Genomic DNA, 144,179 nt, shown 5'->3' with positions numbered 1-144,179 from the left:
TTGCTGGGTTATTATTCCATGCCCTTCTAGCTTTTAGGGTCTAGGTTGAGAAATCAGTAGGAATTCCGATTGGCTCACCTCTAAACTTGACCATTTTTCTCTTGTGATTTTTTTGAATATTAATCACTTTAATTATAATTATATTAGGATTTTTTAATTTTTCCTATTTGGGGTTCTAAATGTATCTTATATTTGGTCTTCTGCCTCATTCCTAAAGTTTGGAAATTTTTCTCATATTATTTTATTTCAATGATTGTGCATTATTTTGAAATTTTTAATTTTTTTTTAGTTGTTGATGGACCTTTATTTTATTTATTTCTATGTGGTGCTGAGAATTGAACCCAGTGCCTCCACATGCTAAGTAAGCGTTCTGCTGCTGAGCCACAACCCCCACCCAGGATTGTTCATTTCTTTAGTTTGATAAATTTCTGGACACATATAACCCTCCCAAGTTGAACCAGGAGGATATAGAAAACATAAACAGATCAATATCAAGCAATGAGCTTGAAGCAACAATTAAAAGCTTTCCAACAAAGAAAATCCCAGGACAAGACTGATTCTCAGCTGAGTTCTACCAGACCTCTAAAGGAGAACTACCACCAATCTTCCCCCAATTATTCCAAGCAAAAGAAAGGAAGGGAATACCACCAAATACATTCCATGAAGCCAGTATCACTCTGATACCACGCCAGACCAAGATACATCAAAGAAAGAAAATCACAGACAAATATTCCTGATGAACATAGATGCAAAAATCCTTAATAAAATATGGCAAACCACATTAAAAAAAAAAAACACGGTGAAAAGCCAATAGATCATGTTCAAGTGGGTTTCATCTCAGGGATTCAAGGTTGTTTCAACATATACAAATCGATAGATGTCATTCACCACATCCTTAGAATTAAGGCAAGAATCACACAATCATCTCAACAGATACAGAAAGAGCCTTCAACAAAATCCAGCCTCCATTCATGAGAAAAATGCTGGAAAAACTAGGGATAGAAGGAACTTATCTCAACATTCTAAAGGCTATGTATGACAAACTCAAGGACAACATCTTACAGGATGGAGAAAAGTGAAAGGAAAAGGAAAAGATTCCTAGAGCTGATAAAAAATGTTATCAAAGCAGTAGGACTCAAGGTCAACAAACATAAATCAATAACCTTCCTCGACAGGTGCAATGGGGAAAGCCTTGAATATCAGTGGCTCAGAAGGATGAGGCAGAAGAATCTCAAATTCAATGCCAGATTCAGCGGTTTAGTGAGGCCTCATTAACTTAGTGAGACCCTAAATAAAAATAAAAAGGTCTGGGGATGTGGCTCAGTGGTTGAACACTCCTGAGTTTAATATCCAGTACCAAAAAACAAAACATACAAAGACCCATCATGGTATTGGTATCAAAGGAGACATGAAGACCAATGGAGTAGAATAGAAAGGTCAGAGACAAACCCACATAGATACAGGCATCTTATACTTGACAAAGGAGCCAAAAATACTTGTTGGAGAAAAGATAGCCCTTTTTAACAAATGGTGCTGGAATAACTAAGTATTCATATGTGGAAAATGACACTAGATCCTATCTTTTACCCTGCACAAAGTGGACCAAAGGCCAAGGAATTAGAGCAGAAACTTTACAATTGCTAGAGAAAAACTTGGTCTCAGTACTCCATTATATTCACATAGGCAGCAACTTCCTTGTTAAAATTCAAGAAATAAATTGAATTCAATTTAAGAAATAAAAATCCAGAAATAAAACCAATATCCAATAAGTGGAATGGGGTAAAATTAAGAAGCTTCTGCCCAGTAAAGAAAAACATGAAGAGAGAACCACAGAACGGGTTGTCAGAGAGTAAAATTTCCTGCACCTGGGGAAATAACTGTCTTGGTCTTGAATAGAGGGTCTGGGCCATATAGTACCCACTCCAGTAAAACCAGTACTGTCAAGATTACCATTTTTAGACCAGGCAAATGAGACTCAAATGTTTGTCTGCCTGAAGTTTCACAGATATGAATGGCTGATTTACTACCTGAATCCAGGTGTTCTGATTCAAGGTAGGTTGTCTTTTAAGTCACAATAGTTGTCCCTCAAAATTGCTCTCATCTCAGAGTCTCCCAAGCCAATTGAACATTAGTCCATTAGATTTCACAACTTTCTCATAGGATTCCCCCTTTTTCTTTCCAAAATATAAAATTCAGTTCTCAACTTGCCTGTGTCAGGGAATCCTTCTGAACCTCTAACCCAAAACTCGAAAGAGTTTTTCTTTCATTTTTGCAAAGCATGCACTTGTACAAACTTTAAAAGACCTACATAGGAGGTAATCAGAATATGATAGGGATTATTATTAAATTAATGCAACAATGTAGCATCGAGCATGAATGCTATTTTCAGTTTCCAGCACAGGAAAGTATGTGCATGTGGGTTAATAGTAGAGAATATGAATGAAATTTAGGGGAGGTAGTGGTCAGAATATCTGCAGACAAAAAACAACTAACTTGAAAGCCAGGGGGGAGGAGGCAGGTGTGAGCAATGCTCCCTTTGTTTCTGACATATTCCCTGAGAAGCAAGAGGGAAGGGAGAGGCACCTCTGCCCCCAGGGGCCTGCCAGCCAGTTACTTTGGGTGGGTCATGAAGATACACCTGCTACCAACATCCCAGCACAGAAGAAGAAAGTTTGGATCTGTGCCCAAGGGTGAGGAGCACAAAGATTATAACTTCACCACTTCCTAGCTGTAGCACTGGGACAAGGATCTTATCACCTGAAGAAACTAAGATTCCTTATCTATGACTGATACCGTAAGAGCGATTTCCTTAGGTCATCATGATCGTGAAATTGTGTGGTTTTTTGTTTGTTTGTGTGTGTTATGTATATGTATTCTCCAAATCCTGAGTCCTTAAGGTGTAACTGAATTAGTATACCTAAGGTAAAACTGTTAGCGCTCATGTGTGTGTGTATATATATATATATATATATATATATATATATATATATATATATATATTTGTGTGTGTGTGTTTGTGTGTTGATCCTTACAAGATTGAAACCTACTATAATAGTCTTACAGAATAGCACAGTGCAGAGGAACTTCTTGTGATGGCAGAATATTCTTATTTTTTTTTAAGAGAGAGAGAATTTTAATATTTATTTTTTAGTTTTCGGCGGACACAACATCTTTGTTTGTATGTGGTGCTGAGGATCGAACCCGGGCCGCACGCATGCCAGGCAAGCGCGCTACCGCTTGAGCCACATCCCCAGCCCTAGCAGAATGTTCTTGACTTGTGCCGTCCATACACCAGCCACCGGCCACCAGCCACGTGTGACCACTGAGCACTTGAAATGAGGCCAGTGCGGCTAAGGGATTGAAACCTTAAAATTGACTTTAATCAACTTAACTCTAAGCTTAAGTAGCCACGTGTAATGGTAGCTATCACAATGTACCATGGAGTATTCAAGATGGAAGATATTTTAGTATCTAAAGTGATCATTAACTGGGGATATATATATATATTTATATATATATATATATATATATAATTTCAGAGCGATGTGAAATAACATGCTCAGAGTTTTGCAACCTCTAAGGACAGAGCCAGCATCTTGATCAAGCTTCAGTACTCTAAATTCGAGGCATCATATTGCCACATGGCATAACAAAGTCAATGACTTAAAGGCACAGGCAAATTAACAGTAGATGCAAGGTTAGGCCTTCCAAACTCCAAAAGTTATAATTATCATCAGAATTGTAATCACATTAACTCCCAGTTTCTGAGCACCTACTCTTTGCTTGTTAGAGAATACCCGGAATCTGTTTTCTTGGCCTCTGTGCTAAAATGCCTCCCTAAAGGCTTTGTGACCAGGCAGGCCCCTATATCTTGGTAGGACTTACTATCCATGCACCTGGGCATGGGTACCTCACCAAGGCCTCCAGTGTCCTGTCTGTTTCTGACTCGTCTGGTCTGATTGGCACAGGCATCAACCTGGCAGACCAAGCTATGGATACTGTGGAAAGCCTATGTGTCTAGATTCCTTCAGATTACATTATGATATAGGGTGGGGGAGTTGACACAGATCTTGGGTAAAACATGTATTTTGTTTGTTTCAAGACAAGCAAACTATTTCTAATATTGTTTTCTCATGGAGTGGGAGAATAACAATGACCACTTACTATCTATCTTGCCCATGTTCATCTGTTCTAACCAAGCCACCACAAATGGCACAGTAGTTGCAAATTGAGCCACCACCTGTTGAGAGTTTGCAGTAGAACAACTGTTTAACCTCCAGATCTGTTTCTCACAGAAGCCACACTGGCCATTAAGTGGAGATAAGACAGGAACCATTCTTCAATGCAGAGCTTGGAAGTTGTTTTCTGTAAAAGGCTAGCAGTAAATATTTCAGCCCTCATGGGCCAGGAGAGGTAAAATTGGGGCTGTTATAGAGGTACTTACTTAATCATATAAATTGCAACAATTTGAAAATGTAAATCTATCTTGTCTTACAGGCTGCTCAGAGGTGTGTCAGGCTGGAGTGGTCTCTAGTTTGAAGATATCTGATTTAATTCCTTAAGGCTGTTACCGGAGTCTGCTGGCCTCTTTGAATGAAATATTTGTTTTGATTTACTTTTTGAACCAGAGGGGCATATTCAGACCTTCCTCTTGTCCGTCCTCTCTTTGATAGACTTAATTCTGCAAGCTAAGGGGCCATTATGACAATTTGGGCCAAATACCAGGTGTACCTGTTTCATTTGTCTGCTCAGGGACTGGGGAAATGGCCACCCAGGGATGCTGAAGACTCAGTGGGCTCTGTTAGCTGAGTTGGAGCTAAGAACCTGTTGATCACCTGCTTCCCCTTTGTTTTGAGTGAGGACTCAGAATGTGAGAGTATTCCCTTTCCTCCCATTTGCTGTCACCAGAGTCAATGGCAATAGGCTTCTTTGGAGAAGGAATAGGGGAATCATTACCATGTATGTTTATCAGGGTGTCGCCAGGTCCTTCCTCTGAGGATTCTGCCTCTCCCTTGGTCTATGGGTTCAGGACACAAACCAGGCTCTAGTCCATCTAAGAGGATTGTGAGTTTTACTGGGGCAACTGACCTCACTTAAGCATCCTTCTCTGATTTCTTTAGATTCACTTTCCATTCCCTTCCGTGTTCTGTTGGCGATGTCCTCCATCTCTGCAGTGCAGGGCCTCTTGGTTGCCCTGTCCTATGACTTCCCGCAGTGGAGCATCCCCAAGTGGCTTCTGTTTTGGGTCATATGGTCCTGCTGCTGCTGCTGGTGAGTCCAGTTTTGCACGAGCAGCTTCTCCAGTCAACCCAATCCTACAGAGCAGAGTGGCCCCTGGAGGTTTTAGAGGCCCAGTAGTCTTCATCACCTTGAAAACCGAGGCTCTTCTGGGCCATTCCATGAAGCTCGTTCCTTGCTGGGATTCCTGGCTACTCTAGGACGCCTCCTTCTCTGAGTTTTATCTAACATGAGCTTTTTCTACCATGGACCAGGGTGGGGCTGGTGCTTCAGCATCACATAGCAGGGTCTTCCCTTTTCCCATGCACCCGGGAGCAGCCCAACAGTGCATTCTCAAGAGCACACCCATATCAACAATCCGCATTGCACGGCTTCACTGTTGCAGATTTTATGCCTATTTTCTTTCTTTTTGCAGAGAAGTGGGGGTTGTTACATGAAGTTTTTCCTTGTTTTTCAATTGTGCCAGTATTACTAACCTATCTTTTATGCAAGAATAGGATGAATATATGTTAACGTGGTGGTGACAATTATGGAATGAAATATGCAAATTCTCTTTTTCTTTTTTTCAAATTTCTCCCTTTTTAGTTTAGCACCCTCATAATCCAGTTCCATGAGGCCTCTCCCAGCTCCCCACTGGGCACACTGACCAGGGTCTGCAGCTTCTTCAGGGTAGAGTCCTATCCCTCCCTGAGCAGACCCTCCTTCATGGCCGATAGGGTGCTGTTGTAACTGGCTGGTCAGGACAGGAAGTGGGGCAGATCTTGAGGGCAACAGGTGTTGCCTTGCAGGAAAGAGGCCTGGGAACTTGCCGCAGTCTGGCTGGGCACAAATGCCGCAGTCTGGCTGGGCACACAATCACGAGCCACCACACAGCTTGTAGATTCAAACAGCAACTCTTTATTCCCGAACTCACACCAGCCGTCAGTCACGTTCTGGGGAAATCCACGTTCTCTGCCCAAATCCACCTCCACTGGGCTTCTGTCTCCAAAATATATTGTCTGAATCCCGTGAGAACTCAAGGGGAACTCAGGCAGCAGGATACGCCCTATTCCCAGCAGGAATAATCTTAAACCTTAAACCTGGAACCTAAACTGGGAACGCCCTAAACACGATTATCTTAAAACCGGGAACACCCTAATCTGCCTTGGTCCTTGAGCAAGGTCACCTACATTCAATGTCACTGCAACATGGGGTACGCTGGCAAGGAAATTGTCATACCTACTTGGCTAATGGCTCCCAGCATCTCCCCCCTTCTGATTAATTAAACAACAAGCAATGTGGCTTAAGGACCGTGCCTGGTAGGTTGTCCAATTCAACATATGGTTCTTACCCGTCATCGGAAAACTGACCTTTAGGCGTCAGCCTCCTGTCTTAGGTTGATACCACTGCAATTGAATCATACCCGTCACTGACTACCGGTCCAGCATACAGCCATACTTGTGGATAGGTCTATGCACCAGTGGGGGGGTGAGGTTCTTTGCCTCACCTCTGTTGGCCCCCAAATTTGGCCTTGGTGCCAGTGGGGGAGTGAGGTTAATGTGGCTTAAGGACCGTGCCTGGTAGGTTGTCCAATTCAACATATGGTTCTTACCCGTCATCGGAAAACTGACCTTTAGGCGTCAGCCTCCTGTCTTAGGTTGATACCACTGCAATTGGATCATACCTGTCACTGACTACGGGTCCAGCATAAGCCATTGGCCCCCAAATTTTAGACCATCACTAGCAGAAGGGAGGAGGATACAGAAATGCCACGACACCAAGCCAATTGACGGCTCCTTGGGAAAAATTGCATCACTGGTGACACCATCAGCAAAGATATGCCAGCACTACCACAACTAACATGGGGTGCGCTGGCAAGGAAATAAAAATTGCATCACTGGTTAATCACTGTCGCAGATGTAAGAATGGCCAAGCTGGAGCACTGGATATCAGCTGTTATGGATTTGAGTCAAATCATCTTCTTCTCGATCTGTAGAAATTGTTTTAGTTAATCTCTCTGGAATCCAAATCGGCTGCTGTTCTCCCTGTGGAAACACACAAACAAAACCCCAACTCCAGACAATCACTGGGTCAGGACCTTTCCATTGTCCTGTTAGAATATCTTTCCAAAGTACCTTAGGCTTATGTACATTTTTTGGACACATATGCCTTTCCGCAGCACTAAGTCCTGATGAATCCAAATTTAAAAAGTTTAGAGTAAAAAGCGTTATTTTAAGTTTATCTTTGGGGGATATATACCCCCTTCCAATTCCCTCTTTTTGCTTTAATAAGTATATGTCTGTATCTAATAGTTGTCTTAGCTTTTTGCATTTTCTATCTGTGTAATACCTTACTTGACATTTTCAACCATTTTCTATCTTATTTCTATCTTCTAGTTTTTTTCCCTAAGGTTTGTATTTTTACCCTTAGTTGCTTATTTTCCTCCTAGTTTTTTTTTTTTTTTCCTATTTTGTGGGTATAAAATTCTTGTCTTCCTACATTTTTTTTATCTTTCTACATCTTCTTTATCTTTATTCTTTTTAACTTTCTATACTTCTGTCTTTAAAGTTTTTCACTTTAAATTTTTAATCTTCTTTATCTAAATATCTTTTATCCTATTATCTTCCCATTTTTTAAAGTAATGCCTTTAAGATTAAGCTTCTTTCCTCCATCATGAAGGCATTTTAACCATCTTCAATTTAACCTTTTAAAGCCTTTTAATTATCATCTATACTGTACTTTTAAATGTACTTTTTCACCACCTACAGCTTCACTCTTTTAAACGAGGCTTAGATTTTGTTTAAATCGCTTCAATGTTAGTTTACATGGCTGCCTTTCAACCAAAGGCTTTTTTTCTTAACTCCATTGAGAAGCTTTGTCTCAATCTGCCATGTACAAATACCTTTTTCTTCTTTCTTCCTTTCTCAAGCTTTTAAAGTAAGTCTAGTTTCCTCAAAATCTTTTTAAATGGCATTTACAACTTTTTACTTTACCACACAGAGATTATCTCATCTAGAAACATTTCTTTTTCCTTTAACCTTTTATATTAAAATATATTTCCACATCTTGAATCTTTTTCTCTCTTTTTTAACCGTTAACCCTTTTTATAAATTCACATTTTGAAACAACTCTTATAAAATTTCTGATTTAGACAAATTACTCCACTTTAATAAGATGAAAGACTTTCATGTTTTTTATAATACTATAATTGAAACCCAACTGAAAATTTTTCTACTCTTTGTATATAAATTACACATGATAGAATCTTAACACTTAGTAACCTTGTTTTAGCAAAGACACAGACACAAAGCAATATTAAACATTTTTCCATTTACCAATTTATGAAAACACACATAATGTTTAAATATATTACCTTATGGAACTTAATAAGTAAAGAGTACTTGATTTCATATTTAGTGGTTGATATTTTAACATTTTAGCTTTGTAGATTAATCAGATGTCTGTAAAAACCAAGATCTTAGACAAGTGTAGTAAACAGAACTAGCCATCTCTTTCTTGTTGAAGAAAAATCCTTCTACAGGATACCATGATGGTCTCATTAATATACTTAATAACTCATCTTTAAAAAGCCATTTGCTACATTTTTGTATTTTATCAACATATGCCTTAACTGTTCTTGGTCTTACTGGGGTGCCTCCTTTCTCTAACAATTTCTCTTCCTCGGAGGCAAACAACTTCAAACCTTGAGTCAACCATTTTCCCCAGTTTGCCTGAGAAAGTTCTAGGAACAGGCAACTTGAAATAAAAACAAAATAAATTAAAATGAGAACACATTGTTTTTTGAATTGGTCACCCATTCTTTCTCTCTTCCTCAAGGGTGAGAAATTTCACTTACCTCTAAGCTTCAGAAGTTCCCCGTACGGGCCACCAAATGCCGCAGTCTAGCTGGGCACAAATGCCGCAGTCTGGCTGGGCACACAATCACGAGCCACCACACAGCTTGTAGATTCAAACAGCAACTCTTTATTCCCGAACTCACACCAGCCGTCTACAATCACGTTCTGGGGAAATCCACGTTCTCTTCCCAAATCCACCTCCACTGGGCTTCTGTCTCCAAAATATATTGTCTGAATCCCGTGAGAACTCAAGGGGAACTCAGGCAGCAGGATACGCCCTATTCCCAGCAGGAATAATCTTAAACCTTAAACCTGGAACCTAAACTGGGAACGCCCTAAACACGATTATCTTAAAACCGGGAACACCCTAATCTGCCTTGGTCCTTGAGCAAGGTCACCTACATTCAATGTCACTGCAACATGGGGTACGCTGGCAAGGAAATTGTCATACTTACTTGGCTAATGGCTCCCAGCAGGAACTGCCTTTAAGCAAGAGGCAAGCCCCAGCCCTCTGGGGAAAGTGAACAACTTCTGCAGGCTCAGAGGACTCAGGGGAATCAGGAAATCTAAGATTTGTTGGTATCAGCAGCACCAGTGTCCCCAGCTTATGAATTGAGGCCCTTGCTTTTCAACCTGGTCCCTGACGTGGCATGGGCACCTTGATTTGGTTGGGAATTGGCCTTCATTGACTTCTCGTCCTCTGCTTTCTCTGTCTCCCTCTGGAAGCAACTGGAGTCTCTCTGTGCTACTAAGGAAGTCTCTGGGTTTCCCCCTTGGTTCTTAATTGCTGATTCATCAGTTTTTCTTTTTGCTAGATGGTCAGTTAAGTTTAGCGATGGCCCCCGCAGTCCTCTGCTCCGACAACTGCTCTTTGGGCCGGACCTCTAAAAGTCCAACACATTGCACCGGTTAGTATATTCTCTTCCACATTCGCCACCCTCAGCTATGGGTGTTAACAGTTCACCATTGGCACTCTCCATGTCACGAAGGAAGGGGCCTCTTTACTGGGCAAGAGTCAGATCAGGTTTCAATTCTTATCTTCTATGTTCAGGCAGTGGTTTGAGTGTTTTGCCCAAGGGTTCATGTGCTGGAAGCTTGGTCCTCAGTGTGGCAGAGTTGACATGGTGGAGCCTTTAAAAGGTGGAGCCTAATGAGGTTAATTAGGTCATTGGGAGGGCAACACCTTGGAAAGGATTAATGCTGGGTTTAGGGAGTGAGAGTTCTCTCCAGGTTGGGTTATTATAAAGCAGGCCATTCCATGTCCTTGGTCTCTTCGATACTAAGCCATTATCCTTTCTCTGTCTTTACTGCATTGTGATGCCACCTGTCATGGGCCCCTCACAGAGCCCAGCAGATGCTGGTGCCATGCTCTTGAATCTCCAGAACTGTGAGCTACATAATATTCTTTTTAAATAAAATTCCCAGCCTCGAGCATTTTGTTATAGCAACACAAAATGAGTTAATATGCCATCTTAGCAACTGCTTTCTCAGCCTGTTCTTGGCACTAACAATCACAGGCTGAGTTCCGTGGGAGGCAGACTCCAAGACAGAGAAGAGTACGTAGGTGAGCCATTACCGTGGGCTCCTGAGATCAAGATATCTTGACAGACAGGAGAAGGGAGAACATTGGGCCAGAGGAAAGGCTAGGCAGTGATGACTACCGTAGGAATCTCAGACCCACAATGGCTTCCTGAATTGTTCAGTGTTCCAATGTGGAGTTGAGCCTTTCTGTCTCCCGTGGACCAGGCTCTGGTGTGAGCTGCCTTGGGAAAAGGCTCAGCAAGGGTCTCCCCAGAGGCGGTTCTTAAAGGAGGCTGACAGCAGAGGTCTGTCTCAGTACAATGGCTGCTGGGGAAATCAGCCCTCCATTCCCGATGGGAGGACTGATGGCGCATCATGGCATCTACCCAGACGGTTTTGAGGAACTGCTGGCATTCTTTCATTTTCTAATGAACGTGTCCATTTGGAGCCCTGATGAGCCTATAATTTGAACTGTGACAAGCTCCATCAGCAGTGAACATTGCCTGTGAGGGAAAAGAAGCATTTTGAGCAAAATCTCTGTCGACAGAAGCAGCACAGGACATGGAAAAACTTCTGAAAACTAAACAAAGGGAAGGGAGGTGTGGCGGTGGGGGGGGGGGGGCGGGAGTGGGGGATCCAGCCTAGCAAACCACTAAAAAGAAATCTTTTTTACAGCAGCCCCAGGAAACTTATTGAGACCTCATAAAATAAAGAGAACCAAGGAGACTGCCCCATGCTAAGTGTCTCCTTCACTGTTTTACAGACTGGAGTAAGATTTTATGAGCTATTTGGCGTTCCCTTTGGATACCTCTTTAGGAGAAGTTCCTGGTTCTTCAGCCAGTTATTTTAACTTTTGGCCAGGGAGTGAAAAGATTCCAAAATAGGATAATATCCACTTAGGCTTTCTGGAACATTCTCCAGATGCTGACCAGAGCAGATGCTTAAGTAACTCACTCACCGGGAAAACGTGAATTTGCCAACAGAAGACATCTTCTCCTGGGTCCCGTTGGATAAGAAGATAAAGTCCAGTGGTCCTTGGAAGATGACCTTGAAGGGGGTCCCTCAATTCCTGCAGTGAGATCCAGCACCAAAGAGCCTTGTTTAGAAACAAATAAGTTTCCTAGAGGCACAGCCAGACCCAAGATAGGAAATGAAGTTGTAAGTTCTAAAAACTTAAACCGTCCCTTTTCAACATGATTTCCCCCATCAAAATTGGCTCCTTTGGATTGGCGAGGCCAGAAGCGGAACAAAGCTGACCTTCTTTCTTGGTCTATGCAGACAAAGGAGGCAATGGTCTCTGTGAATGGTTTTTTGGTTTGCTCCTAGGCTGAGCATGATCAGAGGAGAACAGAAAATTCCTTCTGAAGAAAAAGAGACTTGTGCTGATGTTCAGTGCTCATCTCCAGGCACTGGAGGACACCAAGCCCAACCATCATGGAAACTTTGGATGACGGTTTTGCTATAGAAAACATTAGGTCAGAGTGGTACAGTAGCACTCCAAGGTACAAAGGGGTCTCAGATATAACCTGGGGCCCCTGTGACAAGTCAGTTCCCACACTTAGGTTGGATTCTCTGTTCAATGTCATAGATGAAGGAGTCCACATAACCCTCAGCCCTTGGTCATCAAGATTCCATATAACCCTGAGATACAAGAGGCACAGGTGGTGTCAACACCAACCTCAACTCTCTCCTCATTCAGAAGCATTTGGAATTTATTCCTGGGTCTAGGAACATGATGTTTCAGTGGCATTGGGCACATCGGACTTGGCACTATTGAGAATGTCTGGGACATGTTCCCTATTATTTAAAGGTCTTACTTATCAGGTGCCAAAAGGGCCTATGGCCTGATTTTTAAGCCTCACTTCTCTTTCTCACTTTCTAACTTGGACCAATACTCTTCACTACCAACATCATAAGATTTTCTTGGTGCAAATCAAGAGATTGTTTGGGGGTAGCATGTTAAAGTAAGTGCTTTATTGCTATTGGAATTATTTGATTGGGTCTTGGATTTTGAATTATAAAACATTCATTTGAAAATATTTTATGAAGAATGTGAATGAAATTTGTAAGAAACCTTAGTGTGATTTTATTGCATCTTTGCTGACTTCACATTCATCAAGCATGACCCCTGCTATGGTCTGCATAACACCCCACACTGCTCAGCACTGAAAGCTACTCAAAGGCAACAGTTAAATAACCTTCTCTGTATAAGATCATTGACAAAGTGGATTTTGGAAGAATATATTTGTTTGAAAAAGAAATTTTCTTATAGAATACTTTTTATGTTTGTTTCAAAAACTATTTGTATGTGATTTTTGGTTCAGACCTTTAGAGTAAGAAGAACCATATCAGAAAGCCCAGGCTTAGTCAATGAAAATGCTGTTTTACTCCACAGGGGACATTTGGCAATGTCTGGAGTCAGTTTTGGGTTGTTAAAATGGGAAGTGTTACTGGCATCCAGAGGCCAGGAATGCTACTAAATGTCCCGCATGGCACAGAATGACCCCCAGAGCAAGGAACGTGTGGCCCCAGACGTCCATAGTACAAAGCTGAGAAACCTTGTCACATAGAAATCAAAAACTTAACTCTGGACATAAAAACCAACTCTCAGGGTAAAAGAGGCTGTCTGTGCATGATCAAGGGGTGACAGCATTACCAAGGGGCAAATTTGGTTCTTTGTGGGCAAAGGTGAAAGAAATCTTACTCTTTTTCTGTATAAAACACAGTTATGCATGCAGTACATAAATGCATATATTCATCCAAATAATTCATGTATGTAGTATATATATAGTTGCAGTATATCTGTGGAAAATACTGAAATAGTAAGATTGCAAGGGCGAGTTCTCTTCCTTACTCTCTGCATGGGTCTCTGGCATTTGGAAAGTGTCATGCATGTTCAATTTCAGTTCCTGATTGCTGTCACAGGGTGCTGCTGCTTCCTGGTATCAGGGCATATTCCAGTCCCTACTGTAAAATGGCATAGTATTTAAATAGAACCCATTCTACATCCTCTTGTATCCTTTTTAAATCATCTCTAGTTTACTTATAATATCTAATGCAATGTAAAAGTTGCATGCATTGTTGTTATATCATTGCATTGCTTAGGGAATAATGACAAGAAAACAAGTCTGCTCATGTTCAGAATACATGCAATTTTTTCCTAAATATTTTCAATCCATAGTTGATAGGATTCATGGATGCAAAAACCATGGATATGGAGGGCCTACTGAATTTTCTTTTTGGCATTTGGAGGATCAGAAACACTGTCTGGGGCCATTCTCTGACTGCCTGTCCTTTTTTTCTTATCTGACGAATGGGATCTTAATGTTTCTGGGCCTTCATAAATATTTCAGTAGGTAGATTTAAGTCTTACCTCAAACCTCTCACTCATAGCTACCTAGAGAAGTACAGACTGCTTTGCTGGATGCCCAAGACTTTGTTCTCCTAGAGACAAAACTGTGCTAATTATTTCAAACAAAACAAGTGTGAGGTAAACCTGTATAAAACACAGATATACATGCAGTAATAAATGCACATCTAAAGGAATCAAAGTATATTTATTAAATCCCAGTTGGAAATGGAGACTTCCAAGTAGCATTTGCACAACTACCTACTAAAATATTCAAGTTTCTAGAAATGAATGTAGCACAAGTTCATCCAGGAATGTAGGGAGAGGGAGTGTTGAAGAGACATTCTTTTTCTGACATTCCCTCTCCCAACGTGGAACCTGTGATAGGTTTATACATAGCAGCTCCCATTAAGCCCTAAAGCCTCGAGAAACAGGGCAGTAAAAAATAATGAAATGCAATATTCAGAATACATGGGAAAGCAATGATTTACTTTAATCCTAGGGACCAGGAATAATACACCTGCCTTGGAACAGGAGATGGCATAGTGTTGGCATAACATTGGAGGTTTAATAATTTTCGACCACATTTTATAGACCCTTTCCTGTAATTAATGCTAAATAAAGTCAACATCTTGTCCACCTGCTGCTGTGTTTGGGGCTTTCATCGAGTGTGCCTCACTCTCCTTTATGACCCAAGGCTGTCACAGTTCTTGTTGGACTTGGGTTTTCGCGTTTCTTCTCCCTTGATAATCCCCAGGACTATCACATGCACCCTTTGTGGTGTGTATGGTTTTGCCTTCTTTTCTTCAAAGACTTGTGCTAACTGAATTCAGTGCCACGACCAGTCTCCTTGCTGTGATCATCAGGCCACTTCTACAGAGGGGGTGCACCAGCCCATTTTCCCCATGAAGTTCAGGTATAATTTCTATTTTTCATGAAAATAAATGACCATGACTGGGTGGGAGACTGGATGGGAACGTGGAGATGTGGGCCAAAGGGTAAAAAGTTTCAGTCACATGAATAGGCTCCAGAGATGTATTGTGTAGCCTGGTGACTCTAGTCGATAATATCCCATACCTGAAAATCCCTAACAGTATAGGTCTTAGATCTTTTCACACACACACAAACGATATACGAGGTGACAGATATGTTAATTGGTTTGATTCAATTACCTCTCAATGTATACATGATTTAAAACATCTCATTGTACACTGTGAATGTGTACAATTTTGATCTGTTAATTATAGCCTAAACTTGGGAAAGGAGGCTTTAAAAAGAAAACAAGATAACATAATTAGCTATTCCTGCACACACTCCTTTTTTCAAAAAAATTCTGTATCTTCACTTTCTTATGTGGAGCCTTTAGAAGTATTTAGAACTTATGTTCTGACCTTTCCATGCGTTAATCCAGATGAGATTCTAGGTCTAGTTAAGCTAGGTCTAAGATTCTCTGACTATCTTCACATAAATTTTAATCATTTGTCACATTGATATCTTGTTTCAGGCAATACCACACAGAATCTTGAGGGCTCTGGTCTGAGATCTCATGATTAAATGGACACTTGGACAGTCAAAACTTATGCCTTCAATTTTAAAACATGATTTTCGCCCTCATTTTAGTCTTTGTGTCTTCTGTGCCATGTTAGGATGTTTTGGTGCAGTAGATAAAACAAACACACACACAAAAAGAATCCATTTTGCAAGACCAGGGCTGTGCAACTGAGACCCACCCATTGTCCTGAGTTGTGTGTGTGTGTGTGTGCGCGCGCATGAGCGTATTTGCTTTGGAGGGAGAGAGCTGAAAGTATTAGCCATAAAAACCATTAGCAATCCCTAGTCCATTCAATTCAGTCTAAACATTTTTCAAAATCTCACCTAGATTCTTTCAGGATTGTAGCCTGCAATGAGGCAATTAATTCACTCAGGGGGCTGTGTATTTAATTGTAGTAACAGTATATAAAGCCGAGACACTGTCTAATCTCCTATTCTTGAGTTTTTAAATCCCAAATGGTGGATGGCAAGTAAGACTGCTAGTTTTTATGGCTTTATGAATTAGTTCAGCTGAAAAATATTTTGCCGGGTTTCATTGGGGAGCTGCTGGGGGGAGCAGGGGGCAGGGCAGGATTTGTTAGCCAGCACTAATCGGTTCTTGGCCTCTAGCAATTCTCTGTGGCAGAATAAAGGGAAGAGATAATTATTCTCCTTAATCACTGCATCAATGACTGCATTTAGAACCCTCTCCTTAAAGGCTGACCAGATTTCCCAGAGAACATTCTCAACCTTTCACTGATCTGCTTTTGAAGTGAATGAATGTTCCGAAGATACCTACTAGCAGGGTCTTTCTTGTGCGCCTGGGATCCTAACAGACAAGGACGCTCCAGTGGCTGCAGAGTGACCTTTCTCCTATCTGTCACCAGGCTGGTAATGAGAGCCGGTTTCTGCATCTCTGTGATTTGGTGTCATGGAAGAGATCACCAAGGAAGAGGCTCCAAAGCCTGGTGGGCTTCTCCTCTCTCTGTCTCCCCCCCTGCCTCCTGCCTTTACTGCTGTGTCTTTCTCTTCTGAAGCTGTGGGTTTGTGACTTGATGAGTGAGAAGAAAACAAAAACAAAGGGGAAAAGATATCAGCACGCAGGTCACTGTGGTCACCAGGCTCCTGAAAGGAATTCCCGACTGTGTGACCAGAAGAAATAAGTTTGATATAATGTGTGTCTCTGCTGGTGTGATTTCTGCTCTCTGATCTGTGGGTCCAGGAAGGTCAATGTCTTTGGGCTGTGTGGAAGGGGAGCCAAGTTTGAAAGCAGCTGTGGCTCAGGAGCTCCAGGTTTTAGGGGATCTTGACACACACTCCTGCACACACTCACCTACCCACAGCCGCTGCTTCCTGAGACGCTGCCCCTGGTTCTTTCTTCTCCATCCTCCCTGGGCTCCATGAAAAGCCCCCTTCAGGAAGCCCTCCTGACTCCAACCTGATTGACCTCCTCTCCCACCTTGTGTAGCAAGTTTGCCAAACACGCCCAAAGTTTATCCTGCCTTATTTACTTTTCTAAAAAAATATATTTTTTTTCTGATTATAAATATGTACTTACACATTTTTGTAGGACTGGGGCACTTAAAAAATATACGGAACAAAAAAAAGTTAAAAACCCTTTCCCTTTATTCTACCACCCAAAGGTAGTATGAGAAGGGTTTGGTGATCCTTCTGTGGAGTAAAATGGAGTACACAGCCTTGGAAAACTGCTTAGAGTTGAATTTTAGTTCTAGAGATTTCTAGCTCCCTCCCCACCTCCTCTTCCCCCGCCCCCAAGTGGCTTGACAGCCTGTTTCTCCACTGGCAGTTTTGGGGATCATAATGGAACCTACTTCACAGTTTCACATGAAGTTAAGTGAGTTAATGTCTGTGTAAAGTTCTTAGAACACTGCCTCCCCTATCCCATAGCCCTATGAAAGCACGAACTGTTATCATTATGATCCCAGTAATTGTAATTCATAAATATGTGTATGCCCGTCTCTCCTTGCCTAAGCCTCCCTCTTCAGTTGGCTGCTAGAATGCTTAAGATGTGATGCGCAGTGTCTTATTGAATGAATTTGGTGTACCATCAGCATTTCTACCTTAAACTTGCACTTGAATTTACCATTTTGTCAGCCTTGCTCTTCTAACTTATTTCCTACATTGCTTGTATTATATATAATTTTCCAAACTGCCATATCTAAATTTCCTGGAAACAAGGAAGGGTATCAATTCATAAATAACCAACCTTTTTTTTTTTCTCGGAGAACTTTCTAGAGGCATGGTCTTTTCCGTCTCACTACGTGGTAGCAATTCTGATGCAAGAGACCATATCCTGGCTTCCTTACATCCCCCACTAACTCTTTGAAAGTTTTCTTGAACTGTATAAGATTCAGTAATTTGTTGGCTAGATGTTTCTAAGTACGTTCTGTATTTGTGGATTTCTATCATTCATGTGTTCTGTAATAGGAGGCCACAGCAATTACCTGGAGTTTAGCGTGGGGATAACGGGGAGGGGTTTGCCTTTCCATTTCATTTCATCTCAGCTCATGAGAGCTGATTGCAAAGACCTGAAGCCTCACCATAGTTAGGATGTAGGCTATTGCGTAGTGTACACAGTAGAGTGAAGTCTGCAGTCCTTTGGAGACATCTCACTCCACGTTTTTACACAAGAGAAAACTGAGGTCTCAAGAGATGGTTATTTCTTTGGGGTTAATGTTGACTGACAGTAAAGGTGGAACTGAGTTCTTACCTTAAGTCTGCTCTCCTTGCCAGGAGAATGTTGATTTGAAAGTGTTTGATCTAGGTTCTAGAATAGCTCTCCCAGCATATTCCTAGAGATTACTTAAGTGAATTATTTACTAAGGTTAAAATAACTTTTGTTGGGGGAGGGGACACTAAGATTTTTTTTTTTTTTTACAGAATATATTTTGTTTTGTTCCATTGTCCTTTATCAAACAGCAAAACTGTGAAAGTTTCATATGTGGAATTTGCATTATAGATGTGTTGGTGAGAGTGAAAAATTAAAACAATCTAATTAAGAAGGACCTAGATTAATGGGCTGGAGATATAGCTCAGTTGGTAGAGTGCCTGCATCGCATGCACAAGGCCCTGGGTTCAATCCCCAGAACCACAAAAAAGGAAAGAAGGATCTAGATTAAATTGTGGTGCATCCATAAATATAATGAAACATTCTTCTGACATTGAAAAGAAAGGCACAAATCTATATTTATGGAGCTAGAACATTTATTGAACACTTACTCTGTTTAGGTTCTGAAAGATTTACACAAAGTATTTTATTTAAGCCTCAAAACTACCACCATAGATTGGTTGTATTTTTTTTAAAACTGGGCTTAGAATGTTGGAAAGTTGTTTTAATTAACTCCAAAACCTTTTTCCCCCACAACCCATGCATTTCATTCTTATGCTATCCCAATTTACATGGAAATAAGTTTATGATATGTTTTGAACCAAGTTTATGATTTGATGATTTGTTATTGTGAAAGTCAAAGAGAGCCAGAAGCATAATAATTTTTAATACAATTCTGTGCTTTTGTGTGTGTGTGTGGTATTACTCTGCGTATCAACGTACAAACACTTAACAAAGTTTTGAAAATATGCACACTAAAACCATTAACCTATTATCTAGACTCAGGGGTGATTTCATTTCCCTTTACATGTACTTCATCCGTGGAATTGTTTTATTGTCCTCATAGCTATATACCCACGTATGAGTACATAACTTTGAAAGTGAAAAGATTAAAGAACAGAACAATGCTAAAGCCAGAGAGAAATGGAAAACCCCATCCATCCTTAAGACCATCCCCTCAAAAAGCACCCTAAAAACTTCTGACTTCCTGCATTCAACTTATATTTTCTGTTCTCCTTTTCAAAGTAGCTCTGAGGGTAAACATAGGCTTTGGTCCCCTTCCAGCGGCCTCCTCTTCCTTGGAATGTGGTGTGGAGACAGATGAAGGGGGTGGTGGTGCTGGACCCCATTGGGAGACCAGCTCCTGGGGTTCTTTTTATGACCCTGCGTCAACCTGCCCCGACTTTCCACAGGGAAGCTGAAGTGGAAATTACTCTTTTGGAAAGGGATTTTCAAAGTCGACTTCATTGAAACTCGGCAAATAATTAACTTTTCATCCTCTCATAAAATTGGGTCTGTGGCTGGTTCAAAGCCCAGGACCCCAGGCCTTAATTGAATTAACTCGGTTTTCCATCCTGGTGGAGGATCATTCCAAACCATAACATTTAGCAAGGGCTGCCCTTCCTGGCTCGAACATAAGCGCCCATTGAAGGTGGACGGCCGAGTCAGGGCCGTGGCATGCAAAGAGGGCCTGAGTGGAAAATAGGACACACTCCGAAGGGGACAAAATGCTTTCTGTTTCCTACACTTGAAAGTTCAGCGTGAATGCATCTCTGCACAACCCGGTCTCCGCCAAAGCAAAGAGAGCCGCAGCCTGCTCGTTGACCAGCCGTGACATACCCTGGCTCGGCCACCTCTCTGCCTTTGCACCTCGGCTTGGAACCCTGGCTCTGCATGGTCTTCCCCCTGCACGGCAGACCCAGTGCCTCCTTTCAGACCTTGCTTGCTAGGGCTCAGCCTCCTCCCTCTGCTTAGAGATTCCTGCTCCACTGTGTCCCTCGCCTTAGGAAATAACATACTTGAGCAACTTTGCATGAAGAAGTTGCCCATGCCGGATCAGTCCCAATGATCAGCTTTCAAAAGTGTTATTTGATAGCATGTCAATCAAGTCGATGTCCTAGGGAGCTAAGATCCAATGATAAACAGAAGCCGAAGACCTGAAACCAAGGACTCCCAATTAAACTGTAAGCGCCCTGAGGGCAGGGAGCCCTCTCCTTTTATTATATTTTCTGATTGCCTTGGTGTATTGCTATGGATGACTCAAGGGATCCATAAATAACAGCCCACAACACTTTTTTTTTTCCAGAAAAAAGCACAAATAAGACATCCCATGCCTGAAACCTGGTGCAGTTTTGATACCAAAATATGTCTTAAAGTAATTTTCAGTTCTCGAAAGGCTAAATTATAAAGCAGTAGGAAAGTTTTACTTTTCTTTCGAACTATTTCTGGTCTTGTATTGAGAGCTTTCGCATTTGAGGTAATCTCTTAAAGACCACTAAAATCCACCCGACCACAGAACATTTAGACATACTGAACCTTGGAATCAGTGATCCGGTGAAGGAAATGTAGAATTAAATCCTAATATTGAAGCTGACACTTCAGCTTTGTCTCTGGGACTGTTCTGGTAAAAGTCTCAGTGTGTGGGATCAAAAAAATATAATTTGCGATTCAAGGTCAGTGGAGGGAACCCCCGGGGTTTATTTTATTTGGATTGTGCTTCCGTAATATTGCTGATCTGAATTTTTACTGGCGGCAGCTTTATGCTGTTCATCTCTGAGAGCCCCATTTTGAAAGTCACTGTTTTGGTATATGACCTCCTTGGAGATGATTCTCTAGTTTGTACAAATACAGTGAGAAGTCTGTGCTTGGGAATTTATAATAATGTGATTACGTGCCGAATCAAAGTGGGGGGCTTTCCTTGAGCAGAATGGCTTAGCTTCCAGAAACTCACGCAGGCTCAAGAAACCCAATTCTTTTTCCTTGGTGCCTCCCAGTCCCCTTTTTCCCCAGCTCGGACCCCCTCTGCTTCTGTATATGCCTCTCGCTGTCAGTCCCAGTTAAAGTTCTTTGCTTCCAGCTCTGGGGCTGGAGGACTGTATTTTGCCAGCCTCTACCCCGCCCTGATACTCCCAGCTGGTCAATCGGATTTAAGGAAAAGCACATGAAAATATTGTGGGTGTGTTGAAGATGAGACGTTCTGTACAGACAGAAATAATAATAATTAAACAAAACTTCAAAGGAGATGGCATCCCTGCCCAGATGTCAGATGGCTGAATGTGGGTGGCTCACGTGCTAAGTCAGGAGCTGTTGGTTGTTTCTATAGAGACAAAAAATTGGAATGAAGCACAACCGTCCTCCTCCTTCAGACAAGGGCACCAGGAGAAGAAGGCCGTATTTAAACCCTGGCAAGGTTGGGAAAATATCTGGAAAGCGAGGACGCATGGGGACTCTCTCCTATTCACTTGTCTCCTACCTGACCTGGCCTGCCTGTCACTCTGCATTCTAAAGGGGGCGTGAGACTTTGAGGATGGAGCAGGAGAAGCAAAGTCTGTGCCACCCACCAAGAGCATTAAGGGGGCACTGGTGCCACTGCTGATAAGTACTGTTGGCATTGGACTATCTTATGTGTCAAGTTCTTTCACATGCCTTAGTTCATTAACTCCATCAGACAAGGACACCATGCAATAGGTTCTGCTCTTACCCTACTTTTATAGATAAAGAGGGAAGCAAAGTTTATCTAAGTAAGAGCCAGGATTCACCCTCAAGTCAAGCCGGCTCTAGACCTCTGGTTGTTATTCGAAGTTAAACTAGGGGAGCCCCCATCCCCTGAGACACTGCTTCTCAAATTTTCTTCCCATGCTTTTTCTTGTTTGCATACGTTTCCACATGAACTAAATTCTTTTCTTCATGAGTAAGTATGTTTAGACCTACGTTGCAAAGTGTCGGGAGGATACAGACCCATGAATGAGGGCAGAATGGCAAATCCTGCAAACCAGAGCCAGCTGAGGGTTTTAATGTGTTGCCCCTCCTCCTTGCTTGGAGAGATGTTGCCTTTGGAAACATTTCTCCCCATCCCCAGCTAATGTCCTATATACCTGTGATGGGCATTTGTTGAGCAGTAGACTGTCACCACTGTCAAGGGGAATGGACTGTCCTGGGCTAAACACCCAGTCCTGCCTCATTTCCTAGCAGCGAGGTACTGCATTAAGAACGGCTGGGCTTGGAGTCAGAGAGGCTTGGGTTGAATTCTTGGCTTCTGCAACTTACTAGTGACTTATCTTCTCTGAGCCTTGGTTTATGAGTGAGTCCATTAACTCGAAGTCATAATGACTCTGTCAAAGGGGTCATAGGAGGACTGAGTGAGATTTTTAATTTGAAATGTGGCCACGAGGTTTCCTGGCACATCTTAAGCACTCAATGAGTGTTATGTGTCCTTATTGTTATTGCTGTTACGCATACTGCTTTTCAGTCAAGGTTAAGGGTATGATGTGGGAGTATGGGAGGGTACAACGGTCCCCTACCCAAGCTTACCAGCCTGGAGCTTTAGTTTGTTCAGGAATAGGAATGGCCACCACTGTCAAGTGGGCCATTTCCCATCTAAGAAACAGCTCTGTATAACCTGCCTGGCTGCTGTGTAGACTGCAGCTCCTGCCTTTATATGACAAATGAAATCTTTAAACCAGTGGTAAACGACCATGTCCCGTACCCAAGCCCCAATTCCAAGTCAATAAAAAAACGGCAGTTGTGCGCTTAACCTCTTGTTAATCCTTGGCATGTACCTAATTTTAACTTTTCCCTGGACTTTCATTTTCTGAGATTGATTATTTTCAGCAGATGGATAGGGTGTCTGTGGCGAGGCATTGCTCATTGGACCCACAGCTCATATTTCATTAGATAAATACACCGCATGCTGTAATCCAGGATTCTGGTGGGCACCCAATTCTGGAAGAAGCTTTTGAGGCTGGACGTCAATCAACTCTGAGGGCGGGAGAGTTACAGACACTGGCTCCTGTGTGGTGAATGAGCGCATTGCTGGGAGCCTCCTTTGTTTATTTATTCAGATAGTGGACATGTGGAGAGTCAGGCGGTCTACCCAGTTACATGGCTACTCTGAGCTATCACTGGGTCTCTATGGGAATAATCTTTAGAGAGAAATGAAACCTGCTGTTCAGTTTTTAAATCATCAAGATGTTTGGTAGAAAGACGAAATTATAGTGCACTTTCTCTTTTTAAATTTAGAACACTTTCTTCAAGTTGGCACACACTTTTCCAATACTCTAGTCTTGACACTTTTGCAGGTGGCATGTGTGTTCTTGCAAAGGAAAACTATGCTGTCTAGATGCTGCCTGTGAAGTGACTTAGCCAGTGAAGGATCTGACAGTGCCATGATCATGTTTTGCCTGATTTGGTCACCATAACTTCCTTCTTTTCATTGTGGAGAGAGAAAGAACGGGGATGTAGACAAGCCAGTGTGTGCATTAGTACATGCGTGTGCCTTCAAGGCTCCAGGTAGCTCTCAGTAGAGAGAGTGTCTGCAGATGTGTCAACAAGTTAGTTAAAACAAGGGATCATTTGCAACAAATTCTAGCAAAAAATAATGATCTTAATGCACAAAGATTTCAAACACAACCATGAATGAACCCCAAGTATTAGAACTATAGGCAAAAGAAATGAACAGAAAATTCATTAAAAAAGTAAAGTATAAATGGCCAGAAAATATATGGGAAATGTTCACTCTTACTAGCAATTAATGAAAATCAATTTGACATTCTGTTTTCACCTATCATTGGTGATTTTTCAATGACTATTTTTTTAGATGAACCCAGGGCCTTGCACATGCCAGACAAGCACTCTACACTTAGTTATATCCCCAGCCCTTTTTATTTTATTTTGAGACAAGGTCTCTCTGTGTTGCCCAAGCTGACCTGGAACTTGGTGATATTCCTGCTGCAGTCTCCTGAGTGGCTGGGATTATAGGTATGTGTCACTGGGCTGGAAGATTTTTAAATGATTTTTTGTAATGTTGACTTTAAATTCAGCCTGGCTGTCATGAGATGGCCAATGGTCTATTCTTACCCTACAACCTCTTTTTGAAATTATTATGGCTTCCAGATACGTTTTATTATCTGATGGGTTGGCATAGCTGATGGATTGGTCTCAAATTACTCAAATTTATTGGTTACTTTTGCACATTTTTTCCCAGAGTCACTCTTTCAAGTTTCAAAGTGAATCTTTGTTGTTTTGATTGGATAAACATTAATTATATAGATTAATGACTCAGCCCAGGGTTTAGAAAGAAGTGACATGTTGACAATATCGTCTTCCATCTTCCAAATTATGTTGCTTTTTGTGTGCACTTGGCCCTATGATTCCTCACACATCCAGAACAGGGAATGTCTTAGGGCAGGGATGGTGTAGATGGGGCTTATGGAGTGACTATCACATCACAGTGTGTGAATGGTTATTGAATGGATCAATTAATTCATAAATAAAGGAATGATCCAAATGTCAACAGCAAAATATGAGCTCATGTGCCTTGTGTCACATCTGGCTTCTACTTGATCCTGGCTCTCCTGTCCTGGAAGATCCAGGCACACTGCTTTCCCTCATGTTTGCACACATCAGGTCCTCTTAATCCTGGGGCCTGGGTGCCTATCATCTGCTTTGGTGAATCACCTTCCTCTACTCCCTCGACCTGCAGTACAATTCCTCATCAGTCTCTTGTGTGACTATCAGTCTTCAGCTTAGGGTTTCTACCTCAAAGAAACCTTCACAGATCCCACCCCCAAGTTGAATTTGAAATCTGTCCCAAAGCATTCACTGCTTCTTTCTCTAAGAGCCAACAAGCACCTGCACACCCTTCTTCTAGAAAGCTAAGTGTAATAGCCAAGAGAAGGCACTAGGAAACCAGTTTGCCTGCGTGAATGAACAATTGGCACGGTCGTACGTTAGATGTTTGTCCTCGGACATGATGCCTCGGTCTTCTCTTCAGAGGGTACGTTACATGGGATGATAAGTGTGTCTTTCTTTCACATAGTGCTGTTGTGAGGACCAAGTATGCAAAGATGCACCAACCATTTAGAACAATACCTGGAAGATAGCCCTGCGGAAATATTTGCTGTCATTATTCCAGTTTCTTATACAAGCTCTTCTTGTACAAGCTGGTCTGTTATGAGCAACCAGAAATGGCTCTGTTTTATTCATTGCTTTATCCCTAAGGCCTCGAGCAAGGCTGGGTACATTATAAGTACTCAGTAAATATTTGTTAAACTAATAACTTGGCATACTGGCTCTACAGTGGTTTGCACCCCCTTGGTAGCAATGTTTCATTTAGGTAATGGATGATTGGTTGTTTTTAATTTGACTATCTTGGTAAAATGCTATATTATGTTCATGGTAATTTGTTTCTTCTCTACTTGGAAGTTGTATTGGTGATTTTTTTTTTGTTTTGGTCTTTCCTGGTTCTTTTCTGGATCACAGCTTTTAAAATTAAAAGCTGTCTAATGGGCCATTTAGATAGGAGGTAATGAGACATTGCTCTGATAAGTACCCAACAAGGGGTTGGACTGGATGACCCGAGTCTGCAATTCTGTCCTGTGTTCTCAGAGTGCTTAATGCAGGCAGTTTAAGAAAACATTTGGTTCAACCACTTTTTTACTTCCAGCCTCTATTAGGTTTAAGTGTATTTTCTTATGTTTAAGAAGACTTTCATAATGGTAAACCAAACCTTTCCATGCTCCTGATGCTCCGGGGGAATTCTATGACATCAGATACTGGAAATGCATTTAAATCAAATGGCAATTGTTAGATGCTATAACCACATATTTTACTAGTCATTTAACTTGGTCAATTTTTAATAATACAAATATATTGTATAAAGTGATGCTGCAATTTAAACAAGAGCACATAACATCTTACAAATTTCAAATCTGGAAAAGAGAAGGTTCATTTCCATCTCTGCTACCCCCATAGATATAAAAATAAGGACTTCAGGAAGCATTTTGAGCAAGGAGTCAGGAAGTTTGACTTCTAATTTCAGTTCTTTTATAGATAAGGTGGACTGAGAGCTTCATTTTTTTTTTTTTTTTGCATATGGAAATTCAAGTGCCAAGTAGTAGTATTGTTATTTAGCACACATCAGGAGCTGGGCCCCTCTTGTACAATGTCATTCATGATTCACCTATAATGAACTCAAGGGCTACCAAATTAGTTCCCAGCCTAACAAAGAGACCCAGAACTGAAGGGAACATTCCAACTTGGTCTGGCTGTGAGGATGAGTTCGGGAGTCCTTGGAGAAAATAGAATGTGGGCTCCTGAGAATTGTCATAAAAACTGAAAGCATTTGCTTCCAGTTTCTGTGCTACTAGTTGAGGTTCTGCCTCTGCCACCTTATACCCCTTCACCATGACATGAGCAGAGAACATTCTTCCCACCCAATGGTAAACATTCTCTGACAGTTACTATGGCTTGATGGTAGATGACCTTCTGACTCCCAATTCTGGAGGCTTCAGTTTGCTTATTCTTGTGGATTCTTTTTTTTTTTTGAATCTTACCTCTCATCTACCTGGAGAGAAACAAAGATCTTTCATAACATGACAAAAATTAAAAATCCAACAAGACTCAATCAACCTTCCCTCATCTCTGCTCACTCGGGTCGTATTTTACGCCCTTTGTGAGTTTTTATGCAGGCACTGGAAGTAAGATTTTGCAACATCACAGTCAGTCTGTTACTGAATTTGTTCTGCTTCATCTAAATTAGGGCTCTCTGCTCCGTGCTTTTATGATACTGAGCACTTTCCTTTCATAGGACTCGACATAATTTCAGCAAGTGTTTGCCGATTGGCTCTCTCACCTTCTAGATGGCAAATCTGGGAGTCAGTCACCATAAATCCAATAAGCACGTTGGTTTGGCTGGCCAGTGCTCCCCACCCTGAAGTCAGCACAATGTTCAGTACGAGAGGTACTCATGAAACAATGTCATCAAAAGTGTTTTCTGGTTTTTGCTTTGTGTCAGCCTACAGCAGGGCTGGCTTAGGGGAAGTGCATCCATCAGATAATATGACTGCAGTGAGTTCTGATTAAGTTGAGATGCTGCACCTCCCCAGCTGAAGTGCCAACTCTTTGGGAATTCTTGTTTTGTAATTTCTCTGCTGGTATGAATACGGGGGAATAAAAGTTTCATACCTTTGAACCATCAAATGCCTTGAAGAAAGAGAAGGTGCAATGATACTCAACATGCACATTCTTTCCATGTGTGATAGGTCTCAGCCTGGGACTGTCAGAGTGATTCTTCAGAATCTTTTAAGAAGGTGGAAAGGCTTTGGGGTTCTCTGAATCGAGCCAAGGGCAGCTTAGAGAGGGCTCTTGCTGGGCTCTTAGGTTTGCCTCAATGTGCTACTTGTGGCCTGGTTTGGTTTGGGACGTGGACATCCTTAGGAAATGGCTGACAGTGGTTAGAGCTGAGCCTGGCTTCTTGCCCTGGGCTTGTTGAAGGCATCAGGATGGCAGGTTTGGTAGAAACACATCACCTCTTTCTTGTATCATGATGCAATTTCTTTTCTTTGCTTCTCACCTTCACCTTCTCCTCATTCTCCTTTTCTATTTCCTGTGACCCCTTTGTCATGCTCCAGCTGTGCAGAACACGGAGCAGATGATATCCAAAGGCTTTTCTGAAATGGTCTACAAGTCAGAGACTTAGCTAAACCAATTTTGGTCACTTTTGATCAGAATGAGACGTCCCTTTCCAAAAGCGGAAGTCATCAGCGGGGCCAACCTCTGTGGAGTCCTTTCAATTCCTTAGTTAATAGCCAGGAACCAGTTAGATTGTTTTCTTCCTTCTCATTTTTTTTTTTTTTCATTCAAGTGGCTGCAACCACCATGCTAAACTAATTATATTGTTTCCTAATTTATTTGGAATGTGTATTGTAGAGCTATATACATGTATCATGTCTATCTATACTTTTAAGGAAAATAAAGACGATAGTCACCATTCCAAACGCAGCAGAGCTTTTCAAATGCATAAAAACCCCAGAAGGGTGGGTTTGCGGGCTCCAAGGATCTGATGCTATAGCTCAGATCACTCACTTCCCCTCTAATTTAGGGCTTGAATCATACCTGATAAAGCACTTTTGAAACCGGTTCTAGTTTCAACTTAAGTCTTGCAGCCCTACTCTTGTTTATTTAGATTTTTTTTGGTTGTTGTTTATGTATTACCGTCTGTGTGCTAAAGCCCGTTTTCAAGATGGGAGTTTTATTTTCCATCTGCTTTGCTATCTTTCCTTTTCCGTGGTGTACAGTGTGATAGCACAGAGCCATCCTGAAGTAGGAAGTTTGTCCCACTGGATATGCAATTGGTAAAACACTAAGTGGGAATGGGGTGAATCCCTTGTGCTTTTATTGATGCATATTAGTTATAGAGCATAGGAACTTTCCCTGTTCCTCTTCTATTTCCCACCCCCCCATCCTCTGCTCTAATGGTCTCCCCTCTTGTTTCATGAGATTCCTTTTATTTCTTCTATTTGTTTCCTTCTAGCTTCCACATGGGAGAGAAAACACATGCTGCTTGTCCTTCTCAGTCTGGTTTATTTTGCTTAGAACCATGTTCTCCAGTTCCATCCATTTTCTTGCAAATGACATGATTTCATTCTTCTCTATGGCTGAATAAAACTCAGTTGTGTATAGATACCACGTTTTCTTTATCATGCATGTCTATTATCATTCAGATACCTTGGTGGGTTCCATACTTGGTGTTTGTGAATTGTGTGTACTACTGTAGAATGCTGACTATGATTCTTTTGTAATAAACACCAAGGAGTGGGATAACTGTGATCATAGACTCCTTTTATTTAGCACTTGGGATTGAACCACTGAACCACATTTCAAGATGCTTTTATTTTTTAATTTTGAGGCAGAGTCTTGCTAGGCTGCTGAAGCTGGCCTTGAATTTGTGATCCTCCTGCCTCAGCCTCCCAAGCTGCTGGGATTATAGGTGTATGCCAGTATGCTCAGCAGTTTTCTTTTCCCTTCTCTCCTTCTCTATCTCCCTCTATTTCTCTTGTCTTTTCTTTCTGATCTCTAACAAAATGAGGAAGAAGGACAAAACAGTCATTTGGCTGGAACAGATTGAAATTGAATAAAGTTGAACAAACACAGGTCTTTCACAATGAGAATGTAAATTTGTCTAAGCTATGATGCCAAATGTGTTTTTTCTTTCCTTCTCATTGGTAGCAATAACTGAGGAGCTCATTGGCCCAAAGATCAGGGGAACCTTGCCCAACTCCTGGTCTTAATGAAATGGAGCCTCAGAAAACAGCAGTGAGCTTCCCCTGGGCTGGCAGAGGTTCAGCGTGGCAGGCAAAGCAGGGCTTTGTTACCCTCCCACGTGCTTGCCCCTCATTTTTTTCCGCTTCTTCTTTTTTTCTACTCCATCCTCTTCCCCCACCCCACATTAGTGTTTTCTGGATGGATGTTTCTTAAAAAGGTCATCAATGTGACTTGAGAGTACCTTACATCAAAACATAAAGAAAGCTCAAATCCACTTTGATAAAGTGGACCAAAGAGTTTCTTTCGTATTTTCATGATTTGAGCCTCTTCTGTGTGTTCTCTCTCAGAAGACACGGTGCTGGGAGTCTTGCTTTGAGTAAAATGAAGTTTCATATGCTGATGAGATGGCTGACCGTGTACCTGGCCTACCTATCATACTGTTCCCCGTGTTCAATTTCCTTGTGGCCTCTGGCCTGCATGGGAGAAGACCCTGTGGGCCCAGGTGATGGTGGGAAAAGAAGGCAACACTTTGTCTTGTTCTTGATAGTGGTTACAATGTCATAAGTGATGCAGATATGAGGCCTGTTCTGGAAAAACCTGGTCCCAGTGTATGAGACTCAGCTCTAAATTGCCATGAGACTGAAGAAAGAGGCAGACAAATCCCGTATTTCCTAAGAGCAATTTACTGTGGACTTATGGACAGAAGCATGACCCCAGTAAAAAATAGCAGTAGATGCCTTTTGATTTGGTTCAGAAAGAAAGAGATCAGGACAAAAGTGACTTCATCCAAGCTGGGATGTACCTGGTTCATCTGAAGCTAATACCAAGCATAACAGGTACATTCCTGGCACTGGTGGCACCAAGGCCCTGGAGGTACGACTCTATAGGTCACGCTCATGTTTGTGTCTGTTTGAAGCCTTCTGGGAAGATATGTGGGGAAAACAGAGCAGGGTTACTCAGGTACAGACATGGTGGTGATGATTCAAGATGGCGCATCCAGATCAAGCTGGTTCCCTATGGGGCTCTCAGGTAATCTGATTGAATATTGGGCATAAATATTCAAAGGCAGTGCCAGTGATTTGTATGATTCTAGAGTGCTGGGTCCTTGAGTTTTATTTCCTAAGCCTAATAACACCAAAACCTAGTGGGTTGTCATTGGTAGACATGGGTAAATATGGAATGGAAAGAAAGCCAGATTGCTATAAATTGAACTGAAAGTCCTTTGATATGAAGTTCAAAAAATCTTAAACATAAGGCATCTTTCTGGCCATCCCTACCTGCCCACTGAAAATTTCACCCACATAATTAATTACAGAATGGACAATTACTTAGTTTTTTTAAAAAGTAATTGTGGAAAAACAGTCTTTAGAGATATATTTTAATAATCTCATTTGGATGTGTCTCTTAATGTTGAGGTATTAAACTTTTGTAATCTTTCCTCCTTATTTTTTTTTTAACTGAAGAATCTCATGCTTTAACACATAATTTCCCCCTTAAAATTGGCTGGTTGCAGCTGATGAATTGAATGCCTTCCCGAGCGAATGCTGGTTCAACCTTACCCCATTCCTCCCAGCCATCAATCAAGCTGCATTAGATTTTTCCCAATTGATAATTTCCAGTTCCAGGTCTGTGAATCAGGTCTTCTCAACTTGTCATCACCTAAAATATTAGTTTTAAATTGGATAATAAAGATGCATTACATCTCTATCAAATGCAGATAAAACAGCATGACATGTAATACTTTTATATGTTTCTATGTGAAATGACTTTAAGGAATTTTCCAAAAAATATTCTCTTTGCCCAAAACATAGATGGTATGAGTCACTTGAGATCACCTGAGTCATCTTTAGTAAAGTGAATTATGTCCAGTTTCATGGGTCTCTGTTTACTTATTGGACATGAGTCTCTAGTCTGTGAGAAATCTGTACCATGATCCCCACCCTCCCCACCCAACAAGCAGAAGTTTCAAAAAAGAAACCTTCTAATACTGTTTGAAGTGTTCCTACTTTTTGGCCCAATCCTCTCTTCTGGAACAAGGGGTGGAGGGAGGACTTATTTAAGCTCTTAAACTGGGAGCTGAACTTCCACCGGGAGTTTCTTGCTATGTCATTGTCGCCATTTTGGAAAGTCGTTAGCCATGTTGGCTAAGAATTATGTGGTGGAGGAGCCCGACAGGGTCTATTCAGGAATAGTACTGAATAGTACTGACTAGGAGAGAAGAGGGTGGGGCATGGGCCATCAGGAGGAGTTCACTTACTTCCTGAAGCAATAACTGTGAAGTCAGCATACTTGGACACACAGTATGGCCCTTTTTGCAAGGCTTTGTATGGGCATGGTCACATGCCAAGCTGACTGGCTTCAGATTCCAGCACTGGTTAACAGCTGTGTGATCTTGGACAAGTTACTTGACTTCTCTGTGTTTTACTTGCCGTATCTGTGAAAGAGAGTTGAACTCATATTTTATAGGACTTTGTGAGGATTCAATGATAACATAAATATGTGTTATTCCCCAGAGAGCCTTCAGTATACATTCATGATTGAATGGAATTCCTCAATTTCTCCTCCAGGAGAAAACTTCACCCCAATTCACATGAGAATCTGCCAAACATAAAAACTAAAGCTATATTAAATATTCTTTTTGCAACTCAAGTAACTGAATGGTCTTATTGACATTTAGTCCCTCAATTAATTTCAAATGAAACATTTTATTTAAAATTTGTGTCTTAGAAGAATTAAAGATTTGGATTTTATTAATAATCCATCTATCCATTCATCCAGTGAATATGATGATTTTCCCTGTTCCCAGCCCTGGGAACATGTAAGGGAATAAAGATCCAACATAGAGAGGGTGTTCACGAAGAACTCAAAGTATAAGTGACAAGTGTCAATGACAGAATTTTCAGACAATACCCAGGAAACTATTAAGTTTGAATTTAAGAAAGCAACGAGTGCTTCTTTTAATAAAAGTGTGTCCAAAATATTGCCTATACTCTTGGGTGGTGTGCTGAGGCCTACTGCCCTCTCCACTCTCATTTCTAATGCTGCCGTGGGCATGGGCAGCACCAGAAAGGCCAGATGGACTTGACTTCATTTGACTCTCAGATAAACAGCTTCTCATTACAGGAGATGACGAAGCAGTCAAGAACACCTTCAAGAAGTTCTCCAAATGCTAGACCAAATGGTACGTGACAAGTGTTTTTGCCTGGTGACAAAATCTCCTGTGTGTTTCTGCCTTTGTGCTGTCAATGTTGAGTCAGTGGCCATTCCAACATGGACAACACTCCTACGCTGTCCATACGGTCTCAGTGCAAACCCTGGCGGGTGAACGTGCTCTGCATGGAGAACAGCAGACCATCAGAGCCACCTCTCACATCATTACATGCATATCCGTACCTATATGGTGCATAAACATATATATACATGCAACACACAGGTATAGACATAAACTAAATAGCATTCTTCCCTCGGAGAAACAATGCCTGCCTGTTCCCTTGCGAAGCAGTGTGTGATTAACGGGGACATCCGCTGTCGCCGTGGAGGTCTTGCACCTGAGTGTGCATGCTCTTTTGGGATCTAACTGAATCCTCCCAGACTGGGTGGTTTCCTGTCTGGGCTGAACTCGCAAAACAAGGGAGCTGTTGGAGCTGAAAATAGCACTTGGCCTGATGGCTCAGACGTGGACTGAACCTGGAAAAGTTCTGGATTTGGGGGGGAAGAGAACACCCCCACATCCACAAAGCATTTAATAGAATGACTAATGGTGTCACACACCTAGGGAATGGGGACCGGCGTTTCTTCGTTCGTTCCTCCTCTGGTTCCACAAAGATTCAATGGTTTCATTTTTCACTTTATCTTGCAATCCCACCTCCCATGCCCAACTCTGATGCCACTTGCTTCTAGCAACTCCTATAAGAAAAAAAAAATTATCAGATTCTAGCCAGTGCAATGCTGACGAATAGCTGATGTCCATCCATGTGTGTTGTCTGAATTCAAACTGAAGGATCTCTGCTGTTCCTATGTGTTGATCAAAGTTAGGTATTATGCCATTCAGTGCTCGAAAACCCAGAGGAAGAGATCCTTTAACCCGTGCTTTCCAGGGCAGATGAGTTTTTGGCAAACAATGGCAAACCCATTAGATTTATTCTGCTCCATTTCCCCATGGCTGTTCAAAAAGAGAGGTGTTCCCAGACCCCGCCCCTACACCCCCCCCCATACACAAGTGCCTTTTATCTGCTGTAAAAGTTCTTGGGAAATTCCCGTGTTCCAAGACTGTCCTCCAAATGTTATCTCCAAAGAAATACCTGGGTTCAGTGAGGTTTGGCTCTATGGCCTAGGACTACTGCCTTAGGTATGGGTTGTGGGTCCTAATTAATTGTCACTTGTAAAATAATTTGTGGTCTGGACAAGAGATTCCATAATATATTTTTTTTTCCTTCAACAAAATTTTCCACTGAGTAATGACTAACCTTTTCATTATGGTGGAGCCACTGGTAACTGATGGAATGAGAAGGAAGCCAAGGCCCACAGCCTAGGCTCAGCTGCCACGGTCTTGGGCTGTTTCCATTTCCTTTTTAGTAACATCAGGCTACATACTTTTTGGTGAGTCTGTTAAAAAAACTCTGATTTGTCGTTTATTCTTTCACCACTTCTGTTATTTTTTTCTTGTCGGCAATTGAAACTGTTTCCTACCTTGTGACACCAGGGACCATCAAATAGTTAAGAGGCAGAGATAACAATAGCTTTTTTTTTCTTTTTCTTTTTTAATGGCAAAGCAAGTGGCAGACTGTAATTTGGGAACTTTTGATATAATAGAAGAAATGGTTATTGAATATCAAGAGGTCTTTAGTTCTGCATGCACTGACAGTAGTTTATAAATAGAATTTTTTGTTTTCTGCATGCATTTGTTCACAAGGAGAATAGCCAGGTTTGAATGGACCCATCGATAAACTGAGTTTCAGAATTCTTGCCAGTGTAATAAAATGTCAGATAGTAGTAAGTGTTGTTAAGAACATGGAGAAATTTGAAGACTCCTACATTATGCAGGGGACTGTGAAATGGTCCGTCATCTATAAAATAATGTGCAGTTTCTTTAAAAGTAAAGATTAATTTACCATAAGACCCAGTAATTCCACTTTTGGGGTATTTATACCCAAGAGAAATGAAAACATATGTCTACATATGTGGAGATATTATGCTAAGCAAAAGAAGTTGTACACAAAAGTTGTGTACAGGATTGTAAGTGTTGTATCTATTCACATGAAGTTTCAGGAAAAGATCAACGTGTGAACATGGAAATTTGATCATCGGTTGTCTTATGCTATGCAGGATTATTACCTTCACTTCCATAGCCCTGGGGATAATCCTGTTGAGGTTTATCAGCCGATGGGATTTGAGTCACAGATCTCTACCATCACGAGATTCTTTGGGCTTGTTTTTGAAAGCTTTGGTGGGGCAGCTCTAAACTAACCAATTTACTTTGCATTCCTAGTGCTTCACGAGGTTTGCCAAGAGGAATGGGTTAAAGGAAAGACCCTGCGTCTGTACAATTCCCTTAACGAACTGAAGTCATTGTGATCTGACCAGCTTTGGGGCTTTTCCTGATGGACTGGTTGCTTGGGTGATGTGGTCTTCTGCCAACAGCCAGAGGATTGTTAAGATTCATTTAAAAAAAAAGAAAAAAAAAAGAACAACTGGTCTTGTTAATGCAGGAATAATTGAGCAATGCAGGTCAGATGCCTCATTTTTATAGGAACCTAAGAAAAGGTAGTTAAGGTTCATCTCTTTTTAATATTTATTTTTTAGTTTTAATATCTTTATTTTATTTTTACGTGGTGCTGAGGATTAAACCCAGTGCCTCATGCATGTTGGGCGAGTGCTCTACCACTAAGCCACAACCCTAGCCTAAGGTCCATCTTTCTATCACGTTCTCTGTAAACTGGACACAGGCTTCAATCACATCCCCTGGGCTGTTCTTTTTTGATGTTTTCTTTGTTGCCAGGTAGATCTTATTAGTACACCTGAGTACTATTATCTAGTTTGTTGTGTATAGTAGCCTATGAGGCATTGTGTTATGCTTGCATAATTTTTATATTTTTTTTTATTTGTTTCAGGTAAATCACCTTCAAAAGCAAAATAAATGTTTTTTTTTTTTTTTTTTTAAAGAATCCAAATGGATGGAGAAATTCATGTTCTCCAGAGATGACGATCAACCTGCCTCATGCATGGCTGATGCATAGCTATTTCACCTGCCCTTGCCTCTTACAGATGTGGATACCAAATTCCAAAAGTAAAAGGTTATTATTCCAATTCACTGGTAGAAAAGGGCCCGAAGTTAAACTTCCTGACCTACCTCAGTTCTTTTTTCCCTGAAAACAGCATCTCCTGATCTTAAAAATAACTGCAGTGATTGGTTTTTGCATTTTTGTTGTTGTTGTTGTTTAATTTTGGAGATTTGCATATTTTTATTTCTCAAAAATAGCAGTTGGATGACATTGTTTCTTAAGCATAAGCTTCTAAATGTCTGCTTCTTCACTCATATGTCACTCCAGTGCCTCAGACCCACTGAGGGTCTCTGGATTTGATTCAGGTCCTGGGCGTGTTTATCAATGCTAACCGAGGAGTCCAATGACAACTCGACCTCTAAGATCTTCCCCTGTGCTGTAAACATCAGGACCTTCCAGAAAGCCAAGACTCCTCTGTGTTTCCAGGCTCGCAACCTCCTTATTACAAACCTCATACAAGTTTTTTGAGATCTTTCAACGAGTGGTTTCTCAAGTTGGAATCCTGTATGAGCTAGTGGCATTTCACATCGACACAGAAATACACAATGCCGGTGGTTTGGAAAGAGCTTTAAGGAATCCTACAGCTGAAGTGGGGTTGTCAAGGACACCAACTGCTTCCAAGTCAACAAGAACTGAAAACAAAATACATGAGCGCTGACTTTTCTTAGTAATCAGTTATAACACCATTCGGTAGAAACTTTGCCTGTATTTTAACCATACCCCATTGACTCCATGGGAGGCCGACCTAAAGAAGCTCTGTCTTCCCTGGAAGCTACAGGGTTCTTTGTTGTTGCCAATGTCAATCAAGGCTTAAATTATTCTCATTTGCGAGAAACAACTGAAGAAGCAAATATTTCCTCTGCTTGGAAAGGATCTTAGGGGAGCAAACTTGGGGCAAAGGAAAATGGGTGAGGAACTGGGTTATGACTGCAGGGAGATCCTTTTGCTCTGATGAGTGGGGCCAAGGGCAGGAAGCAAGGGGTCCAGACAATCCGGGTCAGACTTTCTGGTTCCTGGGAGCTGGTGCTGGAAAGCAAGGCTCACTCCACTGTTTGGGGGAGGCAGTTAGGTCTGAAATGGCTCTGAGTTGCTTGGGAGTTACACAAATGGATAACACCAAGCGTCCACAGTAAAGAAACTAACAGCTCCTAGAGCAGAGTGTAGGGCTCCTCGAGAGCCTGAGGCACCTCTCATGAAGGGCTAGACTGTGTCCTCTCTGAATTCAGTTTTGCAGCCAGAACCTCTAGTACCCCAGTATGTGACCTCCCTGGGAGACAGGGGTCCTTAGGGTGGGTCCTAGTCCAGCATGGCTGGTGTCCTTATAAGGAGAGAGCAGAGAGAAGATCTCTGAGCAGACATAGGGGTAGGAAGGTAACCTGCAACCCAGAAGGCGAGCCTCAGGAAACCCACCTGCCAACACTTGGATCTCAGACTTCCAACCTTCAGAATTGTGAGAAAATGCGGTTCTGTTGTTTAAGCTGGATGATGTTCACTACGACACGCTTCCCAGACAACCATGGTGCAGTGTGAACATAGGAGATATGTTAGAGGCACAAGTCACACACTGAGTTAAGGGGAAGGAAAGGCAGGCGCATCCTTGCTAGAAATCCAGGAGCCGTTTACAGGGAAGAAAAGTATCTAAACTTGAAGTGGTTGGAATGAGAGTATCTGGGGAAGGAGAATTCCAATGGTAAGAGCAGGATAATGAAATCTTATTCAAATATGTAGTGTATTTGGGACAACTGAGAACCATCAGATCAGCTAGAATGTGTGTTTATTAAAGAAGGAAACCAAAAAGGGACATGGGGAAGATGATAGTGAAACAGCATATTTGACTAAGGCTGTGAATGGCCTTGGATTCGCGGCCAAGAAACTTGGAGTTTACGTAGTTGATGTCATAGACGTCCTCAGGTTTATTTTGAATTAATTACTTAATTTAATAAATATTTGTTAAAGGTCTACTTTGTGCCAGGCACTGTCCTAAATAAGCTTGGGGTATTTTAATAAGCAAAACAGGCCGATGTTTCTGCCTTGTGGAACAAAGACAGGCAATAGATCCCACACATGATATTGTAATGTTTATCATACCAGAGGAATACATTACTTCAATCATCATCCTACTAAGCATAATAGATGTGGCAGTAGGTCAGAAGAAAGAAGTTCTATGCAAAAACGTGTCACAGTGCACAGAATATCAGAAACTCTGTGGTTGAAGGGGCATGAAATTTAAATAGGAAATTGAGAATAGAATGTGAGTTTGAGATATAGAAGATGCCATTTGAGAAAGTCTTCAAGGAGGTGAGGGAGCTAGGCACAGTTACGGAGGATAAAAGAACATGCTAGGAAGAAGGTGCTTAGACAGAAGCTCATCTGTCATCTAGTGGGATGGAGTAGGACTGTGGGGTTTATGGGACAGCTGTCCCTTGAGAGCATCAATGGGTGCTGTTATCCTTGGATCTGAAATGTCTGCCAATGGCTCATGTATGCAAAGGTTTGGTCCCCAATGCAGCTATGTCCAGAGGTGAGGATTTTAGGAAATGATTGGCTCATGAGGTCTCTAATTACATCAGTGGATTAATCCATTTGATGAATTAATCATCTGAATAGGTTATTGGGAGGTGGGACTCAAGTGGAAGAAATAGGTCACTTGATGCATGCCCTGAAAGAATTTATTTTGCTGCAGACCCTTCCTCTTTCTCTGATTTCTGCTGCCATGAACTGAACAGCTTTCCTCTGCCATACCTTCCGCCATGATGTTCTGTTTCACCTCAGTCCCAGAGCAACGGAGCTCGTCAACCATGGACTGAATCCTCTGAAACCATGAGCCAAAATAAATCTTTCCTCCACTAAGTTGTTCTCAGGTATTTGTCACAGCAACGAAAAACTTACTGATACAAATGTTGATAGTGTTATTGGAATAATGACAGTAATATTATTTTAATGCCTTAATGGCATTCTGAATGCTTTCGAACTGATGATCTTAACATTTTTCTCTTATAAAACAACCCTAGGAGGTTGGGAGGAGCAGGTAGAATTTTTCCAGTTTTATAGATGGTGAAACAGAGCCCCAGGACTTTATGTGTTTTGCCCACGGTCACAAGGTGGGGTCAGGGAGTTGATGAACTCAGCATAGAACAACACCTCTCTGTTGGTCTTTTGGGGCCTCTTCAGCAGGGGAAATAGCAATGTTCTTAGACCAAGAGTGGGAGGAGGCCCATAAAAAAATAGTCCTGCAGCAGAAGGACTTCAGGACATGCCACCCCACCCCATTCCATGTCCCCCACGTGAGTGTCATGAAACTACTGACTCTCCTCTTAGGAACCTCAAGTTTACTGCTGGCATCCAAAGTGAGAGCAGTCATTCCTCGCACAGAATGTTCTAGTCTCTTGGTGTGGATGGATAGTGGCAGGCGTGAATATGGTTTTCTGATCTTGAATCTTGGCATTTTCTTCAATGAGGGGTGAAAAATAATTCAGACGCCAACGATGCCGAATCCTGTCTTTATTTAAATAAGGAACTTGCGTTGTCTATTAACTCTTCTGCAATGCCTAAGGAGAAGATAGGGAATCTGTGAGATCATGTAAGGCAAGTGAAAACCATGTGAAAACCCAGAGCCACACACAGGCAGACACAGGACCCCCTGGGGCAAGTGATTCTATGGGCTATCTGCTCTGGCTTTCCCAGGAAGGTCTCTACCTGCCAATCATCCTCTGTAATGGAGTCTCCCCAAACTACCAAACAATAGGCCATCTCTATCAGCCTTTCAGAGAGAGATCAGCATGAGTTATTTCTTCAACTCAAAAAAGGAATCGTTGAATTCGTTCATATGGCTTTCAAAACGTGTCACTGAAGATACACTTGTATTTCACCTAAAGCTGCGTCTATTGTCCTTTTACCATAACTTAATTATTGCTTATAAGGAATCTTTGGTTAAATGAAATAAGATAATTACATTTTCTTTAACTCCTATAGCCAAGTTGGCTGGTGGCAAAGGCAAAGGCAAAGGCAAAAGCAAAGCAACACATTGTATACACACTCACAACTTGGTGAGAGAGGATATTTGATTGTTTCTCTTTGTTACTGAGCCTAACCTGGTTACTGGGACCAAGTGCACTGCCAAGCACCTAGAGTCTGATTTTCTTGTGAGAGATGCATCAAAGGAGAAAGAATCTATTCATCTAGCACTTTAATCTTTTTGTCTTCACAGAGACATGCTCAGTTCCCTTATAGACTACTTTAACCATCGAACCTCAGGACAAGTCTGCAGATTCTCCAAATAATTGTGTCAGAACCGATTAAAATTTGAATTCCACCCTGGAAGTTGAGTGAGAATCTTAGTATTCCTTCTCCATTTACTCTGAAGGTGGTTTTGGAGGACATCAATTCAAGGATCAATGCCTGATCAGAGAAGAGATGGAAAACATTGCCAAGATACCAACTGGAATGCTGTGTGGTGCCTGGGTCCTGTGGCTGGTGGTGGGGGCTGGTCAGGAAGCTCAGGCTTGCACTTGGGGGGAACATGTCCAAAGGAGCCAGATTTCCTGTTTTGTAAGTGAATTGCATCTGGAAGAATGGGCTTCTTGGTCACCATCCTTCTGTGTGGGACCCTTGTTTGCGTATGGAGAGAGTGGCTTTCCACAGTCCAGAGCTACACTTCTTCATGTTAAAGCAACGCGGTGATTGCTGAGCTGCCATCAGCAGGCTGTTGACATTACTGACATTTAGCTCTGTCTTCTACCTAGTCTCCTTCACTAAGCCTGCAAATTCTCAAGATTGCTTGTCCAGACGCCCACTCTCCTCCGACCTGCTCTCAGGATGTCTGGGAGTGGCCCAGAGACAGAGTGGGATGCTCATAGGGAGTGATGTCAGAGGGTGGAAGAGGGGTCACACCGGGAACAGGAAGAGACATGTGGGCTACAAAGAGCCACTGTGTGCTCACCAGAATGTCTCAGAATGTCTTTCTGAAAGCACCTGAAGTTCTGTCAGATTGCAGGAGTGCTCCGTGGGCCTATCAGGTATGGAAGCTAGGACTGCCCACTGAACAAATAAAAAGAAAAAAAAATCCAGTTAATTTGGAATTTCAGATAAGCAACTTTACAAAAAATATGTAAGTAAATCCCATGTAATGTTTGGGACATATTTATACTAAAAAAAACATTATTGTTTAGTATCCTGGGTTTTATCTGGTGAGCCTGATCCAAATCCTGTACTAAACAAAACCCTTGTTTTAGTTATTCAGAAAAAAAATAAGTGTAAAGAAACAAAACTGTATATGATTAATTTCAAAACTGACTCAGCATTTAGTGGTGACTTTAAGTGTTTCCCTCTGTTGGTCCTCAGCAACGTTGAGCTCTGTGATTTCCCCAGCTGGAGCTCACTTTCCTGCCTGTAGTCCCCTTCACAGGTGGCTTGCTCTTCTGAAGTCCCTTCTCCTCCTCCGTGTGGCTGGTGTAGAGCCAAAGATTACCCAGCTCAGATGCCACTTCTTTGTTCCTGTTTTCATCAGCTTTTTTGCTGCTCTGACCAAAAGACCTGACAAGAACAATTTTAGAGAAGGAAAAGTTTCAGCAGTGTCCGTCCATGGATGGCCGACTCCATGGCTCTGGGCCTGAGGAGAGGCACAGCATCATGGCGGAAGGGTATGGTAGAGGAAAACAGCTCAGGACATGGCACCAGGAAACCGAGAGACACTTACCAGGGACAAAATATATACCCCAAAACATGCACCCAGTGACCCACTTCCTCTAGCCATACCCTACCTGCCTACAGTTACTGCCCAGTTAATCCATTTAAGTGGATTAATCCACTTATTAGGTTAAGGCTCTCATAACCCAATCATCTCACCTCTGAACTTTCTTGTATCGTCTCACACATGAGCTTTCGGGGGAGAGCCCATATCTAAACCATAACAGTTCCCTCAGAGGAAGCTGTCACCAGTAAAGTTCACTCACACAGAGGAAGCTTGAGTGGAAGGGGAGGACCATGGCAGTCTGGAGAGCCCAGGCCTACCTCAGTGTCTTCTAACAGGTGAACCTATTTAAGACGTATTGTCCAGGTCAGGCAACTGCCCGGCTCCCTCTGACTCTGAGGTATTCAGTCTCTACCAGTTATCACGATGCAATCCCACGTTTATTTTTATTTTAATATTGGATGGATTTGATCACAAATCTTAACTGTCCTATCCCCCCCCCGCCCCGCCCCTTTTGCCATAAAGTGCTGGGCACAGGGACCCTGCCTAAATTATCTTTGTGTTGTAGGAGCATATGATGCCCTTTCCTGGTATCTAGTGAGTGGACAGTTGTCAGATGGCTGGACATGGCTGCACTTTTTTTTTGTTTGTTTTTTGTGCAGTGTTGGGGATCCAACTCAGGACCTCACAGATGGCAGGCAGGCGCCCTACCACTGAGTTACATCCTCAGCCCCTTTCATTCCCTTCACCATGCTCACTGGCATGACTGTTTCAACTGTGTGATTGGTGAAGGCATGAAGGACTACCTGTGGTCTCCATGCTTGACACATCTGGATCTTCTTGTACCCTTGTGTGTGAACTTACTCATGGAGGCTTCCTTACTCTGAACCAAAAAATGTATAAGAAATCTCTTGTTGCAATAATATTTTCTTCCCTTAGGGACAAAGAGCTAGGTAAGGATGAGCATGGACACACAAATTCTGCCTCCCTTCCTGCTCATTCATAGAAATGTGTTCATCCTCTTACACATTTGCTGTCAATCAAAAAACTTCAAATGCTTTGTAGACTTTGCATCAAGTGCTGTGGTTTCGACAGCTCCAGGATGTTTTATTTCACACAAAATGATGGAAAAATGCTCACCATTCTTTTTTTGTCTAACGTTGATTGTTGATTTTTTTTTCTGTTTTTCTATAGCCTTAGCTAGCAGTATACACCATTATCCAGAAAGTGTGAATGTATCGAAAAAGTCCTTATTAATCAATACTTCTCTTTGAACTCAATAAGGCACCTGCACCTGTTTCTCTTCCCCTCTCCACAGTGGGAACTTGGGTCATCTTTTGGTGTTAATGAGGACATAGGCATGGGTTCAATCCTTGTTTGAACCATTTGGCTTTTGTGGGCACATGCCACAGAGTGACATCTGAATCCTGATCACTCCTCTGGGAAATGCCACAGAGGGAAGCACGCATTATTTAGGTCATTGGCTCTATGGGGGTGCAGCAGAAAAGTGAAGCTATACTTACATGTTGGTGGTGGTGGAAGGCCCCAGGCACAGTCCAAACCAACACCCTCTAGACACAGCTGGCTTGACTCCAAGGCAGGGCAGACCACGTGCCACCCTTAGCCTCCTCCCTAAGGATGCCCTGGAGACACCTCCTAGCTGGGTCCCCAGTCCTTTCCTAGCGCTCCTCTTCTCCTTATCATTACATCCGTAAGTTTTATGACTTGATGTTTTGAAATTTCCCTTGACCCTGAAGCCAGGGAAGGGTACACCGCGCATTCGTCCATTCTCAAAACAATCTACCCCACGATGGTTTATATGGCATCCCCGGCGGCTAGAGCCAGAGGGTGTCTCGGCTAATGAACAGACACCGCTCACACCTCCAGCAGACTCCACTCCAACAGGAAGAGATGAAGAGGAGACTCGAGACACGTGGGGCTGCTCATCAGGTGGGAGAAGGTGACCCGGAGCAAGTGGAATGTGCAGGAGGGGTGGTGCTGCTGGAAGGGCACAGTGCCAGGGCTGTGTCTGGGCCCCGCGAGATGCCATCTTGACACCTTGCAAATGGGGCCTTAAAGCAGCCACTGACGCTGCCTGGGCCTCTGTGCTCCCTCTTGTAAATGGGGGCCAAGCTGATACCCCTCTCTGGTTTCCTGTGGGATTTGAATGAGTGAATATGTCAAGAGCTCAGTCTGGAGCCTGGAAGCCAGCGCTGGTCTCTCTGCTATTCTTCACCCTGCGCCTGCTCCACGGCTGTGGAGCCCCCAGGCCCAATTCCCAAGCAATTTCAACTCAACCAGCAATGACTGGCTCTTTCTTGGAAGAGAGTTCATTTTAGTTGCCTAGTGTGGAAGCCATCCATTATTTCTAAGATCTCATCCCAGTGGTGAGGGAAGATAAGATTGAGCTTTAAAGATTCTCCTTCAAAGATAATTTGGGAAGGAAGGGGAGATATTTGAAAATTTCAGTTTCGTTTAAAACACATGACGCTACTTGTGACTGCTTTCTGCACTCTGCTCCTATTTGGACTCTGCATTTAAGTGACATCATGTGGCCTTGGTCTTTCTGTGTCTGGCTTATTTCTCATGGGCAAGGCAACATGTACTCCAGTTCTACTCTGTTCTCACAAATGACAGGATTTCTTTCTTTTTTTCAGCATGTATAGTGCTCCATTTTGTATCCATAAACACCTTTAAATTCATTCATAAATTGATGGGGAGAGGAGGTGGGAAGGGAGGAAGTTGATCAAGGGATACAAAGTCTCAGACTGAAGGAATTAGATTTAATGGTGGATTGCAATACATAAGGAGCATAGTTCACAATAATTGACTGTGAATTTCTACTTTGTTAAAATAGATTTTTAATGTTCTTATGGAACACAGAAAAAAAGGTGTGAGGTGATGGGTATACACATTATCTTGATTAAATCTATTTTATATATATATATATATATATATATATATAATCAAAACATCACATCATTCCCAATATATTTACATAATCTTATTGTTGTTATTATTATTTTTTTTGGTACTGGGGATTAACCTACGAGCATTTATATATGAGCCACATCCTCAGCTGTTCTTTTTTCTTCCTGGTTTTTGACACAGGGTCTCACTAAGTTTCTGAGTGCTTTGCTAAGCAGCTGAGGCTGGCCTCCAACTCGGTATCCTCCTGCCTTAGCCTCCCAAGTCACTGGGATTGCAAGAGTGCCCAATCACACTGAGCAAATATACATGACTATTGTCAATTAAAAGTAAATTAAAAAAAAAAAAACACCACATGATACTGTTGAGCTAAACCAGTGGTTACTACTTATTGTTGATCTATGATCTCAGTGATTTCCCATGGCTAAATTTACTAATATGCCATCCAACCTTTTATTTCATAGCCCTGATCTTATTTATTTACTCGATTTTGATGAATTAGTACCCACTGACTCTTCTCAGTGCTTTATGGCATGACTCACAAAGGAAGTGAGGTTGGGCTGTTTTTGTGAAATCACCTCTAAAAAATGCTCCAAGCCTACAAGATGCATTTTTCTTAATACAGCTAGTTTTCATCTTTAACTTTCACTAGACTTTCTTCCGGAGCCATGAATTTATTTCCAAGTACGGGAGAACTTGCCAGAAGCAAAACATTACAAATATCATCGCCTAGAAGAAGACATTCATACAAGTTGAGCATCTCTGATCCAAAAATTCAAAATCGGAAATGCTTCAAAATCTGAAACTTTTTGAACACTGAGGTGGTGCTGTGTGTGGAAAATTCCACATGCTGAAACTTTTTTAATGCACAAAAGTATTTAAAATGTTACATAAAATTACTTTGAGGCTACATATATAGGTATATTTGAAATATTCATGAAATTTGCATTTAGACTGCGTCTCTTTTCCACGAGATCTTATTATGTGTATGCAAAGACCCCCAAATCCTAAAAATATCAGAAATTGGAAGCACCTCTGATTCCAAGCATTTTGGATAAGGGGGTACTCAACCTGTGTACTTTTTCCCCCTATTACTTACATCTACATCTATGCAATAAGAGAGAGTTTTGTTAACATTTAACTTCCGTTCCCAGTCTTATTATCCTAACATTTCATTCTTCTTTTATGTTTATAATGTTTTTAATGTACTCGATAAAGGTAAGGTTAACTAGTCTGGAGTCAATGATTTGTGTCCAAAAAAGTGTGAGGCCCACTGTCTGGGTGTGTTTCATACACTACGTTCACTTAGCTGATACGTCCTTGCTCGGGGACAGTCCCGGCTCTCGCCTCTGGCTCTCTCTCTTTGCAGCTATTTCTGTGTTTCCCCTTCTTCTCCACCCTCCTAAAATTCATGACCAGCAAGACTAAAAGGTTAGAGACCTGCGGATGGGCATGTGGCCTGTGAGCATCTTGGAGTCAGAGTGGCAGGGAGTGTGACCGAACACTTCATTAACCATGTGCTTTGCATCTCAGGGGTCAGATGGGTTGCCTGACAGCCCTAATTAGCTGGTGTGAAACATCTTTGTTACCCCAGGCTACTGACTTCAAGTCAAGACTTCATTCCTGCTCTTGATTGATAGAGAAAAAAGGCTCCCCCGGGAACAGCAGAGCTTGGGGACAGGAGGACGCTCCTTTGGAACACCCCCTCTGAAGGTCACACAAATATTTCTGTATCTGAAAACAGGGAGTGCATTTCACAGAAACAAAGGCAGAACTGTGACTGCAAACACCATGAGCAACCCTCTTATTTAAACCAAATCCACACCCTCAGGAGCAAACCTTTTAACAGAGAAATGAATCTTATCTTACATTAGGTTGAGATGAATATTGAGTTTCTTTAGGAAGACATTTTTTTTACCTGTTGGGCATTTGAAGTATTTATTAAAAAGAAATTATGAAAATGTTCAAGAAGGCTGATCTTTCTGTATTTTAAATAATTGCTTTAAAAAAATTTACTCAGTGGTTACTCCCTTGAGCGCTGATTGCAGACCAAGGGCCAGGCCGGGTACAGTCACTGTTGTTGTTGTTTAGTTTAAATCTGTGCAGCTGTATCTCATTTTCAACAATAAATACTCTCCTTAAGAAGTTGTAGGCGAATTGCATTTTTATAGAGTCCATTTATAGTGATAACTAGTAATTACTTCAAATTTGCCTTATGTGGATTGTCAGTGTGAGTTAACGAACTTCGTAATGAATAGTTTAAAAGGCTCTGTAGAGTAAGGCTTCTTGGCATGGCCCTATGGATATTTTGGATGGAATGATTTCTTATTGTGGGAATTTTGTGTGCCCCAGAGAGCAGGGGGCAACACCCCTGCCTCCAGAACCAACAGGTCAAGGCACAGCCTCCCTCCAGTCGAGAAAAACAAGATCATCCCCACACATTGCCAAAGGTCTCCCGGAAGGCAAGAGCCTCCCCAGATGAGAATCACAACTACAGAATGAAGTGTATGGAGTTTAAAAGTGAAATGGAATAGGAGAAATATTCTCTCAATGTCTCCACCGATAAAATGACTCTCCATTGGCAAAATAAGTCTTCCTTGTATTTAAATAAATCTATATGTCTATTTCCTCAGCGACTTCCAGAACAAAATGGTTTCTGTTATGATTAGACAGCGTCGGTCGCCCTTCCATTTCAAAATAATTTAGTAGTTGCTCTAACAAATTATAACAAGCCAGACCATTTGATTGTCTAATAAAAATGAAAAGTCTTGACATATGTCATCAATTTTATCACTCATAGAGTTACAGCCCAACTCCAAGAAATAATGAATTTTACAATTCTCTTCCCTGCAAATGTCTGAGCTCCTTGGAAAGTGCCTTTACCCAGGATGAGAGCTAGTGGGGAAGGCCCTGTGTGTAGTTTTATTGCATCTTCCAGCACTTGACCTTTTATAACCGGAGCTTCCCTGGGCCTGAGCTCCTAGGAAAAATAGCATTCCTTCTTGGGATTGAGTGGAAATTCATTTAATGAGTCAGAAAACTCACTAAAATATACTTTCTGACTATCAATATTCCAGAAGAATATTGTGCCTGGGTGGTTTCCCACAACCCTGTAACTGCTTGAATTACAAACTATCTTTGATTTTTGGAGATCCATGCCAGATTTTTCTCCTATCCTAATACTCCACCATCTTAAGACTCTTGGAAGTGGGAGTTTAATGTTTAGCATAGCTGATCCACTGTGAAGGCCAACTCAGTAGGGCCCAGCTTGGTGGGGCCAATGGCAGAAGACCAGTTAGTAACCCAACACATTCCAATTATTTGATATAAGGTTGTTGGGAGTGTGACTTTTTTAAAGAGCCATTTAATTACATACCCTGATGTCCACACCCAGCCATTCTCTAAAATATATTTTCCCAATTTCAGCATATACCCCTTCTCTACTCTCAATTAGCTATTGCACTGGGCCTTTGCTTCCAAGCCCCATAAGTAATAGTAACTTAATTTTCCAAGCCATAAATCAAGTAAATGCATGCTCCGTAGCACATGTTCCATTTGTTTTTAATCAGGGGCAGCCCAAGACTCAGGGTCGGAAGCTTTAATTCGGAGGGCTCCTATGACTCTTTTGGAGGGAGAAAACTTTTGGCTTCTGAGAATTCCCTTTGTGAATGTTTTAAGTAACCTTTTGGCAAAAGTTTGAATATCTAAAACATCTCATATAGATTCTTTCAATTCACTGACTTGCACACCTTCTACCTCAACTCTAAGATTAAAAGAAACATTTAACAGCATTCTCATACTTTTATATATTCTCCCTTTCAAAAAATGATGTTCTTTCCCTTTTCTTTTTTTCTTTTTTTAAAGGTGTATCTGCTGGGAAACGGACAAGAGAGAAAGGGATTAACAGATGTTTGATTTCTAAAAATTAAATTAAGTAGCACTCACCAGTAGCAGTAGCACAGAGACAGTTTAGACTCCATATTGTCTTGCAAAAGAAGAAAGAACTACACAGGAAAACCCTTAAAGTTTCTAAAGATGCAGTTCCTAGCACACTCGCTGTTTTGGGCCTGGAAAGGATTTTGCAGGTACTTCCCGTGGCACTCTCATTTCATACATGAGGATAACGACCCAGAGAGACTTTAAACCCTGGCCATGGCCACAAACCTGTCCATGCAGAGCTAAAATAATTATTCTATGCCCTTTCCTGTTATATCTAAAATAACATCTCATAAGTATTTAGTCATTTGGATGGTTTATCTGCCTAATATAAAACATCCAAATATTTAGAAGTTTCTTATTTATCAACATGTAATACTTCATCTAGATATAGTGCAATAGTAAAAGTTTAGAAATTCAGGAATCAGAAGAAAAATCCTAAAAGTTATCAAAGCAGGAAAATATGAAGTTTACCTACAAAAGGAAGAAAATTATGTTGATGTAAGGGTTGACCAAATTATGTTGATATAAGGGTTGTGGTCAACACTAGATGTAAGAATACAGTGAGCCATTTAAAGGCTGAAGGAAACTTAAAATTCCAAATGCTAGAGGAAAATTCATTTTAGATTATAATTGTACCATTGGTGTTATCATTCAAACATGAATTTGAAAGAACATTTTGTATGTATGCACTAGAAGACATTTAAACTCCTGAAAACATCCTGAAAGCATTACAAGATGATACACACCATTAGCAAAAAACACAAATCCCGGACCCAGGAGCGGGTAGAGCCAGAGTGGGCAACCACCTTAGGCAAATTTAACATGAAGTTTAATAAGCCTTCATGGGGAAGGATATCTGGAAATAAATTTCTAGAGGATTATCAGTTCCCTCTTTCTAAGCAGTGGGAGTAGAAAGGGAGAATAGAAAAGTAAGAAGAAAGAACATCCTTCCAAGTTGTCTAGTGCTAGGGCATAAGAAATAGCTGCAAACCAATTCATGGGATAGATTTGTAGGATTTATTAACAATTAAAATGTTCCTGTGACCTGGTAATTCTTTTTCCTGGGTGTTACCTTTAATAAAAACATGCATATGTGCATAAGAATACAGAATTCCCAAGGATTTCTTGGCATCAGTTTTTATTAATAATGGAAAAAAAAGAGAGAGAGGCTACCTTTAGTTGGAGAGGATAACTAAACCTATGGAGGACACCACGGGTATAGAATCCAAAGTAGTGATTAGAAAAATGAAAAGAAAAGTAGAAACCAAAAGAAACAAACAAATCCCGAGAGGCTTGATCCAGAAAGACCTTCAAGGCATATTTTTCGATAAAAAGTTCAAGGTGCATGTATGTGCCCAAAGAAAAATATGAACTATCTTGTGTGTATTTATTTGCATGCTAGGTTTTAAATGAATGCAGTTAAGGGTGGATCAGCCAGTTTTGTATTATGCATGCAAGTATGCTCTCTATTAGTGTTGATCAACGAGATATTGCTTCATTCACTTATTTTCCTCTGGCACCTGTCACATATTTGTTGAACAACTTTCACATGCCATACCTTATACTAGGACTTAAAAATGGGATCCATGCTCTCCTTTGGCCAACTTCATTTTACAGGGACCAAAGTATTATAAGAGATAGGCATCAATTCCAGAGTATAAACCAGAGGGGAGGGAAAAGCAGCTCTACTGGAAGGCTTTTGGATGATGTTACAGAGACCAAATGGAGTGGTCTCTGAAGGAGCAATACTTTGTCAATACAGGATGTGGAAGAACATTCTGGAAGGAGCACTACAATGGGCGGTGGGATATTGGCATGAATGTGCACAGCTTGGGTGGAGATAGAAATATTCCAATGTGTGTGTATAGCATGTGTTTAAAAGTTTGCATTTTATATTTAGAGAAGAGGAAGTCATTGGGAATAAGAAGTATAGTCAGGTGCCCAAAATATGATTTCATAATTTAGAAGACAGATATTTGACAAAACTAAGACACTGCCAAAGATTTCAATAAGAATCCTGGTGAAAGATAACAAAGAAGGATGAACACAGAAAAGTGTTTCCATGCAATTTGGGGGCAGTTTTCCAGTTACTTCTCAATTGTGTTTTTTTTGTTTCTATTCTGCTGCCGTCTGGCTGCAGCAAAATAACTGGGGGGTGACGAGCAACTTGTGTAGATTGATACAGCAGGAGTGGGAGCCGTTTATTGTAGGACAGGAGGGGTATATATACATTCCACACAGCTTATCTTAATTAACATAAACTAGATACAGCAGTCAACCAATAAGGAATCTCCACACTTAACGGCTCACTGGTGTTACTTCACAAACCACTCCCTCTGGCAAAATGCCAGGCGGCATCTTGACTTGTTTACAGACCCCAACACTATTCTTTTTGTCACAGTTTCCCCGGAGGATTAAAGAAATGTCACTAGGAGGATAATGGGCAGCAAAGGAGTCTTAAAGATGCAGTTGCAGGTACCTGGGGAGGGAGCTCACACCATGGAAGGAGATGCCCCCTGGTCTCCTGGGGAGCCCAGTGGTCCCTCACCAGGATCCAACGGCCTCCAGGTCACACAGTCACACATAGGGATATCTTCAGCCACAGGATGGGGACTCCTGTAACTGGTTACATGTGTCATTCAAGGTCTCACCACAAGTCGGTAGAGGCCATTTCATGTACAGAGAATGACATGTCTGTGCACGACCTTTTCCCAGCCATGGTCTCCCAGCAGGTGGTGATGGTGACCCAGGATGGGTCAACAGTAGAGGCTGCACTCGTGGCTGCAGATTCAGGGATGTGTGTGACTATCTGACTGCATTGATTGTTCAGTCTGGCCCTGGCAATGTAGCAAAGCATCTGTTTTGATTGGATTCCTGGTGCATTTCTTGCTCTGGGGTCCACATCTCGATGTATGCCTCAGAAGCTCCAAGGTAAGTTTGGTGAAATCTAATCATTTTTGGTGTTGGACAAATAAGAGGCAATAGGTTAAAGTAACTAGAACTCCTTGTGTTTTTTTCCCTCCATCATAGAAACAAAATGAATGAGAACTGGGTAAAGATAAGCCACTTCCAAGTCCCTCTGCCCATTTCCAGGCCTCTGCCTCTCATGGGTCTGGATTTGCAGGTGAGTGAGACCTTGTCTTGCTGGGTTTACTGACACGGGCAATAACCACATGGTCTTGTCTTTACCCCGTCTCCCTGTCGACTGTTCTTTCGCCTCTTCCTGCAAAGGACCGATATTTCTACAGCCATCAACATGGAAAAGCAGAGAGAAAGCAACAAGATTTTCCTGTTTATCACAACTTCTTGGGGTTGGGGCTGGGGGTAGAGCGGAGATCTGAGCTTCCCAGAATGTCCTGAATGGAAGAGAAGAGCCCAAGACATACGGAGAACATGGAGAATAGAGTGTAAGTAATAAAAATAAAAATAAAATAAATAAAATAAATTGGGAATGCCAGTTTCTGGTAATGATTTGTTTTCACAGTAACTGAGAACTCCCATAAACCTGCGATTAATCACACATTTATGGTGAGGGTAAGCTGGGAGAATTAGGGGGCTCTCTGGGATTCGGGTTATTAGTGCAGCTGCTTTTCATTGATGAGATCTGAGTTCAAATCTCAACCAATGTTACAAATGAAAATGTCATTTTGAAAGTTAATTAGATCCATGCAATAAGTACTGACTACTTGATTGATGTGACTAAAAAATCACTACCCAGGGAAAAAAAAAAGTATATATATATATGCGGGGGGCAGTTAGGAGAGTCAAGCCAGTCAAAAAGTCAGACATTATTTAAACAATTTGCTTTTCTTAAAAGTCCCACCACCTGCAAGTAAATAGAATTTATTAAAAGAAGGTGGAGCTTCTAGTCGTCAGAGCCTGTGAACGAATGTCTGAGCATATTAAGAACTATAGAATTCTAGAGGTAGAAAAATTAAAAAAAAAAAAAAACCTTTAAAAACCATCAAATCAAAACCTCATTTTTTAAAAAAGAGGGAACAAAATCTAGGGAGGTTAAGTGACATGCTTAATTCACAATTAAGTCACAGGAGCAGGGCTGGATTTCAGGTGTCCTGGCTTTGGCTCTTGTTCTCTGGATCATTCCTGGACTCTTTCTCTCCTTCTCTCAGCTTGCTTCTCTCCTTGCTCTGATGCCTGGACTTTCCTGGCAGTACATGCACGTGATCTTCTGTGATGTGCTCTGGGCTTCTGCCTACTCTCATTGATTAACTCTCCCACTTAATTTTTAACCCTTTTTCATGAGGATATCTGCCTCCGTGTCCACACCCTCACAGGTGGAGGAACATCTGGGCTGCACAACACCGGGCCCCTTCTGTACCAGCCATCCTAGACGGGATTCAGTTTGAGGGCTAATTTGTGAATGAGACTAAAGCTGGAGCAGTATGAGATACATTGCAGGTAGCCAGCCAGCAGACAGCTATTGCACCTAAACCCATGTTCTGAAATGATTTTGTCTGGGTCAGTCAGAGGCAAGTCAGCCCTGGAGAAGTTGTAGTTCATTCTGTTTTCATGTTCACAATGTAAGCTGCTCTGGACCTTAAAAGAATGCTGTTTATTGTGGGCTTTTCATTCGATGGCAATGTGGCTTTACTAAGACCACTCAGTCGGAGTCTCAAAGAAGAGCAGGGAGCTATGGAGGAAGCCTCTGCCATTTCAGTAAATGCGTATCAGTTATGGACTGTTGGGAGAAACACTGGAGTTAGTGGCCATTCTGGTGAAGTGTTATAGAGCAATGAGGAATCTGTTGGAAAGGGGATCCTTGTTATAAAAGTGGCCATGAGCTTGGCTGAAGTGTGTTCTAGAGGGTTGTGGACTGGCAAGGGTGAAATTGGCTATCTAGCTGAGGATATTTCTAAACATAGCACTGAAGGAGGGGCTTGCTTTCTCTTTACTCCTTCAAGTAAAATTGGAGAGGAGAGAGACAAATTGAAGGAATCATTAGGGAAAAAGGAGCCAGAACTTGAAGATCTGGGAAACTCTCCACCTCTCCATATTTCCAAAAAAAGACAGTGGGATCTGAAGCGAAGGCTAAGGGTGTGGCTGAGCAGCCATTTGGTAAGACTGTTAGCGTGGGGGCATGAACCACGCTGTGATAGCGTCCCAGCGGAAGCCAGGAAGAGGAATGGGACAATGCCAGCAGCAGAAAGTGGGACCAAAGGGGGAGAGGCTGCTGGGTTTCCGGTATCGTATAGGATGTAGCCACTGAGCTTCAAACGTGTTATCCTTTGGGAAAAGGGAAGAAGGACTTTGGAGGCAGCTCAGAGAATTTCAGGGCTGCCACTGCCACCACAGCTCAGAGAATTTCAGGGCTGCCACTGCCACCACAAGCATGGGGTCCCATGCTCTGAGGATCCCTTGTCCTGCCAAGATGGCAGACTCCTCCAGTGCCCACCAGGAAGGTGGCCAACAACAGTAACACCAGCCATGCTTGTTGAATAAATTAGTGAGGATATTGAATACATTAATGAGTGCCTTCTAACATCCACAGGGTTTGCTTTTAGTATGTTGGCTTATCAGTTCAGACAGAGAAAACAAAGTGAAGAAAACACAGATTTCCAATAGCATCTCTTTCCCTCTCGATTGTTATTGTTGTTTTCCAAAAGAACTCTATTGTAATATGGATAGAAGAACTATTCATTTTGTAGAGTAATTTAAAACTTGAATTTTCCCCAAATCTTTAGTTGTTTCAATTTTTTTTTAAATTGAGTCATGTTTTTAAAACATTTATCTTTTAGTTGTAGGTGAACACAATACCTTTATTTTATCATGTGGTACTGAGGATAGAACCCAGTGCCTCACGCATGCTAGGCGAGCGCTCTTCCTCTGAGCCACAACCCCAGCCCTTTAATTGAGTCATTTTTATGTGGCTAATAATATCATCCTCCAATACTTTAAGTTCTTCTTTTAAATATTTGTGCCTTATTATTTGATTTATTTAGAACATTCAGGATGAAAAACAATAATGGCACCATTTTCTTGTGTTCAGATTTTATGTTCATTTTTCCTGCCAATATCAGACATGATATTTACTGGTTTAGGATACATATTCTTCAAATTAAGTTAGTGTGTATCCACTTCTAAACTACCAATAAATACATAAATAAGAATCCAAATGTAATGTTGAATTTCATCTAACGTCTCTTAAGACATTTTCAAGACTACTTTAACAAATAACCCAGTCTTAAACCATCTTTGTAGCTTTGGAATAAGCCCTTATTGTTACATATACATTTTAAATTAGAGTCATGTTCAACTGAATGCATTTTTATAACTTTAATTTTCTTTTGGGGAGTGATTCTTTTTCCCCACTGAACATTTTGGGAATGATTCTTTGTCTTCACTGAACATCTTGGAAGGAAAGTACTAGCTTTCCAGAAAGGTGAACCTTGACTATCCTCTATTTTAAAAATCACCATCCGCTCCAAAAGCACACTCTCAGCCCTCCTCCTTCACCCTGACTTACTTCTGTCTGTCTGTAGGCTAAATTTTAATATAGGGAATTTAAGAGATTTCTTGAATTTGGTATTTGTATTCAAATGAATTCTTTCAATGAAAAAAAAATTAAAAATACTTTCTTAAAGTGATTTCAGATTCAACACATACTTATTGAGAACGCATTCTCTTTCAGCATCCCTGCTAGACCATCTAATTGGAGATCTGTGTGACATGCTTAGCTAGGAAGAGGTGGGGATCACCCCCTCCAGCTGCTGTGCTCTGGAAACTGGGCCTGACAGTGAGATGTGTTTTTCTATCCCATGGTGTTTCACAAGGTTGTTTTCAGGGTTGCTGTGGACCATCACAGTAGCTGGGGTGTTGAATGAAATAAGGCTATGTTTAAAAGAAAGTAGGCTGTGGATTTGAATTGAAGCTTGAAATAAATCCACAGTGCTTGAAACCTTGTGTCTCCATGCTACATATGTTCCCGAACATGGGGAATTGTCTAGCTCACGCATCTGGTGTCATTAGGTCCATTCTGCCCCGTCGTCTTCCATACATCACAAATCTGTCCTGTCCTCGGCATCCCAGGTGCTGCTGCATTAGTTCAGGCCAGCATCAATTTCCCCTTGGATTATTGAAATTGCCTCTACTCTGCCTTAGCTGCCTGAAGTCTTGTCCCTTTTCCTGGACCCCTTACCATTTATTTTCTGCATTGCTTGAATAATCTTTCCTAAATGCATGCCTGAGCATGTCATTCCCTGCTTAAAAATCCTTCAATCACACTCAATTGCATTTATAATACAAACCAAGCCCTGTAGCAACAACCACTTTAAATCCTTCCTGGGATAAGGTGGGGATGTATACTCCACAAATATGGATGCCTGCTTACATGAGCTGCTTAGCACGCAGGGTAAGGAAGGCCCTTTGTGAGCAGGCTGTAACTGTCTGGTCGCTTCTTATCCCTCACAAACTCCCAGTACCCTGGGCTGCCTGGATCCCCGGGAGTGGGTCATGCTGCTGCCCCCTCCTCCACATCTGCCTCCCTCTGCATGTCTTAAGCCTTAGCCCAGATGTATCCTGCACTACAAAGCCTTCCCCAGGATGGGTTCCATCTCTTCTAGATCACCCAGCGTTCTGAGCCTCTCTCTATCCAGCTACTCCCATTTGCTGCCGGTGGTCATTGTTCTTGTTGGTTTGCTTGTCATTTGCTAAACTGAGTTTGTTACACTAACTAGCAAAGCACTTGGACTTTGTTATGCTCCCAATTCAAATGTACAATTGCCTTATTTGTTTTGAAATGCTATATCTGTTTTTGTTTGCTTGTTTGTTTTAGTCTGTGGTTTGGGGGCAATAAATCATATGTTGCTTCTCAGTCTCCTGACTGTCTGGCCAACCCAGGCTTCCAGTCCAGGGATGCTTTCTCTAACTCTTGAGCTGGTGGCCACCCAGCCTCATGGTATGGCCTAAAAATACGCATTTTGCCATTCCTGGAGGGACTGGTGACTTTTTATTGATTTTACTCATTTCTGTGCTGGAAATAGTAATTAAAGACCTGACCCATTGCTGTTTCCCTATCAGGACATTTGCAAAACTGTCATGTAGGTAAACTAGAACTCTGGTAATTATTAACTTGTTCTTTTATTTTTCTTGATGCTTTTCTTCCTCTCAGGGTTCCAGGTGCCCTGAGCTGCCCCGATTTCTTGATTATCACTTGGATTTTTTTTTCTACTTGGTTGGTGTATGGGGTTTAAATTTTTTCACTTTCTCATATAAAAATTGCCTGGATCTTTGTTCCCTTGGGAACATTAAGAATAAAGCTACTTTTATCCTCTTAGCTGATGTCTAATTATGATTTAAGTTATCTGTCCATGTACTCTTTTCATGTTCATAGATTTTTCTACTTTAACCCTCCCTGCCCACATACACACACACACACACACACAAAATAAGCTTGCAACTTTTGAATTTCAGACACCGGAAATGGACTTATGGGGAATTTACAGTTGTCGGGCCTGGTGAGGTTGTGCTTCTCTGCATCCTTATCGTTAACTGTGCTATTTGAGTCTCTATCTGTTCTCCCTAGGCACTGGCTGGTTGTGCGGCATCAATTAGTTATGCAGCAAAGACAATTTAAACTGAAGCATCTCACGGAGCAAGCTCAGGCCTGATCTAAACTGGATGTCACACGGGAGGGATACAATCTGGAGGGGGATGCAGGGCAGAGATGTGTTGGGGGGTAGGGACACTTGGGAGTTAGGTGGATGCCTTCTGGTTGGCAGGACCTTCTCCTCCCAGGATCCAGCTTTAGCAGCCCCCAGTGACAAAGACCCATTAGGTGACAAAGTGCCAGTGACATCAGGAGGCTTCTAAAGATCTTTGAGGAGTTTCTGCACTTGGGCAATCAGTTGGTTTAGACGGTGTGGTGGTCCAAATGTGTTCCCCAGAAGTCCTGTGTCTTAATCCTTGAAATCATAAGCCAATGGGATTGGGAGGTAGGGCCCTCGGAAGGTGTCTAGGGTCAGATGAGGTCATGATGGTGGGGCCCACGTGGGGGCATTAGTGGCTGTGAAGAAATGGGACATACTGGCTCTGTCCTGCCATGTGATGCCTTTCTCATGTCATGTCAGCACAGAGAACCTCCCTAGAGACCAGCGCCATGCGACTAAACATCCTAGCCCCCAGAACCGTGGGCTCTGTCAACCTCTGTTCTATACAAATCTCTCAGTCTATGATATTGCTATAGCAACAGAAAATGGACCAATATAGACATTCAACATCCCCAAGGACAAATTTTGAATTGTGTTTTCTCAGATGTCTTATGGTCCATCCCTCTATTCTCAAGAATTCTTCACTCTGCTTAGCTGCCTTGCGATTTTCCACACTGATATGAGTTCTGGCAGAGCTGCCTCTCCTAGTCTTGGGTTGCCAAGACCCCGAGGGCTCAGCTACATCCTATTGTTTCTTGTTCCTGGAATGATGGAGGGAGAGGCACCGTGGAACCCTCTGGCTGGTTTGGAACAGCAAACTTCATTCCGGGGGCCTTTGTTTCAGCTTGAAATATACCACAAATTAATTGGGCCGACGCAGGTAATTAAGACCGTCACTTGGATCGCGCGCCCTTCCTCTGAACAGATTCTCTAAGTTGCCAGGTCTAAGCTTGGTGTATTGAAATGTCAATGATTCATGACTTTAAAATGAATTTTTTTTCCTTTGAATGGAATTCAGTACTAAACAAAATGTTTAGACTGATTAGCACAAATGCTGCCGCCTCACCTACAGCTGCCTGTAGTAGCACATCATTTAGCATAAAATATAACCCGAGGAATTCCATGGAAGCTCTCATAGACACCTACTGCTGCTAATGACAAAGATTTCTGGTCTCTACTCTCAGATGGTCTGGTAGAAGAAAGAGAAATGTTCTGAGATACTTGCTCCAAAATACTTAAATATTTTTTGTCCCAATTGTTAAAATTGCCTCTGGAAGGCAGGAAGGTAAATGTACTGCTTTTAATTCGTCTTGGCCTGAAGTGAAATTCATACATATAAAGCTTTCTACAATTAAAATTGTAGAGAAACACCAATTACACAGCCATTGTTAATAAACTCCAGACCTCTATCACATGGAGTTGCAGCTGTGTTGATTAAACCTCCATGATTTTCCTGGATCAGAAACAACTTGAGACTCTCCTGATAAGTGCAGCTAGATAAAGAGTCTTATCTTATTGATAGGTTGCTGCTTCTCAAAAAATGATCGGTTTAAGTTCATCATATGATGTTGGTGATAGCAGAGACAGGGTCTTTACTCAAATGTCTACCTGGGTGCTTTCCAGGTAAGGCACCATTTTCTGTGAATTGAATATGTCCCCTCCAAAGCTCAGGTGTGGCCAATGGGATAGTCTTAAGAGGCAGGGCTTCAAGGGGGAAGAAGACATAAATGTGCCTCCCCCTGAATGGGAGTAAGGTCTTATTAAAAAAAAAAAAAGCTTTGGACTTCTTGCCCTTCTTCTGCCTTCAAAGATGTGGCATTTCTCTTGCAGCTCTTACCGGGTGACTGAATCTGCTGGTGTCTGGAGCTCGGGCTTCCTGGCCTCCAGAACTCTGAGTAAGGAAATGACTTTCTCTACAAATTTCCCTGTCTCAAGACTTGTGATACAGCAACCCAGAATGTACTGAGACAGAGACTGGAACCAGAGAAGTGGGTATTGCTGCAACACCCACCTAAAAAAGTAGAAGCTGCTTTGCAACAGGGAAGGGGTAGAGGCCCGCATGGTTCAGATAGCATGCTGGGAGAAGCTTGAGCTGCCGTGAACAGAGGAATTCTGAGGAATTCTAAGGGTGGGGAAAAGAGGGCAAGGACAGGGAAAGCCTCCTTCTCTCTGGAGGTTACTCAAGGGGTCGTGAACAGAAAGTTGGCAGATGTGTTCACCAAGGAAGAGTATTTTTACGTGGCCCCAGAGGGAAATGGAGAGCGAGGTCCGGGCACCTGGGGAAAGTTCTCACAGAGAACTTGGTGAGCTATGTCCACATCCTGGTACGTTGTGGAAAGTGGAATTTGACAGTGACAGGAGAATATTTGGCAGAAGAGCGCTCTATGAGGAAAGCAGAATGGAAAGGTGTGGGGAATTCTTAGACTGGCTGTGTAAAGAATAAAGGAGCCTATTTAGGAGAGGAAAGTAGGGGTGTGTCCAAGTGGCCCTTAGATCCGGAGTTTGGTAAGACTAGAGAGAAGCCAGGTGCAATTCATCAAGACTGCAGGAGAATGATCCCAAAGGCACACCTGAGATACTGGAGGCTGTTGGGCCCATCACAGGGCCAGAGCACTGGGGCCTTGAGGGCAATAGGGCTTGGAGGGAGGGGCCCACGGGACATGAGGGCTTACTTCCCAGGGCTGCTTCCAATCACTGATCCCTACATTCTGGCGCAGCTCTCCTTGGTCACACCACCTGTGGCTTAGGTGGGCTCACGCACAGTTTAGGTCACTGCTCTGGAGGAGCAGACTGTGAACCTTGGCAGAGGTCCCATGGTGCTAATTCTGCAGGTATTTGGAGTGTGTGCTGTGGGCACATGACTACCTCCACCAAGATTCCCTTTCTTTCCTTTTTGCTCTTTATGTGCTACTGGAGATAGAACCCAGGGCCCACTACCACTCAGCAACACTCCCAGTCCTTTTTTAAAAAGTTTATTTTTGAAACAGACTTTCCCAGGCTGCACTTAATCTTGCAATCCTCCTGTCTCAGCCTCCTGAGTAGCTGGGATTAGAGGCGTGCACCACTAGGACCCATTCCATTAAGATTTCAAAGAATGTTACAGATAGCCCTGGGACCCAGGTAGAGACTTGATTCAGTGCCACTGCAGAGAGCTCCTACAAAGAACATGCATTGTGGAATTGTGAGGGCAAGGCCTCCCCAAAGACCTCAGATCCAGAGCCACCAGCAGGCAATGCCATTCTGGCAGTCATAGGTAGTCCATCCACTCCAACCTGTGGGAGCTGCAGAATGGGCTGTACCCAGCAAAGTTATCAGAGTAGGGTCCACTGGGGCTGTAGGGGCCCAACCTTCACTCTAGTATGTCAGGATGTGGGACACAGAGTCAAAGAAAATTATTCACAAGCTTTCAGATGTAATGCTGTTTGTCTGATTGGGCTTCGGACTAACTTTGGATCCATTATCCCTTTCTTTTTTTCCTACATCTCCATTTTGGAATGAAATGTGGGTCTGGTGCCTGAACCATCACTGTATTTAGGAAGGCTCTAACTTGTTTGATTTCATGAGCTAACTGCTGGAAAATACTGTTTTTAATAGCTGAAAAACTCAGGATGAATTGTACTTTGAGTCTTAGTCTGATTAAGATGAGATCATGGACTTCAGACTTTTGAGTTGGGGCTGGCATGAGTTGAATCTTTTCTGTCTCTTGGGATGGAGTTCATGCATTTTTTGTGTGAGAAGGACATGGAGTTTTTGGGGGGTGGGGGGCAGGGGAAGAGTCAGAGTTGGAATGCTATGGCTTGACTGTGTCCCTTCCAAAATCCAGTTGGTACAAATGCGATGCTATTGGAAGGTAGAGCTGTTAAGAGGTAATTAAACCATGGGGACTCCTCCTGTGTAAATGAGATTAAGGTCCTTAGAAAAGAGATTTCACACAGCATTGGAATCTCTTGCCCTTCTTCCTTCTACCATGTGAGGACATGGTGTTCCTCCTCTCTGGAGGATGCAGCCCTCACCCAATACCTTGATTATGGACTTACCAGCATCCAGAACTGTGAAAACATAAATTCCAGTTCTTTATAAGATACCCACACTCAGGTATTCTGTTATAGTAAGATAAAATGGGTCAAGATGGCATTTAACCTCTCTGATCCTTAGTTTCTTGCTTCGTCAGATAAAGGAGATGCTATCTACTTTGCTTTTATTATGAAGTTTAATGAACATATTTATGAGAAAACAAGCACAGAACCCAATTCATAACAATTTTCAGAAAGCAAGAGTGAATTTATCCTAAACATTTCAATAAAGTCAGTAGAGTGATAGGGTTTTTTTTTTTTTTTTTTCTTTTCCTCTTGAACTCTCTTGCTATTGAAACATACTGGTCATTGATGCCATTGAAGTGTCTTAAACAATTTTCTAGTGAACATAGCTGGTACATAAAGTACATTATATTTTAGTGCTCAGTTTCCCACAAGCAACCAGGGGACACAGCTCTGCATGCAGAGAGGGCAGCCCTGCCATGGGCCGATGAGCCGGCACCGCGAGGCCGGGTGCCTGGTCTGTCTATGTCTCAGCGTCAGACCAGGAGAGAGGAAGTGCACAGCTCTCTGTGGTGTCTCTCAAGCTGGGGGCCAGCAGCTGGAGACCCATCCGTGGCAGATGATCAGCTGCTTTAGCAGCTAATTAGTGAGAGGGGTTACACATGACATTTGCAAAGTTCCTAAGTGAGCAGTGCTTGGTGAGAAGCTGAATAACATCCTTACGCTATCTGTCACATCGTTTATGTTCACGTCTCTTGGCCTGGTCTCAGCACACTGCATAAATCTACAGCTGCAGAAACCAAACTCTCATATAAAACTGAAGGATTTATTTTGAGGTATTGAAAGCTTTATAGCTGAAAAAGTTAAAATTTGCCGAATCGGCATTTGGAGGACTCTCCTTTCTGCCTTACCCCTCTTGGCTCTCCAGCCCTGTTCTCTGAATTCCTATCTCCACAGGGAGACCAGGTTGCCAGGGGAAAACAGTGACATGGATGGAAATGGACAGACTTTACCTACTCTTTGCCTTTGTGGCTTCGTATTTCAACCTGAGTAGCCCTTGAAAGCTGTCGTCGTGATACAGAGACACGTACACAAGAAACATAAAACAATCATGCAGTTCTGTTCTGGTGCCCGACTGCATCTGGACTGCGGGAACCACCATCGGTTTTCAGTACATATTTTAGAGCACAGTGGTAAGTTTTCAGAGCTTACATCCTGCATCTTTACTGCTTTGGTGGGAATCAGTGGGAAGCTGGCTTAAGTGATTAGTTCTTGCATAAAATAAAAATCAGAGTTATCACTGCTGTGTTGGATCTAGTGCTCAGTGTTTCCTCCTCTGGATCCTGGGGCCTTTCCCTAGTGACCTCCTGGATTTCCAGCTTGTGGTTTGGTTCATTGGTTGTGTAAGCTAAGTAGGAGAGCTCTCCCAATCTTAGAATGCGTGTCCATGGACTGAGCCTCAAGGTTTAGAAAACAAAAGAATGAAATGCCTATGTGATATGCCACTGAGATACAGGAAAGCCGAGTGACATATTGGAAAGCAAGTGGGTAGAAATCAGAAGTCTCCAGATCTGAGATGGGTTCATTGATTTGTTCTACCAGCATCATGGGGAAGAAATACTGGCCTCCATCATTTCATCCGTAAGGGGTAAAATGACAAGTCTGTAGATTAATAGTTACGCATGCCTTACCTATCTTCCAGGGGTTTGGTGGGAAATGAGTGATGCGGTATGTATGGTCTTAGAAGCCATAAAGATCTCTAAAGATGTTGGGCGTGATGACTCAGAGACAGTCCTTCGGGTCAGCTCCTGATGCTCTTTTTGTCCTTGGTCCCCTCCCTCAAATCAGGAATCATCCCTTCTTTCTTTTGTCAAACCATGAGCTGTAAGAGTATCCTTGCAGAAAGGCTGTTGGAGCTCCTTTGGCCAGTACTATCTTTCTTATAGGTTTCTGCCACAATTATAGTACTTCTTGGGAGCCTATTTTCACAGAAATAATTCCAGAGGTGTTTGTGTTGGATTGGCCCTGACCCCAGAGTACAGTAGTAGCTGGTTCTGACAAATGGAAAAGACCTTTAATCTGCAAATGAAAAGTCTAAAACTGGTCCCTGGCTGCTCCCCCTACTCTGGTGGTCTCTTCTGGGAATGGGCCCACTTTTTAGTTGAAATGTAACATTTTGAGCTCCTCTACAGAATAAGCAATAGCTGAACTGTGCAGTTGCTAAGGAATTGGAGGATCGCTCCTACTGTTTTGAAGGCTCACATGTCTGAATTCTGCAAGGGACTTGGTACTCTGTGAAATCTCCCTTATCCTGGGAGAAGAGAACCCCTTTCTACCTCTCTCTGCCCACTGCCAGTTTCAACAGCTGTAACCATTTCAATTTTAATTTTCTCCTTGCAGCCTAGTCTCTGCTTAATCCATTAAGACAACGTTGAATGTTCCCGGCTCATATATTTATAAAGGGGGAAAAAAGAAGGGAAAAGACTTTGAAAAATGGTATCTAAATTGTAGCCAAATGGACTCAGAACGCTCCTAGGTTAAATTGCAAAATAATTTTCTTTCAAACATCACAAACACCCTCTCTAACTGAACTCAACAAATTGGACTGAGGGGTTTCGTGGCTCTCAGAAACATGATTCATTTCTGTTTTTTTCCCCCTCTCTGTTCTGTTCTCATCCCCCCAACCCGTCACACACACACACACACACACACACACACACACACACACACTTTCTCTCCAGAAATGTTCTTTTGGTTGATTTTTAGTCACACTGCATTGTCTCCAGGGCTCCTTCCTGAAGCTTCCATGAATAATTTGTCTGTCTGTTGAGTGAACCATCTTGGGGACCAGCTCCAACTTCACTGTGCTGGGAGATGGAGGAGGGGAGGAGGAGGGACGGCTGCTTTAAATCAATCAGTTGACACTAATCTAATGTCTAATTAGCTCTGGGTGGGTGTGTGCTTTGATTATAGGAAGTGCCTCAGGCAGGGGCTGGCGTTTGAAGGGCTGCTCCGCGCCTATCAATCATCCTTTGACAAGATCTGGAAGGGAAAAAACCAGGAGAGGGGTATGTTTTTTTGTATCGTCTGTTGATGATCTGTTTCCAGTGGACCAGACCAATGCTTTCCAACTCGAGCCTTTGCTTCTAGCAATGAGTGCCTGACCACAGGGCCAGGCAAACTCTCTGAAGTCAGCTAAAACTGTCCTTGTATCAAATAATTACTTCCTGTGTCCCAAAATACCGAACCCTCTCCAATAGCAGTTATATGTTTCCTTGTTCGTTTTCAATCTAAAATAAATGTGGAAGCTCTACTTTTCAATATTCAGCTAAACCCCTCCCCCCCAAAAAGACTATTCAATATTATGGAATTGCTCCTGAGAACAGTTTATGTTAAATGGTAGGTGTTGAACAGTGAGATAAAAGCTTTAAATAAAATGGGACTCATCAAAAATGACATGTGTATGATTATTTTCTGGTTGTCTGTTTTTTTTTTCTTTCTGTACTTAAATTTACTCTTTTGGGGGACAGGTGGTTTACAACTTTTCCTAGAACTGTCCTTGGCAAATTTAAGCACCACCACCACTGTTTATTTCTAGAAGGGAGGTAGAAGGCTACTCTTGCTCATTTGCTTTTCTAAAATCTGCTTTTCCATAGCCTGGACCAAAAATTAAGGAATGATGTTTAGATCAGAATTAGTAAGGAAGTTGGGGTGTCCTCCAGTCTTTATAATGAAGAAGCACAAATGTAAATGAGAGGTTAATTTTCTTCTTGGGCTTATCGATCTTAAGATGGAAAGCGGTTTGTTGTGGTGTAAAATCCTGTGTGGTTTTTTTTTTTTTTTTTAATATACTCGACTTGCTTTTCTCTGTCTTTATTTTTCTAATGATTACAAGATGTTCAATCTGTTAGACACAGGAAAGTGGGGTGATAGTAAAAGCCGCACTTAAAGAGGTTTTTGTGCAAAGTCAGGTATAAGATATGATCTGAGGCTGTGCAGAGGACCTATGAGACCCAACTTCTGGCCATTCTCCTCACCAGCTGTGTGACCTCAGGCAAGGTACTTAACCTTAGTGAGCCTCACCTGGAAAACAGAAACCATGACAGTGCCTACTTTGCAGGGTGATTATGAAAATCAAATAATATGATGCATGTAAAGTGTTTAGCACATGGAAAGCACTCAATAAAATGCTCATTGTTGCTGCTGGTGTAAATAAGTGAGTAATTCCCCAACAGCCCTGGCTGAGTTTAACAATCCACAGAAGTCGAGTCTCTGATTGGAGGCAGAGACTGAAATAGGAGGGATACTTACTTATTTGTTGTACGAGGACCAAGCATGGGTGCTTGCACCAGCCCTTCCAACACAAGCCTAGTGAGCTCATTGGGCATCATGGTATTGGGTAGAAAATGAAACATTTAAGGTCACTGACCCATTACGAGTTAAGGTGTTTCTTTGGAATTCTCAGAAAACTAAACTTTTTTTTTTTTTAATGTGAAAAAAAAATCTCTTTTGACAACTGTGGAAGGAAATTTACATTGGAATGATCAGTGATGTACTCTGATCCCCAATATCATCAAGAAAATGCTTGCCTTTCTTTATGCAAGACAGAAATAAAGAAAACAAAGATGTATGTATTGCACAACACTCTAGCTCTCTTTTGGACCCTAATTGAATGCTTTCATGTTTTGTCAAAAAATTTTGATAAATGTGAAACGTAAATTACCAAACTGTATAATGTTCTTTTAAATTGTTTCATTCATTCTTCTTCAACTTGTTTTTTTTTTTTCTTGTACTGAGAATTGAACCCAGGGGTGCTTAACCACTGAGCCACATCCTCAGCCCTTTTAAAATAGTTTATTTAGAGACAGGTTCTGGTTGAGTTGCTAAGTGCCTCGATAAGTTGCTGAGGCTGGCTTTGAACTCGCAACCGTCTTGCTTCAGCCTCCCCAAGCCACTGGGATTGCAGGTGTGTGTCACCATGCCTGGCTCGTTTCATTCTTATTCATGAGATTCCTTTCAGAGGTTTTGGCATTAGTAAGAAAGCATATTCCTTTTAGTATAAATTATTCATATGAACTTTTTTTTTTCAAATGCTGAAAAAATAAGAATATCACGAAAGCCATCAATCCTGATTTCTTCCCTCAAAGCAAGGTGTTTCGTCAGCCATCAGTGATAAGCTCAGTGAGGAAGTTATCAGAAGCGTGAACTTCTAGCTTTGTGTATTCAGTTTCCTCACCCCAAACCTGTCCAGGTCCCTCACTCGGAACACATTTTGAAAAGAACAGTTAGAGATAGTAAAAATAAACTGGAATTTGAGAGAGATCCCACTTCATTACTTTCAATGACTTAATGGCAATTTAAAGGAGAATAGTAGGTGACTGTGGATAAGAGATCATGCCCTCTCTAAATACTACAAGAACAGATACAATCATGCCTAATTATCATATTATGTAATGAATATTTTAAGATCTGGGTGCAAGGGTTTTTTTATTTAATAATATTTCATTGATTTAGTATATCTCTTTATGATTTTTTTTCGAGCTAATGAAAATGAAATAAAGAAGTGAGTAGTCAAATAGATCCTCAGGCCAATCTGGGTCACATGTACATGAAAATCTGAATTAGCTCTCAGGAGAGTGTTGTTCTGCTTTCGGTCTTATCTTTACAAGTAATCGAAATCCCCCAATCTACACATAAATATCAGAGAGGAAAAGAACAGCCCCAGCCTTCCAAACACTCACATCACCTTTTGTTTTGATAAACTCTGATAGAAAAATCCCAGCTGAAATTCAGACAACAATCCAAGAAGCAGGATAGAGGAAGCAAGATTATATTGCTTTCCTCTGGTCAGGTGCATAAGATGCATTGAACGTGATAAATAGTTCTGCTACTGTGGGAACAGGGTCTGAAGCTGCGGTGGGAGGGATTTTGTCTAGACTGTAGCAAACGCTCTGTAGCCATAGAGTTAAGTGTCATGGGGAAGCAGGGCTGCCCAACTTCCTGCTGTGGGGATTTTATAATAAGAGCCAGGCCGGTGTCATTTCACACAAGACCTGCCCGGAGGTAGGGGAATGGATAAAATGACCTTTCCTGCCTCCTCCAAGGGCTATAACTGGTCCTTAATGAAAACCTGGTACCAAGAGCTAGTTTGGTATGGAACAATGCTTTTAAGGCCAAAGTTTAATTTCATAACAGAAATCGGATACTGTAGATAGACGGATTGCACTCTTCAGAGATGGATAGAATGACTTGGTCTTTGGAGCTCATCCCAAGGGGCGCTTTAAGGAATATTCTCTGGGAACAGCATCCTGTGCTGGCAAAGGCATTACTTGATGATTTAATGGATCCGTTCCATTTCCAGGTCTTATGATGTATTATTACTACGAGTGAATGGCTAGCGTCTAACATTTTAGTATGCTCTCCGAAGCAGACACCAACCAAGAGTCCGCCTGTCACACTTAAAAATGGGGTTTTACTTCATTTTTGCACAGTTACTTAAGAGGGTCGCTGCTCTACTTCTGTCCCCCTCTCCTTTGGCTTGAGTGTGTTCTTTTCACTGTTGTCATTCTCATCTCAATATAGAGTTATTCAGTCTCAGTCTACATTCCAAGAAAGTTGCCGTGAAAGTTCATTGGTATTATAGCCTATTCTCTTGGAAGCTAAAAGTCCCTAATGCCTTTGATCTTGACTCTATTTATTTTCACAAAAGCAACAGATATGGTCCGCTTGGGGATACCAAATATGAGTAGTTTTGTTTCAGGTTGTATTTGTACACTCTTTGCGTGTGTGTTTGAGTCACACCAGTGATGCTCAAAAGCTATTGAAATAAATGGCTACGTTGCTGCCTTTACTGATTCCTACAGCCTGCAGCTCTTAAGAGCTAGAGTTGCTACACTTGCTATTCCAAGAGGCCACTGGGCAGGATTTGCAAGGGAAAGAGATACCGGGAAGCTCTCTGGCCTCCTTTTTTTGTTGTGTATGTTCCTGTTGAATGCCGGCTACTCTGACTTCTTTTCTGTTGCTACTGAAACAGAATAAGGTGGCACACAATGGGAATGGTGGGAAGGGAGGGGCCCCGGGCAGCTGCCAGCAACAGGTGCAGGCAACATGGCCACCACTTTCCCACACGTATCAGCCAGTCTCAAGTGGCCTTGCACATTCTGCAAATGAAATAGCTGTGTGGATCAGGTGTCTGCTGGTTAGAACTTGGAAGCAAAAGAGCAACAGTAACAAGGGGATGGGTGTGTGGGGTGAGGCAGGGTGGGGTGCATTAGGAGGGTTAGTTCGTATTCCTGCATCTTTGTTATTCCCCTATTGAGGGCTTGGATGTGAAATCCTATCTGTGTTATTCTGCTTCCAATAATTGTGCTCCACTGAGATTCCGAGATGGTATCTGGGTGATGAACACAGAGAAACTCTCCATTGTTCCTCCTTCCATTTGTGACCAGAAGCTGCTGCTAAGTGTCCTCAGGTGGGACTGGAACGTTCCCAGGGAAGCAGATGCTACAAGACCTGGAAGGGGGCTCCCACTGCAGTCTCTCCTGTGCCGACACCTCTGCCCTCTGCCTCATAGATCATTCATATATAATGAACTGATAGTACCTGTCATATCCTTAAACCTGACCCGAAATTGTGATACTCACTTGGGGCAATTTAGGATCAGACAAGTAGAGGACATGTTTGTGGTTAAGGAATTATTTTCAGGGGTCTGTCAAAGTATTTCCATATGAGGCTAATACCATTTTTTTGTAAGGAGCACATGTAAGAGACACAATAAATATTATTTTGTTCCTTTGGTACATTTAAAAAAAAAGAAAAAAAGATTCTGATTGTGAAAAGAGAGCATTAACAGGGAGATTTTTTCCCCCAAGAGCAATTAAATTATACTCTTATTAAACAAGAGTATCATTTTTCGGGGGGTGGGATGGTATCATTTTGGAGGTCTTTGTTCAGACTTGAGGATTGTGTTTTAATTCATTAAGGGATCTATTTTAATTCATTTTCACTTACTGCAGGTTGGGAAGAGGGCATGTATTCTGGAGATTCTCCAAATTTACCCATTTGATTCCTACAACCTACCTCTTACTTAAGCCACATCAAACTTCATGTGTAAGCTGTATGTCAAGAGCGTGTGTAATGTCAGTGTCATTGTATCTGCTACTGTGCCTGTGGAGCTCCTGTTTCTTCATTCCTGTTTGGAGGATTCTTCAGCTTCCAAGACTGGGACCCAATGTGTCCTGGTGTCAAGCCTGCTCCAAGCCCTTCAGGCATAGTGCCTGTGTCCTGCTGCTCTCTGTGCCCATGCAGTTCATGAATGCATGGTAATTATTTGTGAATATGGCTGTCTCCTCTCTGGGTGATGAGTGTCTGGAGCAGGGGACTTCTTGGCTTCTTTAATTCTCTCACTGTCTGATGTGGTGCCCCATAAATACTGATTGATGATTGCAGGGATGAATGGGGCTTTCAGAAGTTAGGATGAGCCTGACTGAAAGATGGGATTCTCAGTCCCCTTTAATGATTTGACACGCATGAGCACTGGAGTTCAGGAGGCCATTTTCAGATAGTCCTTTCTTAGTAATAAGCATTTTAGGTGAAAAAATACATTTGATTTCAGCTTTATGGTCAGGCTTCTTTATGTACATTCAGTTGCATGTAACTGGTGACAATGACAAAAATAGAAATATTAATAGCTTACCAGGGAGCATCCCACATGTGCCAGACATTCTGGTAAGCAGCCTTTCATGGGTAATATTATTTCCTGCTCACAAGAACACTGTGAGGTATGTACCATTATGCCACCTTGCAGAAAGAGTGATTAAGGGACTTAGAGTCCCAGGATCAGTAGGTAGTGGAGTCAGGACCTGAACTCGTGGAGGCTGATTCCAGAATGTTCAGTAGGAATGTCAGAGTCAAATAAGGGCCCCGAGAAACAGGTGGGGCTCCTCTAACTGCCCTAAGCAGGTGCAAGGCTTCAATTCGGCTTGTGATTTCTTGCCCTGGTAGAATTCCCAAGGTATCGAGCACTTCCTGTTTTCATATTATCTATAAATGCCCGTCAGTCTTCCAGAGTTCATAAAGATTGAGTCTCTCATCTGATGGAAGCCAGTCAGCTGGGATTCTGGTTGTGTCTTTAGACTCAGAAGAAACTTGTGGGATTAAGTGGTTTTCTGGAAAATGTTGGTCAAAAGCCACATCCACCCCAAATTGCTGTATGAATGAAACGTGGCTTTTCTTTGTGTTCTGAATAATTCTAATGGTGGCCTCGAGCTTCTATTTCCCTGTGTTGGTGTGGAGTCCACCAAAACAGCTTCGTTAAAAACAATGAAAAGGATGAAAAAAAAATACGCACCTTGGCTGTGTGTGGTGGTGCACGTCTGTAATCTCAGGGGCTTGGGAAGCTGAGGCAAGAGGATTGTGAGTTCAAAGCCAGCCTCAGCAACAGCAAGGGGCTAAACAACTCAGTGAGACCCTGTCTCTAAAATAAATAAACAGTACAAAAATAGGGCTGGGGATGTGGCTCAGTGGTTGAGTGCCCCTGAGTTCAATTCCTCGTACCAAAAATAAATAAATAAATATAAAAAAAATACTCCTTGTTATTTGTTTGCCATTTGGAAAGACTCTTAGGACCCATGAACAATAACAAAAAATGTTAGTTTTAAGATTGACTAGCTTTAAAAATGTTATCCAGAGCTTATTCCGGGGGTGGGGTAGGGGGGTCTCTATCTTATATCTGGTTATTTTTAGGTTTTGTATTTGCATATTTTAAGTATTGCATTTTCAATTCTCAATAGACAATACTCACTTAGATTCTTCAAAATAACTTCAAGTTGTATCCGATGCTCAAATGTGCCAAATGCTAACAAGGAGCAGAAATATGATTGCTTTTAAATCAGTAATATATTTTTGCAGTTGAATTTTGTTAAAGATTTATAGTAATGTTAAATATAAAGGTAAATTTCCTTCCTTTAAACATCAGAACTCATTATAAGATGAAAAACAGTGACACATGTCTAGGTGTGTATGACAATTATTATCATGCCAAGTTTTTCTGTGATACAGTTCATGTGAATTATGACAATATTTTGCCCTATTGTTTTTATTTATCAGCTTTCTTTACAGATGACAGTGAATGAAATAAGAAATACCAAGTTGCCCTAGCATATTTATTCTCAAGGAATTCTCTCTCTCTCTCTCTCTCTCTCTCTCTCTCTCATTGGGGATTGAATCCAGGACCTCTTAACCACTAAGCCACATCCCCAGCCCCTTTTATTTGTATTTCATTTAGAGATATGGTCTCACTAAGTTGCTTAGGGCCTCAATAACTTGCTGAGGCTAGGTTTCAAGTTGCAATCCTCCTTCCTCAGCCTCCTGAGCCGCTGGGATTACAGGTGTATGCCACTGCACCTGGTCAGGTAATTCTCTTTTTAACCATATCACTCAACCTGGATATAGAAAAGCTCTTAATAATGAGGAAGGTCTTGAACACAATGGATGGAGAATAATTGTAGCATCACCAAGAAACAATTGTATGTAAATGCATTCTCAACCCTTTCACTTGCTGGGAGACAAGTACTTATGAAGATTTTGTAGATATAAGCATCCTTATCTGACGTAGGTAGAGATTAGTCCCTGCCTAATCTTCCAAAAGAACTTGCAGATGCCACTCTATACTGGATAACTTAGGCTTATCCTTGGCTATTTAGAATAGTCAAGGTATTTCTTAAAAATATATCATAAGACTCGAGTGAGTTACGGGAATCTGACTTTACATATGCATGTTGATATTTGAATCCACTTAAAATGATAGACCTACAGAACTTAATATTAGAAGATACTTCAGAGAGGTTTTCTTAGTCCCTTTGAGTTGCTATCATAAAATACCATGAACCAGACACTGTATACTAACAACATTTATTTCTCACAGTTCTGGGAAATCCAAGACCAAGAAATAGCAGATCTGATGTCTGATGGGAGAGGGCCATCTTCCTGGTTTGCAGATGTCATCTTCTCATCGTGTCGTACTGAAGAGGAGAGAGGGAAAGAGAGATCCCCTGTATCCCCTATCTTCCCTCTTTATAAAGGCATTGATGGCATTTATGAGGATTCCACCATCATTACCTAACACCTCCCAATGGCTTCACCTCCAACTACAAGGATATTTGAGTTTTAAGTTTTAGCAAATGGATTTTGGAGGAGAACATATTGAGCCCATAAGACTGACCATCTCCCTGCTGGTCTATCCCTGCGTATACATGAACAAATTCACCCGAAAACAGCCAAACCTGCCCAGCTGACCTAGATCTAGGTCCTTAAATAATAATAAATAGTTATTGTTTGAAGCCACTGAGTTTGGGGGTGATTAATCAGCTTGCACAATTGAAGCAACAGATTAGTGATATTCCAGAGTTGACAATAAGACCGACTCGATGGCAAGAGTCAGACATTCCCCAAACCACATATAATATCCAATTTTATTTAGAAGCAGTCAAAGCAGTTCTTGGTTTTAGTAATCTGGTTCAATGCTCCATTGATTTGGATGTACATGTAATTATCCTTTTCTATAATTTCTACAGAAGATTAATTGAAATTGGGCTTGGAAATTATTAAGTCAAACCCATTCACTTTATAGGAAATGTGTCCTAGCCAGCTGAAGTAACTTCTGAGTCTATAGCTGCTCTGTTGGATATTAATAAAGACTAGAGCTGAACAGTTTTGCTGCTTCCATTGGAAGTCTTGATTCAGCTCTTAGTGATATATCCTAAAAAAGAAAAAAAAAATGCGACGCTTGTAATATTTTATGCACAGGTTATAACTAGTGCCACCATATTAAAAAAGAAAATCAGCCAGGCACAGTGGCACACACCTTGAGTCCCAGTGCCTCAGAAGGCTGAGGCAAGAGGATTGCAAGTTCAAGGCCAGCCTCAGCAACTTAGCGAGGCCCTAAGTAACTTAGCAAGACTATCTCTCTCAATAAGACATAAAAAGTACTGGAAATGTGGCTCAGGGGAAAGCACCCCTTGGTTCAATCCGTAAGACCAAAAATATTTTAAAAATTCAGTGGTGTCTATACCTTTGACCGCATTCAACTACCACCTACAGCAAATATATCTGCAGTCTTGATGTGGAGACTTAGCAAACTGCCATCAACAAGGTGCATCTACTTGCATGTGAGCTTGGGAGTAAATGGAGACCATTGAATAAATGCGGATTCATGATTTGGATGGTGAAGCAAAGTTTTTTCCTTTTAGATCAAGGTCCTATTTGCCTTGCCACTCAAACGTCTTACCTTGTGACATCCTTTGTCATTCTGCAATTTCTTGCATCATTCAAAGACTGCAAATGTGTGTTACAGTCTCGAGTGCACCATGAAACACAGCTCTGAGCTGTTTCCTATGGGGAGTAAACTGTCATTTTTCACCACATTAAATTTTATAAGTTTCAAGCGAATGGAAAATGGATTTTATTATTTTCTCCCCGCCCCCCCCCCTTTTTTTGCCATGAATGTTTTATGGCTGCAAAAACAGAATTTGTGGTTTCAACTGTTCAAGTTTGATGCAGAAAGCTATGGAACCTCTTATGTAACCTGATGGCCTGAATAATTATCAAAATATTTTGCTTTCCACCCTTTCTAAGCTTTAGCAGCAGCAAAAAAAATAGTGTATGCAACCTTTTGACCACAAAATCATAATAATGAGAAAGGCCCTTTTACAAGGTCTGCTCTACACCTACACCAAGGATGCTATAACTGGGGGAGGCTGGAGCTCAGGGGGCCAGGCCAGTGTTCCAGAACTTATCAGGGAGTGCCTTTTACAAAGAAGGAACAGAGTCTATAAGCAGGAAAGCCAGGGTTGAGTAGAGGGGGAAATGGAATGCAGACTACTTAGAGGCTCAGGACCACAGGGTTCTTTGTCCCTTTTGAAAGCAGAAGTCATATTGATCTAAAAAAATTACAGGATGAGAAAATTGTGTGTGTGTGTGTGTGTGTGTGTGTGTGATTCTTTGATTTGCACACAACATTATTTCTCAATGGCTACTGAGAATAGGATGTCCTCTTAGATTTTTCCACAATGGCATTACCCCAGACATGTGAGACTCAATTTATGAAATCTGGGTCCTGGGCAAATGCTAGCAAGCCAGATTCTTAAAATGAATTCTATAATCTATTCATCTATTTTATATAAAACACAATATATTGAACTAAAAATGTAGCTATACATTTGTGATTTTTTTTAACTTCAGAAATTATTAAGATCTACTTACTCCCGGTTTTAAACTACCTATAGTTGTCAATTTATGTTCTTTAGGTTTCTTAAATAGGGCATTTCTTCATGAGGTTCAAGATCCATGTACATCAACATGTATGTAAACTATAAAAAGCTCTGCTGTAATGTAAATATCTCCAGTTGTATCCCACCTCCCAATAATAAAAGAGTCATTATCTATTTATTAAATTTCAATGTGAATGTTTTTTTCTCTTGGTCACATTCAGATATTCATAAATGCCTCTGTTATCATGGTATTCTCCTTAGGATAACAAAAAGAATCTAGCATATTTTACTTGTACCCAGAAAACACTTTGCCATTAAATCCAATTTCCAACCACATTAACTAATACATCTCATTCTGAGAAATGTAAAACAACATTTGTAAATGCTCATATACATTTATTAGTAGACTACCAGGTCTCTGAGGATAGGGACATTTTCTATCCTGTTCTGTGACTCTAACAGGGGTCTGCTACTGCTATGCTACCAAGATGGCATGCAGTGGAAATTCAATAGATGTTTAATGAATTATTGAACTAACCCAACGAGGCTTATTGCTAATAAGTAGTAAATAATATCTCTTTTTTTTTTCTGATTCAGATACTGAGAGGAAATAACAAAGTACCTACCTTTAAATCTGTCATATATCAAAGGGGTTTTGGGTTCCAGTAGTATTAAAGGAACCAAATCAAAGATCTTATTGCAAATTATCCGAATTCTTGAAGTTTATTTCCTGATAGAGCATGCACCTACTTCATGAAGTGAATTTTGCACAGATAGTGTCAGGAAATAGCTATATAGGATTTAGAACACTGTACCAGTTTGCAAATTATTATAGGAGCCTTAAACCTACTAATGGAGGATTTTAATGGCTATATTAAACAGACCTTGCATAGAATTGCAAATTAGTTAATTTATAAGATGTTCAACTTGAATAGGTTGGCTAATATCTCCAGGCTTCCAATTTTCCACCTACGAAGTGGCAAGAGGGTAACTAACCTCTTTGGAATTTCTAAACATACGGAGTGAAAGTGTTCATAGAGCAGATTGAGTTTCAATTGTAGGCTCTGGATTCAGCCAATCTGGGTTTATATTCTAATTTACTTAACACATGAGCAAGCTGGGTAAACATAGATAAGTTAAGTAACTTCTCAGTGCCTCAGTTAATCAGCAGATGCTATGTAGCTTTTCTGAAACATGGTACATGTATATACAAATTTTCATGCAGCTATTAGCATTTTTTTTCTTTTAATAAACTATTTTAACACCTCTATTAAGACACTCAGAAGAGGCATTACATTGAAAGAAAAATACTGTTTGTTTTGTCTTTTATTTCCAATGAGTTGCTTTGTCTACTTAGAAAATTATTCCAAAGGAGGGGACTAGCCTGCTTTCTTTTTACTTTGCCCAAGGAAAAGGGCTTTAGCCACGAGTCATGCAGCTGTAGGGCCAGGGCAACTTCTAGGAGGGAATCCTACTGCTCTGGAAGAGTCCTCTTCTTTTTATTGGGTTAATCCCATGCTCATCAAATGTAAATTCTAGCCATTAGCTGTCCATGCTCCTTTGTTAGAAAGTCTTGTATTCAGCACGAACTGAGTTTGAGGGCTGATGGAGTTTCCTTTTCAAATCAACTCTTTTGGAAACCCTTCCTAATGGAACTTTGTTCCTAGGACCAGGGAACAATGCACACAGATAAGCTACCAGCTGGAGTGGAAGAGATGGCCAAGCTGAAAGGCATATCTCATTCTGGAGAAAATTAACCTCCCAATTTTGCCCAGTAATTGATTCCATCTGACTGAGGAGTTTCAGTCTGGATTGTGACTGTCATTTGGATGGCTGGGAAGGGAAAGCCTATAATTACAGCCATGCCAGCCTGTTATCAGAGCCCAGGGAGGGCCTTCCTCTCCTCCGACCCTGGGTGATCACAGGTGAGGCTCACAGGGGAGGGAGGAAGGAGAGAGGCGAAAGTAGGCTGGCGGATCTTCCTCCATGGGAAAAGAGGCCCTGGGGCCACCTGGACCATGAAGAGAAGGTCAGAGGTCACTGGAGGTCCTCTTGAGTTTTCACCATATGAACACCAACAGGCCAGGGCTTCCTGCTTGCTGCAGATTCTTCTCTCCAGGGAGAGACTTTGCCTGGATATAGCTAATAAAGCCCAGGGACTGTCATTATTAACAGAGTAGGATTCTCTGCCATCCAAAGCTGTGTAAATAATGGTGTTCTATCCAGCTAGGACCTGGGAATGCACGGAGTGAGCACTAACTTTTGCAGAACACTTTCAATTAGATCAATCCAAACTTGGACTTGTTCTCACCTTCATGTGAACAAAGCAGATGCTTTTGAAACTTGCAAGTATGGTTTTACTGTCATGATTTGACTGAATGCAATAGCCTGGCTTTCTTGTCACTATAAATAAGGGCTTCCTTGAAGATTGAAGTAAGGCTAGGATCCCGTTTGAACAGTGTATCTGGTGGGATGAAGCAGCACCTTTTTTTTCTAATATAGCCTGATACCTCTTGGTAATGCAACCAGGGTCTTGGAGTGGAAGTTGCAATGGAAAGATTCCAGTTCAAGAACACAGAAAGCCTGTGCACTTTTTTTTTTTTTTTTTTTTTACATCCACCTGTCTGTTCAGGGAATTTCTTTAAAAATGCATCAACACTATTTTTGTACATCTGCAAGTGATCCCAGATAAAAGACGAACAGCAATACAACTATTAGGCTACAAGAAATAGAACATGTGAAGCTTCACCCACTATTGTGAAGAAATTGACTACCTTGGCAGAGAAGAGCCACTGGCTCAACAGCTAAACCCTTTTTGATACTGTTTATTTAATTGCAAATACAGATAAAGAGATATCATTATCATTAATAATAATATCTGTAGCTCATATTTGTACAATACTGTGCAGTTCATAAAATAGAGCACTGGCATCATTTAAAGATAGTTATTGATTTGAAATTGGAGTATGGTCATGCAATTAAATTAAAATTTACTTCTTAATTACCTACCGTAGTGACAAGGATATCTTTGGGGAACCAAAGTTTTCACAAATGACAAAGTTTTAAGAAGGTACAAATTTAAAATTTGAGTATAATAACACACACACAAAAAATATGTGATAAAATAAATGTTGTTGAAGGTCAGTTTCATGGAGGAAAGAGAACTGAACTTAAGTTTTATCTTAAGGGGATCTCAACCATTGGCTGGTCTTGTCACTATCCATGATACAAAGGATGATCCTCCACCTAAATACATATTATTGCTTTTTATCATATATTCTTACTGTGGTCTTTAGTGTATAATAGATGAACCTATGTGAAGAATATAGCGAAATAATTTGATCAATGTTTTCAGGTTGCACTTCACAAAGGAATTCTTAGGATGTTCCCTACCATCTCTTTTGGAGAGGGCAAGACTCACGTTAAGGTTTCTCTGATATGTGGATGCTAATCCACAGTAAGGGAGGGTGGGGAGGGAAGAATAGAAGTTCATTGGAATAGGGAGGAGAGGGGAACTGGAAGGACAGTAGAATTAATCGGACCCAACTTTCCTCTCCTTGTGTTTGAATCCATGACCAGGGTAACTCTGCATCATATGCCACTACAAGAATAGAATCCTAAATAGAATAAGTTATAGTGCACCTATGTATAATATGTCAAAATACAATCTACTGTCTTGTATATCCAAAACGAACAAATAAAATTTTTTTAAAAAGAACAATTATCTATCTATAAAAATGAGATAATAAAGCAGTCTTTCATCTTCTTTCATTACAGAAACAAATAAATAAAAATGTTGTTATTCATTTTATATTTCAGAGTCATAAACAAAATGCCTGTATATGATATCAAAATGAAATATAATGGTAGTGTGTGCATGTTAGCTACTAAGAGTCTACTCCAGTATTTCCAGTATTAACTTTATTTCTTCATTTGATGTTCAATATATTCGTTTTTTAAAAGAAAGATAAAGATACTCATCCTAAGAGGGTTGTTATAAGTCTTTTTTTTTTTTTTTCCTTGAGGCAAAGTCTTGCTAAATTGCCTGGAATGGTCTGCAGCTTTTGATGCTCCTGCTTCTGCCTCTGAGTAGTGGGATTACAGTTGTGGCCACCATGCCTGGCTTTGCTCTGAGTCTTAAATGAGAATTAGGGTTAGGGTTGAGTTAATCAACAACTCAGTAAGCATTAGTTTCCCTTTTTCAAAAGTAATTAAATTCACTATTAACTTGGATATTCATGCATGTACATATGTCAGAATTTTCAACCATAAACCAAGTGTTGTTAAATGATTTCAGAGATATACACATGCATTTATTTTTTGGACAAGGAAAACACCCACAATTCAAAAGGTGCACAAACAAGATATCATTAAATTTTTCTCTTCTGCTCTCCTCCTGACTCTCAGTTTACTTTCCTCTCGCCAGCTGATTTTAGTAGCTTCCTACCAGTGAGTGATGAACCATATATAAACTTAAATATATCTATGTATCTTTATGAATATACATGCATATGTGTATATATTTATGTGTAGATAACACACCTATATGTTTGATTACATTCTTCTTCTTTAATGCAAATACACATACTTCATGTACTTTTCTTTGATTTGCTTTTCTTTTTTCTTTTTTTTTTTATTTAATGATTTTATCCTGGAGAACATTCCATAGTGGTGCACATTAACATTTTACTTATTTCTTTTAAAGCTACATCGCTGTATCTTGTGTGATTATGCAACACTTGATTTAATCCAATACTGTTATTGGGACCCATTTTGTTGTGTTATCAATCGTTTCAATAGGTTCTTGCGGCCCATCATTCAGTGCTTCTGGAGTCTCTTGGTCTTTGTAGAGGGCCCAGGTAAGCTACCTTTGGCTGCTTTCCATTTCACCAGATGGAGCTGGGAGGGAGACTAGGGAGACAGCCTTGGGGTGGACACCAGGGAAATCTAATTATTAAGGTCAAGCAGCACATGGCTGGGACTGCTGGAAGGCTGAGTGTCTGGAGTATGGAAAAAAAAAATCCCAATTAGATGATTAATTTAGGTTCTGGGTGTACTTTTAGCCTATGGCCATGGAGTCGGGAAAAGAAACAATTACCTCTCCAAATTGCCATGCTGGACTGATTAATTTTTAATTGAGTCTTGTTAAAGGCATGGAAAACTGTGACATATATAACCTGGAGAAAGAGGATTGAGCCAGGGGAGCCACTCTCCTCCCCACAGGCATCCACAGAATTAACGGGAGAGAAGAGTGACTCAGATAGGGCCTGGAGGCAGGGGGTGACAGTTGATGTGCAGAAGACTCTGCTGTCTTGGGGAGAAAGCCAGACTTCAAAGCAAAGGGCGAGGGGGACAGCCCGTTTGAATTTCGGCTTCAATCGCAGGGCTGGCCCTGGAGCCTTGCTGCACAGTGAGCTTGGCCTGGTGTCACGTCGCTGTTGACTAGAAGAAGACGACTTGCACTACGTTTATGGAGAGTCTTCACTTACATTGCTGCTTAGAAAATTTAGGCTCCACGAAAGCCCTGACCTTTGGCCCTGCATAAAATGAGAAGGGGGGGATTTCCTTCTCAATGGCTATTCAGACTGAGCAATGGACAAGGGTATAGAGATACAAGGATATAGAGGGACTTTAAGAGGGGTGGGTTTATTCCAGGAGGCCTCAAGCCAGAAGAACCCTCTAGTTTTGTAGCATCCTGGCATTTTGGAACGTCTTGGAGCTTTATGGAGCTACAACTATTGGGTAAGAGTAGGTATGGATAGAACTATAGGTGAAAGATGTTTCCATGGATGCACCAGATATAATCTCATCTAAATTATGTCCTTACTGGGATTTGTCCTCTTCCATCACTTTGATTAGGTATTTTCATTTAGAAGATAGAAGTTCATCAGATTAGACAAAGGGGAATGAAGGAAGAGAAAATGGAAGACAGCGTAATGAATCTGACATAAGTTTCTTATGTATGTAAATGAAAACAGTGAGTCCCACCATCATGTACATCCACTGGAATGGGGTCCTAATTAGAATAAGATATATTTCACACTTGTATAATTATATCAAAGTGGATTCTACTGTCATGTATAAATTAAAAGAGAGAGAGAGAAGATATCTAGAACAAAGGCAGACAGTAATATGCAAGAAACCCATGGAGAATTGTGTTTCAACAATGATACGCTGTTATACTTCCTTTGAGTCTCTATTCAAATGCTCCCTTGTCAATGAAGTTTTCCCTGAGCATCTTATATCAAATAGTTACCTATGGTCACTTGTCTCCAGTAATTCCATATGATCATTGGAACAAAAGTAAAGGAAATGCTGATAAGCGATCCGATGTAAGTGTTGTCCTATTTAAATTTCACAAATCAAACGAAGATGTGACGGTCCTCATTACATAGATGGGACGGCAGAAGCTCAGTGAACCCAAGCCATCTGCCCGAGCTCACCTAGAAAGCCAGAGGCAGGCCTGTGTGCACAGCCTGGCCCCGGTATGAACCCCCACCCCCTTCCATTCTCTGCACTCAGATGTCATGGTTCTGCTCTCTTGGTGTCACTTCAGACTGCTGCAGTCTTGGTCCTCATCTCAAGGTAGTATCAAGTCTGGAATTTGGGAGCTGGATATACTAGGACTGATATAGTAGTAGCCACGTAGTAATTTTTGTGTGACCGTGGACAAATGATTTTTTTAATGATCAGTTTTTTTTCATCTCTGAAATGAGGATTATACAGTTCCTATCCCATTCTGAGGATTAAAGGAAGCCAACGTTCGACACCCAGTCAGCCTTCAATAAACAATTGCCTATGTGTATTATACGATACTTACACGGGTCTCTATATAGGTCTGATTTCGGGTTTCAAAAGGGAGATCAGCTAAAAGATTGACTGACATGAAACAAAGAAGAGACTTGAATAATAGAGTAAGTAACTAATAGCTGTGAATAATACACTGATACCCAAAGATCACCTTCTAAGCTATGATCGAATCAGTGGTTGAGTGCAAGTTAGGGAAACATGTGGATGCCTGTAATCCCAGTGATTTAGGAGCCTGAGGAAAGAGGCCAAGTTCAAGGCCAGCCTCAGCTACATAGTAAGATCCTGTCTCAAAATAGTGCTGAGGATGTAGCTCAGTGGTAGAGACAGTGTTCCTGGGTTCCATCTTCAGTATCAAAAAAAAAAAAGAAAGAAAGAAAAAAAATTAACACATACAAAAATATCTGAAATAATAATGATAAACTTATGGTTATGATAAATTAGATTATTATTTAAAATTGCCCATTTCCTTTGCTCATTTCAAGGGGGAGTATGTGTACTTCCAAGGAAATTGATTTGGGACATGATCATGTGAAGTTTTGGCTTCCTAGCGGTAGAACGGACATCTCTGTCCCTTCATTTGGACTTAATCATTGTCTTGCTTCAGCCAATAAGAGTAGTACAAGTGACATGACTCCCTTGCATGGTGGGGGTTTGCTCTCTGGCCTCTCTGCCATTTCCATGAGATGACCGTGGCTAGAATCTTGCTCTGTGAAGACGGAAAGGGCCTGGAGCAGATTCAGACCTGGGGCCTAGCTTTGTCAACTGCTGGCCTGTGTGCAGGTGCCTGAACAAGAATAAGCACTCCCTGTTGACTGTCACTCAGATTCTGTAGAAGTTTGTTTGCAGGAATAGAAAACTGATAGCAGGCTGCAAACGGCGCTAGATGTGTGGCAGATAGATAGCACCCATCTTAAGCTTTGTGGGTAAATAATACAGATGTCAATCATTTAAAGAAGTATCTCCCATTTTCTTCTTTGGTCTGTATGAAGTTAGAGCCAGCCTTGTGTCCTCAGACGAGTTCCCTGGGGCCTTTATACATCTGCTTCTGCACTGAAGAAGAAAGATATTCCTCGCCACCTACCATTCCCCAGGGGTCATAAATTAACAGTTGAAAAACTCTTTGAGATCTCCCATGAAAGGTGCAATTTAAGCAAAAGCATGCCTATTATTTATTTTTATTATCCATTTTAAAATTGAATACTTAGACCAAATAGATTTTCCAGCCACCAAAAAGGAAGTTTCTTCTATGCCACAACATATTATGTATTGGGCACTCTCCAACTATAGACTATATTTCCCATTTATAGCACTAATTTAAATGTTTATGGGTCTGTAAATGTATTCCATTTCTCCTGGGGCTTCTGAATACCTATAATGGTCTAATATTTTGGAACACTAAATGATGCCTTGGGCAAAGTATAAAATAGGGAAATAAGAGAAGCAGAGAATGAATTGAGTAATACTAGAGACACTTTAAAAAATAATGCTTTTAGACTCCCAGAATTACCCTGCAAAGTAGTCCAATTTGTGATTATTGTCTTTCCTTCATGTTTCAAATGATCACTTTTGTATTATACAGCTTTGGGGGCTGATGAGACCAACATAGCAAAAGCATAGATGTTGTATTATAAAATACAAGTCAATGTGGTGTATTAAATGACTGTAGGGAGAGAACTCGTGTAGGGGAAAGGTGTGGATCAAGGCCTGGGGTGGCCTTTTCAGTTTACCTGTGGCTGGTGTTATTTTTGCGATCTCTGTTCCAACACCGACATCAATAATCAAGATTTTAATCTAGAAAGTAACTAAAATGATCCTTTCTGGATGAGCTAGATGAAATTTTCTACGTGGTAATGTACCATAGGACGGTGACTTCATTATTGTTCTTGGTCACAAAGGCTTGCCACTTGTGATTGGAAAGAGAGTTGGCATTAAGGTGACTGTTGGGTGCACCAGCATCCACCAACAATGTTGAGAATCACCGATGAGGGGGTTTTTCTGCCTTGGACCCATTCTGTGTGGGGCCCTGGTCTGTCTCAAATTGTAAAACACAGTCTCTTTTCAGGAATTGGAAAATTCAGGTGACAGTTTCAAAATCGTCTCCATGTTGTTGAAATACCCAAGTGGAGGACTAGTATCGTCACCACCCTCATCTCCCCTGTGCATTTCAGAGTGAAGAGAGAGAAAGCTGCTCCTAGGCCCAGGGTTCTGACATTCTCAGGAGTCACTCTGAACTCGGCTCTTTGTCCACCAGAGATGGGGTCTCATGCCAGCATTAATGGCTCCTCCAGGGAGGGTGTGGAAGCCAGCTGACGAAGGCCTGCTCTGGGGGTGTCAGTACATTAGGGTGCTGTATGCTGCCTCGTGTTAAAAAGGAAGAGCATTTTGACGAGACGTTTGTGACTCTTGATCAGCCATTTCTAGCCATCATCTCTAAATAATGCTGTATCAAGAAGCAGGGATCTCTATACCCCTACAAATTTGGGGTGAGTATTCGAGTCCTCTAAAGGAGGGTAAGCTGTGTCCCAGTGTACTTAGGGAGGCAGCATGGAAGAGCGGATGCACCTGGGAGTCGGTTTGTTCTGGGCTTTCATCCTCTTTCGGCTCTTTTTTTTTTTTAACTCTTCATTCTCCCTTTTTTAGCTAACATTATGCAAATTAATCAAATTCCCTGAGACTCAATTTCTTCAGTTATATAACCTGAGTATAATACCAAAATGTGTTTTTGTTGGAAATATGGTGAGTCTACAAGAAGTGAATGCTATCTATCTATCTATCTATCTATCTATCTATCTATCTATCTAACATACCCATCCATCCCATTCACATCAGGGATTTACCAACCTTTCATTAAAATAAGTGCTTGATTAAGGAGTCACCAGAGAGATAAACATAATGCTGAGAAAATTGGTCACCATATCACCAAAAATCTTCATTTTTACCAATTCTTCCAAACATCAAGTAGTACATGTTATATTAATAGAACGCTTGAGGAAAAAAGAAAACAAAACATTTTTTTGAGCATCGATAGAGCACTTTGTTGTTGTCATCATTTTGTTTTGTTAGTGGCTTCACAGGGAAAAGGAGCTGGAAATAGGCGATAACGTGATGAAAAAATAAATTTCTTTGTCCTCTTCTGAGAACTGTATTTGATTTTGAGAAAAGGATTTGTGGACCATCAAAATGACCCACCTATTGCAAAAAAAACCTTCACTATCCAGTGCAAAAATCTTCGCAGCCTGTCCCTGGCAGGTTGTGACCTAGCCTTTTATTGACATTCCAAATAGCCATCTCACTTGAGAACCAGGCTCTTTAGGGCTAGTTTCAAGTATCAGAAATTCTTCCCCATGCCGAACCCAAGTCTCTCTGAGGACGTTTTCCTGTTCCTTGTCTCAGCCCTGCGCTCTACAGCCACACAGAGCTCGTTACTTCCTTAAAGAAAACCTAACATCTCATAACTAATGGCAAATACGGCTCTGAGGAAAGAGGATTTATTTATGTTTCTGTAGAAAATAAAAATGGTACTTATCCAGTGCTCTTTAGCAGACACCTTGGGAAACGGCACCTTCCAAGGGCAGCCGGCAAGATCTTCAGGTGGGCGCCAGGTTGCACTAGTGCCACCTTGGAAGGCACACGCTCCACTCCAGGGGCTGATCTAATGAGTTTATTTCTCTGCCCTGTTCCAGTGACAGGGCCATTGAGTGACTTCATTGCAACCAGTATTGCTGACTAATGCCTGTATCAACACCTACCGCCGCCACTGGCCTTACATTGATTCCACGTCCAGTTTGTTTTCTCCAGAGAGAACTTTTCCACATCGTTGGAACTAATTGAGGTAATGGAGAAATGCTTCTGGTGCCAGAACCCTCTGACTTTCTTTTGCTCAGTTCCCCTTTGGTATTGAAAGACCACAATGTTCAGTCTCCGGTGGGTGTTTCTCTACAGTCAGGAGGAGAGAGTTTGATGGTGTGGCCATCGCACCTTGGCAGCTTTGGCACAGTCCAGGCTGGATGCTCTACCCCCTTCTCTCGTGGCTTGCCCAAGCTGCCCTTCACACTCCTGGGGCACTTCTCAGTGGGGACCTAGGAATCCCTCCTGCTATTCCCAGGACTGACCACAAGAAATCTCTTAATGTTCTCTGAAACAACTAGCAGATGGAAACAAACATTTTATGAGAACATATTCCACCTTAATTATATGTATTGTCTGCCAATGTTTATAGCGTCTCAGAGGGAGTTTGGAGGTAAGGCTGAGTCGGCTGAGTATGGTTTTGATTACAGGGATTTGTATCAAAAGTGGAATGGTACCTTTTACTGACTTCCAATCTCCCCATCTAACCTACACTTCATGTCCCTTACTCAAGAAGGTTGAAAGGACCATACCCTAGACAGCATGGCCTCCTGAAAAGTCCCTGGTTTTGCCCCTTGTCAATAGTTTGTGGCTCAGCAAGTCTTTGGGGTTAATTTCGGTAGCTCCTTTGACTGCAGGGCCTTGTAGGGCTTGGATTTTAGGTATACTTTCTGCATTGTGGGAGGGTGGGCCATCCCAGGAGGGTGGGCCATCCCCTCTCAACGGTCTCTGATTAGCAGATGCAGAGTTGGTTCATTGTCGGGGCAGGGGAGTGAGGCACGTGCATGATTATTTGAGCTTGGAAGAAAGAATCTACACATACTAAATACTAATGACTTTTGTAATATTCAGCTTGCATGTTACATTGGTATCCTTTTCTCCATATTTCCCTGCTCCCTCCAATGGTTAGTCCTGCATCTTTTCCCTTATTGGTCAGTCCATCCAAGGTGGGTAGCAGAAATGATGCCATTCTGAGCCACAGATTGCAAATATATCTGAGTCACCACTGGCTAGCAGCTCTGGTCAGCATGGGGAGCAGTGGCCATTAGGGCTTGGAGCTGAAATGGGTGTTTTGCATTACTTGTGAGTTTTATTTCCCCCCATCACCTGTGACCCTTTTTGCAAAGTTAATTGAGAGTTGGCCTTTTTCAAACCAACTGCAGGAAATTGACCTTTGTGTTCACGCTATGTTAAGAAAGGCCTGGATGAAGAGAAATGAGGAGGTGAACTGGAAATTATCTGGCCCCTACAGCCATGCTATGCCACTCTGTGAAATGAGCATGGAATTCTTGATACAGTCAAATAGGCAATGCCAGTTGCAGAATTGTTTCCCTTTAGAATCAAACTGTAATCAGAATTTGTAAAGTGCACTGGAAGTTCAAAATTTTAGCAATCTGAAAGTGCCTTTTAAAGTAATGTCTAATCTGTTGATTTCTGTTTCAGTTAAAACCCGTGTATTCCTTTTTTCCCTCCCAGGACTAGGGATTAAATCTACCACTGAGCTACTTTCCCAGTACCCCCTTTCTTTATTTTTTACTTCGAGACAGGGTATTGCTAAATTGCTCAGGCTGGCCTCCAATTGTGATCCTCCTGTCTCAGCTTCCTGAGTGGCTGGGATTATAAGTGGGGCCCCATCGTGCCTGATCTATTTTCTCATTTTCAGTTAGTGGTAGGGAGAGCTGCTTGGGGCCACTTGCTTACCTGGGAATCTGACTGGTAAGCAAGTATGTCTTTTGCTCTGAACAGATGGGAGGACAGTTAGAAAATGTGTACTTATTTTGACCTCAACAATCCTGGGTTCAAGACTGGGCTCTGCCTCTTAGTTCTTGAGTTACTTCAGGAAAAGCATATAAGTGCTTGCATCTGAATGCTTCGTGTGAATATGAGAACATTGGTAAGACATGAGGTTCTGTGCGGATTCCATGAATCCATTGAAAAGTTTAGCACGGAGATGCTTAATGTCCTCATTTGCCTGTTTTGTGTCATGCCGCTCTTGTGTGCTAGGATCCAATGGCAAGAATATTCGAGGGTCTTGCCCTTGTGAAGGTTACACTCTTTCGGGGGCTGACAGTTTCTTTACTCTTTCTGGGGACGAGGAAAAATCTTGGTTAAACCAGCAGGGTTTGAAATGCAATAGGAAGTAAATTGTTATTTTTGACTAGAAAGCCAGGATGTGAAATGGCTTCTTAAGACTCACAGCTGGATTAAATAATTCTGGGTCAGGATCTAGATTTCATGGTCTGGTGGTGAGGTCAGGCTGTGCTTGCAGGCAGGGTGCCTGAGTCACTGCTCAATCCCAGACATGTGCCCGACCTCTGTATCAGCCTGGCTTTCTGTTTTGTTTGTTTTACCTGTAAAACTGGTATCATGACACCCTTGATTCTCTGTATCTGTGGGTTCCGCATCTATAGACTCAACCAACTGTGGCTAAAAAAATATTCAGGAAAAAATTAATTGCATCAATACAGACTGTTTTCTTGTCATTGTTCCCTAAACAATATGGTATAATAGTACTTACATAGCATTGACATTGCATTAGGTACTAAAAGGCACCTGGAGATGATTTAAGATGTACTGGAGGAGGTGCACAGGATATATGCAAACACTACACCATTTCACACGAGGGGCTTGAACATCTCCTTTTTGCTATCTGTTTGGGGTACTAGAACCAACCCCCGACATATACTAGGGACTACTATATTCTTTCAACCCTATAGATTTATAATTATAAAACCAAATAAAGTAAAGGAAGGTGACAGATGATAAAATAGACTCTTATGTTCATTCTAACCTCATTTGTGAACCAGAGAAACTTCATTATACTGACGAGTCATCCAAAAAGAAAACAACAGGAGACAGTCCCAGAGGAGTCTGACAATTTAAATACAGTGGTCCAAACATGGTCTTGAGTGGTGGTAGAATGAAAACCAGGCACAACTTACAAAAAGCACTCAGGGGAGGAGGGACAGGGAAAGAAAGTTCATCATATTGCCTAAGATCACTAACTCCATAATGAAAGCAGAGGAATTTAGCTTGGGCCTGGCCTTGGCACCACTCTTCTACTTTTTAGTCTCTCAGCTAGCTACTGGTGGATAATGGAAAGCCCTAACCTAAGTGGCTTCCAACAACCACCATTGTCAATGTAGTTCTGCTGATTTGGGCCAGTCTGACTGATCTTCACTGGGCTCAATCGAGAGTTCATGGTCAGCTTGAAGGTTAGCCAGGGTCAGGCTGGTCTTGGATGGCCTCCCTCTGATGATGAGCCAGTTGGCTAGCTTTGGCCCCTGCTATGAATATGGCTGGAGCACTGTGGCTCGTCAGTTACCTATAGCCTGGCCTTGTTGACACGTTAGCAGTCTGTATCAGGCTTCATGGAATGGAAGCTTGTAAAGGGTCACGCATCCTGATCTCTGAACTGTCACCGCATTCTTTTGGCTAAAGAAAGTCACAGGAGACTAGTTCACATTCAAGGAAGCTGACTCTGCATCCTGGTGAGATTATTAGAAGATAAACTTTGATGTGTTAATATACTAAAAAAATTATTTGATGGCAAATGTTTTGAAGACTCAGCCAAAGGGGTGAGAGGGGAGATCTTCTAATAGGGTAAATGCAAAAGCAAGGCAAAGAAAATATTTGATTGGATAAAATGAAGCAATGGCCTTATTTGCATCATTACCGAGGAAAGTCCCTAGATAGAAGTCAGTTTGCAGTTTCTGATGGATTAAGCTTCAGTTTTGTTTGAGTTGGGTTTCGTTTGCTTCTTTGGGAACACAGAGTGCTGGAACCCCTTCAAATTTAATGGCTTCCCAACTAATTACTTCAACAAAGAGGCTGCAAAGTCACATCACACAGGCTGTGGATGTAGGAAAGGACCTAGGATTGAGTTGTGTTTGTAATTGCTGCTCTAGTCTACCTACTTGGATAAGTTCTTTAATTTCTCTCAGGGTAACCAGTACCTCATGGGACTATTATAAGGATGAGAGACACATGCAAAACTCTGAATAGAATATAAAACCTATAGGTGGGTACCAATATTATTTTTCTCTTTATTTTTAATTATATAAGACTTATAGTTTAGGTAATAAACATGAATGTAGAATAATTAGAAATGCATATAAATAATGAAAATAAGAAAGAAGAATGAAAAGCACTGAAATCTCACCATCCAACTCTAAGCACTTTTTACATGTTGGTACCTTAGATGTTTTCTCATTAGTAGCTATCATTACTCTTATTAGCTTGAATATATTGGTATTCATGGGATGCTAGGTTAGGATATTAGGTTAGGCTTAACCTACAGTTTGCAGGTCACAGAAAAGTCTGAAATTGCATTCTTTTTCTTTTTCTAGTGCTAAGGATGGAACCCAGGGCCTCACACATGCTAGACAAGAGCTCTATCACTGAGCTACACCCTGAGCCCTAAAGCTGCATTCTTTATTTACCCACCCATCTTTCTCCTAGGCCTCGTCTGCACATCCACCCATCTCCTACAAGTTTCTTTTCTTTATTTAGTATTTCATTTGTTTGGACCCACCTTTGCCTGTAATTCAGGTCTATTTGATCCCCGATTCAGATCACCTTTCCATCTTATCCAACATACTATTTTCTTCCAGAGTAGACCGCAATTTGTTGCTCAAATATTTTGGTTGTTGCCAGTTACCTTCAGAGAAATCCAGACTCCCTAGAGTGCAGAGTGAGGCTCCTCCTTATCTTCTGTACCTGCTTTTTTCCCTCTTGGTTTTCTTCATTTTTTGACTCTAACCCTTTCCATTCTCCTCTCCCCAAACAGTGCATGACATTATGATTCCAGCATGTTCTCTACTCTGAGCCCCGACGTCTCTTCCTAGCCCTCTCTTTAGAACCCTCTCTTTAGCTTGGGTATTATTGATATTATCAGCCATGCCTAAGCCTCAGTAGTAGGAACCACACACCTTTCTCTGGCAGGTACACAATGTAGCCCCTCTCTCATGGTTTGTATGTACATTTCTAAGATTAGACTCTCCATTTATTAAGAAGGGGACAGAGTCATGGCCATTCAGTCTCTGAACTTGGATATGTCAAGTCCTTCCTGTGTACACACATGACATTTGAGATTAAAATGAATGAGTGACAGCATGATCCGCAGACCTTCCTATGTAGTATCCCCAAAACGCTCACCAGCAGAACAGGTGGTGAGTGTTAAAGGGACCATTTAAACCGACAGAACAGAATGAAGTTGGTTGCCCCACAGGGGAGGGAGGGATGATGCCTTTTTCTCATGATAAGTTTCTCCCTCTGAGGTTTTATAAAGAGCACACAATGGTCTCAGCAAGGAATCATCAAATCAATAATCAGATCGCAGGAATGGAAAATACTTGGTGAAACCCTCTCATTTATGCCCCATGCAGTTAAGCAATGCCCTCTCTACCTTCTGGAATATGAGCAATGGTTCTAGATGCTAATTGTGAATAAACGTAGGGAAGAGCATTAGTGAGGAAACAGAAGCTAGAATATTTACCTCCTTTGAAAATAAATGAGATTAGAAAAATAGATAACACTCCATGTTGGCAAGGCTACTGTAAGACCCATGGTTTCATATACCATTTTAGTGTAAATTGGTGTACTTTGGCAATAGTTACTAGAATTCTTTTTTTTCTCCAGTGCTGGGGATCAAACCCAGTGCCTCATGCCTGCTAGATCAGTGCTATTCCACTGAGCTACATCCCTAGGCCACTAGTATTCTTAAATGTTTTGTAACTATAAATAAGACAAGTGATATCTAGAAGCCTAAATAAAAATAAAAAGTCCATGAAGATGTAGATAATTTTATTTGTTTGAATTGGTCATGTACGTAAGGTTATACAATTATTTTTTGTTATTGTTGTAAGTTGAGAAAATAGAAAATAAATGATGATATTTTAAGAAGAAAACAGTACACACGTATGCATATATGTATGTATGTTGAAGAGAGAAAAGAAACAAGTATAATAATTTCTTAGCAATGCTTATAGAAAACTTGACTAATTGCATTTATTTGCATTAAAGTTAGAAAATAGCTAGTCATCGGAGTAAAAGGTAATTGAAGAAAATGACATTATTGGAAGCAAACTGGTCCCTTCTTTCATTCATCCTGAGACATACAGACTACAGGACTATGGCTGAAATTATGCATAATAAGTTGCTAAAGGGCCCTTTGGATGTTTTTTTGTTTAGGGAAAATAATATTGCTACTGCCGCCTTCCATGTAGACAATTCCAGACAGGCATTAAAAAAAAAAAAGGTAAGCATTAAAAACAAACTTTTAGGAACAAAACTTGTGTCTAGAATCCAAGAGTACTATAATCGCTCTGGAAATGATTATCGTAAGTCATTCCATGTCCATTGGTTCACGTTTCCTTGTCTCCATACATGGTGAAGTCGAGCAGAACAAAGGCTTGGGTAGGCGTGAAAATAATTTGAGATTCTCGCTCCATCTATGTCTCTGGGTAAGTCACAACCTAACAGCCATAGACAATTCTTAACCCCAAACCTCTCTAGAGTTTTGACTTTTTGGTACCACCTTTGTGTTTATCCAGGCTTATTTGACTTCCCAGATTGTTCTTCCTCTTTGGAACATCCTACCTTTGGCAGGCGTTGCCTTCTGGTCAGAATCCACTCTTACATGCTTCCCATTCTCTAAATAATGCTGCTTCTTCCCAGAGCCCATTTGAAACCCTTGGGTTTCATGAGGCCTGAGGAAGGGTTTGGGGGCAACCTCGGGTGGGTGTAGGGAAAGAAGTGATGTGCCAGCTCTGTGTGTGCCAGTTCCTTCAAAGGGACATTCTGGCCATGTTGATCATCCAGGCAGAGGCTACCTGTGGGACCCTTTCATTTCTCTGGACTGAGATGAAGGAGAGTGGAGGAAAGAGTGATGTACTACAGTGGCTTCTGGGCTGGCCAGTAGATGTACTTCCACAGCTCTGTACATGAATGTTGTAACAATAAGAACGTTCAGTATGTTGCCTGGGATACTTTAGATTCTCCAATTCCATTTATATCTCAATTAGTCACCACCATTTTCTTTGGTTGAGCTGGAAACAGTGCAGCATGCCGAAGTCAAAATGGGATTTGGAGTCTGATGGACCTTCACAGAATGTTATCTCTGCCACTTAGTAGCAGCCACAAGACTCTGAGCATGAAGCAAAGGAGGGACAAAAATCTGTTTCCTGTGGTATTTCTGTTATTTCATGCCAGCCTAGTCCATCTGTGCCCACAGTTCCAGTGGTGACCTCCAGAAGGCTCAAATACTGGAGAATGTGCTCAGTTGTCTGAACCCCTTCTCTCCTAAAGAGTTAGCTTCTGTCACTGTGACAAATACCTGAGAGAAGAAATTTGGAGGTGCCAAGAATTGTTTTGGCTCATGGTTTCAGAAATTGCAGTCCACAGCTGGCTAGTTCCATTGCTTTGGACCTGAAGTGACCATCATGGTGGAAGGGTGTAGCAGAGGAAAGCAGCTCAGCTCATAGCAGAAAGAAGAGAGATGAGAATTTTGTGGGAAAAGATGCAGGACAAGATAGAGTCCCCACGGTTCTATTGTTTTAACTAGGTCCCGCCTCCCAGAGCCTCCACCACCTCCCATTGGCCTATTCAGCTGTCAATGGAATGATCCACTGATGAGGTCAGAGCCCTCATGAGCCAATCACTTCTCAAAGGGCCCCCTCTGAACACTGCCCAGCTGGGGATCATAAGCCTTTGGAGGACATTGCAGATCTACACCATAGCACCAGAACAGTAAAACTGAGACCTTCATGGGACTCATTTCACCTTTCTGATGATGATGATGATGATGATGATGATGATTTTGATACCAGGGATTGAGCCCTGGGGTCCTTAACCACTGAGCCACATCTCCAATGCACCCCCCTCCCTTTTTAATATTTCATTTAGAGACAGGGTCTCACTGAGTTGCTTAGGGCCTTGCTAAGTTGCTGAGGCTGGCTTCTGCCTCAGCCTCCTAAACTGCTGGAGCTACAGGTGTACTTTAAAACACCTGGCTACCTTTTTGATTTTTATCTTGACTTCTTATCAAAAGCCTGGTGGTGGCTTCCAGACACTGGATTATTGGAGGTGGGACAGTTAGGGAATTTGTCTTAATGTTGTTCAGATCATACGCATAATGCACATAGTGTATGTACATACATATTCACACACACACACACACACACACAACAAAGCTTTTTCACTTGTGCTTTGGGTAATGCTTTCTTCTCTTGTTGTTTTTGTATGGCGGGGGAGGGTAGCTAATAAGGAATGCACCAGGGTTTGAATCTTTTCTTCTTTTCCTGCAGACTTAGGATTTTTGTTTCCATAGGCAAGTCCTGAGCATTTGCAGTTCTGATAGAGCGCCTGCTGTTCCTTGGAGAAGAATGTTCCATGCAGCTTCCATTTCCCTGTTTTTAACATCTGCCTAACCAGTCTGACCTGATAAAATGATGAGGATGGAGAAAAGTGAATTAAATCATTTAAGTTGCCAAAATACCAGAGAAAGAGCGGGTGCATACTCATTGTTGTTTTTCTTTTCTCTAACCTTCACACCTCTCTCCTCAATTCAGATGGCTTAGCAAAAAACATATTTCATGAGGGAAACAAATAATGAAAGATTGACTACTGTTAACAATCTCTTCCTACAGTGCCCCGTTTTTTCTCAGTAATTTGTGCTGGTGTTTCCGGGGCATAGGGCTGAGGTCTGATCTGCAGGAAGATGGCCTTCTTTATTTTGTTCCCTAGTCACTTCATAGTCAAATTTCCGAGGAGAATACAGAAGAGAAAGTTCTTGGAGAATTCATTTGCCCACTTAGGAAGTTAGTCAAAATGGGTGTTTTAGAGAGTGAATAAGCACTGTCATCTTCTACTCCAAAGTCTTCCCTTGTGACCAGGTTTTGAACAACAAAGAACACATCTTGTGAAGTTCAAAGAGCTAGAAGAGGCACCCATTTGCTTCCAATCTGTTTAATTGGCTTGTTTCTAGGTGTTTGGGGTCCTCTCCTGCAATTATTTCTGGACCTCGATTGCTTTGTCTTGTTTCTGATTCACATTTGATGTCATTCTGCATCTTGTGGCCACAGTTAACCATTTCAGAGTGCACATCTGACCTGATCATTCTGTTCTCCAGCTTGGGGCCCTGTTGGGTCTCCCCTCGGGTCTAGATCTCTTGTCAAGACCCTTCACCCTCTGCCTCTGGACCACACTCTTCCTCCATCCTCTGACCACACATATTTCACTCCAGAAAGGAGGAGATGCCCAGGGTGCCCTCGAATCACCAGGCCACTGTCAGTGTTGAAAATACCAAGGCCAATTTCTATTCTTTAAAGACACCTCAAATGTCTCCTGTCGATCCTGCCTCAAATCTTACCTCCAATTTCCAATGCTGTGCCCTCCTCTCTGGAGTTAGGTATTCTACTTCTTTATATCTTTATAAAAGTATCACACTCCCCTAGAACCTATCCATAGAGCCACCTTCCCCCAGGACTTTGATTCCTTTGACGAGTAGAAAATTCTGAAATATCAAGCGGAATGATTTATTCGAGTTATATTCCAAATTCAATTTATCCAAACTTTTCAGGGCTTCTTTGTCTTGAGGCCAGTGTCTGTCATCACCTAAATGGCCTTAAGCCCAGGTGTATGGGCACGTCACTTGAAGTTGAAGGTAGAGGGAGGAGAAACAGCAGGACTGTCCCACCAATCCTGAAATCTTGTGGGGTGATTTGAGGAAGCCAAGGGGCTGAGTTAAGGCTCCTCCTCCTTTATTATTTCACTTCCAGTAGAACTTACAAGCACATAGTGACATCTAATTACAACCCCCTTTTAATTCATTCAGATCATCAGTTAGCGAGCTGAGATTTTGAGCATTTTCCTCCTCCCATCCAGAGAGTGACTACCACCCACAGAGCAAATCTCCCTATTGCTTGTGGGTTGGTAATCATTTTTACATTTTAAATAGTTAAACAAAAATCAAACAATGGTATTTTTAAACAGGTGAAAATCATGTGAGCTTCAAAGTCCAGAGTCCATAAACAAAGTCTTGTTGGAACACGGTCATGTCTATTCATTTTCATATCATCTCTGGCTGCTTTCCCACCGTAATGGCAGAGATCAGTGGCTGTGACACAAACCTTTGGGCCTCAAACTCCCAAATAGTTATTCTCTGGCCCTTCTCAGAAGAAACTGGCTAATTCCTATTGCATTCGTTGGGGACAAGTTTGTGCAATGCTAATTTGGTTCGTGATTGGCTGAAGTAGGTGCTCATCAAACATTGGAGGAATGAATGGATGGATGAATGAATACACAGATTTGAGGTAGTCGGACTATTTTATATCCTAACACCTATTCCATTCATAATATCCTATGACTCTGAAGCACGCTGGATGTCACTGGCGTCTGTCACTTTTTTCTTGCATATAGTGCTTTTAGACAATTTTGTCATTATGCAAGCCTCAAGAAGTGCACTGACATGATCCAGGATAGTGTAGTCGGCCAGTTGATGTGGCCTTTTGATACAATCCAAAGACAGAGTGAACATGTGTTGTAGAGTGTGGTGACAAACAGCCTTACAGTCAACTTTCTTTTTTTCTTTTCTTTTTTAATAGAAGGAGTACTCTCTAGAATAACAATAAAAACCATAGTAAGTATACAAACCAGAAAAATATTTATTTATCATCTCCATGAAGTAGTATGTAGTATACACAGTTTTGTGAGATTATGATAACTGAAATGTCTCTAAGAGATAGATTTTCAGCTCCACTATAATCTTATGGAGTCATTGTCAAAGTTTGTCCTTTGACTGAATTTTTGTTATGTGGCTTGTGACTGTCACTTATACCCTGGTCTCCACAAGCATTATTTTAGAAAAGGTGAGCTAAAACATATGACGACGTCTTCTTCAATAATCTATCTTTTTTTCTGTTTGTGTGTTTTTAACTCATATTTACTCTTTGTTGGATAAGCAGGATAATTAAGTCTCAAAGACAATTGAACGTTAATGTGCTAAGCTAAGCTATTCAAGATGGTAGGAAATGGGGCGGGGGGTGGGGGTGGGTGGATGTCGGGGCTAGAGTAGCAGATATTTTCAGAGTCTGTCGCTGTAGTAATAGCTCTGTTGTTATCACTTCAGAAACGTCCACATTTGGGACCATTTACAGCTAATGGACATGTGTTGAGAGGTGTATGGAGGAAGATACGTCATGCAAAAGTGAAAGCTAAATGTTTGATTTTGCCCGACCAGAAAGTGAACCAAAAAGGAGAAACCAGTCAGTTACTTTAAGTGCCTCTACTCATAGTTAACAGGTGTCCCCTGCCCCCTGCCCACACATTTGGGGTGTTTCCATGTATGCTGAAATTTTGACTTTGAAAAAAGTTTCCTGGAGAATAGCAGGTCAAGACGGTATTTTAAATAACTCAGCTTCAGAAGGGCCTCAGGCTTGACCTGAAACAAAGCCACAGTCCCTCAGCTTAGATGTTTAGGCAGCCTCTTCTAAATCCATCTCAGGATCTGATCTATCCAGTTCTTATAAGATCTCATATCTCTAAAATTGCTTAAAATCTAAGATTTCCTTATTTTGGTTGTCACTTTCTGGGTTAATTGTTCTTCAGGACATGCCTGAGACTTGGTCACTTTTGGTGAGAGAAAGAGTGTTTTATTTGGAACTTAGACTCCCAGACAGGGAAGAGAGACATGGACTTCCCAGTTTGCTTCTCCTTATGCAGAACTTTGATAACAAAGGCAGTTGAGGATGTTTGCACCTACTTTGGGCCTTGGTTAAGGGGATTTTCATGTACTGACCCATTTATCTCTCTGAGCAACCTGTTAGATGCAGAAACTGAAGCACAGAGGTCACTTTTCCAGTTGGTCATTTAACAGGTCTTCCACTCGCACACCCGGCCTCTACCAGGTACTGTTGTAGGCCCAGGGAAACTTCATAAGCAAACAATCCATCCCCTGGACTCACGGAGGGTAGAATCTCAAGTCTAATGTCACTGAACTGGCAAAGTGGCGGAGTCCAGGTTTGAATCAGGTCTTCCGTCATTAAAGATAGCATTTAAAAGCACTGCCCCATAAGGCTGCTCAGAGTTAATTTATGCCTGCCCTTTGACCCCATGTCATGGTGTGGCAGAATTCAACATGACACTGTGCAGGGTTGCCACAGGGTCCCTTCTTCCAGCTCCAGTTCCCCAGTCCTGTGAGGTCCTGGCTAGATGCCAAATGATGTATTTTAGCTCTTAAAAGGCTCAGTTGCACAAGTTATTTTTTCTATCCATTGGTTTCTCTCCCTTTCCTCTTTTACCACCAAGATGTCTTTTCTTTTCTAATTACTATCCTTGTCAGAGGTAAAGAATGAAAGTGAAAAATTAAATGCAGGTAAGGAGAAGGTTGGCGACTGAATTCAGGGTCACTTATTTCTCCTGTGGGCTGCTCGATGATACCGTCTGTCTCACAGTCCTCTTAAGAAGGTTGGGGGCACATGACAGACAGAAGCAGTGTTTGCAAAAGTGTTCTGTTTCTCTGTCCCCAAATACCTCCCTACAGTTCTCTGCTGGTCACCTGGCTGCTTTGGATTTCTACTGCTGCCTTTTGCTTGGGTAATTTTCATTATTTTCTCACACACACACCTCTTCAGATGCTGTGGCTTTAGAAGGAGACAGTGATACTAAGTTTCGGTTTGACCGTTTTCCTTTTGTTGTTCCAACATCATGGTAAATAGCATTCTTTTACAAGTGTCCCATTTTGATAAGGAGAGATGATGTGGTGACCCTTGAGAATACCTTTTCCTGTGTCCCGGGACCCCTGAATAACACAGCCCCACCCTGAAAGTCTCCAGGTCCTCAACCCTGGACCTACCAAGTTGGAACACATCACAAGGGGGAACTGGAAACATGTGTCCTTAATCAATGTTAGCTTCCATATTTATATCCAGGGAATAGGGCCAAAAGGACATTGTCTTTTTTGTACATATTCTGATATTTGAAGCTGGTACACTTTCAAGAGCTCATGCGTGTGGCCTTCCTGTGGGTTTTTTTTTTTTTTTTTTTTTTTGATGACAATTTCATCATTCACTGGCACCTATATGAAAGATAAAAAGTAAAAAATGAGCCTCAAGAAGCATAAACTGTTGCATATAGTCACTCAGAAGATGTTATAAAATCTGAAAGAAGATGTTATACAATTGTTGAAATTGTTGTTTTGTTTAATGAGGGTTTTGTTTAAAATGAGGGTTTTGTGTAAAACGAGGCTGGAGATTTCCAGGTGTATTTCCAGGTATGTATAATTCATCCCAGAAGTTGAGAGTTGCTCATAGTTTTCAGGGAAAGGACTTTAAGACTGTTGGAGTATAAATAAGAACTTTATAGTCAAACTTTGTGAATAAGTTATATTCTAACTTTTGTGAGTAACCTTTAGGGATTTGTTGGGTCTTCTCCACATCCAAGGAGATACTTCTTAGAGGAGGTTGGTCTGAATTTGCTTTATGATTTTCTACCCAGAAGCAGTTCGTCCATACGCATGATGCTAAAATGGTAGGAACTGGAGCCATCATTCATTCTCTGGTCAATTGGCACACATTTCCTATGGGATGTTTGTAGTATACTTTAAAACATCCCAGCAGAGGTTTTAATGTCCTGTGTGGGTTAGTTGTTCTAATCAGAGGTCCACACTGAAGCGGGTGGTCATCTGGGAATATATGAGAAAAACCAAATTTCAGATATGCATCCCAGAGGCATGTCTGTGACCCAAACATCTGCTCAGTGTTGGATTTTTGGTAATTACCAGTTTGTAAATTAGTACTTTGTTAATGAGTAGAGCATTCCAGAGATGTGAATTGGCTGGAACACTTTAAAGACCTCTCTACTCTTGTGGGTACAAGAATCCAGCAAACAACACTGTCTCTACATTAGGGCTGTAAATCACGAACTAACATCTAAAATGTCTCTGTCTGGTCGTTGCTTTAACCAGCTGAGTTTCTTGACCTGAGGACTGTTGACAATGTGTACCAGTTGATTCCTTATTGCGGGGCGGGGGCTTATGCTGTGCATGGAAGCTGCTCAGTAAGTAGCATTCTTGGTCCTACTGACCAGATGGCAAAACATTCCCAAACTCCCTTTCCTGTTTTGTCAATCAAACCTGTCTCCAGATATGGCTAAATGTCTTCTGGGGGACAAAGTTGTCCAATTGACAATGGCTGGTTGAAAGTGTTCTGGTGACTTGGGTTGAGCTATTATATCTTCATTGAATAAACTTTTTCAGAAGGTGGTGGTGGATTCCCTCCTAAAGACAGAGGGCAGAAGAGTCCTTGAGCTCCCAGAAAGAGTCCTCTAAGCTTTTCTGAGCTCACTTGCTAACGTTTACATTAATGGCTCTGTGGGAGACAGATTTGGTCTGACCCTTGGCTTGTTAATGAGTCTTGGAGAAATAATTAAATGTCTCCTATCTTGAATTTCTTGGTGACCACCATTATCTACCACAAAAAGCCAAAGAATGGTGACCACATTCCCTCTGGTCAGTTCTCAACAGGAGCAGACAGTGGCAAATCACTGATTTAGTTGGTATGTGGAACTGGTCAAAGCTGTCTATCGCCGAATTCTTGTGAGAGAGAAGAACGACCAGGGGATACACTCTTCTCTACTCCTTGAGCCCAACTAGGGCATAATTTTATCATTTAATTTTTTTGAGAATATGCTGAATCATCTTGCAGTAGTTTTTCCTGTACAAGCTACTTTTTAACATCTGAGGCCCCGGGGAAAGGAACAGAAATATTCTAGAAGCAGAAAAAAGTCTTTGGTTTTATCTTATTGTTGGGTTGCAAGCAAACACCAAGTTGAAACTTTCCTGACCTCCCTAGAGTCTCCTTAGGAGAAATTTGGAGTCTTCATCCACGTGTCCTACCCAATGGATCCAAATTCTCATCCATCATAAAATGTCTAAGAAAGATCAAGAAATCCTCTGACTTGGGACCTGTCTGCCTGTTCGGAAATGCCTCAGGGAAATCTGTCAGTCCCCTGAGTTCAATCTGGATTACGCAGTCCTTCCTTTGCACCCCCAGCCCCTTGCAAGAAGCCTCCAGCAAGCTGCAGGCTCCTACAGCTGTCACTCACTCGCAGAGCAGAGCCCCCATCAGGGTCTTTCCCCTTCGCATCAGCTCCACCAGGCGGCTCTCAGCCTAGAGGAACACGACTGTCCTCACAGTCCCTGGAGGCTTAGCTGCTCTCTTGAAGGGAAGGTTAAGGATTTAATTGTGTCTGTGTGGGATACATAATGAATGAGCCTGAATAATTCAAGACAGGATGTTGGTGGAGAAGATGCAGCCAACACCGGGGGCTGCACAAAGGTTTCTTTGGCTATTTCGGGGGGTGGGATATCGTGTTCATCTTACCCTATTGTGCTCCCAGCTGCGGACAGTCTAAACGGCAGGGATGTGCTCCTTCCCCTTTGTGAAGACAACTGTGGCTGGCTGACCATGTGTGTGAGTGTGAGTATGTGTGTGCATGCACTCACGGAGATGGGTGTGTGCCCACGTACATGTGTGCCTTGTGGGTGTATGTGTGTGTGTGTGTGTGTGTGTGTGTGTGTGTGTGAGTGTTGTTTCCTAGCCAAGGACAAATCTGGTGACAAAACTGGCACCTTTCAAAAGAGGCCAGTTCTGTATCCCATTACTCAGCCTCAGAACTTGGACCTCAGAAAAATATCAAGCAAACTGAGTTCTTCTCTAAGGTTTTATAATAATGATAATAAAAGGGTCCCCTACCAAGTTCAAAGAGGCTTTTCATCTGGACACTGTGAGCAGGATTTTTTTTTTTTCCTGAGGGGAAAATGGTGATCTGTTGGAATTTTACTTTGTTGGGAGAAGAGGGAAACTACAAGGTCAAATCCCTGACTCGCCTGGAATAACCCCAGAACTGAAACTAGTTGGTGACCTTGTTCCGGCTTTCTGCTATCAAAGTGTTACATTTTATGCAAGGAATTGTAGATTTTATCGCTTCAGAGAGTTCTGTTATATTGGTCTTCTTCTGTTAAGTCTCAGAAAGGAGGATGAAGAATTGAAATCAGTGCTGTAGATAATTACTAGGAATTTAGTAGGAATTTCTTGAGAGGTGTCACAGCATTTATTATTATAGAAGAGATAACCACCCATATAGATCTAGGGCGTTTCTCACTGCACATCCCGCCCCCACCCCAGTTGTTATTCAAAATTCCAATCTTAAATTTTAAGACAAAAATCCTGACCAATAATATGCACACATATACATATTTAGTACATCCACTCTTGGGGAACTTCCAGATGAATCACGTTCCAAACTCCTCGCCAGACCCCTATGTAAGTAGTTCTGGTCTTTATAAATCCGAAGTTGGTCCTGGGGGAAAGATGTTGCTGTGTTTTACATGATCATCAACTCAATCTGATGGAAGTGAGAAGAATTATGGAATTGCACAGATTGTGATTTCAAGAATAAACTCAGACCACTCAAAAATATTACTTGTCCCTAGGAGATTCTGTACCTAGGTGAAGGTACTAATGGCAGTAACTCATATTGGGACGTGTATGTGATACGTATGGAATTTGGAAGCAGGGTGGAGCTAGGCGTGTTCCCAACGTGGTGGGATTCATAGGCAAAGCATGAAAGGAATCTCCATACTGCTTTCCATAGCGGTTGCACCAGTTTGCAGTCCCACCAGCAATGTATGAGTGGACCTTTTTCACCACATCCTCTCCAACATTTATTGTTGCCTGTATTCTTGATGATTGCCATTCTGACAGGAGTGAGATGAAATATTAGAATAGCATCAATATTTATAGCAGCTCAATTCACAATAGCTAGACTATGGAACCAACCAAGGTGTCCCTCAATAGATGAATGGATAAAGAAAATGTGGCGTGTATACTCAATGGAATATTACTCAGCTTTAAAGAAGAGTGAAATGGTTGGAGTTGGAGTATATCATGCTAAGCAAAATGAGCCAATGCCACAAAACCAAGAGCCGAATATTTTCTCTAACATGTGGATGCTAATTCACAATAAGATGGGAGGGAGGTAGCACTAGGGAAGAATGGCATTACCTTAGATTAGGTAGAGGGAATTGATAGGAGGGGAGGAGGAGGGGAGGGAATTTGGGGATAGGAAAGATAGTAGAATGAAACAGACATTATTACTGTATGTATATATGTGACTGCATGACCAATGTGATTCTACAACATGTACACTCAGAAAAATGAGAAATTATATTCCATCTATGTATATCAAAGTGCATAAATGCATTCTACTGTCATGTATAACTAATTAAAACAAACTTAACAACAATTAAAAAAAGGATAAAAAAGATAAAAGTAAAGACGGAGGAGGGTGAAAACTGGTGTGTTAGTGCAGGCAGAGATGCATCCAGAATCCCTTCCAATAGGCCACATGAGAACATTCCTGGCTCCCACGAGTCTCTGCAGTGGTCTTGTACACAAGAGCTGTTGAAGGACTACCCTGATGCAGAGCAGGATCGAGGTGGCATGCAGAGCTGCCTCTTTTCAGAATTCTGTGGACCTTGGGAAGTAAAGAACGTTCTCCTGAACGGCATGCTCTTGGTTCTGTGGATCAGCTGCCCGTGGGGCTGAGATACACCGAGGTGCAGGGTCAGTGCTCATAGCCTTCTCAGTCATTCTTAGCAGTCGGCTAACTGGGGGAGAGCATCCAGTATCATGAAGAGCGATCACTCAAGGTGGAACGTGGGCACTCGCGCTTTGTATGGATACATTTTCTGACGTTCTGGAGCGCCTTTCCCGTGTTCAGAAAACATGGTCCGTTTTGATCAGTCCAAAAGTGGTGGCACAGGTGGGACCTGAGAAATCACTGCCTTTCCTTCTCTCCTTGGACAGATGAGCAGATTGAGATACAAGCAGAGGAGAAAGGACAATGTCTTGCCTGTCACTTACTGAGTTGGTGGCAAAACCAAAACAGCATCCATGGCCAGACTCAATTGGCACTTCCTCAGACTGTCTCCATTTTGGCCATTACCCTGTCAACTTAAATGATTCAATTGCTCCAGCTTTAAACAGGCTCTTGTGATTAAAAAAAAAAAAAAAAGGAAGAAAAAAAAATACAAAATCAGACTAACTTTCCATGACTCACTTTTCCAAAATGTTTTGTATCAATGTATAACGTATGAGGCAGATATACGAGTTGGAGCCGGTCTCAGCCAAGATTCTTAAAGAGGGGCGTCGGTTTGGGAAACCCCGGTACAGAAATATGGGTTGCAGTCTCTTTTAGTAAATGGTTGTTTATAAGTTCTATGTTAGGAAGAAAAAGAAAAATTAAAACTTCATGTAAACCGCAGAACAAAAGCCGAGATTTCCAGTGAAGCAAGAAAGCAGGGAATTTAAAACAAAACCAAACCGGGGTGGGGGTGGGAGGAAGGAAAGGGTTTCTTAATGCTATATTGTTTTCTGAGCTCTACCAATTAGCAAACATCTCTTAGAAAGAAAGAGGGAAGGAATTTCATGCACTGAAGTAGCCCCAGTCAGCTGCAAGCTCCAGGCCTCTGCAGCCAGGCTTTTATCCCCCTCCATAACTGGCCATTACATCAGTCCAAGTGCATCCTGGGGGGCATTGTCATGCTGATGAGCCAGCCCTGAGACTGGATTCTCCCACTGCCCAGAAAGACATTCCCACCACCAACTGGCTCTGGGGCTCATTCAAGCTGTGCTGAATTGCCCTGGAGAATAAAAGATCCAGCCTTAATTAAGCACCCGCTCAGCTCCCAATCAGCCCGATTGTTGCCTTGGCCGCTCTCCCTGCAAAAGAGGAAATGCCAGGGCTCCCGAGGCAGCCGGGTGCTGGGAAGTAGGGCTCCCGAGGGAGCTGGAGTTGGGTCTGTCTTGTTTTGAAAATAAAATATCGTAGGGTATTATGTCTCTGGATCACTGATGTCCGGGTTTTTGGAAAGAAACAAACCTCAGTGTCTGTTTTGATTTCCTTGCCCTGCCCCTGGGTTCCACCCACTGCCCGCAGTTCTCAGTGAGGGTCTTCCAGCGTTCTGTAACTCGGGCAGAGAGCCCAGCTTCATTCTCAGCACTGTCTCTATTTCATGTAGAAGATCCTGGTGCTCTTGATACTGGGGGACGCATACATGTGTATGCGTATGTGTGTGAGAAATCAATGACAGTCCCATCTTATCATTTGTGGCAGGCACTCCACCTTTAATCCTCCCTATCATCACAGTCACTGGCTTGATTGCTTATAGTTGAGCTTTTTTTCCCCCTAATTACTGTAGCAAAAGGGGAGTTCTTTGCAGTGCATCAGACAGAACTTGGTGCTGAGGTTTGAACCCAGGGCCTTGCTCATGCTCAGCACGGGCTCCAGCACTGAGCTACATCTCCAGGTAGAGAGTTTGGAAACTTTGAAAAAGCTGCAGAGATACCACTTGCATTCTCTAAGATCCACGGACTATTGTGACTGAGAAGTTCAGCAGGCTGCGAGGTGGGGGTCTTCTCCCTGCAGTCATGGGGGGTGCGCTGACCTGGGCAGGTTGGTGGTGTGGAGACAGCAGCCAGCCTTTGGGTGTGTGACCCCAGGTCTCCCACTTCCTTTCCTGGTAGCCTCTCAAGAGCAGCCTATTGAGTCTCTCTGCCCTGTTCCCTCTCCACTATTTGATTCTCAGACAAAATTACAGAGAGCCTTTGAAGTCTGGCAACAGGAGATGTTTTTTCTGGAAATGAATTCTTCTTAGCACGATTTTCAGTATCAGGTGCAGTGTTCAGAACAGTGATCAAGGTGTGTTTGTGCTACTGACAGTCATTCTAGAGGAACTGGTTTGCAAGGCCTGCCAGTGTCAAAGGGCCATTTGTTCCTTGCTGAACACAGTGGGATGTGCTGGTATCTGGTAGGTGGCCCTGGCTTCTCATGCAGCCTGCAAGACTGCCTATGATGATGGGCAGACAAGAGAACTCCTAGTTCTCTTCCAGCACCCAGTCTAGTACTTATTTTTAAATAAAACAACAAAGTACTTAATAAGCCACTCAGCATAAATTAACTCTCAGTATAATGAATTGCTATGTATTTTAACATGGTATGATTGGACCAAGCCTTTGGAAGTCCTGAGTTCAACAGGTACCTTAGTGGCTAACCCTCACCTTAATAAGCTTTATTCTCTGTAGTTTGAGTAAAGCGTGCCATTCTGCTCATCAAAAGTTGTTGTAACTCGCAAGGCATTGTGGTTTATGCCTTAAATCGCAGCAACTAGGGAGGCTGAGGCTGGAATATCATAAGTTTGAGGCCAGCCTCAGCAGCTTAATGAGACCCTAAGCAACTTGGTGAGATCCAGTATCAAAATAAAAATTAAATAATAAATAAAAAGTTCTGGGGATGTGGCTGAGTGGTTAAATGTCCTGGGTTCAATCCCTGGTACCAAAAAACAAACAACAACAACAAAAATTGTTATAACCCTAGTCAAAAGGGTTTTGCTGAGCTTTCAAACATTAGCACTTTTGTCAGTTATTAAAAGGTGTGGAATTTGTATTTCTATTTCTAATGACAGAGACTTATCCACCTGCTCACATTTAGTAAAATAATAATAATAATAATAATAATAATAATAATAATAACAACAACAACAACAACAATATGAAATAAAAATTAAAAAACATAATATGCCCAGTCAAATGCTTTGAAATCCCAAGAGCCTCTCTTCTGGTCTTGATGAGCTATTGGTGTTGCCTGAGAGCCTGAGGATTCTCATCTCTAAACTGAGATATGATCATCTGTCTTGGGAGATTGTTCTGAGTGCCCTTCTGAGAGTGGATGGGACTGAAGAAGTCAATCAGCAAGTTCTAGATTTCTTTTTTGTTCTCCTGTTTCCTCCCATAATTTGGATTTTCTACAATTCTAATTTCTTTCACTTTTCTCTTTACTTTCTTTGTGGAAAAGAGGGACAAAATGATTCATATAGCATATTTTTATTTTTTTCCAGAATGTGCAGTCCGGTGATGCGAATGACCATCTTATTATGTATTCCAAAAGGAACTGATGCTACCGGCCCAAGCTTTGATCTCAGAATTTCAGGACTAAAGTGGAATTTCAGAAATAATTCAAGTCCTTTCATTTCATTGTCTTGCTTAGAGGAAAATAAGAAGAAAAAACAAAACAAACAAAAAACAAAAACAAAAACAAATCAAATAAAAACAAAGTCAAGGTTCTTTTCTCAGCCCAGGGCTTGGGCTGCAACCCCAGTTTACCTTAACATTTTTTTTTAAATTAGATCCTTGTTTTTTAAACTTTGCAACTGTTTCTTTGCAACAGAAACATTAAGGAACTAGATTTAAAATGTTTTGAAGTGCAAACAAATTCAGGTTGCTCAGAGATAAACCCTAAGAGCACACCAGCAAAAATGGAACTGACTTAAAATAACATCCTGTGATTTCACTATCATGAAAAGTTGAATTAAAGATAACTCCCATTATCAGAAGAAACCATGTTGACATGACCAGGATGATGTGTTTAAAACTGTTGTTTGGTCCTCAGAATCTTTAAAAGTGAAATATGTAGATTCATGAATGAGACTTCGATAACAAAAGACTAATGAACAAGAGGAAAGCATACAAATTTAATAGGCATTTTATGTGACAGGAGAGTCTGAAAAAAAGACCCAAAGAAACAGGGATGCCTGTGTATTTTTACACCAGATTTAATGAAGAAATGGACAGCTTTTGACAAATACGATAGACAAGAGGGTATGATCTGATGGTAACAGGCTGGGGACTTAGACACCCTGTTGTTCAGATTATGCTCAGTGTCTCTGGGTCTTCAAGGATGAAGATGTTCCTTTCCTCTGAGCACAAGGAGGAAGGTTCTGGAATGAGGATCTCTGACACACTGTGCAGCAAAGTCCATTTGGTGTTACGACCTGTTTGAGGGGAGAAGGTAACAGTCAGCCGTGGCTATTTTCTCAAAGGTCAAGGTGACATATTTTGGGGCAGCGTGTCCTGAATGCCATCAAATGTCTACAGGGCCCCAGAGTTCTGAAGCAATGGGAGGAAGCTATTCTTTCTTTCTCTGCTCGCTGTTCCCCTTCCTCACTTTCCAGCTCTGAGTGCTGGGGTACTTCTGCAGGAGTGCTGGGCATGGTGTAAAAGAGTCATAGTGTTTTTCCAGCCATGATGCAGAGGCTGGGTGGGAGGTTTGCTTCCTCACTGCCCATCAGGAGGTTTGAGAACACCTTGGAACAAAACCATGTTCGATATGGCCTCATGGAGAATGAATTATCCCCACACTAAGTCACGCACATAACTAGTGATATTTCATGTTGACAGTTTGGGTATAGAATCAATGCAAAATTCAGTAAATTATCAGCCACAAATTACTTGCTATATTTAAAGATGGCAAACAGATATGGAAAGGTATGTACTAGAAAAACATATACACATGTCCAGTTGAGCTATTGATCAGACTTTCTATTGCTTATCCAGTAGACACTGGGAAAGAACAGATCAGCCATATTTAGTATACTAATTGAATTCATTAAATGGAAATCCCAGCACACACATAGAGAGGGGCATTCTCCCAAATTAGGGGAAGAATAGTTTGAGCAATCACATAGAATCTACTTAGTTAATGAGGGACTTCCATCATAACAAGGTTTCTCTGCAAGCTGGGTTTGCATGGTAGTCATCTGGGTGTACCTGGGGCACAGGTCAATTTAGACCTAGGCCTGTAGCACATTCTAGCTCCATCTCAGCCATTCTTTGCTTTTGCCATGAGCATGCTCCTTGGAAGGGAGAAAAATTGGTTTCTGATGGTGGTTGGTGAGGCCATTCCAACTTTTCACTTACATTTTAAAAAATTAATCAATTAATTAATCCAGCTATGGATTTATTGCCTTTCATTCTTGTGGATCCTTTGAGATCAAGTTCTACTGTTTCTTCCAGGAGACCTCCTGAATCCGCAGGTCATATGAAGGACTTTCCTGTGTTATATTTTTGTGTATTTTGATCCCTGCCCTTAAGATATTCACAGTCTGGTTACAATGACAATGATCTTTTCCTGAATGTTCCATTAAGTCATGCCTGAAATGCCACAGGATTCCAATAATGTCTTTTTGGAAATGTTCAGTTTTGTGAGAAGAGTACAATTTATACAGGATACAAATTTTTGATACCTTTTTTTCTTAATATTCCATTTGCCTGCCAGAACATGAGGGCAATTTGGTTAAACACAAAATAGTAACTTCTTATAAACCGTGAAAGAAACTCTTTGCAACTCTAGGCCCTCCCCTGGGGAACATCAGTTGCTCCCTCTCACTGTCTTCCCACGACAGCCTCTGGCTATCCAGGACCTGTGGTTCTCTTACTGAAGACATTGAAATGAACCAGGTATTGTTGTGCACGCTTGTACTCCCAGCTATCTGGGAGGTTGGGGCAGGAGAATTGCAAATTGGAGGCCTGCCTGAGTAACCTAGACCTTGTCTCAAAAAATTTTATATATATATATATATATATATATATATATGTATGTATTTTTAAAAGGGCTGAGGGTATAGTCCTGTAGTAAAGCACTTGACTAAGAACATGTGAGCCCCTGGATTTCATTCCCAGTACTAGGGGGGGAAAAAAGAAAAGAAAGAAAGAAAAAAATAGGTAATCAGTTTTTTTTTTTCTCCCCTGACTGTGTGTTTCTGGAGAGTGCAGAATGACTTTTTATTTATGCTCAATAACATGCTAAATTTAGTTTCACCTGTGTTAAACCCTTGAACTTCCCTGTAGTTTGCTAGTATGATATCTTTTTGTCCACTAATGCACAAACTCCAGGTTTCTGGCTCTGCATTCTCCATCACTAGGCTTTATAATAAATAAATGGCATGGCAGAATCTGGGGAGTAAGAAAAATTATTCATGAACAGATGCCAAACATCCACTCCTGAGATCCAAAGAAGTAACCAGGAGAGACAGATCTACAGGAGATAGCACTGGCATCCTGGCTGGGACTGCGAGTCCTGATGAATCACAGTCTCTGAGACAGACATGGGGAATGGGGATGTAGTTCAGTGGTGGAGAACTTGCCTTGCATGCTCAAGGCCCTGGGCTCCATCCCCAGCGGAGAGGCAGGTGTGATTGCATTGAATTTCTATTTAGTTTGTATGCCCTGTCTTCTATACAACTCAGGATGGGAAGTGCAAGCCCCCTTGTGTGCCACTCAGGTTAGATATGCTGCAAATAAAGCCTCGGTTATTTAGTCCTTTGAGGAGTCCGGATGTGCATGCACTTGTAGGTGCAGCCAGGGAAGGTCCATTTTGGGTGAGGAGGGGGCCACAGGGAGCACTTTCAGGCTGCAGGGTTGAGGATGTCATTGTCTCACTGAGACTTCCTCTGTGGATATTCCAAGAATCAAATAAAATCCATGATTTTTTAAAGAACAAAACAGAATTCCTACCATCACACCAAATCAGTCAGTGCAGTTGAATGCTCTTTAAGAAGTAAAGATTCTTGCAGTGTTTGGTTTCTGGTGACTCAGACGTTTTTAACCAAGGAAATAGAAGAGACAAATCCACTGTGGGAGAGATAACTAAGTGGTCTGAGTCTCAAGTTGGAAATGGGGACACTTCCTAGAACCCGGAAGTTCAAGTTGGAGCCACACTGATTTACCCTTTCACCTTTTTTTAGATAAAATGAGTTGCACTTGGTCTTTCTCTTGGGAGCGTCTTTTGGGCAAGAGGCTAACCACCCTAGGTTTGCCTGCTCTGTTTAGGACATTATAGAGTTCCTGAGGCATTTTTTTTCCCTCTTTCTACTAAAAAGTGGTTTGCTGTAATTTGTTTGGCCCCAAATTCTGGTACTCAGCTGAAATGTTGGGAAAACAGAGAACTGGCTTGCCTTAGAGTGTATTAGGCACTTAATAAAACACAGATGACTGAGAGACCTCTTTCAGCTTCTCTGGTGCATCCTTGAGACTGGGAGGAAAAAGAAATAAAGGATGGGGTGAGAAATTTCAAGACGATTCTTTAAAAGGAGGATTTAGCCATATGTCTAGAAAAATCGCTCTTGGAATTTTCTAACCTGTAAGTGCTGATAATGGAAGACATAGATTCCAGTTTTTCTGAGAAATCAAAACAACAACAGCTCCAGTGCTTTTGTTTGTAAGGAAAGGAAGCAAACAAGGGATGTACAAGTGATTCTTGGATATATTAAAAAAAAATCATTCCTGCTTTAAGAGAATTTTAAATCTAAAGAATGAGACTACTAAATATTCAGGTTAAAGTAATTCGAAAAGTAAACTAAAGGACAGAGCTCACATAGAAATGTACCCTAACAAAATTCAAGGATTTAAAAAATTCTCTGAATTGTCAAGCAGAAAATTTGGATTATGTGCAAAGGAATAAAGTAATTCCTTTCTCCATAGTAATACTTAACACTAAGAGATAATCATGAAATTCTTTGAGAATTTGGAGTGGTAACAGGCAATCCTCAAATACTCTATCACACGGGGTATCTCATGAACAGATTTTTCTCAGATGTAAAAGTATGAAGTATATAAACTATTTGGTGAAACTTTTGATAAAACAACTTACTCTGTGGATATCTGAGGCAAGTGAAATTGACAGAAAAACATAGTATGAAAGCTGATAATGGGAATTGAAACCAGGTGCTTTTACCATCTAATACTGATGAGAGTAGGAACTTGGTAAATTCTTTGTATTTTGACATATGTGTATGTTTTTTTTTAAGAGAGAGAGAGAAAGAGAGAGAGAGAAAGAGAGAGAGAGAGAGAGAGAGAGAGAGAGAGAATGAGAATTTTTTAAATGTTTATTTTTAGTTTTTGGCGGACACAACATCTTTGTATGTGGTGCTGAGGATCGAACCCGGGCCGCACACATGCCAGGCGAGTGTGCTACCGCTTGAGCCACATCCCCAGCCCTGTGTATGTTTATATACACAGATATATATATATATATATATATATATATATATATATATATATATATATATATATATATATATATATTATATATATATAATATATAATATATTATATATAGTATATAATATAGTATATATAGTATATAATATATTCTATATAATATATATAATATATAATATAATATATATACACACACACAAATACACATACACATATGTATATTTCATATTATTGAAGATGCATTTTATTCAACAAGAATACAGAATGCATACATCTTAATACGTATACATATGCAAAAGCCAAACTGAATACTTTTTAAGCATAAATTTTAAAAACATGTGGAAATTCACATGCCCATGCATCTGTCTGCCTTTGGGAATCACCAGGGCATTCATGTGAAGCCATGGGTGTCCCAAACAGCTCCCAGCCAAGACGGTGCAGTACGGGTGTAGAGTGGCCATTTCAGCCCAGCTCAGGTAACTTGGCTCTGGGCCCCCCACTGACTGGCTCAGATGGGCCCTAGGCCACATTGCAGTCGGAGGCTCTTCCTATCCAGTCGTTCCTTGCCCCCTTTCTTTCCTAGGCTTAGTCCCATGTCTTTCCCCGCTTCATCTCCCCTTAGCTTTTGTGCCATCAGTCTTCTCTTCACCTCCATCTTGGTGAGTGCCTCTTGGAGGCCCTGAACTGATACAGCATGCTTGTGTTAGCTTGTGGTGGACTGGTAGATGTCGAAACTTGAGGTATACTGAATTATCGTTTTTTTTTTTTTCAAGAGTGGATTCAGAAGTTAAAGAAAACAACAAAACCATTAAAAGGGGTTTAGTGTAGGAAGTATGAGGCGAGTTCACAAGGACATGATCAAGCGTATTGTGAATGTATTGGATTCTAACACAAAATCCAGCTACTCACTCCTTCTATAAGGCTCCCAAGAGAGTTTAGAAAAGGAACAATGAAAACTCTGGTTGGAGGCTTTAATAAGCACACTCCAAAGAGAACAGGACAGTAAGTTTCAGAACAAGATGGTGAATGATAATGAAAGGGATGGGAAATTTAAAATGACTATTGGAAATGTTTTCAGAAGCTCATATATAAAGGAAATGAAATGTTCTAAAATTCCGGAGTATAGTCCCTGATGGTTTAGAAATTTTGAAACTGGAGTCTTACAGTGGTACTTGGTGGGGCCCAGTATAACTATACGCATTGATAAATTATTGGGAAAAGTCTGTGTTAGCAAATAATATCCAGTGACAATCCCTCCCTTTCCTGACACCACCCTCTCAGTGACTCCTTTCCAGAATCTCTGTGCTTCTACAATCTAGAAACCAAAGATTCAATGCCCATTGCAGAATCCTGTTCTAGGGTCAGCATGCATTCTGACTGGTCAGTGCTTGTGCTTCCCAGTTGTTCAATGTCTTAAATATCTCCCTGAGTGTGTCCCGCTTCACCTGCAATGTGTAAGCACTTCCAGGGAGATATGCAAAGGCAAGGTCACCTAGCTAAAATCCATCAGTTACGCTGTGGAAGGAGCTTCAATTCTCATGGGTGATGATGAAAACCCACCACTCAGATTAGAGTGGCCACTATGTAAAGCCATGTCTACTCATTCATCCTAGGTGCTTGAAGAGTGGGGAGAGACATTTAAAGAGAGATTGCTTTCCCATTTCTTAGAAATGCAATTATTTCTTCCTCTGCAGGTGATTTATACTAACTGCTCCCCAACAAATTAGTCTTCTGCAGTTGTGTTTTGAACCGTCCATTTATCTAATCTTTACCTTTCTAGAAGAGTGCAAATGATTTATAAAGATGGAGCAATTATGAAACAGGTTGTTTGTAAATAAAATGCTAAAGCCAGCAAGGTGCAGAGGTTAGGGCCCCAGCCAGTCAGGTGACATTTAAATCAATTCAAATGCTTGCAACATTCTTCCAGACCCTACTGAATGATCTTCCTCTCTCTGCTCTCTCCCTTCCTCCCTCTGCCTCCTCCCTTCCCCTCTCTTTCTCTCTACCATCACTGCAGCTGGTAGCATAGGAGTTCAAGATAGCAGAGCTGCAGGGCAGCGGTATCCAGAGGTATCCAGGTCCCTGATCTATTGGAAGGAGAGCTGTGCACTTTGCTGAGGTGAGAGGAAAATCTTTGTTGGGCTGAGCCATTGGTATTTGGAAGTTACTTCTTCAATTCTTATTGGTTACTCTCATACAGTCTTTAAGTATTTACTTAATCTTTCTGTTAATAGTCATGAAGAAATAAAACTTATAAATATTCTCTCTCTCTCTCTCTCTCTCTCTCTCTCTCTCTCTCTCTCTCTCTCTCTCAGATCCTGGTCCTGTGTATGGTAGTCAAGTGTACTACAACTGAGTCACATTCCCAGCCCCTCATTTTAATTTAAATTGTACTGCTTCTCTATAGGACCATGGCAAAATTTCATTGCCAACACCTTCATTTTGAGAAATATAAGAATTACTTGGTTCTTTTGGGTGAAATAATTCTAATTTGATACAAATTTTGATAGATCCAATTCTCACTGTAGAATAACACTATCCACCAGAGATTTGAGAATTCAGAAAACAAGTTGGTTGTAAAACAAAAAAGTTAGCAATGAAGATTAATAAGTACCAATTCTTTTTTTTCCTGGTATGTATTTTATAGACAGTTTTACTACGTGAATATATTTATGTATTTATTATGTGAAGATATTTAATAGACAGTTTTAGGCCACTTATCACTAAATATTTAAAGAAAGAGAGAAATTTACTTAGTGGCATAGGGAGATTTTCCCAAGTTGATTAATTCTGTGGAAAGAAAAATACTACAGCATTCCCTAAATCTTTACTTTCTGTAAAATATTTCTTTCTTTCATTCTTTCCTTCTTTCTTTCTTTTTTAAATGAAATAGACAATGCTTTTGCTGGTCTCTCAGGTAAAGGCCAAAAAAATTAGTCCATGGAAATAACTGTTTTTCTCTTTCTCTGAGGAAAAACATGAGTGCATATAACATTTAAATTCAGCATATTATTATTGTTTGCCAGGGATGTATCATTTCCCCTTAGGAGTTGGCCCAGAACTGGATAATCCTGCAGAATGATCAAAAATTGAGAATGTTAGTTCTGAAGACTTAGGACACCAAGTCACAGGATTGCCATCTCTTCTTGTCCTTGGGAACTCACGGGGCTGCCAGCCCAGCTCTTCCTCTCAAGTGGGGTTGCGTCTCCAGGGTGGCTTCTGTAGGTTGTCCCTCTTCTATTGGTTTTATTTAGAAACACGTCCAGTGGCTTCACCCTCCTCATCCTGGTGCACTGGGCTGGATTAACACCTGCACTATTTTGGTCAAGATAAGTACCCTTGCTCATCTCTGTCTACAGTTCCATGCTAGATGGGGCCTTTCAAGTTGCTCTGGCAGAACTTGGTAGGAAGCAAATATTCTTTCAGTGAATTAAGCAATGAACGACTAATTTGATATGTTAAGTCTCAGTGAGGGGAAACCAGAGCTCTGGGATACCCACAGTTCTTGATGAGCAAACAGAAGTGTTCCCATTTGAAGCTTGCTGATTGTGTAACAGCTACTAACTAAATGTAAAGGTCATCTCCCCTTTTGCCCTAACATTATGATCAAAAACATGCACCCATGCTTTTAAAAATAACTCCTCTGGCACTGAGAGGGGCAGAAGAGAGAAAAAAGAAATGAAAGTAGAGTCATGAGTTTCACTACCCTTCCTGCCAATATATACAAACTCACATCCAAAACATTTCTCATTTACATGCCTGTTTATTTTGTTTTTGTGGCTGTCTAGAAGCTGGGACCTTTCTGTTTTTTTGCTAAATTGAGACAAAGAGATATTAGGATAAACTCCACCCCTATTTAGCTGTGTTCATCCTCACAATGACTTGGTCTTTCTGTCACCACCTGGACAGATGTTTGGATCATCATGAGACTCAGTGCATTTGTGGGTGAATCACTGGAAATTTGGAAGGAATGTTGCAATTTTTTTCATTTTCAAATTTCAGAGTTTTGCTCTAGGAATTGCTAACTTTACCTAGTTTTAAGATTTAAAGTCAATTGTTCTACTGTCTTATAGACCACAGATGTGATGTGAACACTGCTCTGGAGTTCTTGGCTGATTTGTGTGCTGTATAATTCACTCTTCCCCAAGGGCTTTCGTCTGGGTCCAAGGCTCCTGCTGTCCTCACAATATTCTGCCATTGTGTGCTCTCAGTCAGTACAATACCCTCCTTGGCCTTTACTGCCCTTAAAACAAACTGATGCAAATTGTCTGAACCTCAAGACCTGCCCACTTCTGATCTATCTAATGCCATCTTTTGTGACTTTCTCCTTTAAACTGCAGGATCTAACTTTGATTTTAATTTCTCAGGTTGCCCTAAGCCCTCTGTGCTTTCCTTCTGACTATTTCACCCTTTGGAATGAACCATTCCTCGCTCCCTGCTTCTTCCTCATTCTTGACACAGCTACTCCCACGCATCCATCCGGCTCCCTTGGGGAACTGCGGGCCCTGCCTCCCCCATGTAGATCAGGAGCCCTTGAGGATGTTTTCCCTCTTGACAGGTTGATCCCGCTGCGGTAACCATTAGCGTGAGCATTTAATTGCTCAAACCAGGACACTGTTCGGAAAGGGGGAAACTATCAATAATTACTCTGGGACAACACCCATAAATCAAGACTGTCCAGGGAAAACTGGTCTGTCTTGTCAGTGTTTCTAGAATTTCCTGTTGAATTGCATTCTTCCTTCACTGTCTATAGCTTACAGGGAAAGGAGAACCCAATTGGATTTTGTTTTCTGCTTATTTTCTAATTTACGTTTTCTTGGTGCCTAATGCATGATTGGAGCTCAGAAATAGTAACCAATGTTCAAAACAGCAATTGTCCGTAGAAATACGAAAATGGCTATACATAAAAGCAAATCTTGATTAAAAATTATAATAGCAAAATAAAAAAAATAGTATGCATATGTGCCTACTGTCTGTCCGGCAGTGAGCTAGTTACCCTAAGTTGAGGGTGCTGTGGAATAGAAGGTCGAGGAGGTGAGGTTCACATAGAGTAGCAAATGCCAAACCACCAGTGCAGTAGTTAGTTTTCTGTGACATCTTGACTGGATCCTAGGATGCCCAGATTGTGGGGTAAACATCATTTCTGCACGTGTCTATGAGAGGATTTCTAGAAGAGATCAGCATCTTTTTTTTTTTTTTTTGTAAAGAGAGAGATAGAGAGACAGAGAGAGAGAATTTTTTTTTAATATTTATTTTTTAGTTATTGGCAGACACAACATCTTTGTTTGTATGTGGTGCTGAGGATCGAACCTGGGCCGCACGCATGCCAGGCGAGCACGCTACCGCTTGAGCCACATCCCCAGCCTGAGATTAGCATCTGGATTGGTAGACTGAAGTGGGTCACCCTCACCAGTGCGGGTGGTCCTCCTCCAGGTCCAAGGACAGAACAGAATGCAAAGGTGGAGGAAGGCAGGGTGTGCTCTTTGCCTGACTCTGTGGGGACACCTATCTTCCCCTGCTTCTGGTTCTCAGCCTGCAAACAGGAGCTGGGGTTTGTAACACCTCTCTCCTGACCTTCAACTTGGGACTTCTCAACCTTTGTAACTGCATAAGCCAGGGTCTTACAATAGATGCCATTATATAGAAATGTCAGATAGATAAATGGACAGACAGACAGGAGTTATCCTCTGTGGGCTCTGCTTCTGTAACACATAAGCCTCTGGCATGCTTCTCTCACTTCCAAAAGGCTTCGTTCTCACAGCTTCCAGGACTTGTCTGTCTGAACATTCTGCTCCTTTTTGATTTGTCTCTTGAACTGTCCCTAGGGCTCAGTAGCCAATACAGGTCATTGTATTTATATGAGTTATAATTATGCCACAAAAACCAATTCCTCATTTTGGTAGTGTTGCAGGAGATGCTGAGGAAAGGGGAAAAGGAGTTTTTCTGGCCAGGAATTGGTGATGAGGATTAAGCTCTGTTTTTGTAGTTAGAGCGCACACACCCTCACACGACACACACATGCAGCATTGGATGATAAACCTCACCACTCTGACCTTGATTTCTGCTTCCAGCTCTGAGTCCTTGATGTGACAGGGGAGCAGCCGCCTACAAGGACTGATGTTTCTCTTCCTTCTCCTCAACTCCAAGGTCAGCTTCAAGGGACTTGAAGAAATCTGGACAGCACCAATTATGGACCTTCTCTTCCACCTTGATGGCTTATAACCCAGGCTGCTTTCCACATGTGGGGATTCCGTTCTGCTTTCTCTCAGTTTGTGTTGAATGGCAGATGAGCTTTGATCTTAAGATAAAATGTGCTTTTTAAACTTCTCCAACCGCCTTTATCCTGTGCTGTCTATGCATTAGAATGTATTTTTGGTTTTCGGGTCCCTTAATACATCATTTCTTCCCATTGTAGCACGTCATAACCTGATGGGTAGAAAGTATGATTGTCTGGTGCCAAGAACAACCAAACAGGGTTTAAAGTATGAGCCTGATAGTTGCCGGGGCCAGCCAAGTCTGAAACTGAATACAACGGAAATCATAGTGTTTTCCACCCACGGAGGACGTGGGGAGGGAAGGGAGGGGCAGTGGCCTGAGTCCCCCACCGCATCCCACAAGGAAGAATTTGCCATGAGAAGCAGCCTATATAGGGCGATTTTGGTCATTCCATATCAGGGCTTCATAGCTTCTTATGTGAACGCTCATCAATTTCTACTCATGAACGGAATGAAGTACAAAAATTTTCAAGAGTAAATGGAAGTGTTGGGAAGTGCCATGACACTTCTCAAGGATGAGAACATAGCTTAGAGTTCAGATTGCTTTTTAAAGAATTTTACTCCAAGAGCTACTGGGGGTATTTTAATTTTAGTTGGAGGCTTAATCACTATTTTCAAATCAAAGCCTCAATTTTAAGTCATTAGGGGTTTGGTGCTTTCAAAAACAGATTTGATTTTGCTATGATTTAATTTCTCTTTTTTGATATGCAAACACTGAATCATGTATTCTAAATGTTATTATTATTATTATTATTTTTGTCAAAGGAGAAAATTATGGAGTTGTTAAGAGGGATGAATTAATAACCTTAAAGAATAGAAAGGAATTCCTTAGAGATTCTGCTTGGTGTTCTGGCTTCACAAACTTTCCTTCAGTTTTTTTTGCACAAAGTTGCCTGGCATTTCAGAATAAGTTGGCCAAATCTTGTTATGATTTTCAGTACTTCTAGTTGCTAGAAATCCAAGATATCCAGGGAAGGGTAGACATGTTTGATATGGATCAGAGTAAAAAATAGTCATATCCATAAAAGTAAGTGCCTGATCATTCATTGGATACAACTGATATGAAAGTTACCTGCAAAAAAAATCAAACAAAAACAAACAAAAAACACAAAACAAATAAACAACAATAAAAAGAGTTACTATGGTGTATCATGAATCAGAGACTCCTTAGAGAGCAGTGGGTACAAGGATGGGTAGAATACCATTCTTTTCCTTGAACAGTTCACAGTCTAGTGGAGAGATGAAGATAAACCAATGGCTGTAATTCTGTGTAATGTGTCCTCTAAATGAGACCCACGGAGTTCTACCTGAATGCAGGAGAAGTAATGGATGTCTCTGAGGGACCTGTGCAGTCACAGAAGGTAAGTGGAACTTGGAGTAAGATGTTGGAAAATGAGAGGATTCCCCAGATACAGGTTGAGACAGGGCATTCCCATGGGCAGAAAAAGTCCCTCGAACATGTAAGGAGGTGTGAAAAGTGGTGCATGGACAGTGTCCTCAAAAGAATACTGAGAATGCAGAGAAAAATAAGTTTCATGTGTCTCCAAACTAGAAGTGTATTTGATTCCTGTTCTAGGAGTAGTGGATTCAGCTTATAAAAGGGACTGAATTTATGTGGTGTAATCAAGCAGGAGACTTGACATATAGGCTGATGATCTACAAATACCCCCAGTGAAATGATATGAATGAAGAATGGGGAATTGCATTCTCTAAAACAAGAGAAGAAATAATGGCCTGAGACAAAAGACAGTACTCTTTTTTTTTTTTTTAACGAGTCTTAAAAGCCTTCCTAATCTCAGAAGTATCTGGCCTGTGCTGCAGACTCCCTAGAGGGGCAGGGAACGGGGGAGCTTTTCTGAGATGTCCAAGGGCAGCAAAGTGAGCTATTGAGTTGTGGAAGAGAAAGAAGGAATCCAAGGAGGCCGTGATCTGTAGGCGAAAGGGAAGGAACAATGGTCTTCGAGGAAGCTGGAAGCTTCAACTTGGAAGAAGCTGTCCCTCCAGATACCTTCTCCCCACGACTGTGATTGGCGGTCAGCATCAGCGCAGCTACCCCAGGACACAGGGCCCAGAATTCCTCACTCCCTTGCAGGTAAGTGTTGTTCATTGAGCACCTCTTACAGTGGGTGCCATTTTACTCTCTTATTTATTTACTCCTCGGAATAGTTCTGAGGAGAAAGGAAACCCACAGAAACGGCGTAGGTTGAACGCTTGCTAAGTCTCCCAGGTGATGCCAAGTGGGGTCTGGTTCACAGCTCAGTGCTGCCCTCCAGTAAGCACTGTAGTGTTTAAGAGTGTAGCTCCCTGCCCCTGCGTCATGTCAGAGGCCCCTGAAGCTTTGGAAGGGGTCCACAGAGCTGCCCAATGTAAGAGGCTGCATCAGGCTTCGAACCCAGAACTCTTCCACTCCAAGGGCTTCACCTTGGTGAAGCATCTTAGAAGGGTCTGGCTCACCAGTTCCCCAGAGAGACTTGCTTACGGTCTTCTGGGAGATTTTCCTTAATAAAAAATGCTCCATTCACATCTGTCCCTGCAGGTGGCAGAGAGTCCCTGTAAGGGCTAACACATGACCACTGGAAGGGCATCCATTTTTCTTCCTTTCTTCAGTTAAGTTTCTGAATTGGATCCAGCTGTTCTTTGATGCAGAGGCCAAAAGACCCCAATATCCTGCTCTTTGTTTTCCTGAAAGTTATTGGCCATTGTTAACCATGAAGGTTAGGTTGGAACCCCTTAAGGAACTAAGCATTTGGCCAGTGGGTGCTGGGATCAAGGTCATGGTACAGCAGAGGTTGATGGCATTTCAAGATGAAGCCTCCATTCCAAGCCTGGCTAATGGCCTATGTGGACCTTGATGAGAAATTGTCTACAACTAGACCTAACAATGAAGCCGGCTGGTTATCCTCACTGTTGACTTAGAACAGATAACAATACAATAATCGTAATCATAGTTCTCATCAATTATCATTCCACGTTAACTACTGTGTGGATCTGCTGGTAAACATGTGTGTCTCCAGAATTTTATCTCTAACAGAGTCCTGTCTGTCTGCCCAGGATCTTGTACTTGGCACATGAGTCTTCTTTATCCTGTCTTTGAAATATTAATTCAGTACCCATTTTTGAGGCACAGAATTGGAACCTTAAGGTTAATGAACTTTTCCAATGTACTCTACCTAGTTAATGACCAAAGTGGGGGAACTAACAAAGAGACGTGTACTGAGAATCTCAGAGGGCCAGAAATCAGTTGCAATGGGAGAGAAAATAAAGGGACAGGGAGAAAAGCAAAGTGATTGGGAGAAATTGTCCACCTCTTATACCATGCCAGCATTACCCTTGGCTGCCTGTAGTGCTATTCCTGCATTTTTATCTTTTGGTTTTCACAGCCAGAGGGGGCAGATCAATTGGGGTTGGCACAATCCTACTCACGTCCAGAATGAATTGGGGTGACCAGATTTTCTACCCAAGAGCCACTTCAGTCCATACCCTTATGGATCAGTTTGGTCAGGATAAGAAACTCGCCCACAAAATTAAACTTGGAACTCAGAAGGGATTTTCATCTTGCAAATGTCAGATGTGCTAGAGGGGCCACTGGTGACTCACTCCCCCTTTCAAGGAATAGAGGTTTGACTCCCCGAGGAATAATGAACTTCAGCTCACTGGCGCCCAAGGAACTAGCACAATGGGCAGATGTCCGAACTCCACTGGCCACGTCCCAGATGCAAACAATAGAACGCTGGCCAACTTCGACGGAGGAGAGTCTCTGAAGCCATGGTATTGCTTTGGCGGGCCAAAAACGCATTAGGAGACTGCAGTTATCCACATAGTCTCACTTCATAAAGAAGGAAGGGACTGGGGAGGGACGTAACGTGAGCTCACATTCTGTGATGGAGCTGGAGAGAAAGTGCTCCTATATTGTGCCTCTTTGCCCTCTTCTCGGATGATGAATTGCCTCAGTTTTATGAAACGCTGGAGCTAGATCCCTTCAGGGTTAGGAGCACATGAATATTAATTGGTCCCAAATAAGAGGAGCAAGGCTTTGCTCATTGCCAGTCTGGGAGAGTCATCATCCTTGGTCATTTCCATGATCTTTATTTTAAAGGAGCTCTTTTGTTGTGGGAGAAATCCAGCATCAGACTGGGGAAGGAGATGTCTCTGAAGCTTTCTCCACCCATCAGTTATTTAGTTCTTTAAAAATTACATCATGTTATATAGGTCTGTAAAGACACTGGATTATCCAAACAGATCCTATTTCATGCACTCTAAAATGGAGGCAGATAACAAAATCAGTATAAGCACGTTTTAAAGTTCCTAGAAGTTTGTCTATTTGTGTATTTACTTTATGTAGTACTTTCACATATGTTATCTTCCCTCAAGATAAATAAAGCAGGTATTGTCTTTCCTCGTCTACAGGCAAAATCAGCCTATAATAACCATCTCGCCAGGGATAGATCACAATGAGAGTGGTAGAACTGGGCCTTTAACCAGGGTCTCCCAATTCCAGCTCCCCCATTCCCCCATTTTTATATAAGTCCTACCCAGTACATATGGACCTCTCCCTGCTTTCAACGGTCCATGCCATTTATATGGTTGACCTCGCCCATGACATCTTCTCCATAAACAAGAGCAGGAGGTGGGTGGAACCTCAACAAAATTGCATTTGCAAAATTTACCTGGGACCAAGCAGCAACTTTGGCTTTCTTGGATGTATGAAAACTTTGGGCACAAACCATTTGATTTAGAGGAGGGATATCCCTAACTTTAAAGGGGAGTAGAAATGCTAGGTGTAGGGGCACATGCCTGTAATCACAGTGACTCTGGAGCCTGCCTCAGCAGCTTAGTTAGACCCTAAGCAACTGTCTCAAAAAAAAAAATTAAAAATGTGTGTGTTTGGGGGGGGGGACTATAGCTTAATGGTTAAGGGCCCTGGATTCAATATCCAGTACCCCCCCCAAAGAGAGATGGGGGCATTAGAAATGATCTCATATGTAGAGAGGTGAGTTTTCTCTGATGAATGCATCTCTGTCAATCACACTAAGAAAATTAAAAACATTAAATGCAGATTCATTTGCCTGGGTAGGAACAAAAATACTTTAAAAAATCACATTAAGTCATTTATAGGGGTTTTTCTCAGAGCCACTGAAAAACCTATGCACAGTTAGTTCACTTGGGACATAATTTTGAAAACCAAGAAGACTTTTGCTAAATTAGGGGAAAATAAAACAGAACTCTCCCCTCAACTTCCAGAAGATTCAAGCCAAGCCTGAGTTCCGTCCCTCTTAGATTTGGAATGGGTTCTAAACTTGGCAAAAAGGCACTTGCCCATCCCTATTGGAAATCTCTCAGGAGACTTGGTTCCAGCTTTCCAAAAACTTGCAGCCCAAATATATTTGGCTTCACATCTGAACCTTTGTAATGTTCGACATCTATTAGAAATTACCACGTAAACTTCAGAAACTTAAAAATTAAGCCGAACTCTAATGGGCATATGAAGTCAAGCCGATAAGGTTACCACGTAACTTAAGCAGACACTGAAACCTGCCTGCAAGCCCGTGTGAAGTCTCTCTCACATTTTTTGGCATGGACTCAGAGATCTGTGGAGATATTAATGAGGAGGAAGAGGAGGGGCATCTCATTTTTCCCTACTAATCCATCACAGCCATGTAGCTGCTATGTTCTCCGACCTTAGAGCCCAGAGGTTCTGAAACCGGCAGAACAATGACCCCCTGTGAAATCAAGAGTTCTTTAAGAACAAGGTGATAATTTTTGTTAATCTGCATTAACCCAGTGAGCTAGTAACAGAATAAGAAAATTATGACCTTGACTTCACAAGAGATTGGCAGTCTCTTAGCGGGAAGCTGGAAAAACCCGGATAGGCTTGCTCACAAAGACGGAAAAGTGCTTACAGATCTGATAAGATATTAATCCAATTTGGAACTCTCTAGTGAACAGAGAGGAAGTAGCCAATCAGGAAGGTCTGATCTGGCCTAAAAGCCAAGAGGACCCTCAAAAGTGGCTGATGGACCTTGGGGTTGGTTGGTTTGCTTGTTTCTTTAAAGGATGCTTAATGCAGATACAGCTGCCTGCTTTGTTTTGGCCCTTGTCAACGTTGAGGGTTTGGTAGGCTTTGTTTGTGAATATCTGAGGCTCATGGAAAGGCAGTCTATGCAGTAACATGTGCTATATCCATTTGAGGCAACAGGAAGTATCAGGAAAGGGCTTGTGGCATCTGGGCCCAAACTTTCTGCTGCTTGAACAGCCGTGTGACCTTGGGATAAACAGCTTTGTTTCTGATCCTCAGTTTCTTCAATAATAAAGGATTACTATAATATCTTTCAGAGTGTCATTGTGAAAGTCCAATGATATACTATAGAGGCAATCACCTAGAACAGAGTGTGCCCTAGACTTACGTTTTTAAAAAGTCATTTAAATCTATGAGGGAATACAGATCCCTCTCTCTCTCTCTTTCTATACCCCTTTTTCTATCTTGCCATATGATGGCTTATATAAGACAACTGATGTAACTGGCTCTCAGGATGTTATTTCGTGATATTGTGCTAAGTATTAGACTCTTCTATAAACAGGATAGGCTTAACCTCAAAATCAAGGGAAAGAAGGAGATAATGTGTACAAATATATATTCATTTTTATTTTCTTCCTTCTCTTTTCCCTTCTACTGATTTCATGAAGCACCCTTCCTGCTGCCCTTAAATTTATTGTCATTAATTTTTCTTAAAAGATAAAGTGGCCAGTACTGGAGTACCATGATTAAAGTAAATTATTGGAGTCCTGAATTTAACTGAGAGGATACGAAGTCTCAATAGGACCTGTTTTTTGGTTCTGTGGATTGAACCCAGGGGTACTTGACCACTGAGCCACAACCCCAGCCTTTTTATTTTTTAATTTGAAACAGGATCTCACTAAGTTGTTTAGGGCCCTTGCTAAGTTGCTGGGGCTGGCCTTGAACATACAATAGATCCTCCTGCCTCAGCCTCCCAAATCACTGGAATTACAGGTGTGCACCCCGTGCTTGGCTCAATAGCAGTTTTTGACTAATGATGTCAGATCCCCTGAGATGCAGGTGTGCTTTTGCGGCACACAAAGCTTTCATGAGAGTAATGGAGAATGCCCTCTCCTTCAATTCCATGTCTCCCACCCCAAGAGAACTGGCCCCGCATTGTAAGTTCTGCTGTAAACAGAATAACACATTTTCTTACATTTTATTATATTTGTGTTTTCCAGGTATCATGGCAGCAAACTGAGTGATAACTAGAATTACAATAATTTTAAAGTACTGGAAACTATTTCTCTTAATGGAAATTCTACTTTTGGTTAAATGATAATGTTTAAGTGAACAAAACAAAACAGCAAAACAAAGTGCTGATATTTCTCTTTACAGATGCAGCTTTTATATCCTCATTCTTTCTGTCCCCCGTCCTTGTTGGCTTAGGAATGATTATTTTTCATGCATATTAACTCGGCTGGAATCATGAGCACTTCATTTGCTTCAGTGTCCTGTACAAGAAAAGTCATCCCATGCGCTCTCAGGGCCCCACAGATGAGGTTTCGTGACTCCGTTAATCCATAAACTCCTTGAAATCCTCCCAGGAAGCTTCAAGGAGAGGGTGTGCTTCACGGTGGTCTATTTGCCCCACGTCATATCCCCTGCTGGCCACTCCTTTGATTGGAAAAGAAAGTACCTACTGGAGAAGGCAGTTACTCTTCTTCTTTGGTAGAAATGTAGATATGTAGAAAATATCAGCTCTGATGCTTCTGATCAATTTATTGGTCACCATCTGATGCATCTGACCCTCCATATCCATGAGTTAGTTCTACACCTACACATAGAGGAGCAGAGATATTAGAGACAAAATTGTGTTTGTACTGAACACATATGGATTGTTTTCTTGTTCTTTATTCCCTAAACAGTGTGGTCTAACAACTCTTTGCATAGCATTTCTATTGCATGAGGTATTGTAAGTAATTTAGACATGACTTAAAGTGAAAGGGAAGATGTATATATGTTAAATGCAAATACTGCATAATGCTACACAAGGGACTTGAGTGTCCATGGGTTTGGTACCCACGGGGATCCTGAAACCCATCTCCCACAAATACTGAGGGACATCTGTAATCAGTGCTGATAGTTATTGGAGACTTCCTGGTGCTGGGCATGTAGCTAAGTGTGTGGTTGTGACGTGTTAATTTCAGCATCCTATCCCTCATGTTGTGATACCATTTTGAGGATGGGAACACTGACTCAAACATAAGGGAGATGAAAAGATCAATATTTTCCCGGAAGAATATTCTGCTGAGCTTACAAGTAAGACTGAATCTGAACATAAGACTTTAAATTGTTGATAATGCATTAGCCTATACCTGAGTATCCTGACCATCTAGTTAAGATTTGGGACTCAGACATTTAAAAACAAGGAAATGGAAATCGCAACAGGGATGGCTCATATATTTTAGTATGTCCTGAATGTGAATCGATACCCTGGTAGGTTTCTGATTCATTGCATACCATGAAGTGACCCAGGGGCCTTTCAGCACTCGGAGTGGCATCCAGCTTGCTTGCCTTGGCCAGGACGAGAAAACCACAGCTCACTGCCAAACTCAAACACACTCAGCAGAAGACCAAAGGAGCCCGGGTGAGAGAAAAGGCCTCGCAGCACTGACTCCATTTAGGAAGCTCTGGGACACGGAGGGGATAGTCTGTCGTGACTTCTGACACTGTGAACTACCACCCTGCTACTTCTCTTTCCATTTCGCACCTTCTTCAAATAGGAAGGGTAGAAAGGGAGAAAGGAAGTCTTGCCAGCACTCTGCCTTGGAGAAGGAAAATCTTACTTGAACCAAGGCACCCCTCGGCGGAGTCCAACTTGCACTTGCTTTGGTAACTGGTTAACTCTATTAATTGGCACACAAAAACTTGCAAGGTTGGGTGGGAGGAGGGACTAGCAATGCTTAGTGTGCAAGTTGAACGTGAGAGGGAAAAGTAGAATGAAATAAATGTATCTGTATCTGGAAGGTGGAAGAGCCTAGAGTAGAACGGTCCTAGCTGCAGAGTTCAGGGTTCTAAGGGCTGTTCGGAGCAGCATCTTGGGCCAGAAGTCCACAGCAGCCTCCTGCAGCGCTCTCGAGGCCCACTGCATCCACAAATGCTTTGGGTTTGCAGCAAACGTAGGCCTCCTCTGTCTTCTCCTGTTCTCTTGAATTAAAATCAAAGGATCACCAGGAGGGTTGACACTAAGTGGAAACTGACAAACTTACTTCTTGGTTTAAGCAAAGTGTTGAGCGATTGATGTTTGTCTGCCTATAAGGAAGGAAAGGAAAATACAGAGGACGAGAGGCCTGAGCTGGATCCCTGGGGGACATTGGGCGTCTCCACTGACCCTCATGCCTGGGACATGAGGGAGCACCGGCGTAGTGGGGGCCAATACCAGCCTTGTTTTTACTTATTTACTTATTTATTTTGTTGTCAGTGGACCTTTATTTTATTTATTTATTTATTTATTTATTTATATGCAGAGCTGAGAATTGGACCCAGGGCCTCACCCATGCTGGGCAAGCACTCTGTCACTGAGCCCCAGCCCCAGCCCCAGCCCCAGCCTTGTTCTTTTACATTTGTGCTTTGTCACACGGGCTTCCCTTCCAAAAACGTTTCTTCTTCCAAATGGCATCATCGTCCTCATAATAACATCAACAGCAGTGACATCTGCCGCCTTTTTATTGGATTTTAATTATGTGCCAGGTACAGCAAAAGGGGATTTGGAACTCGGCCACTAGCACCCCAGACTCCATCCTGAGACTGCTGGACTCCAGTCTTACCTCCATAATTCACTAGATGGGGGCCCATGGGCACATCGCTAGACCTCTATCTCTTTGCCAGTAAAACAGGTATGCTACCGTCACCTCCTGGCCTTACAAAGATGGAATAAATAACACAGAAAAAGAAATCTGCTTTGTGTCTCCTGTGGTTAGCATTTCATATATTTTATTATTATTTTTCCTTACTCTCAGTGTTTTATTTAATCCTCCCAATAACCCTGAGGGATATTATTAACCCCATTTTACAGATTACAAAGCAGAGGCTTAAAGACATGGGCTAATGTATCCAAGATTACACATATTGTCAGCAATGGAATTGGGGTTTGAATTTTCATCCCTCCCTATAATGACTTTTTTTGCTACTAGGTTACAATACCTGAAGTCCTATTCTCTGAACACATAAGTCAGCGCACATAAATCAGCACTGTGGCAAGAAGAACATTGTTCGCTTACTCTCCAAACAGTTTTCATGCATTATTTTAGCTATTTCACAAGAGTTCTATTCTATGTATCTTTTGTGTGTGTGTGACTTCAGAATACAGGAAGAACTAAAACTCTGACTACTACTATGAAATCTATAACTACAGGCTCCTGAAGAATGCCTGTCAAGCTCTGGTCTAGGAATACACAAGATGTTTGAAATGCTTTCTCTAGTGATAGTCATGAGGCTGACATTCAGCTCCTTCAAGTTAGCGAGATCCTTCTTGACTGTGTTAGCTTTCCTTTGCCCTAACAAATAACCTGAGGCGATTAGCTTATAAAGAGAAAAGGTGTGCTTTGGCTCCTGGTTGCAGAAGTTTCAGTACCTGACCTAAAGACCTCCCGCTAGGCCCCTCCTCTTAAAGTCTCCACCTTCTCCCAATATCACCATGCTGAAGCACAGCCTTTAACACGTGGACTTTCAGGGAGTATTCTAGGTCCAACCTGTAATTCTGTCCTACTTAAATTGGGGACATGACCTTTACTTTGTTGCTTCCCTTGCTTCTCTTACTTTTTTCCCCCCAACTACCTCATGTGCATTGTGCATGTCATTTACAGAGGGTCTCTCTCCCTTCTAGAAGGTTAGCTCCAGGAATAAATAAATTTGATCTCTGTTGTTCCCTGCTGTTGTGGAAGAGGGCTGGGCAGATGGAAAGCATGTGATATCTAACTTATGAACAAGTGGATATTTTCTCCCATTTTCCAGCAATTGTGAAGTCTAGGACCTGAGTCTTTGAGTGGCTCTACCAGTGACTATTTCTACCAAATGATGCTTGGACACCAAGACCCTGGAGTCTACATGGAGTCCACTCGTTATCCTCCCACGATGTACTTGTTATTCTCAATAGAACGGTGTTACTGAGGGTGATGACTGTGAGTGACAAACTGAGGGGCCATTCAAAAAGGATTGTTGAATATGTGCCACCCACAAAAATCTGGACAGCCCCTGTTCTGTTTCCACCCACGGCCACGTTCAAATAAACACCAGCCCAAGACTGACAGTCACCAAAGACTTGCTTATCTTCATTATCTGTCCAACATGGTATATTTTTATTCCACAAGCTACACAGTCCACGACTTTCTAAAATTGTCTGATCTCTCTCCATGCAGACATGCTGCCCATCAGCCAAGCCCCCTCTCAGATTTCCTGAAACTTCTCCCTACGCTTGCTTGCTTGCTTTTTTCCTCCTTTGTCTCCCTTTTATGATGCAGATGGAGTCTCTTCTTGGGATGTGAATTCACCCAGCAGCGCCCGGCTCCTATCAATAACCTCCTTATGCATTACACACATTCTCCCCAACAAGGGGTCAAGACCCCTGGGGGACCCTGAATTTGTGAAAGAAGACACCATAGTGATAGTGGTAGTTAACAGCATAGACATATTTTTTTCTTTAAACATATACACTGAAATCTATGAGAATGTCCTGAGCGCATCCTCTCTTCATTTAGGAGAATGCAGCCATTTGTTAGATCTCACCCATGGTTTGTGGCCACGGGCTTAGATATTACTCTGGGAGTGACAAAAATGGTTTGTGGACATAGTTCCAAAGAGGACTTCGGGGGCAAGTAGGAAGAAGGTTTGAAAGTAGCAGGATGGAAAGAAGATTATTAGTTTGTTTTATAATGTTCTCCTGTCTTAGAAAACTTAAAATGGTTTATGTGAGCACAGACTAACCTAAACATTTTAGCCTGTCAATCATAGCGTGTTTGTTGATCTAAGATGAACAGATAGTAAGAGAAGGAGTAGAGGGAAAAGTCTACCCCCAGCTCTGTTATCTTGGCATTAATTTCAGGGTTTTGTTTTCCAACCTGGCTAAATAACACTGAGAAAATAAATGCATGAAAGGGCATACGTGTGTTTAATGTTCTCTAATTTGTTTATGGCAGGGAATCATGGCTCCTCTTACTTGTCCCCCTGAACAACCTCTTTCCCTGTTCCATCCAGCTGCTTGGTGTTTCTGTCTGTGTTTTCTGTTTAGCAATTCTTCTATAGAGTTCTTAATTTGTCTACTGTTTTGTGAAGAAAAGGGAGGGATAGCAATGGGTGGAGAAAGCCAAAGGCACAGCTTCTGTCCAGGTTTTGATTCCTGGGATGATCTGGGATGGACGGAGCCCTGTGATGTGATCTCTGATGGCATCTGCCAGGCCAGAGGCACCATGTTGGTGTTCCTAAGGGAGATTCCATAGCTTCCATTCTTCAACCAAATCATGACCACATCCTAACACTCAAAGGGCTTGGCCATCCTCAACGAGGTGTCAATAAAGTTTGACAAACTTTGGAACTTGCATCAGAACGGATGGGTCCTATTCCAGGTCTGTCACCCTCTGACTAAGAGACCTCAGATGAGTCATTCCATTTTCTCTACTCTGAAACAACTGGACTAGATGACCAATGATTTGATTTATGACTCACTCTATAAAATGGGAATGACAGAATTTTTCCCTGATACACTGTAGAGGACATGCTTTCTTAGGGCAATATCACTCCCGGGGGAGAAAGCTGACTGTAATAAAGACTTCAGGTTCTGTTCTAACATTTGCTCTCACTGAAGCCCCAAGGATGACCTAGACAGGGCTCCCTGGAGAAGCTCTTCAGCTCGGGAGTGAAGAAAAGTCATCTGGGCTCAGTTCTGACCCCTTCACAGACAGCCGTGGAATTAAAGAGCCAGCACTCTTTCTGCCTGTTTCCGTTTCCTCGGCCATACGTGCTATAAAAATATTTTTAAAATTAAGTTAGTAACAGGGAAATTACAACAAAGACTGGCTTATCATTAACACTCAATATATATTGGCTGGTATTTTATGATTTCTGAAAGCCCTAGTGATTACTGATAAAAGACTACAGGAAGAAGTAAGAATGGAATTCACATGCAGTTTGATTCCCTCAATATAGAATGAGTACTTTCTATATTGTGTGACATTGTGGGGTGTAAGAGATGCAGAAAAGAGCAGCAGGTGGCTTCCAGCTTCATGGAAAACCGCAGGCATGGAGAACAACGGGTAAAGGACTATAGTAGGTAGAGCTGCAGGCGATGGCAGAGAGATTCCCAGAGAGCAAATGGTGTAGGGCCCACACAGGAGCCACCCCAGCACAGCCTGGTGACATCAACACAAGGCCCAGGTGCAGGTGCAACATTGAAACAGCTGCTCAGTTACACTGAAGTTTTGTAGCCTAAGGATTTTTCTGTGGCGCTTAGGAAATATGTGCAATGTGGCCACAAGTGTGAGCCCTACTCAGTCACTATGGTTGTGTCTCTAAGTCTATGGTTCTTAATTAAAGAGTATAAACCTAGACAACCCACTGTGGCTTTGAGGAAAAAGTACAGACTTCATTCTCAACCGAAGATTCTGTTCCAATTTTCACATACAAACACCTAGCACTCAGTAGTCCCCATAGAATCCGAAATGGTGGTTCCTATAGCCTCGGTGATGAACTTATCCAGAAGTAGTCAGATCCCTTTGTTACCCTGCTAAACCCCAAGCATGGCCTACAAATTGGGAAATCAAAGGAAAAATTAGGGGAAGGCAGAGAATTTGCAAGCCTCACTGCTGCTTCTTACTAGCAGGAAAGTTAACATATCAGCAGCAATATACATAGTAGAGAACATGTGCTGCTTGCCTTCCACCGTCTAAGTCACCCCAAACTCTCCCTTGTAATACACTAACCAGAGTCTTTCAGCAAAGAAGGGTTGCCACATAAAATGCAAGACACACAGTTAAATTTGAATTTCAGATTAACAACAATCATTTTAACATTAGTGTGTCCTTAATGTTGCACGGGACATACGTGTATCAAAAAAGTATCCATGGTTTATGTTAAATTCAAATTTAACTGAGTGTTCTGTATTATTATTTGCTAAATCTGATTCCCCTAAAAGGAGGGAAATCTGGGATGATAATACAGTCCAGTCACGCTGACATATCAAAACCCCTTAGAGCATGGATGAGATTCATAGACTGTGATTATGTTGTCCACATGTACAGAGTTACAAGGTTGGAAAACAGCCGATGATGTCCTTCTAGAGCTACCCCTTTAGAAGGATTAGTTGATAAGGAACTCTCCCTTTACAGGAGACATGGGTTCAGGTTCAAGTAAACACGTGTCAAGTGCCCAGGAAACGTCACCGTGGTCCAGGAAGATTGACCCTTGAAGAAACGTCTTTGCTCAGAGAAGGCACACAATTACCTGAGGAGCCTTTTCAAAAGCACAGCTGTTGGGTCTGATTCCAACACCAACAGGAAAAGAATCTTCAGGTTGAGAATGAAGTCTGTACTTTTTCTCAAAGCCACAGTGGGTTGTCTAGGTGTGTACTCTTTAATTAAGAACCGTAGACTTAGAGGCACAGCCATAGTAACTGAATAGGGGTTCTGTAATGTCTCACGTTTGTGGCCACATTACCTATCTTTCCTAAGCTCCACAGAAAAATCCTTAGACTATGAAACTTTAGTGTAACTGAGCAGCTGTTTCAGTGCTGCACCTGCGCCTGTGCCTTGTGTTGATGTCACCAGGCTGTGCAGAGATGGCTCATGTGTGGGTCTACACCATTGCACTCTGAGAATCTCTCTGCCATCACCTGTATATCTACACACTGTAGTTCTTTATCCACTGCTCTCTATGCCTGCTTGTTTCCTGCTAGTTTATCGCAGGTCTCACTGAGTTGCTTAGGGCCTCACTATGTTGCAGAGGCTGGCCTTGAACTTGCTATTCTCCTCAATCTCCTGAGTTGCTGGGATTACAGGCAGGCACCACCATGTCCTGCTCAATCTTGCCTTTAAAAAGAATGTCAGTTTAAACCCCCAGAGTCCAACGGTGCAAATACATCTTCTTGAAAAGATTTGGGTTTCTCAACCTTACATCTATCAACCTTTGTATCTTTTAACTGATAAGAAGTTTCTAGACAGCTAATGTAGGCGATTAAAAGCATTCTCTTTCATTTAAGTTAATGCAAGGGGGAAGCTTAAAAGTAACTCTGAAAAGTGAATTTGATTGTTTTAATAAGACAGAACATTTTACAATCTGTCAGAGTTGCATTTCCCCCTATCTGATTGACTGTCAGAGCAGAAGGAGGAAGCAAAACAAAAATCACACCCTGAAACTGACAGCAATAAATGAAGAGTAAAGAACCTGCAATAAACCAGCAGAAACTACTTTGAAAGTCCGGTGCCGGGGCCTTAGTCTACTTTCTGTGGCAGTAACTGAACACTGGGGCAAACAATAGAGTTCTTCAGCTCATGGTTCTGGGGAATGGGCGGTGGAAGAGCCTGGTGCCGGCACCTGGGGGGCATGTGATGCTGCCTTCCTGCTGCACAACTCCGGAGGGCATCGCACGGAGGGACGGAGAAGGCATGCATCAGCTCAGGTCTCTCTGCCTCATCCTGTAAAACAGGGCGTCCCTTCTGTGGGTTCCCATCTGGATGACCTCATCTAGTTCCAGTGATCTCCCCAAACCCCCACCTTCAAATACCATCCGCATATGAATTAGGGAATTGAGTTTCACAGGACTTTTGGAGGGGACATCCAACCACGGCATGTGGCAAGAGATCATTGCAAGTTTTCACCAAGCTGTTGGTCAGGGCCCAGTGTTCATGCCTCTTTGCAGTCTCACTGTATCACCAGGTAGCACTGAGGCCAGAACCTGTGTGCAATGAGGAACTGAGAAAACAGAGGTGAGGAGAGGTTCCGATAAACTGGACCTTCCTCTCAGATTTTGTAGGGAGGAATCAAAGGAAACCACGACAGTGGGAGTAACGGTGGAAAGAAACCGGAAAGAAGGACTCTGCTCCCCATCAGTCCTCCACTCTGTGTCTGTCACTGCCCACAGACAGGCAGAGGGCCATCTTCACTGCCAACAGCATGCACTTCCTCCTCTTACCAAGGTGGGAAATGACCAGCGTCTATGTGGAGGTGCCTGGTCCAATTGCTGTCCAAATTGTAATTGCTAAATACCAACTTCTTGGTTAGTTTCTAATCTGACTTGCTTTGTCCACATCTTCCAAATCAGCCTAGATCATCTCTGCTTTCAGGAGGAGCCCCAAGAACTCCTGGTGCAGAAGGATACTCAATACCATCAACTTGAGCCTTTTGGCCTCATTCTTCCAAAGAAGATTGATTATGTGATCTTCTAATTCGAAGGAACTAGTTATTCAAGGAGTAAACAGATGTACCCTCCTTGATAGGTGTCGCATTTGTTTCTTACTGAATATGTCAACAGAACCTCAATCTATTCTCCATGAAACATTCGTTCCCAATTGCCATATGCTAAGGGCTAAAGGAGGCATTAACATAGCCTTTGGGCAGGGATTACACAGATAAACCAGAACTCCATCCTAAACGACAGACACCAGTCACTACCACCTTTCTAATGTAAGGATACACACAAAGGACACTAGTAGAAGACTCTACTTTGCCATCGACCAAGCTTATCTGAACCCCAGCTCACAGTACTTTGCTAAGTACTATGCTATTTTGCTAAGGTGAGTTGTTAAATATGATCCCAGGGAGATGTACTATCTTGCTGAGCTCGACATGGGACATGATGGGACAGAAAAGAACGTAACCTGCACCAGTCTCAAGTGGACAGATGTGGGACCCAGGCAGCCCTTCCACAGCAGTGGGATGAGAGAGAAAGCAGAGCTTCAGAGGTGGGATTCCATCCTGATGTGTGACCATCTATGCAGCAGTGACTAGATAAATAGAAGTGCAGGCTCAATTAATGTCTTGGAATCTAAATTGTAGTCAATTATTTTGCCTGGGAGGACACGGAAGGTAAGAACTTGAGTTGCATGCCTCGTAGCCTGTCCAACATGCTACCTCAAACCTCATGCTGGGTGTGGTCTTTGCGCAGTACTGTCTACTTAGTACATTTTTATTCATCATCTTCGACATGCTCAGCTCTGTGGCTAATATTTCAACACATGAAAAATGATACCTACCTACAGGGTGTGTTGATAGTTTATCATAAGAGAAAAACATAATGAATAAGGAATAAAAAATTAAATAAAATGTTTTAAATTCCTCACAAGCTAAACCTTAATTCTTGAAATTCAATTGTACTTGTCTCCTTCTTTCCAAGCCCTAGCCCCACCCTGGATCTTTTAAGACTTTCTATATTATAATTTAGACCACTGGCTCTCAATAGAGGGAACTTTGGCTCTTCAGGGAACATTTAACAATGTCTGTGACATTTTTGGGTGCTCAACGTTAATGAAGGGGAGGAGGCTGAGATTGTCACTAGCATGTAGAGACCAGAGAGCCTGCCAAACATACCATAATGCACAGGGCAGTGCCCGCACCTGAGGGATATATCCTCAGGTGTAAATAGTGCCAAGGTTAAAAAACCTTGCTTTTTTAGCCCCTTAAATCATCTTCCCACAGCATGGCCTCCCTCATAGATACGTCTCTGGACATTCTTTTTACTCATGACTCTATATATTTGCATGGGCATTATGTAAATAAACATATACATATATGTAAATACACATAGATATGTGTGTATGTGCATGCATGTACATTTGAATTTACTAGGTGAGTGCTGTGAGGTGGATTTATTTTTCTTTCCAGAGAGGTATACTAAATTTAAACTTGGAAAAAGGGGCATAGGGAAAAATCCATTATTTCAAGTAAATAAGTGAACATTGAAAGCCTTTGTGCTTCCCTCATTAGATGGCATGGCTTCTCTAGATTTTCTTCTAGTCATTAGAACCCCTGTTTTTGTCATAATTTGTGCTCCTGGGCCTTCTGTGCATATATGTGAAAACTGGTATTATTTATTCTCTGGCAAACTGAATTTTTGTCCTGTCACTTTTACCTGCAGTGAAAAGATAGCAGAAACAGACTTGGCAGTAGTGTGACACAAGTCCTGGCTGACTGCAATCTCCATTTGCACTTTGAGCCATGACATTGGTTGTCCTGTGAACTAGAGATGCGCAGAACTCTCCAGATTTCTTTCTTCCTTCCTTCCTTGACATTTTCATTTGCCCATTTTTTTAATCTTCTTATACTTTATTTAAAAAAAATACTGGTACAAGCAATTATTGTGCTGTTTTTACAAGTGTGACTCTGTGTTCATTATTCAAATTTCAATTAAAAGGAGACGTCGAAACAGGCAAAAATGGATTTCTCAAAGTTCTATGTCACCATGTTACATATGTTCCAGGTAACTCTTCCTGCTGATGTACAGACATGGATGGATGGATAGATGGATGGATGGATGGATGGATGGATGGATGGATGGATGGATGGATGAATGATGTACAGATGCACAGAGGGAATCTTACTATGCAGGAAGAGTTATCATCACACATTACCTTTTGTTTTCCTCAAATTTCACAGAAGAAAAACTGAAAGAGGAATTAACTTCTGAGCTATGGATAAATGCTTCATCAATAGCAGTGGGATCAGTTCTTAGGATGTTCTTTTAAGGCAGAAGTCTCCAATCTTCTCTGCCCTTTGGGATCAGCAGGGAAGTGTTTAAAAATTCCAAGATTGCTCCTGAGAGCAATGACATCTGGGTCTCCAGAGGTGGGACTCGGACGCTAGTGTTTCTTAAAGCTCTCAGGGGGGTCCAGTGGGTGGCCCGGGCATGAACCTCTACTCTAAGGTGAAGAAAAAAATGACCATGAAAATAGTCCAGATTTCATAACTCTGTATCCTTTTTGAACTCCATCAATGGACCTGTTCTGCCATAATATGAGGAAATTGGCATTCTGACTCTTCCTTGGTCCACTCCCCGCAACCCCACATTGTCATGGTTTGTAGTTCTTTTACATCGTCAGAGTTTGTAAGATTTAATCTGTGATCCCCCCCAAATCCCTCCAGTCAGGGGAGACATTCCAGAGGTGGCCAGGATGGAAAGCATGTTCCAGAACAATACATTAGGCATCCAGGTCTGGAAGAAAGCAGTGACACGGATGAGGCAGAGTGGTGGGCTATCCACGCAGGGAGATATCGCAAGTCAGAGACCCCAGGTGACTTCTTACCCTAGTGTTGGTGGGTTAAGATGCTCACTTAGGGGAGTAGGAAGATCAGTTCTTTGTTGTATCTTAGCTTTATTTAACCATGTGTTGGTGATCATCACCAGATGATGGGAATTCTCCAGAAAGGTACAGTGGCACCTACCCAGGCCTCCCAAGTCCATGTGGACTGGTTCCCAGGCCCCTTGAGAAAGATCCCTGATTTAGAGGGTTGGTGTTGCTAGTTGTCTCCTTCACTCACTCACCGACCAAACTGCATGAGTGTCAAGGAGGCTGTTTTAGTCAGTTGTTTTGCTGCTGTGACTAAAGGATCTGACCAGCACAACTGTAGGGGAGGAAAAATTTATTTGAGGGCTCACGGTTTTAGAGGTCTTAGTCCAAAAGAAGGCTGGCTCCATTCCTTAGGGCTCGGGGTGAGGCAGAACATCATGGTGAGAGAGGGTGGCAGAGAGGAGCAGCTCACATCATGGTGATCAAAAAGCAGCAACTCCACTCTCGGGATACAAATTCCCACCTCCTCCAGCCACACCCTACTGCCTTAGTAAATTCCATCTGGGTTTAATTCACTGATTAGGCTGAGACTATAACCATTCCTCCTTCAAACCTTCTTGCATTGTCTCATGTGTGAGCTTTCAGGGGACACCATACCTAAGCCATAACAGAGGCCTTCCAAGGTCGGAATAGGCTTCTGATTTGGGGAGGGGAGGAATACAGGCACATATTGTAATGTATGCTACTTGAGAACGTATATCTTTTTTAAAAAATAATATTTTTTTTTTCTTTTTTGAGTGCTGCTCACTGGTTCCCTTCACAAATGATTAAAACATTTGCAAAACAATGCCTCCTAGCTCAGGTGACTAGTGGTGCAAGACAGGTCTGGGAGCCACTACCGGCAGGATCAAGAACACAAGTGAAGAATGTAACTCAGGACACCAATTCCTCCTGTCCACGAAACGAAGAAGGGCCCCGTGAGGGGCACATTAGACCAGGGGATTTTCAGAGCTGTGCAGGTCTTTCCTGGGCACTCACTTCGGCCACACAAGCTACCTGACTAAGTCCCCAGGGGCAGAGAGTGGGTACAGGATCTTTGGTGTCAGGATGCGGAAAATCTTCCGAAATGAAGGCCACCCCTGCATCAGACTTTTCCCTCTGCCGTAGCCCCTTCTATTTCTGCCTTCAAGTCACTGGGCAGACTAGGAATTGAAGTAGTTGGGCTGCATGGGAACTTTCCGACAGTTGGGGTGCCTTTTCTCTTCTTCCGAGTCCTGCCTCGGATGACTCCAACTCCTCCCACCTGGAGAACGGTGTCTTGTCTGGTTTTATAACTTTAGGTCCGGATTTCTCTTAATCATCTTCATGGAGCACCTCCTTGGTGCCTTTACAGCATGCTGGGCTCCCTGTCTCTATTTTCTCAGGTCTGATGATCCCTGTTTCCTTTCTCCCTCTGTGAACCCTTCCAAAGAGTGGCCACATCTTAGATCTCATGTTCAATGTCAGTAAGAGTCGAAAAGGGCTGTGAAGAATCTGGTGAGGGCTTCCTTAATTTTTCTACTGTCAAAACTTTCTGTGTCTTTGTCCTTCTTCTCTTTCTTTGTTCTTTTCTTTTAGTAAATATTCTGCTTTCCTTGCTAAGACAGGTCCTTTTGGTCTGGGATTAAGTTCCGTATCTTTACAATTGACATGGTGCCTTTCATTCCAGTGGCAGGTCACGGTCTCTCCCCTATTTGAACTCTCTCTTTCCATAGGTTTCTCTAGCTGTAAGCAGAATATTTGCTTAGTCTGGACTTTTTTTTTTTTTATTTTACTCTGATAGTCTTTTAAACCACTGCCTGACGCTCGCCTATTCTTTAATATCACACTTCATAACAGGGGGGCTTATATGTGACACAAAACTGTTTTATTTTCAACCTTCACCACCTCCCTGGGTGAAAACTCTGCAATTAGATGATTACGAGTGGCCTCCGTGTCACCAGATCCAAGCCCATTTCTTCATTCTTCATATAATTTTGAACTTTGGCAAAATTTAACATTTTCCATCATCCTATGATTCTCTCTTTCTCTAGCTCTTTTTTTTTTTTCACACCGTATGTGCAAATTTCTTCTGCTTTAGTGTTGGATTCTATTTATAATTTTCTGAATGATTTAATTGCCTCCTTTCTCTCTCCTACCATTCCAATGCAAATGACTCTGAAATGTTCCTTTCAGGCAGGAGAAAACTTTTACAGAGTATTTATCCATGCTGGGTTTATTTCAAACTATAGCTCTTGTAGAGGACACTTTATGAAGTACCCAGAGCCACACTGCCTGAAGCAAAATAGAAATTCCTGCCCTTTCTGGTTTTTATTTCCCTGAAACATGTGGTCTCCAGCTAATTAGTAACAGTCTGAGGAAAATCCCAGTGTTGCATCCTGGATCTCGTGACCTATGACCCACAAAGGAAACTTTGGATCCATGATGTTTTGATGTATGAAAACCAAATCCAAATAAAATAAAACCAAAGTGAAGAGCTATTATCTGGAGTTTAGCCATCAGCTAGTCTCACCCTTTATCAGCTCAAAACTGGAGAGAGATTTGTCATGGACCCAAAGTCAAGTCTATAGAGTTGAAAGGAAATGAAGAATTGGCTGTTGTGTTGAAATACGGTAACTAATCTGTATAATCCAAGGAGAACAGGGGAGATGTCGGTCCTTTGTGACACTTGACAGCTCCTAATAAGAGTGGCTTGGCAACATGTCTTCTGGAGATTTTTTGCTTTTTTCTAGGAACCTTATCTGAGATTCTGGTTGCTATCTGTGGAATCCTCTGCGGAATGACCCTCTTATAATTCATGATGTGGTCAGGATTCATCCATCTGTCGGTTTATTTCCATTAATGTTATTCAAAACAGGTTGCCTCTTTTAATCTTTATCTTAAGGGCTTTGAGTTCCAGAAAAGTATCCTTTAATTATGGGTTTTATTATTACTTTTCTTGCTAGGATTTCACGTGCTCATTATTTTCCATGCTTGGAAATAGTTTAGTTCCTAGACTCTGTATCTCTACTTTGTCCTGTCACCAGTTTGGGTCCCTTCCCCCTGCCCCTTTTATTGTGGAAGAGCTTATTATTTTTGTTTTGAAACCCCTGGTTCAGAATTTTTGCATGCCATTTCTGCTGTAACACTCTGCAGTGAGGGTTTTGACTTTTGCCAGTTGTAACTCAAGCTGCTGTGTGACCCTTCCCGGCCTCTCTAGGGTGACTCTGTGTGTTTGTTTGTCATGCTTTGTTTTGTTTGATTTCATATAGTCTCCTTTCTTCTTGTCTATCTCACCTTCTCCTTCAGTTATCAGCCTCTTGAAGTCCTGGTGGATTTTAAACTTTGCTTTCTAGAAGTCGGTTCTTGTGCACTATGGTGGATTATCCTCTGGTTTCTGGACTCTGTCTTTTTCAGAAGTTATATTCTTCTCCTGAGTTTTGATGAATTATTTTAATTTTTATTTTGAATTATTTTAATTTTCATTTTCAGTTTCATTTATCTTCTGTCTGATAAAACTTCTTCTCAATTTCAACAAGATTTTGCTTAGCAATTTGGAGTCTTTATATTATTATGAGTTGGCTACTTTTTAAAAATGGTGATAGGGGGTCTTTTTAGATATATTTCCTGGGATGATGGTAGATGTGGTGCCAAATGAAATGGATGCCATTTAGAAACTAAAGACCCCCCCCCCAATTCTTAGGCATCATATTGTCAATTTTCCTTTTTTATTCCTACTTATCCTTAAATGAAGAGATATGCATCCTCACTTGCAGACGGACAGGGTTTCTGATCATGCTCTTGGTTCTACTCTGTGACGGAAGAGCAAGCTTCCAGACGAGGACCTCATACATGGTGAACTTTCATTGGGTACAGCTAAGCTTTGTGGCCATAAGACCTGCCCCTGTGGCTTGAGTCTGTGGAACACCTTGCCTGTACCTGATGTTTTTGAAGTAGATACATTTTCTATAGATACCTACAATGCTTTCACTATAAATATACTTTGTAGGATACTGGAATCCATGAACCACTGCCCTGTGCCCTGTGTATACCCACCCCCATTCCAGGCTCATTTCATAGGAAATACGGTCTCCAATGGATGAAGTCTGCTAAGAGTTGGGAAGAGGGAGAAGCGGAAAGAGACAAATGGGTTTCTTATGATTTCAAAAAGTCGTGCCCTGTAATGAAATGACAGGCGACCAATTTAAAAATGGTTAGCCTCTCACCTTTCTCAGGAAGAAGCCAAAATGGTGGGACTACAAAGTGTATCTGTCTCTTCCTTTGAGGGCAAGTCTCCTCTTTCTCATGTGTGAACAGCCATTTCTCCTTCAATTCAGTTCCATTTATCTTCTGTCTGATAAAACTTCTTTTCAATTTCAGCAAAATTTTGCTTAGCAATTTGGTGTCTTTATATTATTATGAGTCAGCTACTTTTTAAAAATGGCGGTAGGGGGTCTGTTTTAGATATATTTCCTGGGACGCTGGTAGACGTGCTACCAAACGGAATAGATGCCATTTAGAAACTAAAGACCAATATGTTTTCAACCAGTCGCTACAATTCTTGTAAAACATAAATAAATAAATAAGCAAGAAAATTATAGTTTCTTCTGTGAGAACTACTCATTAGAGTCTCCAGAATGCTAGCTGGATGGTTTGCTCTAGAGATTATCAAATCCATCTCCCACATTCCTGGAGCAGCTGCATCTAAACGGCCTCACGTATATCTGTATAGAACTGAGGACTCCAAAGTATTACCTCCTTCTCAGGCAGCTGCTCCACCTCCCAAGTTCCAGTTCTTTCCAGGGTTTTGTTCTAGGTCTGAAATAGCTGGTCAAATGGAGGTACCAATCTGTGACTCCTGGAACCAGGCGAGGGCTCTAACCTTCTCGCCCCACTTCCAGCTGGCTGCCGGCCTGGATATATCCCCGTCTTCCAGTGGTGCGGTTCCCTGATAGGCTGTAATGATGGCTAGGCTTTTGTGTGTTTTTCCCCTGAGAAAGGCCTCCAGTACCTCTAGGAATCACAAAGCCATTTACCCACAGGAAGTCAGGCCTCATCCCAGCCTAACCAAGGGTCTGGGAATAAGTTTCTGCCCTGGAACAATATGCAAGTATTTAGATATTTCCCAAAGAAGAATTGTGATACTGTGGCTTTCTGATTTTTTTTTTCTTTTCCCTTTAAAGTGGAACTTCAATGATCTGTCAAGTGCTGTGGTACATACCTATAATCCCAGTTACCTGGGAGGCTGAGGCAGGAGGATTGCCAAGTTTAAGGCTAGCCTGGGCAACTTAGCAAGAGTTGAAAATTTAAAAAAATATCAATAGATGAAAGGGGCTGGGGAGGTAGCTCAGTGACAGAGTGCCCCTAAGTTCAATCCCCAGCATGGCAGACACAACGAAAGCAGGTTGATATTCCATGGAATGAGGCTGCATTGGTTGTGGAAGCAGATGATTTCTCTATGCGGTGCATGTTTTACTTGTCATCACTGAAACTTCCTTTGAGTTTATTTAGACCAGTCCTGCTCACCTGCATTACCTGCAGAGGGAGAAACGATTTAGACTGGATGAATACAGTCCCTGGAAAAGGCCAATGGGGTGGTCATGGCTGACAAAAGATGGCCACAGGTTAGTCAGACTGGGACAGCCATCATCGACACTGAGCAAAGAAGACTAAATACCAATATGTTTCATAAGGAATTTGAAGAAGCACCCACATTTTTCAGGTGCGGTGAGAGACAACCTGCAGAAACCCACTGTGGGGCAGGAGAAGCAAGTGCCTTTCGATGCCCTGTGAGGCAGCTCATTGCAGGCAGGAACGTCCATCCACAATCCTGGGGTTGCCCCGAGCCTGTTCCACACTCTGCTTCTGGGAAAAAGAGGGTGCTTCTCCTATCCCTCAGGACAGGCAGGGCCTCCAGATCTTGCGGGAAAAAGTGTTCTCAGCTCACTTCTCTGTGGCTAAAGCAAGAGGGGCCCAGATGCTGGATGAACTTGACCCTGGGTCGGTCTGGTTATCTAGAGGCTATCAATCTTCCCTTTCTGTTGTCAAGAGGCAGCCTACTGCTTTGTTTCTCAGTTTGCTCTCCTTTAGTGCCCGTCATTTTGTGAGTGGTGTCCAATGTCCTTCTTTGGCATCCTGATCTGATGCAACAGAGGGAAAGAAGCAGCTCATCACTGAAGCACTGCCATGTCTTCCAGAGTTCTAGTTACAAGAGGTCTCATGGAAGCTTACGGAAGATGCCCAAATACAAACCCACGGAATGCACAGACAGAAAATGGAAGCAAGACAGAAACAATGAAGAATCTTCTACCATCCCTGAAAGAACGAACAAGGCTTGTCCTAGGAGAAAATGCCTATTTATTGAGGAACAGCTCTGCATATTTATAGAACCGGGGGGGGGGGGTGGTTTGACAGTTATGACAGTTTAATGGTTGAATGGTTTGACAGTTGGCATGAGGTGCTTTCTGATTGGTGGGTAAGGATCATGTGAGCCAGCAGGGCTAGTCTGATTGGTGGGTAAGGATCATGTGAGCCAGCAGGGCTAGTCTGATTGGTGGGCAAGGATCATGTGAGCCAACAGGGCTAGTCTGATTGGTGGGTAAGGATCATGTGAGCCAGCAGGGCTAGTCTGATTGGTGGGTAAAGATCATGTGAGCCAGCAGGGCTCATCATTGGTCTTTGGATTCAGGGCAACTCCCAACAATCCCGACATACTGAAAAACACTTTCTGTCTCCACTTCAAGCCACTCCAAGGGTGATGAGTTCAACGTTCAGCCTGCCTTATTTGTACCTTCAAAATATTGTCTCTCATTTTATGTGCAATAGAAAAATTCGCCTGTGCATATGTGTGTATGCACATATGTAAGTAAAGTAACTATTCTTACTGTCTGTCTTGCATCACTGTGGAAGTTTTAAATTAAAATTCTGAATCATATTCCAATTTCCCTCTTCCCTTATACCCTTCTCATAGTTATTAATATCAAGAATAGGCCAGTTCTATTCAAAACTTAGAGAACATGGCAGATATTGTTGGTTAAATTTAACTACATCTCCCTCAACCCTTTTAAGCAAAATTAATTCCATTTTCTTGATCTGAGAACTGTTTAGGAAAGGGCACAGTATCATGGCGGCCAATGAATTTCCAGGAAGGGCTCTGAGGCTAATTATCTGAACATATTCTGTAAGCTGGGCTATGGTGTCACACACTTGTAATTCCAGTGACTCAGGAGGCTGAGGCAGGAGGATTGCAAGCTTGAGGCCAGCCTGGATACCTCAGTGAGATCATATTTCCAAATAAAACTAAAAGGGCTGGAGAGGTAGCTCAGTGGCTAAGTATCCCTGAGTTCAATCCCCAGTACTATGAACAAAATAATAATAGAATACATAAACAAGAGAAGTTTTACTGTCTGCTGATGACCACTGCTGTGTCTGCTTGGGATGCCTGAACCTCAGCAGCCATTTTGCAACACAGAGGGGTATGAGCCAAGAACAAAGCCGGTAATGTGAGGATGGCAGAGTAGCAAGTGGGAAAGTGATTGGTCTTTGACAGCATCTTTAAACATATGTGCATCTGCCCTACGTGAGATGTCTTGATATACAACATGCTATCTGCATATCAGCTTATGTGGATATGTGTATGTACAAAATAACGTGGCATATTAGCTTAGCCTTTAACCAGTTTCATCTGGAGTTTTGCTCAAGGAATTTAAAAGCATTTTAACTGAGATGAGGAACAAAACTTATTTGATGTGCTCAGTGTGTGCAGACACGTGATTCTTACACTAAAAAAGACTGAGGGCACCTCAGCACCCCCGGGAGTGTGAAGGTTAGACCTGCAGCCTGACCTTGGTCCTGAAGAAACTTGCATGTTTGCTCTTGCCCAACCCCAGGTGG

General features: G+C 41.8%; 1 long non-coding RNA gene across 5 annotated transcripts; it reads left to right on the top strand.

The window, feature by feature from the left end:
- The first annotated feature begins 62,021 nt into the window (after positions 1 to 62,021).
- LOC124105983 (uncharacterized) lies at positions 62,022 to 128,314 on the top strand. Of its 5 annotated transcripts, XR_009228530.1 has the most exons (8): positions 62,022 to 62,098; positions 84,667 to 84,815; positions 112,742 to 112,843; positions 116,796 to 116,871; positions 118,221 to 118,360; positions 118,775 to 119,091; positions 126,748 to 126,893; positions 128,011 to 128,314. It is a non-coding gene; the product is annotated as an uncharacterized LOC124105983 (long non-coding RNA). The 5 variants fall into 5 exon arrangements; XR_009228529.1 differs by lacking the exons at positions 62,022 to 62,098; positions 84,667 to 84,815 and having other exon boundaries at positions 112,641 to 112,843; positions 118,935 to 119,091; XR_009228531.1 differs by lacking the exons at positions 62,022 to 62,098; positions 84,667 to 84,815 and having other exon boundaries at positions 112,641 to 112,843; positions 118,821 to 119,091.
- Positions 128,315 to 144,179: the final 15,865 nt, after the last annotated feature.

The sequence above is a fragment of the Marmota monax genome, unplaced genomic scaffold (genome assembly GCF_021218885.2).
Source record: "Marmota monax isolate L192 unplaced genomic scaffold, Marmota_monax_Labrador192_F-V1.1 WCK01_AAM20220418_F8-fsc00208, whole genome shotgun sequence".
Lineage (NCBI taxonomy): Eukaryota > Metazoa > Chordata > Mammalia > Rodentia > Sciuridae > Marmota > Marmota monax.
Note: the sequence above shows the minus strand (reverse complement) of the source record. Positions and strands in the feature narration are given on the sequence as shown.